Genomic DNA, 144,179 nt, shown 5'->3' with positions numbered 1-144,179 from the left:
CATTATACATGTGTCCAAACCTTTAGAATGTTCAACATTAAGAATGTACAATATGAAGCCGGGCATGGTGGCACACACCTATAAACCTATAAACCCAGTGGCTGGGAAGACTGAGGCAGCCTTCAAAACCATCAGCTTCAGTAAAAGCGAGGTGCTAAGCAGCTCAGTGAGACCCTGTCTCTAAATAAAATACAGAATAGGGCTGGGGATGTGACTCAGTGGTCCATTGTCCCTGAGTTCAATCCCCGATACCCCATACCCCCTGCTCAAAAAGAGAATGTACAACATTAAGAGTCTAATATAAACTATGGACTTCGAATGCTAATGATGTGTTAATATAGTTAATCAACTGTTACAACTTCCCTATATGAAAATACTCTGGGTTTTCTGCTCAGTGAACCTAAAACTACTCTGAAAACTAGAGTTTATTAATTATTTTAAAAATCAATTTACTTAGAAGTACAGGACTATTCAAATCATCTTATTAATATTGTGGTAGATGAAACTTTTAAGGACTGTCATATTTCATCTTAGTTGTCAACCATAGAGTAATATTCTTTTATTTTCATTTTGATTCTGCATATTACATAGTGATATTCATTCTTTGATTCCAGATATTGGTGATTTGTATCTTCTCTCTGTTTTGTAAGTCATGGTAAAATTTTGTCAATATTATATTTTATTGATCTTTTTGGGTGAATTTTATTGATTAATTGAGTCTTTGAAAAGTAGATCTTATTGGTCTTTTCAAAGAACCAACTTTTTGTTTAATCCATTTTTTTTCTATTCTTTTCTATGTTCAATGATCTTACCTTTATTATTTCTTCCCTTTACATGCTTTGGCTTTATTTTGCTCTTTTTTTTCCTAGCTTCTGAGCTTGGAGTTTAGATTATTAATTTTCTCATTATCAATCTTTCTAACATAAGCATTTAGTACTATTTATTTGCCTTTGGGCACTTATTTAGCTGTACTCACAACTGTTGATATGTTGTATTTTAATTTTCATTTGGGTCAATGTTTTTTGTTTCATTTTGTTCATTATCTTTTTCATTCAAGTTCTTGGTGTTTTCACCAAGAAAATTCTTGGTGGTTTCCGGTTGAAATCCAGACACTTTGGGTATTATGTGATGAGACTCTGAATCTAATTTAAACATCCTGTTTTAGTTGGCTTTCTGTGACATTACTCTGGCAGGCGAACAGAAATCACTGTCTTGTTATTGCCAAGTGGGGAATGAGGTCCATATTCTCCAGTTGGCCTCCATTGACACCAAGAAGCAGGCAGACTCCTTGGAGCTGCTGGACAGTGGTGGAAAGTCCAGCTCCTTACTGATCCTGGCTGGGGGAGGGGATAGCAGAACTTCACCGTAGCTTCCCACGTGGCCTCTGTTGACACCACAGGTTTGTGTGTGGCTGGTGGGTGCCTACAACCTGCTTGGCCTGGAGTAAAGTATCAGCTCCCACCCAACCGTCTCTGACCTCACCAGCAGGGCTGCGAGCACTTTGCATTGCAGCCTGGGGGGTGGAAATCTATGCTCACCCACATGGCCTGGGCGGGGGTGAGGGCAGTGTCACAGTTTTTTTTACATGTGTTACTTGGCTGGAGCACAGTAACTTTTTAGTTAGGCAATTTTACTAACTAAAAGTTTTTTTTGTCTTCTAGGCTTCCCCTTGCCTGACCCACCAGCTGGAGAGAAGAGGCTTTGTTGGGCCTTTATTTTGTTTATACCCATTGGTGTTTGTACCTTGCTTGCTTCTTAAGCTCCGCAAATGGGCTATGTGAGATGAAAATTGAACCCAGGGAACTCATCATTGTGCTGTGCCTTGTCCCAAGGCCCTTGGCCAATTTTCTTCTTCTCTTCACCTGTCATAGGCTTCTCCTCGTTTTTTTTTTGTTTTGTTTTGTTTTTTTTAGTTAAAACATCCCATGCTTTTCACTGAATTTGGTGAGAGACATAAGGATGGTATGTTTATACCAGCTTTCCGAGAAATATGCATTTTTAAATGTGAATTCTTCTTCATTTACCCAGGATTGGGGACCAAAGTGGATTTATCATAGCACAAGGATGCTGTCCTTTCAGTATTTTGCAAACCTCCATGATTACATTTGATTACTCTGCTTCCAAGGACCATTTACAGCACTGAAAGCTATCCTAATTCTCCTGTACAGTTAGGACACAGCACCACGGCACAGAGCCCATGGAAACATAAGACAATTTGCTAAGGATTTCAGAATCGGATCAATTTTTGTGGTTTAGTTCTTACACAAATCTGAGACCAAATTGTTTTATTTATTATTATTGCCAGCTATTACTATTTCTTTGGAGGAATGTACAATGAGAGTGATGTCAGTCATTACCAACTTCTCCCCTTTCAGAACCCTCACTGTCCCAGGCCCTTCTGAGTCCCTAGGAGGAACCCTAACTGGGCTCATGCAATTACACATTTTATCAAATTTGCAAAAATAAGGATTTAAGTTATAATTAGTTATGACTATTCTGTTTCCTCTGATTTCCTCTCTATCTTACATTTCCTCTTATTCGATTATTTTTGAATGGCTTTGAATATTTTGGGGATTTGTTGCAAGGAAGTGAGGTGGGGATACATTTAATTTTGGGTTTAGTGGGTTATATTTAGCAATTAATAGTCACTTCTGTGTCTAGTTAAATTATGGGAAGTCATCAGGTTTCAGAATGACTTCCAAAAATTTGTTTATGTCCCACTGTGTTGACTCACCTGGCCTTATGACGAAAACTACTGATGACTAATTGTATAATGAATGTCATCAGTTCAAAGAATATTTCAGATTGGGCATTGCAAAGAGTCTTGAAATGCTCTGAGATCTCACAGCTCATATATGACAGAAACTTGATAAATGTGTCCCCAAATTCCAAGTAATCTAAAACTTTATGTGACATTCACTAATACTGAGTTGTGACACTAAAAATAACTTCTAAACTATCAATAAGAAAATCAATTTAATCAAGTTTCATCATTCATCTTTCAGTTCTCTCTGTAGAAAATGACAGCATAAAGTTATCACCAAAAAACAGAAAAGAGGTACCATTACCTTTAAAAAATTAATTTTAAAAATTATCTTATTTTTCAGAATATTGTATAGTTTGGGATTTAGAATTTGTAATTTCTGATGATTTTTTTCTCACTAATTACTCCCTTTAAAAATTTTTTTTATAGTTGTATATGGACAAAATACCTTTATTTTATTTATTTTTATGTGGTGCTAAGGATCGAACCCAGTGCCTCACACATGCTAGGCGAGCGCTCTGCCATTGAGCCCCAGCCCCAGCCCCTAATTACTCACTTTTGTACATAGTTCTTTCCTTCATAATTGCTATGGTCTGGATATTAAGTGTCCCTAAAAGGCCCACATGTTAGAGGCTTCATTCCCATCTTGGTGCTCTTGGAAAGTGGTGGAGCCTTCAGGAGGTGGGCCTGGTGGGAGTTCTTTAAGGGGGTGCCCTTGAAGGGGATTGTGGGATGACAGCCCCCAGTCTCTTTTGCTCCCTGGTCATGCAGTGAGTAGTCCTGCTCCAGCACACATTCCCACTGTGATGTGCTGTGCAGAATCAACAGGGCCAGTTGACTATGGATTGGGACCTCCGAAGCTGAACCAAAATCAACCAACTTAGATGATCTTAGATAATCAACTCTTCATAAGTTGATTATCTCAGGTATTTGTTGTAGTCATGGAAAGAAGATGAAGACAATGATTTTATATTTGTTTTCTTGAAAGGATCTTTTAATTATATAAGCCGTGAACCCTAAAATGATGATGTGTCTGTGTAAAGGCCATTTTTCTAAGGCCCTAGATACTTCTTCTACTAGCTTAGGATCTCATTAGAGCCTAAAGAATCCATACAATTTGTTTTTTGGCAGGAAAGGATTTTTATTTATTTATTTATTTATTTATTTGGTACCAGGGATTGAACTCAGAGGCACTCGACCACTGAGCCACATCCCCAGCCCTATTTTGTATTTTATTTAGAGACAGAGTCTCACTGAGTTGTTTAGTGCCTCGTCCCTTGCCCCATTGCTGAGGTTGGCTTTGAACTTGTGATCCTCCTGCTCAGCCTCCTGAGCCACTGGGATTTCAGGTGTGCACCACTGTGCCTGGCAGGAAAGGATTTATTGATGAGTACTAAAACTCTCACAATCCTGTCAGGGCTGAAGGACTCTGGTCTGGGCCTCCAGAAGCACAGTGTCACAGAGCCAGCCTCATTAACCTGAACCACATCAGAATCCTGTCACACTTCCACTGTCATTGACCCCTGGGACAGCCATCTTTGATGCCTGGGCATTCTGTATGCAGATGCTTGCCTGATCAGGTGCTCCTTAAGCTCTGTTCTGAGTCACAAATTCACATGGTGTCTAATGGGCAGGCACAAAGCTGGGGCAGGAAATGAATTTGGTCTGGAAAGCAGGATTCATAAAGTGGGGGGCTGTGAAAATATCAAAGGAACACTTGTGAAAAGATTGTGGGCATCTTTAGTGCATTAGTCAGGGTTCTGCAGAAAAATAGAACCAATACCATACCTATAGAAGAGGAGATTTATTACATTGAATCACATGATCACAGAGGCTGAGAAGTTCCATAAGGGTCATCTGTGATCTGAGAGCCCAGAAAAGATGGAGGCAAGGCTCACTCTAAGAAGCCAAAAGCTCAGAACTGGGTAGACCAATATTGCAGACCCCAGTTCAAGGCCAAATGCCTGAGATCTCCTGTATGGACATTGGAATACATGGTCTGGATATTAAATGTCCCTTAAAGGCCCACATTTTAGAGCCTTCATACCCAGCTTGGTGCTCTTGGGAGGAATCTAAAGGTAGAAGAACCTGGAGTCTGATGTCCAAGGGCGGCAGCAGAAAAAACACCCACCTGCTCTGAGGGGAAGAAGGGGGGGGGAGGAGAGAGAGAGAGAGAGAGAGAGAGAGAGAGAGAGAGAGAATCTCCCTTCTTCCACTTTCCTGTTACATCTTGGCCCTCAGGCCATTGGATGCTGCTGCTCACCTTGAGGGTACATCTTCCTCACATGCCAATCTTCTCTGGAAATACTCTACAGACACACCCAGAAGCATTCTTCAATCCAGTCAAGTTAAAAACAAAATTAACTGTCACATGTAGTGACCAATGTCCACCACATCACTGGGAAGACAGGAATCCGATGGGCTTCAGGTATAAACAGGTACATAAGGCAGGGTCCTGACTTCAGAACTCCCAGAAGCATGGAGCAGACAGAGAGCTGCCTTACATAAGGGCTCAGCCATTGAAGCCTAAACAATTGAGACTGAAATTTCTGGGAAGGGGGCCACTCTGTGACAACTTTATAACTGACTTCTTCTAAGGGAGCAGACACATGGTTTGACCTTGCCCACACCAGAACAGACAATCTCCAGCATAGAGTATCATTACTGCTGCCTCAGTGATTCTCAGTTGCTGGTGAATACTATATTCCGTCACATTTGCAAAAAAAAAAAAAAAAGGAGAGTTTTAAAACCTAAAAATATAATACATACTGAACAGCATCTTCTTCCCTCACCCATATAACTCACAGAATATAAATTAAGGTGTTCTTTCAGAGTTTCTAAATTCGTATGTAACTACAGGATCAAAAAATGAAAGGATAACTAACATTTCAAAAATATAATCCCCCAGAAGATGAAATGAAGAGCATTTGTTGGGAACATTGCTTCTATAATCCAGCATGGGTAGGGGAGGTGACTTGGTAGAGAATAATAACGATCCTTTCAAATCTAAAGAGCACATGGACAGAAGCAGGTGGAAAGACGCTGCTCGCTCTTAAAACATTTTCCTTTGTGTTATGATATCTGCTTTCAAGAGATTTTAAGGAAATGTCACATATTGTATCACATGTAAGATAGATGCTAGATATCTGTCTCATTTGCCACTTGGAAATTTATGGGACCAGATGCTTCTGAGCCATTCTGACTTTTCGGTCAGTGATGCACATCAGGCCCTGAAGTCCACTTGCCAGAGTGCAGGTTTGAACGTTGGGTCTACAAAATGGAATCACTATAATGTTGAGGCAAGAAAAATGGAAATGTATTTACTGAGGCCTTCCTCTGCGCCAGACTGGGAACATCAGCTTTCATGAGTCATTTTGTTTCATCTTCTTCCCCTCATTGGGAAGCGGCTATGACTGCAACCTGGCTTCCCATCAGAGAAAAGGAAGACATCATCAGAAAAGTGTGCTTGGGGGTCCACACCCACCTCTGTGCCTACCTGCCCTTCCCACTTCATCCCTCCTGCCAGAGTCCAGCCCCCTGCACATTAACCAGCCCCATAGTCATTCTACCTGCCCAGCAACTCCCCCATCTCTCCCTGTGTTTTTCCTGTCCCCTCTACAGTATCTTTCCCAACAGCCACACACCTAGTTCTCCCTACGTACAATTTTTACCATTTCTCATTCAATTGGAGCTCTGCATCCAATTGAATCTAGGTGTTTTTCAGAACAGAAGGGTACAGTCAGAGTTGGCAGCCCAAGTCCCACTTAAACTCAGGTTAGCTCCCATTGATTCTGTCAGCTGTTCTTTCAGGAGATATTACCTGTCATCCTGTGTCCAAGAACGAAAAGACAGGCCAGACTCACAGTTCAGGAAGTCAGGCAGGTAGCTGAACACCAGTGTGCTGTACAAAACTGGGGGAAGTAGTAACTTGGCACAGAAGCCAGCCACAGATGGTAGCGATACAGAGCGTCCCGCTCACTATGGGCTCTTTTAGAAAACTCAAGGTCTCAGTTTCCTCTGAAACACAGTCACACTTGAAGGTGGCGTCCTAGATTCATTTAACCCTCTGTTGCTGGGGGAAGCTGACCACCATGGGTAATAGGCTCATTATACAACAGGGGCCTGCAAACTCCATCCTGGCATGGAAAGAACTCTCTGCTCTGTTGCATGAGCCTGAGGCTCTTCCTTTCTTCCCACAAGTATTAAACTTTAACTAGTAGTGGGCTGATAAATGCCCAACAAACCAGGGGACTGTGAGTGTGTGTGTGTGTGTATGTGTGTGTATGTATGTGTGTGTGTGTGCCCACGTGCATGTTTGTACATGTGTAAAAAAAAACACATAGTCAGCCCTGTGTGTCCTTGAGTTCTGCATCCACGGCTTCAATCAATTGTGAATCAAAAATGCAAAAAATTGCATCTATGCTGAACATAAACAGAATTTTTTCTTGTTATTTTCTAGACAATCAAGCATTTACATTGTATTAGGTGCTAATAAGTAATCTAGAGATGATTTAAACTATAAGAAAGGATTGCATAGATCATAAGTAAGCATTTCACATATACATGTAATAATATATATTATTATGTACTACATATATTACTGAGGAATGACAAGACAGATATAATTATAAATTTTGCTGAAATTAGGAATGTGCATATCCCAAAATAATAATGAAATATACTATGCTTTATTAAAACTCCATAGAGCCAATTGGTTCAACAGAATGCTTTTGCTAAATTTTGCCAAATTCTTGTATCCACAGCCAACCCTTGGTTACATCTGATAACTGACTGTGCTTCAGAAATGAGAGTTCATTGATGTTTTCATTTATGTAAATGAATAAGACTGAAGTGAGATAGTGAAGATGAATGTTGGCATTTCACTTATCCATCAGTGATTTCACTGAATCAAGTCAGAGTTTTCAATTACTGGAAGAATATGATCTCAATTTTTTGGGCCAGTTACAATATAATGGTGGGTCAATGTGGTAGGCTAAGTAATGTTCCTCAAAGATATCCAGGTCCTAATCCATGAAACCTGTGAGTATTACATTATATGGTAAAAGGGACTTTACAAATGTGAATAAGTTAAGGATCTGAGCTGAAGATATCCTGGGTTAACTAGGTGAGCTCTAAATGCAATCGTAAGTGTCCATATAAGAGAGGGCATACAGATACTTGATACAGAGGAGAAGGCCACATGAAAACAAAGCAGAAAGAGATTCAGAGATGCTGACCTGCTACTTTTGAAGATATAGGAAGGGACCATGAACCAAGAAACACAGCTCTAGAAGCTGAAAAAAAAAACAACAATTTTCCCTGGAGCTTTCCTGACACTTGTTTCCTTCCAGTGAAACTGCTTTTGGGCTTCTGACTTCCAGAATTGTAAGAGAGTAACTGTGGGTTGTTTTAAACCACAGACTTCATGGTAATTTGTTTTAGCAGCCACAGGAAAATAATACTACCCATTGTCAATTTATTGCATCTCCACTCCAAATGCATCCCTCAATATATGCTTTAGGACAAACAACAAAACCCTTTAACCATTTCTCCTTTGAACTGAATGCAATGTTAAGCTTTCTTAACACTAAAAGAAGCTGGCGGGATTTTCCATGGCAGGGGAGGGTCAGCCATGCAGAAGTGAGGGCATCTGGTGGAGTCTTTTGGACCATCAGGCCCAAAATACCATTCCTGAAACTTTGCTTGGTGATGACTGTCTACAGACTTCTCAACCCAGAAATCAGCCCCAGCCCCACCTTGCAGCCTGCCTAATGCATGAGGACCACATCAGGGGCAGCTTCCTCCACAACTTCCCCACTCCCATGCTACCCACAGGCCTTGTCTCCCATGGCTGATCATCTGCTCCCTGCCTGCCCAGCAGCTCCAGACTACCTCTGGTTATCTAGTTATTGTTAAACCAAATTACTTCTCTGACATCCTGGGTTGACACCCTCTCCAACATTTGATACCCTGGTGACTTTGTTTTTACTTTTGTAGTGGCTTTAATCCCTAGAATGCCATATAGTTTCTTTTCATTGTACAATTATTCTTTTACTAGAATTAATAATTTCAGATTAAACTTCCCCTTTCAACTATGGTGTGATGTCTTGCTCCTGATTAGTCTCCAGACTGTTATGAATAATTCCAGACCTGACCTACTTTTAGGTTGAATCTGCATTAACATTTTCCTATCATTGTCTAGAAAACCACCACCAACAACAAAATAATGCAAGCCCCAGTTTGAAGTGTTGGCTGATTTCCATGGTGCAAATACTGCTACCATGGCCAAAGTCAAGCTATCAATACAACATCACAGAAAGTGGTCATGGGAAGGGTTGCCTGGTAGCCACCACCATCTACTCTCCCCGTTGTATTGATACAATAGATGCGGATAACCCCTAAAGCATAAATAATAGCAGAGTGTAAAAAAACATTGGACAGAGATAATAAAACAGTTCTAATAAAATAGTTTAAAGTGCCAGTTCATATAATTGCTTGTTAATAACATCTTGTGTTTAATAACCAGCTCAGAAAATTCCAGAATACTTAATAGTTGACCCTGGCTGAGTGGTACAACTCCGCTCCAGCCCAGCAGGATTAAGGGCTTTCAGCAACAAGTCAAAGTGCTGAGCGTTCTTCAGCCTAGGGCTGGTTCTGCTGGGCGCAGGCAGTCTTGGGTGTAGTCTGCTGAGGTGGGACTGGCAGGAAGCAGGAGCAGACACAGGCAAGAGTTTCTTTGCTGCAGGCGTCACTTACCACTTCCCTGTCTTTCCTGTCTTCAACCCTGACCTCAACTACCCTTCATCTCAGGCCCTGAGGGTGAAAGTTGTGGCCAGGTCCCTTTCCAGCAGGGTCAAAACTACCATCCTTGGTGCATCTATGAGCTATGGTTGTCTGGGTGACAGTTGTTTGGTTCTCACTTGAAGTCACTGAAGAAGACCATGAGGGACTGACGACAGGCATATTGTCTGAAAGTCACTACACTGGCCAGCAGAAGGTCCTTGGGCCAATCACCCACCTCTCCAGGCCTGACAGTGAGGGCAGGACTGCCATCCCTGAGTCTTCCTTCAGGTCCACTGCAGCACGGGGTCCTGTGGCTGAAGGCAGCGTCAGCTGGTGCTTAGTGCCACAGCCTTGCTGGGAAAGCCTATCTCTGGGAACTGGCTGTGGGTCCTGATCACAGGATCTGCCTTCAGATAGCTCAACCTTCCCCCAGAGAAGACAAGACATAGGCAGGGCATCTGATATTACTCTCCCACTTTCCCAGGGATGAAATAATCTCTAAAATAAAACCCAGAGCAGCTAGTCCCTTGTCAGAGATAAAACACTCACCCTCACCCTACCCCACCACCCCAGTCTTCTAGGGCAACATTGGACAGTTGGCCTGGAGCCCTGAGAGCTCTCCACCAAGGAAGGGACAGGTTCAGACCAGAACCAGGTAGCCTGGGGCAAGATCCTGGCCAGATGCCTGCCTGGGGCTGGAGCTACTGAGGGAATAAAGCTGCACTGGACTTTTGAGCACCTAGAGGGTGTTCATGGGGGTCAATGTGAGGGGCATCTTGGTGGTGCAGGCACTAAGTGAAGGTCCTGAAGTAGCAGCCAAGAACACACACAGGGCTGGATGATGCAGGGCTGTGGCAAAGAGACTCCCTTTCCTCTGAACCCCCCATCAGTCACCCCCACCAGGCCTGCCCTGTTCTCCTCCCTGTCCCTCTCCTCAGCTCATTTCTGGTTACCTGCCCCTGCTCCCTCTTAGTCCAGACTTCAACCCCTGACCCTCCTGCATGTCTCCCTCTCTTCCCTCAAAGAACTTCCAAAGTCTGACTTGGTTTAAGAAAGCTTCCCACCAACTGGAGTGGTGGCTTGCTGTCCAAGGAGCCTGGTTTGCAGCCCTCCACGCTGTGCCCCTGGGCTTATATTGACCGAGTTCATTGCTCTGGGCTCAAGGTGAGAACATCATGGCGGAAGGATGTGGCAGAGAAAAACTACTCTGTCATGGCAGTCAGGAATCAGAAAAGGGGAAAGGAAGGAGCCACAGGGAAGATGCACCCTTCCAGGGCACACCTTTAGTGACCCACCTCCTCCAGCCACAACCCACCCACCTATAGTTACCACCCAGTCAGTCCATTCAAACTAGGATGGACTAATTAGGATACAGCTCTCACAATCCAGTCATTTCACCTCTGAGAATTCCTCCATTAACACAGGAGCTTTGGGGCACAGCTCATATCCAAATTATAATAGCAGTTCTCCCCGCCAGGCCCCTGTGCTTATACTGAATGTGGCTGTCATTCATAGGCACTTTAGCACACTGGGACACACGTACCTTTTCTTGGTCTCATTAATGAAAGGTAGTTGAAAGAAGGATAAAACTAAGGTTTTATTCACCAGAAGGTTATTCAGAAGAAAAAGAAAGAATGAAATTGTGAATAAATAAATACATTCATACATACGTCTTTTGCATATGTATATTTGTGCATACATGAATGTATAGTTATATGTATACATATGTGTTCATACATATAAAGGGCATATATGTATATGTATATGGTTGTCTCTCAATATCTGTGGGAATTAGTACCTGGCCTCCTGCAAATATCAGACTTTGCTGATGCTCAAGTCCCTCATATAAGGTATAGAATTGGTTTGTAACCTATATACACCCTCCCACAACTTTAAACCATCTCTAGATTTCCCATAATACCTAACACAAGTAAATACTATGTAAATAGTTATTATTCTGTATTGTTTAGTGAAAAATAACAAGGAAAAAATCTGTACACACTCAGGACCAATGAAAAAAAAATTTTTTTTGCATTTTTTATCTGTAGTTGTTGAGTCCATGAATACAGAATCTGCGGATACAGAGGGCTGATCATATATTCACACACACACACATGCACGCACACACACACACACACACAGCAATTGTACACAACACTCAGCATGGCTGAGCCTGACCAGACACATCTAACCAAGTGCCAGTGCCTTCCCAGACAGAACATTCTGACCTTGAGACAGGGAGACCAGAGAGGTGTGTGGGCAGCAAATGCTACCCACCAGGAGGGTGAGTGTTTCTGGTCTTCATGTCCCTGGTGGCAGAGTAGGGGACTGACCGCAGGCCCTGCTCTCAACTTGTTCTCTCCCTCAGTATTGCTGGCTGTGCCTGTGGCTGCAGTCACCAGGAGATGCAGAGGACCCTTGGCCTATACATCCAGCCCAGCTGCTCCTGAGTGCTCCCTGGACACCACCCCACCACCCAACACCCGTCCCTCTCTGCTTTCACTTTCCAGTGTACCTTGAAGCCAGCCACTCCTCAGCATCAACCCTGGATTGTCCCCACTCTCACTTTCCATTAGTGCAGCTAGAGGGGTCATCCACCCCTCCCCACCCTCATGAATGGCTGCCAGCTCCTAGCACTGTGGAGGCCTGTGAATCTGCCAATACTACCCCCTCTCCTAGCTCTGAGATTTGATGATTGGTTCCAACAATGCCAGAGCTTCTCTGGGAACTGGTGTGTTTCCATCTGACACCTGCTACGCTGGCCCCCATAGGACTGTATCTCTTTTTGCTCATTCTTGTTGCTCATGGTGCACTGCCTGGCACGTAGTAGGTGTTTGACAAACATTTGATGAGGAGGGAGGAAGACAGGGAGGGACAGAGAGAAAAGAGGAAGAGGGAAGGGAGAGAGGGAAGGAAAGAGAAGGGAAGAGGGCAGGGCCCTGCAACCCAATCAACCCCCCAAAACAAGTATGTCCAGCCCTGCTGGAACTCCCTGCCCATCCTGTGATCAGAAACAGGCACCAGCACAGATCTTCCAAACTAAAGCTGGGGTGACGTCTCCCTGACAGCAAACACTTGAGATTCCTCTACTGTCCTAAGTGCCTTCAGTGGTGGCAAGAGGGCTCCAGGGCCTGGGCAAAGACCCTGGTGAGCAGAGATTCTCTAGCTGGCACCTGTTACTGGGGCCTGGGAGGGGACATGAGGTGGTGTGGCTGGTCTCGCTCTTCAGCCTTTCTTCCTGGCTCATGCACGCTGCTCACTTTGGCAGGTCATTCAGGTTCCTCATCAGTGGAGTTGACGTTGGACAAGCTTGGGGTAAGTGATCACTAATGTGGGCAACTCTGCCAGGCCTCCCTGGCTCCCACCCTCATCTCCTCAGCTGGGCTGGAGGCTGCTGTTTGCAAGAGCTGGCCCAGGGTGTAACCTCTGCTCCAGTGTCCTGCTCCCTTGAAGAGTGCTTCCTGGTGTCCAGGTGTCTGAACCCCAAAGGACCACTGTACAGGGACTGGCGCTGCAGGTGTTCACCTCCAGGCCAAACATATCTTATGCATTTCCTAGGCAGCAGAACCTCCCTCTGGATGTCTGTGTTACCCAGCAGTCCCCAACTCCTTTCAGTCTTTCTCCAGTGCCCAATAGGCTGAGAAACCACACAAGCATGGATGGTACAAGGGCCAACTTTGCAAAAATGCAGGTCACCTTCTCCCTGCCTGCTATTCAAAAGAACTGAATCCTAGGTGGAGGTGCCCAGGCAGCCTAGGCAGCCTTGCTCCTCTCTCTTGGCACTCATGGGTAGGGAGCAGGAAAGCCTAGGCTGGTCTGCATGAGGCTGGGGGTGCCTGCTGGCTGGGCCCCAAGTACTAGGGCACCCAGTGGAAGGCCGCAGCATGAACACCACACCTGGCACTTCCTGTTTCTAATCCATGGGAAGGTGCCATTATGTGTACTGGTGGCTCTACTTACTTGCATAAGGACTAAGGTATCTGCCAGGAAAAATATGTCAGGCTTGGCCCACTAGATCTAGGGAGACAATTGAGATCACCAGGCAGAGGAACCGAAAGGGCTTTTCCACTGGATTCCAGGGGGACACTGGGATACGGGCATACAGCTTGAAGACAACCCAACAGAGCATGTGACACTGAGGAGGTAGCAGCCACCCACACTGTCACCCAACCCTAGGCCACAGTCCCACAACAGTGCTCAGAGAGACAATCATGCAGTGTCAGGTAGGGAATGCACGAACTTATTCTGGGTACTTGTGGGAATGCCCTGCAGAGTTCCAGAAACATCCATGCATTGGTGCATGCAAAAGGGCCTCAGTGCCACAAGTCCCACAAATGCTCTGCCCTCAACAACCTGGTGCTTGTCCCCTCATGCCTCACCTGTGATCTAGCCTCTCAGGCCCAACATAGCATCTTCCCAGGGCGCTGCCTTCCTTTCCACGCTCCTGGCAATTGCTCAGGGTTGGGAGTCAGAGGGCCATTTCCACACAGATATGGCTGAAATAGGGGGCAGAACAGAGCAGTGCTGCTTAAAGGCAGTGCAATATGCTAATGACCCTTCCCCTTTCCCAGGAAGAGGGCCCCACCTGTAACTTTGACTTAGTTACTTGGACCAGGGACTACTGCAGTTTATCATCTTTTGCATTTCTCCCTAAATGGACTTTTTTTGGCCTTCTCAAATACAGATTGGCCTCACCCAACCTGATAAAGACAAAATTAATTTCACAAGCCTCTCCTGGAACCCAGGGAGCCAGGTAGTAGGCAAAAGAACAGGGCCACCAATGGGTACCTATTCACAAGCCCAGACTAGTGGTATCCATGTAGATGCCAGGTAAGTACAAGTGAAATAAGGAGTCACTCTCAGGACTCTCTCACAGGTCTATTCACACCTGTGAACAGAGGAGCAGGCACAGGATTCTCATCCCAGCACATCGTGATGGCAAAACTACATGGCCACCGGAAAGGGACTGGTAATAAAACAGGAAACAATGAAAACCCACACAGTGATTAAAAAGAACAGAACACCCTGGTGAACTTCTAGGGAGTGTTGCTAAGATTTGTTAGATTTCAGAAGTGATCTCAGAAAAGTGCTTACGGTGCATAAGAAGACGCATATGGGGCATGTGTCCTAGCAGAGGCCACCACAGCGAGAGGTAAGAGCAGTGTCTGCTATGGTTTGAATACCGTTTGTGCCTCTCAAGATCTATTGTGATTAAAGGATTGTTCTGCAGGGAGGAACTGTTGGGAGATGGAGCATAGCAAAAGGTCCTCAATCTTCCCAGCGTGCCCTCAGGAGGTAGCTCTTGTGGGACTCCTTGGTAGTTCTTATAAAAAGGTTGTTATAAAAGTTCTCACTAGCTCTCTCTGCTTCTTGGCTCTAGATGTGACCACTCCTACCACCACCACTGACCATTTGCCATTAGCCATGAGGTCCTCACCAGGACTGATCTAATGGAGGCCCTATGACCCTGAGTCTCCAGACCTGTGAACTAAATAACACTTTTATCTTTGTAAAATTATCTATCTTGATCATTTCTTTATAGTGATGAAAAGCTGACTAAGGACAGTGTTCCTCGTTGTAAGGATGTTGGACCATACGTGAGAACAGATGGTCTATAAGGACTGGATCCTAATGGGGGTACCCAGCTGAGGCAAACTTGTCAATAGAACCCTCAATGCCAAATTAAGATAAAAGGCTGAGTCTGATCATGGAACTGAGGAGAGAGGAATTCTTGTTAAGATTTTTAGAGACAGTTTGACAGCAGTAGGATTCATCATTCTTTTGCCCACAATGGGGAGTTGAGAAGGGAGCTACCTTCCCATCTCTCTCTACTCCTGCCCTACATCAAGCCGAGGGAGAGGTTTGGAGGGTCCCACCATCAACCAGGCAAGGAAGAGAGTGTGGTGAAAGGGGCCCCAGGTTGCTCACAGTGGGGCCCTGGAGACAGTGAGGACAGACGGGACCTTGCCCAGTATGGAAGAGGAAGCTGGCTGGTAGGGGGGATGCAGGAGAAGGATAAAGGAGACATGCTGAAGCTGTCTGAGTTCAGGTCATTTTGACAGACCCTGTTCCAGAAATTACTTGCAAGGTGAGGGACCCTGAGAGGAGGTTATATGAGCTGTCTCTGTGGCCATAGAATGCAAGAGAGAGGTCCCTGAAGATCCCCTAAATCCCCATGAAAGAGCTGGCTTTGAGCATCTGACAGAGGGGATTATAATGGCTGCACTTTCTCTTAGGGGCTAAGAGCAGCCTAATGAGTGGAGGAAAAAGAGGAAGAAAGAAGAGAAAGAGGAAGGGGAGGAAGATGATGAAGAAGAGGAGGACTTGTAGGGATACAGAGAGGAGGGATGCGAGATTAGGGATGTAGGGATGAAGGCCGCAGAGACAGGACTAGACAGTGCAGGGAAGTGTGGATAAGGATGATGGGATGCAGGGAGGAGGGAATAGGGGCTGGGGAGGAGGAATGAAAAGTTAGATGCAGGGATGAGAAATGCAGAGAGAAGGCAAGGGGTGGGGTGAAGGACACAGGGATGAGAGATGCTGGCATGAATGACAGAATCATGGAACACAGCCATTAGGAATGCAGGGATGCCGGCATGGTGACCACAAAAATGAGGGATGTGGGGATCAAAGGTGGAAGGATGAAGGCTACGAGGTCCAGGAAAGAGAGACAAATGCTGACGAGTGAGGGGAACAGAGGTGAAGAATGTAATGTAGGTTTTATCTTAAATATCTCAATACTGTGCTTACTAAATAAAACCAGATGTGCCTGCGGCAGCCACGGTGGAGGCAGTTCTGAGGAGCCTGATGTGAGTTTGGGGACCTTCGCAGAGGCTCTGCAGTTTTGTGGGGAAATTGCTTTCTGGGTACAGAGAATGGGAGTCTCATCTCCAGTCTCTGCCACACCCCGCAGACAATAGGACAACTACTTGTTTTTCATTGGAGAAATGCCGTTCATCGTTACAGCAGTAATGACCTAACTGGAAGGGCACTTCAGAAATTTTCACAAGTTTATTGTGTCCTCAGCCTCATTTCTGGGAAAAGGCTGAAGCCCCAAGTTTAAGTGTGGGGCAATGACACAAGCACGTCCAGCACGCAGGCAGGTAGCAGTCAGCAGCAGCCTGGAATGCATTTCTCAGAATACCCACGTGGAAGAGCTAGGTGACAAGGACATGAGTTCATTTGTGTCAATTAAGGGATGCAGCCTCTGCCTGGGGACCTCAACCCATCAGCCACTCTCCCACACCCCATCAGGGGTATAACCATACCAGTGACCACAATGTGGCCCCCAGTGACACAAGATTCTAAACAACATCTGCATAAAGTCCAGGAGGGGAAGGGCTCTTTGGTTCATAGCCAGAGCCCCATCAGCAGCCCCAAGTCCTCTAAATGTTATGCTTTGGACACAGCATTTCCTCTGCTTGGGTTCTCCTAAAACTCCAATATCTGGAAAACCCTTTTCCCTCCAGCCAGCCTTCCCTGCCACTCAGAGATCCTGCCTGGGGTAGCCCAGCTCTTCCTCCACCCCAGCTCAGACCCTCGCAGAGACTTGTGTCGTTAGTAGAACTCAGGAGGGACATCCTGGCCCCCTTGGTCCCAGATGCCCTGCAAGCAGACAGGCTCCACCCTGCTACAAAGCAGCAGTGAAGGCAACAGGTGTGACTCAGCTCAGAAAGGGCACAGTGGCAGCCTTCAATGCCTTCAGGGCCAGGAACACAGAAGGGACTGGCCCTGTGCCAGCTCCCCAGGGCTGAGTAGAAGAGTAGAAACTCACCTTGACACTGGGAGGACCCATTGATGATCCCACCCACAGAGGACATACCCCTGCACAAAACAGGAGGCCAGGGCTGGGGGCTCAGGGTGAATCTGCCCGATCTCACACCAGGGTTTGCAGCTCACAGAGCAGGTGGCCTGAGTTTTTCAGCCTGGAATCTTGACTGGGATCACAAGACAAAAATTTGAAAAGGGCACTCATGGATAAAATAAGGGTTATAGCTAAATTAATGTACTTACATTCTTAGAAGACTGGATATCCACAAGTGTTAACCAGAACACACAACTCCCCAGAGCCCCTCTTTCTCATCTATTTTGTTTGCTCACCATGATAATGTTCTGACCTCAAGGCAGGTGACATCAGCAGATGTGGCAATGGGAAGCCAGATTTTAAACAGACCCGAACCCAAACTGGCATAATCATTTAGCATTTTAAATTATGTAGCACAAAGCAGCTCCAGAAAATGCCCCATATAATAGCTATTGGGATTCTGACACTCATATGACGCTGGAGTTACAAGTAAACATCACATTTGAGCCACTCAGGGGAAAATGTTGGGACCTCACTTCCGTAAGGAACTGGTCTCAGGTATCCCCACAGTTCTCCCCACTGTCCCTGCCCTCTTCTTGCTTCATGACTCTTCACCACTGTCATTGACTAAACAGCAAATGAGGCCTTAGGAACCACATTTATAATATGTGTCCTGCTCTTCAATTGGCCACTCTTAGAGGAAATATAAGTTACTACCTAAGGGAGTACATATGTATGTGTGAAAGAGAGAGTACATGCGTGCATGTATGTGTGCCCGAGCACATGTGGGTGCATGTGGGTGAACGTGTGTGACAGTTATGTCACAGGACAAGTCTTATCCTGTATCTGAGAAGATGAATGATTTGTAGAAACACAGACAAATCTGTTAATTGCAGGATGAATGACTCTGGCAGCTGTGAGTCTGTCACCCTCAGATTATACATCATAAAGGAGATCTTGATAAAAGACTGAGTTTACTGCAGTGACATCCCATTAATTCATCCTTGGCAGGGAACAGTGAAATCTAATTTTTCCAGATAACTTAGATTACCCTGTAATCACTCTAACTTACAAATTAGCATTTGATTGGAAACATTTTCATCCTTAACCAAACTATTCAAAACACAATTTAATTTTCCTTTAATGACTCTGGTTCCTCTCTGTGAAAGCTGGGTCATTTCATATGATTACAACAAGGGAAACTTCAACAGTGGGTGTGTCCATTCGATCCCTACAGAAATGGCTCCAGGTCGCCACATCTTTTGGCCTCACTTGTGCTCTTACTGGTCAGCCACAAGTATGTGACTACAGTGATTCACAAAGGCCCACAGGATCAATTATGGCAAAATGGCCATGGTGAACCTGACCATAATCAATTGAGATGCTCTTTTTCAGCTGACATATAATCCATCTAGTTTAAGTTTGTGGAAGCATGGAGAGCAGGCTGGAGCCGGGACTGGGGAAAGCAGGGATGTGCCACGGCTTCATAACCCTGGACAGTCGGGTTATGCAGGTGGGCATTATGGTGCTGGATCTTCAAACTGCTGCTGAGTTTTCACACCACAGTCCTTCAGACCATCTAGACCCTTGGAGTTACTGGCTCTTACCCTACTGTATTCCATGGAGGACCGCAGATGGCAGCTGCTCCTTTGTGCTTGGAGTCCTTGCCCACTTATCGACCCTCTGAGCCCAACCTGATGCTGGGCTGGGTGTCTGTAGCAGCTGGGCCTCCCTTCTTATCAGTGGAAAGGCCAGCAGTACACTGTTCTCTGCTTCTGCTGACTTCTTCAGAAGCTGGAGCACTGGCTCAGTCCTTGGCCTCTCATTCCCCTTTAGGGGTCTAGATTAAACCAAGAACCAGGAGCTACAAAACTGAGGTCCAAACACTGGCGCTCAGTGACTATCACTTAACCCAAGTATTCAAAACACAATTTAATTTTCCTTCAATGACTCTGGGTCACTGGTCGGCACTGTAAGCCATGAGAATAGGGACAAGCTCATAGCTCCTAAGAACAGTAAAAACACAGAAGTTGGTGAATTTTTGTTTGTAAATTACAGAGGATTATAAATATCATAAAGAAAGATGAAAACACCCATTGTGCTACTCTGTATGGATTGTCTCATTTGGTGTCCACATCAATCCCATGAGGTAGGAGCTCATCATACCCCATTTTACAGATGAAGAAACATCATTAAAGATCACAGTGGTAAAAGATCACAGTGATGTACTGAAGAGCTCTATAGCACCAGCTTTCTTCTTTGCTTCACAGCCTTATTCCTAGTCCAAAGTCAAGACTGACCCTCCCACCATGTCTCTCACATCACTACCTCCTGATGCAGGTGAGAGGAGGAGGGTCACTGCTGGCCCTCTGGACCTTGCCCATAACCTGGAGTCTTAATCATCAGTGTCATAGATGAGCAAAGAATTTTGAAGTGTCAAATTTCATTTTCTACTTACAACATGTTTTCAAGACTAGTCCATCAGAAACTGACTTAACTTCTTCTAAGATTTGCCTTTGTTATGTGGCCACATTTCAGCTGTCTTCTTCTCCACTACAGGCTGTGGCCAACCCCACAGGGCAAGGTCAGATAGGAAGAGCATTTGGCTGCTAGTAACAGAACATGGCTTAAACAAGAAAGTATTTTATTTCTCTCTCATGGGAAAGAAGTCAGAGCAAGAGTGGAAGTTCCACTGTGTCCTCAGGGACCATCTTTTCTTTTCTGCCTCCCTGGTGTGTAATTCTGACAAAAGTTACTGCATCCCTATTGCAGCCAGAAAGAAGGAGGAAAGAAGGAGGAAAGAAAAAAATACAGATGACTTCTTAAGGAGTTGTGTGTATCTGGTCCAGCCCAAAAAAACAAAACAAAACAAAACAAAAACCCAGAAACCACACTAGGTATATCCATCAAAAGGAGGATAATCCTCTTTATACGAAATGCTTGGGACCAGAAGTGTTTCAGATTTTGGAGCTTTTCAGAGTTTGGCGTATTTGAACACTTTGCTGGTTGAACACCCCTAATCTAAAAATCTGAAATCCTCCAAAATCTGAAACCTTTTGAACACCATATTAACATTCAAAAGGTTTTGGAGTATTTCATACTTTCAGATAAGGGAGGCTCAACCTGTATGTAGGTAGAAAACCAAAAGGGGAAAAGGAGCAATCAGGGTTATTCAATTAACCTTGACATTCATGCCTAGAGGAAGCAGCTGTGACCCCAAGGCAGGATGTCTAAGCAAAGAGGATTCTATCTGAAACTAGAGGCTCAGAGGCAGCACAAGTGCTGTACCTCTGAGGCACAGCAAGCAGAGGCAGGGAAGCAGGAGTGGTGTCCCTGACTGTGCTGTGGCCGTGCTCAGTTGACAGTGCAACGGAAGCTCTCTGGGAGACCTCTTATTACATCCACATCCAATAGTTCCCTGTAGTTAGTGGAAAGTCAATGCCGTGGAAGGGCTTAGCTATACTGGAGTAAAATTTCTCCCTTGCTGCAGCAAGCTACAGAATCTATCCTCTTTGATGAAAAGTGTTGACCCAATCTGTTTCCTGTTTGATACATCTGAACACCACAGACTAAGTAAGTTGTAAAGAATAGGTTTACTTGGCTTATGGTTCTGGAGGTTGGGAAGTCCAAAAGCATGGCCCTGGCATCTTCTTGGCATCTGGTGAGGGCCTTCTTGCTTCATCATAACATAGTAAAGAGCATCAGGTGGTGAGACAGAGCAAGTGTGCTGGCTCAGATCTCTCTTCTCTTCTAATGAGGCCAATAATGCCATCATGGGGAATCACCCTTCTCTGATCTCAGCTAAACTTGGTCAGCTCCCAAAGACCCTACCACCAAACACCATCAACTCATTATTTCAGGGATTATGTTTCCAGCACTTTTGGAGACACACTCGAACCATAGTAGATGTTTTCCTAATGGTCCTGATAGAATTGGTGAACTGTTAACAGGTGAATATTCCACCATAGCACAGCTAAGACCCTTATTCCTATAGACTGGGACACTGACTTGGAAATAATATGCAGATCTGAGACCCCTTGAGTCGTCATCTGTTGGAGGTAAATTTGAGTTTGAGCCCCAAATATTTCATCAAGTCCATCTGTGAACTGGCTGTTGTTTGTCTGTAAGATGCCTAAGGAAAGAGGGCAGAGAGGGAAGTCCAACACATCCTGCCTTGAGCAAGTCCCAAGGGGTTCCCTCTCTCTATAGATGCCCTTTTACAGATAAACATGAAAATCAGACAGGTAATAGGAGGAACCTCAGGTGCAAACTTGATGACAGCTGCTCTGGGCCAGGTTCTGGAGACACTTTTTTTTACCAATCACTGCAGTTCTCATGGGGTGGTCTTGGTCCAAGTCAGTGTCCCTGTCAGGTCAAACAGTAGCTTACTCCATATTTTCATATAACAATTCTAACATGAAAATGGCATCACCATTGTCCCTTAGTTGGTTTCAACTAAGATACTCAAATCCACAGATTCTCAAGTCCCTTACATAAAATGATTTAGTATTTGAATATAACCTGTGCATATCCTCCCACACACTTCAAATCATCTCTAGGGAATATAATACCTAATACAATGTAAATACCATGAAAATAGTTGTCATACTGTATTGTTTATAGAATAATAACAAGAAAAAAAAGGACTGCTCATGTTTAGTACTGACACAATTTTTATCCTATTTTCTATCTGCAGTTGGTTGAATCTGTAGACATGGTACCTGTGGAAACCATGACTATATTTCACTAAAAATAATTTGAAGACACAACTTCCACTTTTGATAACTCTTGACAGAGGCAGTATTATTATTTTGAAAGCTATCTTAAAACAAATTGAAAAAGAAAATTCTGACCGATGGCCTACATTCTTTACTTGACATAAGGAGACCCCTAAACTCAATTAAGATTCTAAAATTATCTGCCTAAAGGGTTTTTAAAATTCCAGGTCAAAAAGGACAAAGCTCAATAATGAAAAGTACTTTTTCTGGGCACATACACTCCAGGCCTTTCCTTTCACCAAGCCCTCTTGTGGAAGGGCTGGGTGGAGAAAACTTTGACAAAAGCTAATTAATTGGCATGACCCAAGAAAGGACATAGGTTTATAGATTCTTGAAAATACCAACTAAATAGGAACTCTTAACAGAGACACCTATTGATATTGTAAACAAAAGTCTAGCTAGAAATTAGTATTATGTCCTAGTCATGGGGAAAAACAAAACTAGAAAGTTCTAAGGGTTCTGAAGGGACACCAAGGAAGGGTACATGTGGTCAGCTTTCCCTCATCTTCTTTTCTTCCTCATTGCTCCCATTTCTTAAAAGACTTTGAAGATTATTTGCAGCAAATTGTATTTTCTAAAATTGGAAACTATGATATGCCATGTAGCCAACCACCACACTGTACAGAAACCTGTACTAGCCCATTTTTTGTTACCATAGTGAAATGCCTGAGGCTGGAGACTTTACACAGGAAAGAGGTTTATTTAGCTCACAGTTCTAGAAATCTAAGAGCATGCTGTTGACATAGGCTTGGCCCTGGCAGGGACCTCAAGGTGAATGGTGTCTCAGTGGTAGAAACACATGTGAGAGGGAGACAGCATGGTGAGACAGGAAATCAGAGAGCAACAGAGGATCAGGCTTACTGTTTTGAGCAACTCACTCTTGTGAGAACTAACTCGGGATCGTATAAGAACTACATTAACCCTTGCAAATACAGCAACCCCAAAGGCCTAACCACCCCCCATGAGGCACTACCCCTTGAAAGTCCAACCAATTTTTAACATTACCACACTAGGGACCAAGCGTCCAACACATGAACCTTTAGTGGACAAACCACAACCAAACCATAGCAAAACACATACCAGACCCACAGAGAGAGAGAGCACATGCAGAGGCCCACTTGTAGAAGAACCTCCAGGCACATGATTGAAAATCTTCAGATGCTTCTGGCCCCAGAATCTGAGTCTTCCAACTGCAGCCCCAGGAATCAGAGAGCAGAGACAAACCCTTCTGCTGCACCCAGCCAAATGTCGGATCCACAGTATCTATGAAAATAAGGGACTGTTTTAAGCCACTAAGATTTGAGGCCATTTGTTACACAATCATAGAAACCAGAACCTTAAGTAATCACAAAAATGTCTGTCATTATGTGCGCACTCCAGAGCTAACTAGCCCAGATGAACAGATGTAGCACAAAAGAAAAATGCAACCTATCATAAGATCTCTTAAAAGTCCATGGGAGATGCTGCCATAATTGGTTACAGAGAGCTTATATAAATTTGAAATGAGAAAATTCAAGAATTTCCAAAGGAAAGAGGAAAAAAATAACCTTCTTATTATGTGTTGAATCTTAAATTTTTTTTCAAAGGGACAAAGTTTAACAATGACTCTCATTAATGATCTTGGTTACTAGGTTACAAAATGAGAAGAAAAGTAGATCACTCACAGCTTTTAAACATAGCTGGAAAACTCTTTTTTAAATCACTTTATAAAAATAGAAAGATGCAATTGAAAGAAAAATTTTATACAATTTTCTTGATAGATCTACTCTGTAAACAGATTAGGGTGAGTTAATGCTTTTGATGTAAAACATTTCATTCCTGCTCCCACATTAGGATGAAGTCTGTAAAGAACAATGAGAAAAACCTGGAGAGTGTACCAAGTTATAATTTGTATTTAGTCTTCTAGAGATCTGAAGATGTAAGGCAATCAAGTAAGTTGAATTCCAAGGTGGGAGCAGGCCTTTTGAGGAAACATGGGGCATACTACCTACTTCTCTTTGAGCAGAGCACAGGGGACACATGTGGCCATTTTTAAGTAAAAATGTATCATCTACATTTTAGCAAGTAATTAAAGGCCAAGTCTGGGTTAGTATGTAGGTTTGGAATCCCTGGAGAAGCCAGACTTCAGGGAGTTCACACTTGCAGAATCATTGAGTGCTCTCTAGAGAAATATCAGAAACAGGCAGAAGACTAGAGAGACCTCTCCAAGTTGCACAGGCATGTGGTGTGCAGGAAAAGTGTGCAGGAAAAGATCAGTCACTGTTGGAGGGCAGGTACGAAGTCACATTCATTTATTTGCATCCTTCCTTCCTGCAGCAAAAACCTTAAGACACCCAGAGATGGGTATCAAATGCTCCCACCTACAGGACAGAGGAAAAAACCATTGATTTTGAAAAAGGAATAAAAACAAAACCCATTTGTCTCTGGTAAAGGAATAGGTAACTTTTGGCCTCCAGGACACAAGAAAGATCCATTGCAACTGTGAGGGACACAGAAGCAAAAACTTCTTACTTCAGGGAAAAGGCAAGAAACCATTTGAGGCCCAGGATCCTACACCAATATCAAGCAGAGGTCTTCTATCAATGAGAGGAGGGGATGAAATACCTGTCCAAGACCAACCATGGTATACAGAAGAATTTAGTTGTCACCAGAAAGGCAGGCAAGAGAGCTGAGAAAGCCCCACATTGAGGTTTAGGATCTAAGAGAGAGGGTGAATCAGGCCAATAGAGAATCTGCCCTCTCACCATGAGCTTAGTACTGAGTAGCAAGTAAAGACACTCTACCCTGCAGGAGAGGGAAGAACCACTCTGTGCCGAGGCATGCTGGAACTGCTAAAAGGAAAGGGAGCATTATGAACACTGAGAAGAAACATCTTACAGCCCTTTCTCCAACCTAAGCACAAGGTAGAAGGATCTCCTATTTAGAGAAACTTAAAGATTTAGCTACACTGAAGGTAACAAAAGCAATAACAAAACCTAAACCCAGCTCAACCCCTAAAGGGACTTACTCAATCTTGCATACTAAACACCACTCCAAATAGGCACAATAACTTACTGTATAAATACTATTTATCTCTGACTGCAGTGTTCTTCTACACACAATGGAATTCAATCAAAAATTACAATTTAAAAAAGTAAAATAAAACAATCTAGATACAAAGCAATTGACAGAAATAGACTTGATGACCCAAAAAAGAGTTGGAACAACCAGACTGGAATTTCAAATACTATAATTCATACACTAATGCATCTAGTAGAAAGGAGAGGCAATGACCATGAACAGTCAGAGAATTTTCCAAGAGAGAGATTAAAAATACAAGAAAGAGTATACTAGGGATGCTAGAAATATACGCTATCACAAATGAAAACTTATTTTGAAAGGCACAAGAGTAGAATAAATACAGCTTTGGATTAATTAAAATAATACTTGAAACTGGGTCAACAGAAATTAAAGAAACACAAAGAGAAAAAAATGACAAAACATTCAAAGACTGTAGGATATCATCATATGGTCTAACATACATATTATTGGAGTCACAGAAGGAGAATAGAGAGAATGGTGCCGAAGAACATTTTAAGACAAAAAAGTAATGATAATGATAAACTACAGATTCCAGAATCTCAGAGGACCCAGAGCAGAATAAATACCAAAAAATAAAAGGAAGGAAACAATATCAATACCCACTACCCACATCACACTCATACATGGGCTGGGGTTGTGGCTCAGTGGTAGAGCACTTGCCTAGCATGTGTGAGGCATCACATAAAAAAAATAAGTAAAATATATTGGGTCCATCTACTGCTAAAAATATTTTTTAAAAAACCCCACACATTTACACACACTACAGTCAAACTGCCTAAAGCTAAAGGCTAAGAGAAAAGCTTGAAGGCAGCCAGAGAACAGAGAGAATATTACATACAGAGGAGCCAAGATAAGGGCTGAAAGAGAAAAAAGCTGTCACCAACAACTCTATATTCAACAAAACAGTGTTTCAGGAATGAGAGTGAAATAAATGTATTCTTGAATGAAAGAAATCTAAGAGAATTTGTTATCAGCAGACCAACGTGCTCTGAAGAAACAATGCTAGTGGAAATTCTTAGATAGAACAGAAACAATAGAAGGAAACTGGGAACATTAGGAATGAAGTAGAGTAAGAAATTGTAGGTATTAGCATTCTCCAGAGGAACAGAACCAATAGAATGTACGCAATTATGAAAGGGGATTTATTTGATTGGCTGATAGTACTACAGTGGCTATCTGTAGGCGAGGGAGCCAAGAAAACCAGTAGCTGCTCAGTCCAAGAAGACAGAAGCTTCAGAACAAGAGGGATCAGTGATGTAGTCCCAGTCCAAGGCTGAAAGCTTGAAAGACCACCAGGAACTGCTGGTGTAAGTCTACATTCAAAGGCTGAAGGAGCTGGAGGTTGATGTCTAGGGGTTACAGAAGCACAAAAATATAGTCACTCAAGAAAGGTTGAGCGGGAGCTTCTCCTAAGGCTCTGACCAGCCACCCAATGATTCCCAACACTTTTCCCTCAATAGGCAGCTCTCCTCATGGCAGTTCCTTCTGTGAGGACTCCCATCATTAGGTGACACCTATCTGCCTTCTTGCATGCCACTGTCATCAGGGGGAAGAAGTGAAGTCAGTGGGGAGCTGAGATGCACCCATACCCAGACCTGCACACTATTCCTAAAAAGAAAAAAGAATTTAAGAATAAGAAAAAAGGTTAAACAGGTCTCATAGCACAATACCCAAAAAGCCCAAGGTGTAATAAAAAAATCATTTGTCATATGAAAAACCAGGAGATTTCTCATTCAACAACTTGAATGGCAAATTATAAGATGGCAACATTGAAATGACTCAGATATTGGAATTATCTTCTAAGGATTTTAGAGCAGCAATCATAAAAGTACTACAGTGAGCAATTATGAACACACTTTAAAAAAGTAAAAAATAGAAAATGTCAGCAAATAAAGATATAAAAAGGTATCAAGTGAAGTTATATAACAAAAATATAATAATTGAAATTTAAAACTCACAGAATGGCTCAGTGCTACTTTAGATATGATACAGGAAAGATTCAGTGAACTCAAAAACAGATCAATAGAAATTTCCAATTTGAGCAATAAAGAGAAAGCAGGGGGAAAAAATTAAAAAGGCACCAGAGATTCAAGAGAAGGTGGAAGAGGTGGAAAAGGAGCCAGGAGGAGTGGTGGTGATATTTGCACAACAATGTGAATGTACTTAATGACACTGAGCTATATGCCTAAAAATGGTTAAATGGTAAGCTTTATGTTACATATATTTTACCACAATAACAACAAAATCACAATTCCAAATGTGTATTTTCAATAAAAGTTTCAAAATATATAAACAAAAATCGATAGAACTGTAAAAAGAAATACACAAATTCACCACTACAGTTGGGAACTGCAACACTACCCAGTAATTGACAGAATAAATTGACATATTGGGGAACATATAGAAACCCCCAAATATACTATCAACCAGCTTGACTAATTGAAATTTGCAAAACACATTACCTGGATCATTAGAACACATGTTCTTTTCAAGTGCACACATAACATTTGTCATATGTTGTCTTGACACATCATGTCAGTCATGCATGATAAAGCCATAAAGTAAACCAAGTAATTTGAGATTTAAAATAATAAAAATTTTATTCTTTGACCATAATGAAATTCAACTGGAAAATAATTATAAAAATATATCTTGAAAGCTCCTGTGCATTTGGAAATATTTTTTAAAATATACTTTAAAAAAAACAAACAAAACCTTGGGTCAAAGAGGACGTTAAAAACGGAATTATAAAATGTATTTAATTGCATACAACAGAAATTGTGAGATGCCCCCAAAGCTTGGAGGAAAATTGATAGCATTAAAAATTATATTAGACAAAAAAAATTATATTAGAAAATGAGAGGATTGGGAAGGTAGCTCCATGGTAGAGTACTTTCCTAGTATCTACAAATCCCTGGGTTTGAGATCCCCAGCATCAAAAGAAGAAAGAGATATCTCAAATCAATGACCCCAAATCTCCACTCTAAGGGGTAAAGGAGTATTGCTTGTATTCTGTGTGCATTTCTATATTTAGGGGTTAAAATCATAGTGTGGCTTTATTTTGGGAGCCATTTCCCACTTTCTCAGCATAAGTTCACACTTTGTGGCACATTTTTCTGTGAATTGAGTTCTTTGATCAGAAGCAATTTTGTGTGAAGCAATGAATAACCAGAACATGTGTCAATTCCAATGAGGACAAATCAATGTTCTCTTCATGATGGAAGGGTTCAATGGAGGCAATATCTGCAGGTCTACATTTTTGTACAAGAATATATGCTCCCAAAAGGAAGAACTTGTTTCTTGCTCCATCTCCAGCCCTAGGAAAGTAGGGGCAACGTGGTAGGGGCTTGGTATTTTTGCTGAACAAAGAAATGCACTTAAATGTTCTATGGCATAAAAGCTTTTCAAGGACTTCCCATCTGTGTCTTAGGCCATGTTATCTTTGAGATGAGCTCTTCATCTTTCTTTTGCATATTATGTTCCTTCTTCCCTTTCTGTTCTTCTGTGCTATCTCATCCCTCTTGCTATGCTGTGTATATACAGATGTTGAGGCACTTCTTTTTTTCAAGAATAGCGTCATTGTAGGGAGCTTAGGCCCAGGTCAGACCCAGAACCATCCCTGCCAACCCACACTAGAGCCCAGGCCCAGGCCTAGGACCACCCCCACTGACGTGTGTGAGAGCCCAGGCCCAGGACTGCCCCCATGCAGAGTGGAGGACCACACTGTGGCTCCCTGTTTATCAATGTATCACTCCCCCAGCCCACCTCCATCTTAGGACATTGCAGCCATTACCATAGCCCTCCCCATATAGTAGCCTCTACCTTGGAACAACAGACAGGGCCTAGAGGCAGCTGCCACCCTAGTACAGCACTGCATCTCCAAACAGGCAGCCCAAAGCCATTGTAAGATCCATCTTTTCGGGCTCATCTCTGAAAGTGGTAGCTTCCATCTTGGGACACACCCACTGCTATCCTGAGTTACCTTCACTATTGCCACCACCACCTTTAGTTGCAGTAGCATCCATCTTGGGACACTGGCAGGGGACTGGAAGACCAACACCAAGGGGAGGTTCAGGTAATCTGCAGGGACACTACAAGATTATAGGGTAGAAACTGTAGTACCTAGAACTGCACTGCAAGAAAGGAAAACACATAGACAACGTGAAAAAATAAAGGAAGGAAGTGCATCAAATAAGCCAAGATACTACAATAATAGAATCCATGGACAGTGCAGTTGATGAAATGTCAGAGAAGTTCAGAATGTACATAATTAAAATGATCTGAGAAATAAAGAATGACATAAGAGAGCAAAGACAGGCAAAATTAATCACTCCAATAAGAGATAAGAGAGCAAATACAGGTAGCAAAAGATTACTTCAAGAAAGAAATAGAGATTCTGAAAAAATAATCAGAAATCCTTGAAATGAAGGAAACAATAAACCAAATAAAAAACTCATTAGAAAGCATCACAAACAGACTAGATTGCTAGGAAGACAGAACATCAGATAATGAAGACAAAATATACAATCTTGAAAATAAAGTTGACCACACAGTGAAGATGGTAAGAAACTATGACTAGAAAATCCGAGAATTATGGGACAGCATCAAAAGACCAAATCTAAGATTTATTTGGAGAGAGGACAGCACAGAGATTCAAACCAAAGGAATGCACAATCTCTTCAATGAAATAATATCAGAAAATTTCCCAAACATGAAGAATGAACTGAAAAATCAAGAGGCTTATAGGACACAAAATTTACAAAATTACAACAGATCTACACCAAGGCACATTATAACAAAAATGCCTAGCATACAGAATAAGGATAGAATCTTAAAGGCTGCAAGAGAGAGGAATCAGATCACATATAGGGGGAGACAAATTCGGATCATAGCAGATTTTTCAATCTAGATCCTCAAAACCAGGAGATCCTGGAACAACATAAACCAAGCTCTGAAAGAAAATGGATGCCAACCAAGAATCTTATATCCAGCAAAACTAAGCTTCAGATTTGATGACAAAAAAAAAAAAATTTCATGATAAACAAAAGTTAAAAGAATTTAGATTTGATGATGAAATAAAAACATTTCATGATAAACAAAAGTTAAAATAATTTACAGTTAAAAGAGTTTACAGTTAAACATACAGAAATTAATAAATGTAATTCATCACATCACTAGACTTAAAGATAAAAATCATGATTATATAAATTGATGCAGAGAAAGCATTTGACAAAATACATCACCCTTTCATGTAAATTCTTTTAACTTTTGTTTACCATGAAATGTTTTTATTTCATCATCAAATCTACAGAAAGCCTGCATTACTTTTGTTTATCATGAAATGTTTTTATTTCATCATCAAATCTACAGAAAGCCTGCACTATTATCAGCAAAATACCCCAGGAGGAGGAAATGAAAAACAACAATGAAAAATCAGGAAAGGGAGAAACTACACTAAAGGAAAGGCCAATCAAAGGAGAAACTAAGTCAAGTTAAAAACCAAAAAGTTCAGGAATACAAATCGTATTTTAATAACAACCCTGAATATGAATGGCCTAATCTCATCAATTAAAAGACATAGACTGCCAGATTGGATTTAAAAAAAAAGGCCCAATAATATGCTGCCTTCAAGAGACTTATCTCACAGGAAAAGACATCCACAGACTGAAGGAGAAAGGGCAGGAAAAACATACCACTCACATGGACCATGTAAACAAGCAGGGGTTTCCATCCTTATATCAAATAAAGTGGACTTCAAACCAAAGCTAGTTAAAAGGACTAAAAAAGAACAATTCATACTGCTTAAGGGATTGATACATCAATAAGAGATATCATAAATATCTATGCCCCAAACAATGGGGCATCTATATATATCAGACAAACCCTTCTCAAATAGACCACAACACAATAACACTGGGTGACATTAATACACCTCTCTCACTGCTGGATAAATCTTCCAAACATAAACTAAACAAAGAAACTATATAACTCAATAAAACAATCAATGATTGAGACTTAATATACATACATAGAATATTCCATCCATCAATGAGCAAATACACTTTTTTCTCAGCAGCACATAAATCCTTCTCCAAAATAGACCATATGTTATGCCACTAACAAATCTTAGCAAATAAAAAAAAAATAAAGATATTACCCTGCATTCTTTCTGACCGTAATGGAATGAAATTAGATATCAATGATAAAATAAAAAATAGAAGCTACTCCAACACCTGGAGACTAAATAATATGCTATTGAATGATGCATGGATAACAGAAGACATAAGGGAGGAAATTAAAAAATTCTTAGAGGTAAATGAAAACTCCAATACAACTTATCAAAATCTCTGGAACACTATGAAGGCAGTGCTAAGAGGAAAGTCCATTGCATTAAGCTCATTCATTAAAGAAGAAAAAGTCAACAAATAAATGACCTGACATTACATTTCAAAGTAAGATAAGAAATAATTAAGGGCTGGGGATGTGGCTCAAGCGGTAGTGCGCTCATCTGGCATGCCTGTGGCCCGGGTTCGATCCTCAGCACCACATACAAACAAAGATGTTGTGTCCGCCGATAACTTAAAAATAAATATTAAAAAATTCTCTCTCTCTCTCTTTAAAAAAATGAAATAATTAAAATAAGGGCGGAAATCAATGAAATTGAAACAAAAGAAACAATTCACAAAATAAAAATTGACAAAACAAAAAGCTGGTTTTATGAAAAAATAAAATTGATAAACCTTTAGCAACCCTAACAAAAAGGAGAGAGAAAACTCAAATTTCTAAAATTCATTAATGAAAAAGGAAATATCACAACAGACATTACTGAAATACAGAAGACAAGTAGAAACTATTTTGAAAATTTATACTCCAGTAAAATAGAAAACCTCAAAGACACTGACAAATTTCTAGAGCCATATGATCAACCTAAACTGAGCTAGGAGGACATACACAATTTAAACAGATAAATTTCAAGCAAGGAAATAGAAAATACCATCAAAAGCCTACCAACCAAGAAAAGCCTGGGACCAGACAGATTCATAGCTGAGTTCTGTAAGACCTACAAAGAAGAATTAATATCAACACTCTTCAAATTATTCCATAAAATAGAAAAGGAGGGAACCTGTCCAAACTCATTCTATGAAGCTAGCATCATCCTGATACCAAAAACTCATTCTATGAAGCTAGCATCATCCTGATACCAAAACCAGGCAGAGACACGTCAAGAAAAGAAAATTTCAGATCAATATTCCTGATGAACATAGATGCAAAAATTCTCAATAAAATTCTGACAAATTGCATACAGAAACATTTTAAAAATAGCTCACCATGACCAAGTGGGGTTAATTCCATGAATGCAAAGCTAGTTCAACATACAGAAATCACTAGACTTAAAGATAAAAATCATATGATTATATCAATTGATGCAGAGAAAGCATTTGACAAAATACATCACCCTTTCATGTTCAAAACACTATAAAAACTAGGGATAGTAGGAACATAACTCAACATTGTAAAAGCTATCCATTCTAAACCCAAGGCCAACATCATTCTAAATGGAAAAAAATTGAAAGCATTCCCTCTAAGAACTGGAACAAGATGGGGATGCCCTCTTTCACCACTTCTATTCAACATAGTCCTTGAAACTCTAGGAAGAGCAATTTGACAGGCAAAAGAAATTAAAGGGATACAAATAGAAAAAGAACTCAAAATATCATTATTTGCTGACAACATAATCCTATATATAGAGGACCCAAAAATCTCCACTAGAAAACTTCTAGAATTAAGTAATGAATTCAGCAAAGTAGCAGGATATAAAATCAATGCCCATAAATCAAATTCATTTCTATACATCAGTGATGAATCCTCTGAAATAGAAATTAGGAAAACTACCCCATTCACAATAGCCTCAAAAATTAAAAAAAAAAAAATACTTGGGAAGGGCTGTGGCTGTAGCTCAGTGGTAAAGTACTTGCCTAGCATCTGTGAGGCACTGGGTTCAATCCTCAGCACCACATAAAAATAAATAAAGATACTGTGTGTTCATCTACAAATAAATAAATATTTTTTTAAAAATACTTGGGAATCAATTTAACAAAAGAGGTGAAAGACCTCTACAATGAAAACTACAGAACACTAAAGAAAGAAACTGAAGAAGACTTTAGAAGACGGAAAGATCTCCCTTGTTCTTGAATAGACAGAATTAATATTGTCAAAATGGTCATACTATCCAAAGCACTATAAAGATTCAATGTGATTCCAATTAAAATCCCAATGTCACTCCTTATAGAAATAGAAAAAACAATAATGAAAATTTTAGTCTGTGGCCAGCGCAGACGGTATGAACGGTTCGGCCATGTGGGAAAATCCTAAGGGAGTTTAAATTAAAGACACAGACTCCAATTACCTTTAAACCAGTTCCAGGATGCCTCTTCGAATCCTGGAAGCCTCAAGCTACCCAGGGAAGTAGCGAGGTTTACTGAAGAGGCTAGTGAGACAGAGAAAGAGCATACCAGGGAGAGGGCTTTTATTGGGGAACAAAAAATTCTGGGGAAAATCCCATCCAATGAAGGTCAAGGGAGCAGTGTTCCAAGGTCAGGTGAGATGATTGGATCTTTGAAGGCAGTGGTGAGGCATGCCTCCATACGGACAAGCCTTCGAACCCAAGAAGGGTGGGGAAACCTCTAACACATAAAAAATTATCTGAGCACCTCACACCCAGTTAGGGAGGTAACTCAATCACGTGCAAGGCTGGACTCCCACAGAAAATCATTTGGAAAAATAAGAGACCCAGAATAGCCAAGGCAATCCTTAGCAAGAAGAGTGAAACAGGAAGCATCACAATACCAGACCTTAAACTACACTACAAAGCTATAGTAACAAAAACGGCATGGTATTGACACCAAAATAGACATGTAGAACAATGGTATAGAATAGAAGACACAGAGACAAACCCACATAAATATAGTTATCTCATTCTAGACAAAGGTGCCACAAATATACATTGGAGATAAGATAGCCTCTTCATTTGGGAAAACTAAAAATCCATATACAGCAAAGTGAACTAATCCCCTATCTCTCACCATGCCCCAAACTCAACTCAGAGTGGATCAAGGACCTAGGAAATAGACCAGCGATCCTGTGCCTAATAGAGGAAAAAGTAGGCCCAAATCTTCATCATTTCTGATTAGACCCTGACTTCCTTAACAAGAGTCCTAAAGCACAAGAAATAAAATCAAGAATCAATAAATGGGATGAATACAAACTAAAAAGCTTTTTTTTCAGCAAAAGAAACAATCAATAAGGTGAAGAGAATAGCCTACAATTTGGGAGCAAATTTTTGCCACACACACATCAGGTAGAGCACTAATCTCTAGGATACATAAAGAACTCAAAAAACCTAACACCAAAATAACCAAACAACACAATAAATAAATGGGCTAAGGAACTGAACAGACACTTCTCAGAAGAAGATATACATTCGATCAACAAATATATGAAAAAATGTTCAACATCCCTAGTAATTAGAGAAATGCAAATCAAAGCTACTCTAAGATTTCACCTTATGCCAATCAGAATGGCAGTTATCAAGAATACAAACAACAATAAATGTTGGTGAGGATGTGGGGAAAATGGCACACTCATACATTGCTGGTGGGACTGCAAATTGGTACAACCAATTTGGAAAGCAGTATGGAGATTCCTTAAAAACGTGGAATGGAACCACCATTTGACCCAGCTATCCCACTCCTTGGTTTATACCCCAAAAACTTAAAATCAGCATACTATAGTGACACAGCCACATCAACATTTAAAGCAGCTCAATTCACAATAGCTAAACTGTGGAAGCAACCTAGGTGCCCTTCAATAGATGAATGGATAAAGAAACTTGGTATATATACACAATGGAATATTACTCAGCATTAAAAAAGAATAAAATTATGGCATTTGCAGGTCAATGGGTGGATTTGGAGACTATCATGCTAAGTGAAGTAAGCCAATCCCCAAAAACCAAAGGCCAAATGTTCTCTCTGATAAGAGGATGCTGATCCATAATGTGGGGGAAGGCTTGGGAAAAATGAAGGAATTGTGATTGGGCAAAGAGGAGGGGAAAAGAGAGGGCACGGGGGGGGGGCAGGAAAGATGGTGGAATGAGATGGACATCGTTACCCTAGGTACATGTATGACTGCACATATGGTGCAATGCTACATCATGTACAGCCAGAGAAATGAAAAGCTGCGCTGCAATTGTGTACAATGAGTTAAACTGCATTCTGCTGTCATGTATACCTAATTAGAATAAATAAATTAATTTAAAAAAAATAGCTTCATTGAAAAATGTACACACCATAAAGTTCACTAGTTCAAAGTGTAATTGTCTTTTTTTTCCACTTAGTACATTTTTTTGTATCTTATTTTTATTAAAGAAAATATAACTGTATTTTGCATAACATAAGTTTTGGATAATACAAATATTCTGCAATCTTATACTGTATTATAATAAATATAGTTATGTTGTTTGTAAATGCATCATCTGACTACAAGATATTATTTTTCAATTTTTAAAACTTGTTATTTTTAGTTTACATGTAACAGTAGAATGTATTTTGACACATCATATATACTTGGAGTATAATTTTCCTTTTTTGTGGTTGTACATGGCCTGAAGTTTCACTGATCATGCATTCATGTGTGAACATAGGAAAGTTATGTCTGATTCATTCTACTCTTTCCCATTCTCATCCTCCCTCCCTTCCAGTGACTCCAACCTGTTGGATGGGGGGAACCCCTCCCCCAATGTGAGTCAGCATCCTCATATCAGAGAGAACATTTGGCCTTTGGTTTTTTGGGCATTGGCTTATTTCACTTAGCAGATAGTCTCCAGTTCCATCCATTTACCAGAAAATGCCATAATTTCATTTCTATATGGCTGTGTAATATTCCATTGTGTATATGTACCACTGTATTTTATTTTGAGACATGTCTTGCTACATGACTTGGGGCCTTGCTATGTTACATAGGGCCGTGCAAAGTTGGTGAGGCTGGCTTTGAACATGTAATCCTCCTGCCTCAGCCTCCTGAGCTGCTGGGATTACAGGTGTGCAGCCACAACACTAGACAGTAGAGCATTTTTGAAATTTGTCCATGTTGTAGCATGTATCAGTACTTTATTCCTTTTTATGATGAAATAATATTCCATGGTATGGATATGCTACATCTGGTTTATGCTTTATGCATCAAGGCATTGGGGTTGTTTACAACTTTCTACTATTAGGGATAATGTATCTATGAAAAAGTTTTTATGTGTATGTATGTGTAGTTTCACTTCTCTTGGGCACACTCCTACAAGTAGAATTGCTGAATCACATGGCAACTCTGACATTTTTAAGAAGTGCTGGCAGGGTGTCATGGCACACACCTATAATCCCAGCAGCTCTGAAAACTGAGGAAAGAGGATTGCAAGTTCAAAGCCAGCTTCAGCAATTTAGAAAGGCTCTAAACAACTTAGGCCCTGTCTCTAAAATATTTTTTAAAAGGGCTGGGGATGTGGTGGCTGAGTGGTTAAGCATCCCTGGGTTCATGTACGAAAAAAAAAAAAAAAAATTGTCTGACTGTTTTCTCAGGTGACTGCGTCATTTTACATCCCTGCCAGCAATGTCTGAATGTTCCAATTTCTCCATATCTTCACCAATCCTTGTTATTATTATTATTATTATTGTCATTCTAGTTAATGTTAAGTGGATCATCTCTCTTCATTTTGTTGGACGTAATGTGGACAACTTCATGTCAATAAATTCATTTTTTTTCCTGAACATTTTGTAAATTCTATTGTGTTCACTTCAATGTCCTGTGGTCTGATAGCTGGGGTGAAAGAGTGAAGCAACTAAGACTATATCTTTGTTAGAATATGAGGTCTCTGGTTTCTTTACTAAGGTTTTTTAACTGTCTTGAACCAAGATTTTCTTCCCCTAGGTAGTGAGTGGGTTTTGTGGTCTGTGGGGGTTCACTTTGGATTTCAATTCTTTCTTTGGTTCAGTGTGGAACCTCCTTGTGCATTAAGGCATCCATCCTAGTTGTTCACTAGCCCCTCTCCTCCTCCAATAGTGACAGGGCGCAGATAAGAATATTATTCCCCTTCTGCCAGTAAATTTGTCTAGCTAGTGAGTCTCTGGATTTTGCTAATTCTCCGGGACCATTTGAGGGAGTAATTTTGTATACCTGAGCAATAAGTTGTTCTTCCCTTCCCACTTCTCTTTGACGTTTCTGGCATTTAATTGTTTTTTAGCTCATTTGTGACTGGGTTTCTGTTTGCCAGTTTTTCTGTGGGAAGAATGTGTTTGTTTCTATTAGATTGCCGTTGGTTTTTTATTTGAAAAGGGGGATGCCATGATCTAGCTGCCCTCTACTACCTTTTCAAAAAGTGTCCTTAGCAATAGTTGTAGGTGTCTGGCTTACTCCTGGAAATTCCTCATTATTCATTCAGCCATCACTGTATACCTACTGTGTGTTCAGTAGGGCTGTCCAAGCTGGACTATAACAGAGAAAAAGACTCTTGCCTGCCCTCATGGAGTCTCTTGATAAATTATGCCCAAGTCTCTCAAGAAAAACTTGCTTTGCATAAAAATATTTTTTGCATAAAAATATTTTGTATAAAAATATAGAAGATAATTTCAATACTTCAAATCTCAGAATTCATACCGAAGTCCCCTAGATTGTAATAGTAACTTGCAGGGGCTGGGTGTATGAGAGCACTTACTTAGCATGAGCAAGGCCCTGGATTTAAACCTCAGTACCATGAATAATAACAATTAATTTACAGCATGAGGACTATAATTATTGTATTATATGCTGGAAATTTGCTGAGTAGATTTTAAGTGATCTTACCACAAAATAGGCAATTATGTATAATCATAGATATAAGAATAATTTCACTACCTATATTAAAACATCATGTATATCTAAATATATACAATTAAAAAAATTAAGAGCCAGAGGACACAGCTCAGTGTAGAGCCTTTGCCTAGCAGGCATGATGCCCTGGGTTTGATCCTCCCTCAGTAACACACATACATACATACACAATGATACAAACAATAAAAAAAAAATGTTTAACTTACATACCTCTATATTCTTTTCGTTTTTATTCTTATAAATGGACACAATACTTTTATTTATTTATTTATTTATTTTTATGTGGTGCTGAGGATCGAAACCACTGCCTCACACGTGCTAGGCAAGTGCGATACCACTGAGCTACAGCTACATTCTTGTGACACTTCATACTTAATCAAAAGTGCTTTTGTTGGATATGGCATGGACAGAGGGGAAGCTGAAGAGCAGGGGTAAAGGAAATCTGTCTTCATTTTGGAGCTCTCTCCATGTCATATTTGAAAAGCTGCATCAGACATAGCTCATTTTCCACTCATTGCTCACGGGATGAATTAAAATCACTTGCAAATTCCTTAGCTGATGATGCACCAAAAATAAATGCAATTCTGGCATAAGGTATTAAAAAAAAGCACAGTGAAACATAATGGTATAGCTTAGAGAAGATATCTTTACATTTTTAAGTCTTGAGGCATACGAGCTTTTTAAAATACCTTTTTATAAGCACCATAAAGCAGAATGGCTCCTCAATCATTTGGAGAAATCGGAGCAACATGGTGCTATAGACAAATATTTATCCAAAGCCAGTTTCTGAATATTATGTTGCTGCAGCCACATCAAGTGCCCTGAAATTCTTAAATGATTATTTCAAAACCTCCAAGACACTCGCCTCCAAGACACTCGGGACATTAACACACTCAGCAAATATATGAAGGACTCTGCGTGCAAGGCATTATACTAAGGACAAAGGGAATGATAGAAATAAATAAAATGGCACCTTCCTGTGAGGAATTACTGGGTGTAATATGCAAGAATGCTGACATAGCAAAGTAAAGATATAAAGACTACATAATGACAGATGGCAGGCTGCAGTGATAAATCCTGAATATCTAGAGAAACATCAAGAGAGGGCTGACTGATATGGTCCCAACCTGTGTAAACAGGTTCCATAATATTCCATAGTCAGAACTCATAGAACACATTCTATGGTCTCTTTATGCTCCCTCCCAAAATTCATGAAATCTTAACCCCCTTGCACAAAGGCAATGGTATTTAGAGGTGGGGCCTCAGGGACATCATAAGGCCATAGAGTGGAACCCTCATGAAGGAATTAGTGCCCTTCCTTATTAAAGTGGCCCCAGATAGACCCTCCACACTAATACCATGTGAGGACACAGAAAGGTGTGCTATGAGAAAAGGGGCCTTTACCAGATATTAAACCTGCCAGCACTTTGATCTTGGACTCCATTTCCGTGAGAAATAAAGTTGTTATGTAGAAGCCATCCAATTCATGGTGTTTTGTTATGGCAGCTCAAATGGACTGCTATAGAAATAGAACAATGGATAGCAGAGGAATAGAACCCCAGGCCAAAGCCAAACATGGCATTTTGCTGCCAGTACAAGCCCATGGAATTTTTAACAGTTCACACTCACCCTCACTGGTGTCCTTTGAAAGTGTATTTTATTCTGCAGTTTTTTTAAGGGACCGTTCATCATTCATAAGATTGAATGCAGAGAACAAGACTCTTGCTTCCATCATTCATAAGATTGTTTAAACTATATTTGTAAATTTCTTCATATTTCCTACTAGTTCTCTGCCTCAGAGACTTGACTCCACCAGATCTTCAGTAAAGGAACCCCTGATTGGCTTATACAATTTAAGTTCCAAAGGCCAGCCCCCTGTGTAAACTTTTTAGGATTTGAGAACAAGTTCATTCATATTTCTTTTTATGGATTCTGAATCTTCGAGCTTTCACCTTTTAAACAAGGCAGCTTTGTTATTTAAGTCAGGTCCAAAAACTATAAAAATGGTCAATTATCAGCTGGGTGTGGTGGCACATACCTGTAATCCCAGAGACTTGGGAAGCTGAGGCAGGAGGACTGCAAGTTCAAAGTCCAGTCTCAGTGACTTAGTGAGAGTTTGTCTCAAAATAAAAAGGACTGGGGGTAGAGCTCAGTGGTAGAGGGCCCTTGGGTTCAATCCTCCAGTACACACACACACACACACACACACACACACACACACATATATATTTTTCTCCAATTGTCAAGGAAGCTGCTATTTATTTCTTCCAGGAGCAATGTGTACAGCCAGTAACTTCCCACCAATCCCATTCCCTGGCTCCACCACATGTGGTTGCTCAACAGGGAAATGTTAAGAGATTCTATTCTACGTGGAGCTAAATAATTAAGAGGATAATTTTATTATAGTTAACAAAGGGCTGCTTTTTGCTGTTTAAAAGTTATTTTCTAAGGAAATGCCAGTTCAACCATGAGTCTCACAAATAAGAAAAAAGTATTAATTTACCCTTTAAAAGTCCACACAAACTGTGAAAAAACAATTGCCTCAAATTATTGCTCTATGCTCACAGACAAGTTTCTAGAAAAACAACAACAACAACAACAACTCATGACTGGCTGCTTTGGAAGTAGAATGGGAAAGCAAATGTAAAGGGGATGCACCACCTAGTGACCAGAGCTGGAACTGCTCTTGATGAAATCCAGATATACCTAATCAAGAAGACACCCATTCTTCAAAGGCAAGTTACCACCAAAATGATTTAATTCTCTTTTCAGGGAACCTGTAATTAGCAAATAAACTAGAAAAAAAATAAGAGTCCATCTCATGATATTTATGTAAATACTCCCAAGAGATATTTTATAGCTTCTAGATCAGGTATGATGGTTAAGTCTTCTGGCTATTAATATGTGCAGATGTTTAAAAAGCAATACACACAGACACCTAAATTTGAAAAGAAGAATGTTAAGAATATTTAAATGTTTCAAAAGCAACCTTGAGTAGAACCCACTTTGAATAATTGCTTTTCTGTCCAATAAAGTGTTCACAAGAGAACTACAATAATTCAAAAACATTTATCACATTTACCAACACTTCCACTTTATCAATAAAGACTGCTGGAATGTGGCAAAAATAAACATTTTACTTCTTAATAATAAAGGTAAGTTGTTATGACTATTCAAGATATTTAAATATAAAAACAGGTGTACAATATTTCTTAAAGTGTAATTTTATTAATTTTAATACATTTGCAACCCTCCACCTTATTAACAAAATTTGAATCATGGCAACTAAACACATAAGTTCTACATTTTACTTTATAAAGACCAGACTATACTGCAAAGCTCAAAAGATGACTGAAGCAGACATAGAAAACCTTATTTAGGTAACATAATCAGAGCTCACCCATTCTCTACATTCACAACTGAATGGCTTTTCAAGACACCCCCTTCAGGTTGAAGATACAAACCACAGATTGACTCAAGCAACAATAAAACTAACTTCATGGAATTAAATGGTCTTTCCATCACTGCAGAATTTGTTCTTCTGGGTTTAAGTTTATATTTTTTCACAGAAAAAAAAAATTCAGGTAAATAAAAACAAATTCCAGGTTAGCATGTTCAGTGTTTAACTTCTTTATTTTACCTTTATCAAGGCAAGCAAAGTACAGATGCTGTACATTAAAAACATACAAACACATAACTCACAACACATCAGATACTATAGGCCAACAGACCTTTTCCTAAGGACTGCTCCTCTCTGAAGCACATAACCACAGCTAAATGTACAAAGAGCCATCTGCTGGTCCCACGTAGCCAACTCCAATTAGCAAGACATCTATTAGTGTCCATATTCCCAGGCCACCAAAGCTGAAGAGCTTGCCCAGGCCTTCACGCCACTGGCCCAGGTAGAAGCGGTCTGCTCCAAACCCACCTAGTGTGATGCTGCAACAATAAAGTAGGCTGAAATCCGTAAATGTAGCCAGCTATGGTTTAATATCCACGCCAAGTCACATTTGTGAAAAGGCCTTAAATTATAACAACCCCTAGTTAGAGCATAAATGACCATTTCATAAATTCACAACACCAAATAATGCTGGGCAAGACTGCTTATCAAAAATAAACACATATGGCTTAGCATGTACAGGGCCTAGGATTCAATCCCCAGCACCAAGAAAAAAAATGAATAAAGAAGCATACAATTTTTAACCATGGTGAAAGATATGTTTTTCTCTTTTTAATAAAAATAATCAATCTCATTGCTTTTAAATCAAATTAGTCTGACAGAAAGTGTTCTGACATGTAGTCCTGAGCTGGAGTCTTGAGGCATATACCACAATGAACTAAACCAGATAAAGTTGTCTTAACTTTCTTCAGTCACTCTTTTTTTCTTTTTGGTACTGGGATTGAACTCAGGGGCACTCGACCACTGAGCCACATCCCCAGCCCTATTTTGTATTTTATTTAGAGACAGGGTCTCACTGAGTTTAGCACCTTGTTTTTGCTGAGGCTGGCTTTGAATTCACAATCCGCCTGCCTCAGCTTCCCCAGCCACATGCCCGGCTTTTCAGTCACTCTTATCTAAAAATTTAGTATTACGAATTAATGATTCTTAAGTACTTCAAATCTTAAGATCTAACAATATCAGGAAAATATTTATTATAAAGATTTCAAAACTCAAATTAAAGGAAAGAGTAGAAAACAGTTTCCATGAACCAGCTCTCATGATTATTCACATTCAGCCAACTGTGTTTTGATATTGTTAACCTACAACCTCCCCCTACTGCAGAAGACTGCTGGCTCTGTCTTTCCAAAGGAGGTTCTGCATCTGTAGTCAATCAACCACAGATCAAAAATATTTTGGGGGGAAAAAACTGCATCTGTACTAAAAATGCACAGACTTTTCTTTTTGCCCTTATTACCTAAACAATATAGAATACAATTATTAACATAGCATTCAGGGCTGTGGCTCAGTGGTAAAATGCTCGCCTAGCATGTGTGAGGAACTGGGTTCAATCCTCAGCACCACATAAAATTAAATAAATAAAGTCATTGTGTTCATCTAAACTAAAGAAAAACATTAAAAAAAAAACTATAGCATTCACATTGTATCAGGTATTATAAATCATCTAGAGATGATTTAAGCACATGGAAGGATATTTGTAGTTCTATGCAAATACTGTGCTATTTTATATAAAGGATGTGAGTATCCAAGTGGACCCTGGAATCAACACCCCAAGGCTTCTGAGGGACAACTGTACTTTGGGGCATATCTCATTTACAGAGAATATTTTAAAAGTACTATGTTAACCCTGAAATCATTGAAAATGCAAATTGTAAATTGTTTGCAAAGAAAATATGAGATCCATTTTTAATATGTGCCAAAGTGTTCAGTAAGATGCCGTAAAACTAGAAATAAAACATTGATTTAAAAAAAGAAAAGAAAAAGTACTATGTTAAACTCTATGAAGGAAACAATTTTTAAGTCCTTAAATGTATCATGGTAATGTAAGATGTTAACTATGCAGCAGAGACTGGGTGAGGGGTGTGCAAGAAACTCTCTACCATCTTTGTGACTTTTATATAAGTCTAAAATTACTTTAAATTAAAAAGTTTTCTTTTAAAGTCAATTGCTAGTTTAATTTGAATAATTACTGACAAAAACTATGTATGGCCAGCTGTCAAATCTTATTTTGTCATGTCTAATTTCCTATCTTGGATTCCTCTTTTACTTTCCAATAAACCTCTGGTCAGCACAAACCCTAATGTAATGTCTCTCACAATGGGCAATTTAGCCTTCTAGGGAACATTTGTCCAGGTCTGGAGGCATTCTGATTGTCCCCACTAGGGGAATGGGGTATGACTGAGAACTAGTAGTAGGTATAGGCTAAGGACACTATTAAACATTTTCACTATGCACAGGACAGCTCTACTACAAAGAATTATTTGGCTCAAAATGTCAACAGGGAGAGGGTTAAAAAATCCTGCCCTATGTCACATATTGCAGGTCTCAGGCTCTAACATCAAGATTTCATGGTAGATAGCATAACTTTTTGATTAAACATTTAACCAGGGCCCCACCTGTCTTTCCCCTTAGTGGGAAGACTGATAATCCTGATGAAAAGTTTAAAATATAAACATTTTAAGAGTTATAGATCTGTAATTATCTGGATGATAAAATTATAGATAATTTAGTTTTTCTTTATTTTCATTTTCCACTTTTCATTATATTATATTATAATAAACTTATATAAAATAGCTTACATTATATAAAATGTTATTTTTTATAAGGTCAAAGTTACTTAAAATTTAAAAGTATACCTTGCAAAACCTTCATATTTTAGCCTATGCATTTTACTGATTCACATAAGTTCAAGATGGGAACTCTGATTAGTCCTAATGCTCTACAATAACAACTCAATTAAGTCATTTCTAGAATGACTTAAAATCTAAATATGCCTGCAGCTAAATTCTACAAAAGTACTGTCTGATCTTTTTACCTATCTGCACCTGTGTATTCTAGAGGCTATCTAACAGAAGTGGTAGGATCTTAGCAAAGGATGTGTCTGGCTAAGCCTAATGTTTGAAAAATTGCATTGATCCCAAAGAAATCCAAATGGTATTTTTAACTTATTAATACCAAAGCTTACCTTAGAGCCAGAGCAGTCGACCACTTATAACCTCCAGTCCAATTACAGTATAGCATTTTGGGAAAAGTACGATTACCTTACAAAAAGAAAAAGGAAAACACTCTACATTAAAAAATGGATACAAAAATACTCTCTCGAGATGTCATTATAACTAATGCCTTATAATTTAGAATCAAAAGGTCACCTCTATTTATAATTAGTTTTACTCTAGTTAATAACACAAAGAAAGTCCTTACCATCTATAAGCACAGATTTAATACTTAAATCAGTTAAGTTGGTGTTAAAACATAAAGAATATGAAATGCTCTACTAGATATCAAAACTTTGGGTGAAGACAGATATATACAACAGGAAGAGCCAGCCCAGAACCAGCACCACATATAAACACTTGACATATAATAGAGAGTGACAGAGATAGGCTGCAAAATTGGCTATCTATGAGGGAGGAAATAGAAAAGTGAATTTGCCTCCTAACATCTACCAAAGTCAATTTCTTGTGGATTATAGTGCTAACTGTGAAAGGCCAAACTTCCAGTTTTTAAAAGAAAATAAATATAGAAAATTATGAACCTGGGGTGGGAAAAGAAACAACAAAAAGAAGTGGTTAACTATAAGACTAATTATTTAATCACATTTTCAAAATTCTATTAATCAAAAGATACTCTAAGGAAAGTGGGGAGGAAAAAAGTCAAAATCTGGGAAAGGGTTTTAGGGTCACCTAAGGATAGTACCAAGAATATAAAATAATACCAGAAATCTTTAATATTAGACAAAACCTAAAGATAAGACATACTGAAGATCTAGATCATCAAGAATAGTTATGGGCTACCACTGGTGGGAATGTGTAAACCATTCTAGAAAATAAGACCTGAGGGAGAATATATGCCAGACACACTGCTACAAATGTACAAACAGAAGATAGGTACAGAAATTTAAGAGTTGCTGCAATAGGTAAAAACAGCAAAAAATTCAATACCTTGGAAACTGGATACACTGTTGATACAATTTTATAATTTATAATCTGACAGTGTAAAAATAATAAGTCCCATTAGAGCCCTAATGTTGAGAGGAAAGAGGTCCCAGAAGACCACAGTCTTATTTTATACATCTAATCTAAAATAAAGAGCATATCACACTATATTACACACATACACACAAACACACACACACACACACACAAACAGAACCACAGAATATTTTAAAAGGGAAGTGGATGATGAAATTCAAAAGGTGTTACCTCTATGGAGAAGGAAGAACAAGTGGACAAAGGGAACATTCAGGTGGTTACAGTGTATCAGAACTGTTCATTGTTAATCAGGGGAAATTCAATTACTATGTTTTAGATCTGAGATATTTTTTGTTTTATGCAATTTTGTATTTAAAAAGAGTTGCACATTTTCCATACATTTCTTTCTTAGTCTATCAAGTCTACTAATGCGGATTGGCACAACTAAAAAACTGCTAGTGTATATGATAAAATAATTAAATTTTCAAGTTTCTGGTGAACTTAGAAATACTTTGTTTATGAAATTCCTTGAACTCTGACTGACTTACCCAAGCAATGGATGTGATCCCGCACTGTGCAGTTGGCAGTGTAACGTTGCCGAGGACAGGACACTGTCATGCAGCTGGTGGAATTGGAGCACTCATAATCTGTTTCAGGAAGCTGCCAGCAAAATCTGCAAGTCATGTTGATGATAAAGCTCTTTTGGGATTTGAAGTCTTGATCCTATACACCGAAGGACACAGAATTAATCAATCATGATACAGTTATTTGTCATCATGTCATTAAGACTACATAGGCATATAATACAAAATTTCTAAAATACGTATATTTAGGACCTAGCAGTAAGTGGGAGAAAAATAGACACAAAAACAATATGTATGCAAAACAAATGTATGTTGTATGATCTTATAATCATAAAAATATACACCCAAATATATACTACATACCAAAGTGGGGAAAAACCTACATAAACTCATATCAAAATAGCAAAAGTTATTTCAGGGTGATAAGATTATTTTACCACTTTTGCCTAATTAACTTATTTTATAATCAGTACATGAATTTTATTTTAATTATTTATTTATTTTTGTGCCAGCAATTGAACTCAGGGATGCTTAATAGAGTACATATATTTTAGTAGTATAGAAAAAAGAAAAATTATTTTATAAGGTCATAGTCACAGATAGCTGCCTGATGCTTCTGTGAGCATAGCACACTGCCTTGCTTCCGAGTTCCAAATTTTCCCAGCATTTTCCAGCTTAGAACAATCACATGGCATATATGTCTGTATTGCTGTGTGTCATGTAGTTCTTCTCAGTTGGGCTGCCTATTGGGTGACCATGCCAAGTGCTCATGGAGATGACAGGGAAGACCTGGAACTCAGAAGCAAGGGAATGTGCTATGCTTACAGAAGCACCAAGCTGGGATCAGTGAACTTGGATCCTTCTCCAAACTTGCAGCTCAGTGACCCTCAAAAAAGGACACTCTTACCTTTCTTTCAGCTATATTTCTATCTGGGATTTATTTTGGACAAAACAGGGACTTAACTTTTTTTTTTCCCCAGAGAGGTATGCAGTCATTCCAGCATTTATTGAATCCATCTTCTCATTACAAAGAACTGACTCCTTTGCAAGCTCATCTATGTAAAAAGACATTTTCATGCCTCTATATTATACCAGCTCTCACTACCAAGAACACAGAACCCATCTGCAGGAATTACACCCACTTCAGATACACTAGTAAAATGAGACCTTCTCCAGGTCTTACAAAACAACATTTCTGTCCTGCACATTTTCATATAATACCAACTGGCTTGTCAGTTACCAACATAATTGGAACAGTAGCAATTTGATAAGGAAGGGAATACAGGATTTTAAAATTTATTTCTATTTATGTACTTTACAGGGCTGTTATAAAAGAATACAAAAACAATTTCAGAATCTCCCTCCAACAGTCAAATCTAACAACACTTTTAACTTGGGAATTTATAATGCATTTATTTAGAATAGGTAAGCTGCAGTACTTACAACACATGTAACAGAAGGTTTCACTGTACAGTCAAAAGTGACAGGCTTCCCATAGACACAGGAGAAATTTGTAGCACAGTCTATACAGTCTGCAGGAAGTCTGCTACATAAACCATTGCTTGGACACTTCATCATATAGGGTGGGATTTCGGTACTTTCTGTGAGAGGTGAGAGAGTGGCTTATTCTCTCTTGACACTGATCAGAATAACAGGAAAACAATTTTTCTAAGGTGAAGAGACACAAACATTAGCAATGAGACACTACGCTCGAATGCAAAAAGCACTAAGTTGGAGTCAGAGTCAGAGAGACACCTACAATTAAAGTATGGTTCTGCCACCAACCAGCTGTATGACCAGGTGGGCAGCATACTAGTAAAAAGTATTTCAGTCTTGCCTCCCAAGTGGCCATGAAAATTGAAGATGCTCATGTACAAATAATGTAGAGAAAATGTCAGATGCAAGTTAGCAGCTCAAAAAATCTACCATTTATAAGACGAAAAACTAAATCTTAGACAAGGTAGGAGTTATGAAAAATCTCAGGGAATCTATAGTACAAATGAAGCCAGAATTCAAATCTCTCCATTTCCAATCCAAAATTCTTTTCATTCAAATTTACTGAATAGGAAATGAAGCCACTGACACCTTTGGTGTACCAACTCTAGAAAACACTTTGTCATTATTCCACACTGATATTTCAATAAGCCATATTTGCTAATATAGTATTTATATTTTTATAACAAGGTTCAAATTAATTCCATATTTTAATAATTTTTTCAGCAAGTTGCAACTTTTTTCCCAATCCAAACAATGGGGCAACACATTTTTAACAGTTAATAGAACATAAAAGTCACTAGCATTAATGAGAAGAGGGGTTTTCAAAAATGTGTAAAAGAGCCAAGAATTCTTGCGTTTTCTCTTTAAAAAAAAAATGCATCTTAAATCACATTCAATCAACTTTCACATTCAAAAAGGAAGCCTAAAATACCTCTTCCAGTTTTGAGTCATTGGTATAATGGAACTCTAAAGGAATGAAACTACTTTCCATTTACCAAACACCACTGTATTAAGCAGTCAATCTACAAAATACAATTTTCTTTTCTATTGTTCCCATTTCTACGTGGCTGGAGTCTGGACACTTTAGAACCACAACTGCTTTCAGGCAGTTGGGCTAATCTCACAGCCTGAATGGAGAGGAAACAAAGGCCCAAGAGGGGTGAGTAATTTCCTCAAGTTCCCAATAGCACCATGAGACTCAAGACTTCATGTCTCCATTAATCCCTCTCATACGCTTCCAATTCATACAGCATTGGGGGGCCTTTTAATCACCAGCAGGAACTGGGTGCTAGAAATAGAAGGAATTTTCTGAAGGGAAAGAAGCACTGGTTAAAGGTTACTTTGATCGAGGAAGTGGAAAAATAACAGAAATAAGACTGAAATGAGAAGCGTGAGGTTGGAAAAGAGATGAGGTAGGAATGTCAAAAGGTATTCAAATACCAAAACTGTCTACTGAAAATGGCTGTGTATCTGCCCGTAATTCACATAACCTAAGATACAATACACAGTCAAAAATTAAGTGACTTCGTATACTAAAAGAAACTGTATCAAAAACAGAAAGAAACTACTGTATATAAAAAGGCACATTTACTAGAATAGAAAACGTCTAGTACCTGCTGCCCTGGGAACTACTGTGAATGTACGTGTTGGGCCCGGATCCTTTATTGCCTGAGCCAGCGGCTGCGAATGCTCTAAATTTAAGGATCCTACAATTAGAGAAACACGTTATCCCGGGATATGAAAACCTTGGTTTGTGTGGTTAACACGCAAGTACTACACCAAGCCAATAACTGCTCTTGAAAACCTCAGGGTCTGACTTCCCCAAGACAGAGAACTGAAAGGGCGCATCACCAATAGGGTCTACACCGTTTCGAGTCTGCAGCTAACAAAGGCGGTTTCAAGTTGGGTTTCTGTTTCCCCGGCGGAGCCACGGTGAGTTCCCTCTCAGCTGGAGGGTTCGGTAGCGAGGTAGCTGAGCACAGGCTCCGGCGAGGCATCCAGGGCAAGCCAGACTGCAGCTACCCGCCGCCCGCCGCCCAGCACGCAGCCTCTGTGGTCCCGGCCCCAACGCTTCTAGCAGCTCCTGGGACCCTCTAAACTCTCAGCCCGCCCTGGCGCGACCCCCGACCTTTAACTCACCACCACCAGATAGAATGTAGAACTGCGAGAGGAAGAGCAGCACGCGACACAAGCGGCGGAGGCGCAGGAGCGGTCCCGCCGCAGCTGCCATCTTGCCGACGCGCGCGCACTTCCGGGCCGGGGGGCGGGGTTCCCGGCGCGCGCCTAATGGGGGCGTGTCCGGGCGCGGCCTGAGAATTCCGGGGCGCAGGCGCTCTGAAGCTGTGGTCCCGCGCTAATCTGCGCCGTCCCCTTCTTCGCCGCACCTGCGGAAGGTCACCTGGAGGAGTGCAATCGCCTGACCCAGTGAAAATGCTCGGTCCCCTAGCGTCCCTCACACTGACTAGACGCGTGCCCCGCCTCCTTCTCCTTCCACTGCAGGAGCCTGGGAAAGGATCGCCGTAGTACCGAAATTCACCCGAGGTGACTGAAGGTAGAGGCGGAAATTTGGGAAGTTAGGCACTATATTCAGGTAGTTGGATGCATACGTTTAGAGATAAACGTTGCTACTGTGTGCTAGGTACTGTGCGAAGGTGCTGGGACCACATTTCATAACTGGCCCTGCCTTACTAGCCAACTCCTTAAGGATACGTGGTATTTAGAGAAAATTCCTGTACGACTGGGAAAAAGCCCGATGTGGGATTTTTCACGCGAAAGGAGGGTCCGAGCACAGCCTCTCCCCGAAGGCGACCAGCCTAGGGTAAGGAAGGGAACGCTTTACCCACCTATGTCTGTTCCCAGCACAGCAGACGTCTTGGGGTGCCTCTCTATTCCACCCCTCTTCACCCGCCACAAGATGGTTCACTTTGGGGTCTTCAGGCTGTCCATGAAATAGGCCGAGTTCGGGCCCCTCTAAAACTGAGAGCAGCTTCCTCATGCTGAGAGAGTAAAGGCTGAGGAGCTGACACCCCCCCCCACCCCACCCCGTCTAAGACACCAAGGAAGCCCACAATGCCAAATTGTTCCCTGCCCTGCCCTCTAACGTAGGCTAACTAAATCTGCATATGGGTATTTCCTAATTTTTGTCTCACTTTGCCTGCCTCTTCTCTTTTTTCAAAAGCTGCCTTGTCCTCAGAGCCTCCCAAGATGGAATTGTGAAATAAAAATTTTCTTCTAACTTCCTTCAAAGCTGGCTTTAAATAAAAAACCTGTTTTCCTACCAATCTGAATATTTTGGGAGCAACCAGCAGTGGAGTAGCCTCTTCTCCAGGGCTGTATTACTGTCACCCTCTAACACCCACTCTTTCCCTTGCACTTTTGATGAGTGAAAGAAGAAAAAAGAACACGGAATAACACCTGGCACATGCTTTAAAATTTTTATCACAAGGTACACGTATTACTACTACACAGGCCTGACATATGACACTTTGTTTACCAACTATTTCACAGTTCACATTCCTCAGGAAGTAAAAATCAGAAATCATTTTGAGTCTATAAATCAATAAAATGTCATTCCCAACAAAAAAGCAATTTAACTCTAGGTGAGCATCTTACTGGTATAAGCCCAAAGCCGAAACAAGGAAACACTGTGTGATGCATTGTATTGGGGAATTCATTATTTCTAAAGCCGAACAAAACTTAATTTTTAATTAGAAGCATTAAAACTGCAACTCTTAAACTACAATGCAAATAACAGATTCCACAACACTGAATTTCTTTGATGTTATGAGTCCTTTGTCAGTAATTCAATATTTATTAATACCTGCTTTACTTATTGTTGCCGGTTAGTTAAAATAATTAAGTAATGATTCCATTTAAATGAGATAGTTTCAATGTTAACTTAAAAACAGCCATAAAAATATCTGAGACATAAGAAAATAAGATTTCCCCTCAAAGTCAAAAAGGCTTTGTGGACTTTTAATGGAACCTATCTTTTTCCCCCCTTTTTTCTTAGTGCTGGGGATAGAACCCAGGTCCTTTTGAATTCTAAGCAAGCGCTCTGCAACTGAGCTCTGTCCCTAGCCCTGAAGCCTATCTGCTGAAAATCACAAGTCTTAGCAATAACTTCATATATCTCATTTTCTAGTGTTTCCATCTTTCAATGAATAATATCTCACTATTGAGGTCTCTGAAGTCATTGATTGCTTGGAAATTTCCCAAGCTTCTCTTCTTATCATCTTCAGAACACATTAATGAATTAACTTTATACATATATGCTAATCATTCACTGTGACCCATTTCAACTGATCCCATGAGTGGATCCATCAGTGGGTCCAAAGTTCTTAGAAGTTCTAACATGTTAGTTAGGAAAAATACATTTGCAAAGGTCAAAATAGATTACATAGAAGCAAGTACAAGGAAAGCACTTTAAAAGTCTTCCTCAGCATTTAGTGTACGTGATTTCTTGAGATTCTTCAATTTATTAATGGCAGAAGTTACTGAAATCTCTCCATGAATTTTGTTGTCTCTTGTTCGAACATTTACAGCATTATTTATCTTTTCTTTTTCTCCAACCACTGTAGAAAGGAAAGGAAATAAATCAACCATTAAGTCAAATGTGGTATTATGAGTCTAACTGAATTTTTCTTCAGTATTAGTCACTAATTATCTATCTAATGGTCATTAAGTTCATGCTTTAGCTGAGTGTCTTGAGGTAAGGAATGACTTCTAATCACATCTTTTTACTGCTCACTTGAGAATACAGTATTGTGGCCATGGGGCATGAATTAGAGCAGGAAATATTACAGATCCCCTGACTCTACCTGGTGGTACTTGATAAGTCAAAAGATGCACACAGACCCATGCTGGCCAACCAGAATTTTCTGGGATGTGGGCAAAAAGCTTGTTCTCGGTAGTAATCCATATTGTGAGATGATAGCAGGAATCTGCATCCATGTTTCTTGCCACACAAAAGGAACAAACTGGTCCACTGATAATTTCAACAAACTAGATACTCAAGTGAAGCATAAATGACTGGTGCAAAAACAGGAACCAGAAATGGGGAGAGATAATCCTTGTAAGGGCTGAGGCTCCTGTTTACTTTTCTAATGGTTTGGCTGTTTAGGTCTACTTTTCATGACTTGGGTACCCTTCTGATAAATCTTTGTCTAACCTAATTTGAGATTCTGTCACCACAATGAGCCTGATTAAACAACACAATACCTACCACAGAGTCAAACATTATCAATGAACAACTGTCAATAGGACAACTTTTTATGCATATTGATTGTGTTTTCTACTACTCTTTCAGCTTATGAGAGAGAGCAATACCATGCCTGCAGGCATGTCAATATCAGTTTCTCTTGATTATACAGGTTTACAATCAAAATTTTAGATTCTGTATCCAATTACTCATGTTCCTTAAGGTATTTTTTTTCACCTTAATTCTTTTCTTTTGAAAATTTGGAATCTTTCTCATTCATTTGTTTAATTCCCATGATTTCTAATAAACCAGCAAAGCAAGGAAAATATTTCAGTTCTGTCACATGGCTGAAACATAAGGAGAATAATTCTACTGAAGAGGTTATTTTCAAATTTCTTTCATTTTCATTTGAGATGTTCACTATTGTTAATAATACTATACAACAGGATTCATGTGGAACTTTATAAGTCTTCATCTAGCAAATAACAGAGGACCTAGCAACAGCTAATCCAGGACTCTTCTTTGTACATAGATATTAAACAGTCAAACTGTCATAATCAAGTAGTTATGCCATAGTCCTTATTTTGCCTTTTTTAAAAAATTAAAGCAAAATAATATAAACAAACTGAAAAAATATAAACAAATTTAAGTTACCCAAAATAAAATTATATTGAGCCAACTGTGCATTTCTTATTTTCTTATTCAGTGTACAACTGTCATCTAAATCAACATCGGCCATAAATCCTTCTTCAAAAAATTCATTGGATACCTGGAAGAACAAGGAATACTTTCATTATTACATTATTTTTGGTAGACAGACTGACTCTAGGACAGCCCTCATTATTCCCATCTGATATTCATACCCCTGTGTAGCCCTCTACCCTGTATCAGAGTCGGTCTGTTACCCACAGAGGAGGGCAGAAGTGGTGGTAGTACACTTCTGAGGCTGGGTTATAAAGGACTGCATCTCTCACTCCCCAGATCACTCAAGCTGCCATGTTGTGAGGACATTCAGGCAGCCTAGGAAGAAGTCAATAAGGTAAGGAGCTGAAGTCTATGTGAGTAAGCCTGGAGGACTGCAGCCTCATCAGACACCACACCAGAATGCACTAGCTATGCTGCTCCCAGATTCCTACCTCGAGGATGCTGAGATAATAAAGACTTGCTGTTTTAAGTTGCTCAGTGTTAGGGAAATTGTTATGCAGTAACAGATAATAAGGTATTCTTCTCTAATAGAACCATATGGAAAAGAATAATTTAATTATGTTTTGAAATACTAATTTTTCAAAAACACTGTGATTCAACTACATGGATATGACCCGTGTTACTTCCAATAACTGAAAACTTATTAAATTAATGTGTTAGTTATACAGTATTTTAAAGCAGGAATGACATTTCAAGCCAATGACCGACACAGAATACATGGCAAAGTATTAGGTACTTCAAATGTCTCTAATTTTACCTGAACTGCATATTCTTCACAAGTTGAACCCACAGGGATGACCATCACCTGACGAGGAGATAGCCAGAAAGGCCTGAAAAGTATACATTTTCAAAATCATTTCAAAATGACCACTTATTCTGTGATTAAAAAATAACCAAAGATTTTTTTTCAAGTATGGCTTTACAAGAGAGCAATTTCAGTGGAATGGTGTAGAAGCAAACCAAACCACATTAAGAGTTAAAAGGCAGTAGAGTAGACAAAAGGAGAAACCTGGAATTTTGATAGGAAAAGAGAAGGAAGAATGGGTTGGAACACAGATGGAAGGTTAATCACATACTTGTGCTTCTGGGCATTTATCCCAAATAAATGAAGACTTATGTTCACATAAATCCTGCACACTAACATACATAGCCGCTTTATTTGTAATAGCCAAAAGCCATAAATACCCCAAATATCCTTCAGCAGGAGAATGGTCAAATTTTGGTGCTTCCACACCATGGAACATCATTAAGTAAAAGTGAACCAAGTGTTGGTACTTGACATAACACTGATGGATCTCAAAGGAATTCCACTGAGTTAAAAAAAAGCTGATCTGAAGAGGTTGCATACTATATGATTCCGCGTACTTGACAATCTTAAACTGACAGCATTATGGAAATGCAGAACAAATTCATGGTTTCCAGATTGGTGGACAGGAGTGAGATAGAGCATTAGTGGGAATAATAAGAATAGGAGGGTCCTTATAAGTGAGTCTTGACTGGCAGCAGTTATTCCATCCAGACACTGTGATAAAAACCTTATAGAACTAAGCACACACACGTGTGTGTATGTGTGTGTGTGTGTGTGTGTACAGAAACACACACTCTCTTAAATGAGTACAAGTGAAAGTGGTGAAATCTAAATGAGGTTGGTAGATCATATCAATGCTTATTTTCTAGGTTGTGATACTTAAATTCGGCAAGTGTTGCCATGGGGGTGGGTGGAAACTGGGAAAAGACTATGCTGCACCTCTCTGTATTGATTGTGTCAAAATGTAATATTTTTTAAAAAACATGGAGGGGTAGGTAAAAGCAATGTTTGATGTGGACATTTGCCTATTTCTTCATCATAATTTGTAGGTGGAAGGGTATGCAATGGGGATTATTCCCAGACAGTTCTTTGTGAATGTGCATATTTATATATTTTTTCTTAAACTGTAGAAATAAAATAACATATGATGGACATAATTAAACATTTGATGAAAAACAGAGTGTATAACGTGCTCTGGCCTCAGTCTGTCCCCAGTCTTACTTTCCCCAGAGAACCACATTTTAACTGTTTTTACTTTTAGTTTTTGGAGACATTTCCCTCACAGGTCAGCTGGTGTCAGAAATCTTGGTCCCTGTGAGGAGGACAGCCCATACCACATACTGGCACCACCTCCTGTCTCCTACTTCATCTCCTAATTCCACTAGTTATCTTTAGTTGTTTTTTGTTTGTTTGTTTTTGCCACTTTCACACTACCATTTTAATGTAAGACACCATCATTTCAACTGGATTTTAAATTAACAACATGGACATTCCTTCACCAAGTTCCAAATCACTACATGGCCTCTGGGGATACAATTTGCCTTCAGTAGTGATACATACTGATCCTAAGGTATGGTACCATCAAAATTATTTTGAAGGTAGAAGGGAATACGATTGGGACTATTCCCAGATGGTATTTTATGAATGTATATATTTATGTATTTTTCTTAAATTGCAAAAATGAAATAATATATATGGTAAACATAATTACATATGATAAAATACAGAATATTGGGTATAAAAGAAAGAAATATATACATATTAACTCACACTTAGTATCTATAGTCTTGCCTATATTTTTGGCTTCTGTATAATTTTAATAGCTTAAAAGCTCCATGACACCACAATATATTTCTCCAAGGTCATAAATCAAATATCTCAGATATACACAGACTCTCTAATTGCCCAGTACTTTTGGAAGACTCTCAGGGAAATTTCCTACCTTATGATTCCTGCTCAGAAATTTTCTTCCCTGCCCTCTCTTGCCATGAACACTAGAATGCATGTGTGGGAACTAGTTTGTGGAAGATACACAAATACAGCACCCTGACTATAATATACATATATATATATATATATATATATATATATAATTATATAATTACTCATATCATGAGTAAAGTGGCCAGTAGGTAATATTCATATATATTATATATATATTTTAGTTGTTGATGGACCTTTATTTATTTATATATGGTGCTGAGAATGAAACCCAGTGCTTCATACATGCTAGGCGAGCGCTCTACCACTGAGCTACAGCTACAGCCCGTCACAGGGCTTTTGAGGAACCTGTGACAATGACTCTAGCACTGACAGCCAGTGCCCAGTATCCACAGTCGAAGCTACAGGTATTATGCCTAGCAATAATAGTGGTGGGGGCTATAGATCCTGAAGGCAGAATCAAACTACATGAGCAAATAGTCAGTTTCTTAAACATGGGATGGGAACCAAAAATGGCTGGTGTGCCGCATTTTCACAGGTTGTAGAATGCACCTTCACGGGATGTGGGCTGTAATTCCAGGTGTGGCTGGCTACTTCTGAGAGCAGTGATAGTGAATTCAACAATACTGGCTCAGGCCTTACTTCTTGGCTATAAATTACTTCACAGTGCTGCTGGCAGAAAGCATGGTAGGAAAGAAAAACAAAGTAAAATTCAGAGTAACTGTCTTCTATGAAAAGAAAGTGAACTTTGCTATCTTTTCTGGCACTGGCACTTGCTGAAAGGGATCCAATGTAATCAAACTGCCACAAGACAGCTGGCTGCTCCCCCTGGGTTATGGTACCATACTGTGGGATCAAGATATATCATTACCAATGGTAAACTGTGTCCCCAGAAGATATGTAGTAATATAGAACTTGGTAAGGGAATGTCCATGTTATTGAGCTCATGCATATCACCTACTGGCCACTTTATTCATGATATGAATAATTATGAGGGACAAAAAGAAGTTGATGATAACTGAATGGGCCCTCTTGTATAGAATGCTGAAACTCTCTTCAACAGTGAGGACCTTACAGTGGGCAATACCACTTTCATGGCCCATTCTGAGGAATCATCCGTAAGTCCTCTTCCCTAAATCTATCTGGCATTTATTTTTCCAATCTAATTATTTCTATATCTCTGGTCTTGTGGCCAAAGTAGTACCCAGAGCCCTACATCAATGTAAAACTTCAGACCTCTGGCCAGTTTTCCTTCCAGGCAGAGGGGACCATAGGATGTACCATTCTACATTCTGCATTGGAGAGCATTTTCCTTTTCCGCAGTCATCCCTTGATTGGACTGTGATGCTGTGGCCATTCTCTCTGGGTTTATACCAGTGTATTATTCAGCTATTTATGGATCAGGTTTCCATGTTTTCTTCCCAGACAATGGTCACAAGGAACACCCAAAGGTAAGCAATACAAACTGAACAAGAGATGGCAGTGTGACAAGAGACAGTACCCTGGGAAACTGAACACGTGTTTTCCAGACAGTAAATGGATCTTTGACAGGCTTAACACAGGTGAAAAGATAACTCTTTAAAAGGACTGAGTTCCCCAAAGGGAATATAGTGCAATTTTATGTCACTCTGTTTTTGCTTTCTTTGTTTCTGTTTTCTGATCTGGCAAAAGGAACAATAATTCTTATTTATTCTTTGCATACCTGCTAATTATAAAAGCAGGAGCTGCCATTTTTCCTACCAATTTAATGTTGTTAGCCATGATTTTTTAAAAATAAGAGACATCTAGCTTTTCTCTTTCGTGTCACTTACCATTTCCCCCCATAGTTTTCTGCAAGAATGGCTATCATTCTTTCCACTGATCCCAACACTGCTCGGTGAATGATCACAGGTCTCTTCTTATCATCCCCATCCTTACTAAAAAATGAAAATTATACATTTGAGTATTTTTCTAAAATTAGGTAATAACTTTATTATATTCTTACCTTATATTTAATTTTGTCTATAGATTTAGATTAGTGTTTCTGGGTATCTTTCCATTGACTATTTCTTTAGTGGCTGTTTTATTTCCTCAAAACAAAAGATTGCTTTGTCTTTTGTTTCATTATTTTTAACAAATTTTATTAGACAACACTTAACACATACAAAAGTACAGAGAGTAATGCAATCAATTCCCATATTCTCTTTCTTAAATTCACAGGCAGTTTTATCTGATCCTATGTACCCCATTCCTGCCACTACTGTGCCCACATAGTAAACCTAATTTTTCAAATTGTTTTTAATATTTGTTCTAGAAGTCCACTGGTCAAATTCCTTTCATAGACCTAAAACCTTCATGACACATGTCTTACATTTAATGATCTACTCCCCTTTAGAAAAAAATAGAAAAACAAAGTATGACTCTTAATCAAAATGAAGTAACCACCCTGAGATCTATGTGCACATTTCTCAGAAAGATAAATTTTACTTCACTATAACAAATATAATAGGTTCTTATGAGAAAATTTTATCTACAAATTGTACCAGCTAGGTACTACTAAAACATACACAAACCAAACAAAAACAGAGACTAATTAATTAGCTTTACTTCAAATGAAGTAATATTGGATAACATCTCCATCAATAATTTCTGCTAAGGGAAATTACCTTTAGATCAACATCAAACAAAACTCCCTGTCTAGATCCCTCAGAAAGTTTTGGGGTGAGTGAATGGCTTCAATCCAGCCTTATGCAGGCATATGTAGAAATCATTTATCTCACAAACTTAAACCAGCATAAGATATTCCTGAATGATATATTATGTTGTTTTCTATAGGAAACAAAAGAGAAGCAGGATAGCCCCTTCATAAAACCCTGGTAACCAGAAATTTCTGTCCCATGATTCATCAAGTGTAGACTTAACGGCAGTCAGTGACACCAACTCTGCTTTTCTCAAATAAACATTAGAATGAATGTCGAGTTTCCCCCAAAATAATCTCAATGGATTTTCACAGAATCATATTAGATTCATAGATAAATTAGAAGATATTATCTTTACAATGTTGATTCTAAGAATGTTGTGTGAATCTTCATTTAAACAATTCTTTACTGACTTTTGATAAAATGTTATAGTGTATACTTTGTAAATATTATGTATTTCTATTTCTTATTAAGTTTATTCTTAGATATTTTGCATTTTGTTGTTTCTGAAATGTTTTTTACATTACATTTTGAGGCAGGTTATTACTAAATGGATATGAAAGCAAATTGAAATTTGTACTTTGTGCTTACTGCTTACTAATAATAACTTACTGTATTATTAGTCCCAATTTTTCTCCATTTGATTCTGTCAGATTTCAAGAATTTTGGGTTGTTTTTGGCAGTTGTAGGGGTTGAACACAGGGCCTCACAAATGGTAGGCAAGTGCTATACCACTGAGCTGCATCCCTGGCCAATTTCTAAACATTTTAACATTTACAAATAATAACAACTTAGTCTCTCTCTTTTTTTTTTTTTTTTGAATATTTGTACTTTCAGAATAGTTCTGAGTAATGGTACAAATTGTAGGCATAATCACCTTCTTCTCAACTATATTGAGGGGTTACTATTGTTTTTTGATAAATGTTCCTATTATAAGAAGGGAATTTCTTTCTGCCCATGACACAGGAACGAATGCTAAGTTTTACCTGACACCTTCCTGCAAGGCTGAGTCTCGTGTTAAACCTCCCTTGCTAATATAGGATAAATCCCTATTCCATCACGGCGATGACCTCGATGCTTTTCTCTCCTTCCTAAGCCTGAATAAATCACATTGGTTCTTCCTCTAGAGCACACCCCAAACACACCCTCTTTGTTCACCTCTATCACCTGGTTCCATCCATTGTCATCTCTGACCTGTTCACAGACTGCTGCTGCCTCTACTTCTGCTCTCCCTCTCTCCACTGTCCACATACACCTTGAATAGCTGGCTGGCTGATTTGTTTCTCCTCCACGTCCTCCTTGTATGAGGAGTGGTTGTTCATTTATTCTAACCATCTTAAAAGGATAATATTCTATCAAAAATTATTAAATTTTAAACATGTCAATAATTTTCCTTCTTTCCCAAAAGGAAACCTAAGCAATAGTTTCAATGGCTAATTTAACCAAATATCTGAAAAAGAAATAACATCAATTCTACATAATCTTTTCCAGAAAATAGAACAAAATGGAATAACCTTCCCAATTTATTTTATGAGGCCAGAATTCACAGATACTTGTACAAAGACAGTATGAGAAAGAAAATTAAAGAAAATATCCTATATGAACATACATTCAAACATTCTCAACAAGCCATTAGAAGATCAAATCCACTAATACATAAATAATAACACTGTATGACCAAGGGGATTTTATCCCAGCAATGCAGTGCTACTTCAACATACTGAATAAACAAAATCTACCATAATTATAGACTAAAGAAGGAAAATCACATGACTATATGAATTTATACAGAAAAACAATTTAACAAATCTAATAATTCAACACACATTCATGATTAAAAAACTCTTGAAAAATTAGAAATACGAGGGAACTTCTTTAACTTGACAGAGTATCTACAAAAAGCCTACACATTAACAGTATGATTAAGAATAAAACACTGTATACTTTCCTTCTAAGATTAGAAACAAGGCAATGATGTCCACTCTCATCCTCTTACTCAAAGCAATACTAGTTCTAGCCAGTGCAATCAGGCAAGAGAAGATAACAAAAGGAATACAAATCAGAAACAGAAATTAACTGTCCCTGTTTATACCTGGAATGATTGTCCACAATCATGTAGAATCCTGAGAATTCTACAAAAATACAAAAGTAAATGTCCTAGAATTAATGTGAGTTCAGCAAAGTCTCAGCATACATGGTCAACTTACAAAAATCTGCTGCATTTTCCCCATATGAGCAATGAACACATGTATATAAAAATTAAAACTATAATTCCACTTAGAATCATCCCTTAGAAGTGAAATACTTGGATATTTGATATCTACATCTATGAAGATTTGCAAAGGACTTCTATGCTAAAATTTGGAAAAAATGAGGAAAGAAATTAAAAGGTCATGGATCGCAACAGAGTTCAGATGTCCATCTGACCCAAACTAAATGCAATTCCAATCAAAATTCCTCCCAGGATTTTAAATAGATTTATTAAAAGCAAAATAATTCTGAAAAATTATTTATTGTAAGTTTTTTACTATAAAGCTACATGGTGGGGCTGGGATTGTGGCTCAGTAGTAGAGCGCTCACCTAGCATGCGCAGGGCCTTGGGTTCGATCCTCAGTACCACATAAAAATAAATGAATGGAATAAAGGTATTGTGTACAACTAAAAAAATTAACATTTTTTAAAAAAACCTACATGGTGTTAACAAAGGTATAATCAGTGGATCAGCAGAACAGATTGAAGATCTAGAAACACATCCTCATAAATATGTCTCTGTGTGGGGGCGGGGAATGTAGGGGTTTGAACCCAGGGCACTTTACCACTGAGCTATATCCCCAGCCCCTTCTATTTTAGTTTGAGACAAGATCTCACTAAGTTGCCAAAGCTGGCCTTGAACATGGAATCCTCCAGCCTCAGCCTCCCAAATTGCTGGGATTTCAGGTGTGTGCCCAGCTGTCCAACTGATTTTGATTTTTAATTTTAAAAAATTTGTCTTTTTAGATATACATGACAGTAGAGTATGTCCAACTGATCTTTGCAAAAGCAAATCAATGACAAAAGAATGTTCTTTTTAATGAATGATGTTAAACAATCTAGATGCAACGAACCCTAATCTATACTCTACATCTCATTCACACACTCACACACACGCACACACAAATGCAAGAGATATCTTAGATCTAAATGTGAAACTTAAAACTAGAGATAAAACATAGGAGAAAATCTTCATGACCTGTGTGCTTACGCAAAGAGTTCATAGACATGATGCCAAAACTCACAATCCATAAAAGAAAAAAAAATTATAAATTAAACTTCATTCAAACTAAAAACTCAATATGAATGAAAAGATACTGTAAAAATCAAAAAGCAAGCTACAAATTTGGAGAGAAAATATTTGTAAATAACTTAACGATCAAAACATTTATACCTAAAATATTTAAAGATATAAATTCTCAAAATTCAAGGGTAATAAAACAACAAAAACCCCAATTTTAAAATGAGGATAAGACATGAACAGGTCTTTAGCCAAAAAGCATATAAATGGGAAATAAGCACACAAAAAATGTTAATTTTGTTAGGACTGAAGAAATACAAAATCAAAACATAATGAAATACTATTATGCATTTGTTAAGGAGAATCTTAAACAGGGTTAGGGATATAACTGAGAGGCAGAGTGCTTGCCTAGCATGGAAGACCCTCAGTCCCCAGCACCACAAAAACAAACAAACAAATAAACAAACCCGGACAATACCAAGTGTTCTCAAGGAAGTGAAACATATATAACTCACATGCATTCCTGGCAAGAATATGAAATGGTAAAGTTACTACAGAAAACAGTTCAGCAATTTCTTACAAAGTTAACATACACTTATCATATTTACTCTAAAGAAATAAAACTTTCATTCACATAAAAACCTATCCACTAATGTCTGAAGCAGCTCTATTCATAATCCCCCCAAAATGCAAATGAATCAATGCCTTTAAGTGAATGACTAGACAAGCAAATTGTGCTGCATCCATACAATGATGGTATGCTGGTCAGCAATAAACAGGAACAAACTATTCAAACATGCAAAAACACCCATGAATCTATAAGGCATTATGCTATGTGAAAGAAGACAGACAGTCTCTTAAGGTTAATATAGCATGATTCCTTTTATATGACATCCTGGAAAAGGCAAAATTATAGTGACAGAGAACATATTAATTGTTGCCAAGGACTAGGGGCAGGAGGAAGTTTGACTGCACATAGTCAGCACAAATAAATTTATTGGAATAATATAGTCATAACTGTGAAGTCAAACCACTCTATATGTGCATTAAGGCTGGCCAAACTGTACACATGCATCTACACACACACAAACACACACACACACACACCACAGAGTTTCACTGTATGTCAAGAAATATTTTTACAGCAAGAAGTTATTGGTTTGAAAAATTTGCCTTTTCCCCTGCTTTCTCTGGCAACTATCTCATCCTCACGTCACTCCAGCTCTTTGTGAAGTCTTCCCCCTATGCCTCAGGGACAGTTAACCACCTGGACCATGTTTTCATGGTACTTTGTTCAGATCTCTAATCCTATGCTTACTTATCTTTCTTCCCCTACCAGACCATGTCCTCAGAAAATTAAAGTTGACCCCTCTTATGGTTTGGATGTATATGTGTTCCCCAAAGGTCATGTGCTGGAAGTTTGGTCCAGGGATGGAATTCAGGACCTTGTGCATGCTAAGCAAGCATTCTACCACTGATGTGGTAGATCTTTAACAGGTCAGGCCTAGTGGGAGGAGATCAGGTTATAGGGTCCTTAGCCTCAGAAAGGATTAATGTCGTTCTCAGAGGACTAAGTTAGTTCTCAGGAGAGCAGGTTGTTATAAGGCTACCCCACACACTTGCCCCTTTCTATATGCAGCCATTTCCCTTTCCGTTTCTCTGCCACATTGTGATGTAGTCAGGAGGGCCCTTGCCAGATGCTGGTTCCATGCTGTTTGAGCTTTCCAGATATCATAATAATTAGTTGAATAAATGTCTTTTCTTTATAAAGTACCCAGCTTTAAGTGTTTTGTTGTAGCCACACAAAATGAACTAAGAAAATCCCCAAGTAGTTTATAAATACGTAAACAAATACATATTGAATATTTGGCATATACTAGATATACACTAATGTTTATTTTTATATATTCATCTCAAATGATAAATAATTAGGATATTAGTACTACTTTATTTAATCATATTAATCACTCACCTAACATATGTAAGATTAAATCTAATAGGCAGTTGGAAGTCCAGCTGAATTGTAGCACATTGGTGGTATCTGCCAATAGCATCCTTGATTTTTATATCAATCTATAAATTAAACAATGTTTGCTTAGTGACAGTTGAAATTTTTCTTTTAAATTTTACTTTTTTTAATGCATACAATCCACTTACTTTAGGGCCATAAAATGCTCCATCTCCTGGGTTCATTTTCCATGGTTTTCCAAATTCCATCAAGCTATTTTGCAGTTGCTATTTTAAAGAAGAAAACATTTTAAACTTCTATTTTATTGCATATTTTATCTTTTTTCATATACCTCATAAAAATGAATTCAATATATCTTATATTTTACATTAGCTCAATATATATTTATTGAGTATCTTTTATATTCAATAGGGATTATAGAAAGATGATTAAGATGACATTTCTCTCAACATACATGCATACATTTTTTTAAATATTTATTTTTTAAGATGTACTTGGACACAATACCTTTATTTTATTTATTTTTATGTGGTACTGAGGATCGAACCCAGGGCCTCGCACGTGCTAGATGAGCGCTCTGCCGCTGATCCACAACCCCAGCCCCCACATATATACATTTTAGTTGGGGGGAAAAAGAGATAATTTACTAAATTATTCCAGTGAATTCCAGAGTTTAGAGAAAGGATGCTTGGGTCCTCCTTCCAATGCAAGTTCCTTCTGACAGCTTCTGCATCCTGGTGAAAGTCCAGGATCTGTTTCACCTTATAGATGGATGCTCCTCCACATATGAAAAGGCATGAGAGTCTTGCCCTTGCTCCCTCTTTCATGCTGTGTGGGTGGGTGAGAAAGCTGAATGGTAGGCCTTGCTACTTCTCTTTAGCTTCTCCTCCACTTCTGCATGTGTCTGGGGCTGGGGGCACCCCATGATTTATAGCAGTGTGTGGGCATGAGGCTCCACTTTGGTCTTCAGCCTAAGCCACTACCTCTCCACACTCTCTGCACAATTTGTGATGAAGATGTCCCACACTAAAGATGAGTGGGTGTCTGTAGTAAAGGGGAACTTTGAGTCTTCTGGCATTCCTGTGAATGCAGCTTTCCTAGGAAGAAACTGAGCATTCCTAAGATCTTGACCAGAACACTGTCAAAATAACAGCCAAATTCTTGTTATCACCCCAAAATACTGGTGCCCAGGAATGAGGCCTGACATCTGGGAGTGAGGTGCTTTTGGAGGAGTCCAAGGCAGAGGTGGTGCACAGGGCCTGTGGCTAGAGTTATGAAGTCGTGGCATGCTCCCAGGACTTCAGTCAGAATACGGTCTTGAGAGAGACAGAGATGTCCTTCCTGAGGTCTGGGAGTGTCCCCTCATGCGCTGACCCTAACCTTGGCTTTTCAAAGCTGAGATGTGATGTCTAAGTCTGGGTGTGTTCAGGCATAGAGTGGGCTCTACAGCCTGGGTCTGACTCAAGCACCATGAGCATGCATCTCAGGCAGAGACCACATCTCTGAGACTCTGAGTCAGACTAAGGTAACTCCACAGGCAATGCTTTAAAATCAACTACACAAACCAAGACATACTGCAAATAAAAGGATTTCTTAAAAAATGTATGCCAGTTATTTGTGACTGGCACCAAATAAGGGTACAAATGAAAACCTGACATAAACTTTTAAGTGTTAAACAAATGTTTTCATCATGAAGGCAACTGGACAAACACATTCTACAACCTGCATATTGATCCCATGACTTCTCGTTTTAAAATTTCTAGAGAAGTGCAGTTTCTTGAGTGCTTTTCATACCTACAAAAATGAAAGGGGAGCTTTTTCTTTCTCCTTACCTTTTCAGCTTCATCCCACATCTCAATTTCTCCAAGGTAGTTTTCTGGCCTTGTGGCCAGGTTTAATTGAAAGGAGAAGCCAAATGTTGAGTAAACTGATTGTAAAAACTGCAAACACCCCTTTATTTCTTCTTCAATCTGAAATCAGAGCAAATGAAATATTCAAATAGAACACCAAATTAAATTTATTTAGGACATTTAAAAAATTCTTCATATCAGATAAAGCCTGATTTTAATAGAGTACATATGACAGTATTTTGGTTGCCTATCCATTCCTGATTTGCATCTTCATTTGTGGGTCAGGCATATGCAGGATGCAGACAAGGGCACCACATTGTGAAAAGACAGTGGTACACCCAGAACAGGAGGTAAAGAGGGCTGCCCAGAGGAAGTTAGGGCCACACTGTGGCCAGAGGCTGGGCAAGAGTTCTCTGTAGAGAGGCAGGGTGTGGCCAGTGGGTTCCCAGTCCAAGCAGAGGAAACACTGAGGGTGAAGGTCAAGGTCAGAGGAGCAGACAGTCAGGGAGCTTCTTACCATACAAGGGAGAGCAGACAGGGATGAGTGGTATATGATGAGGCTAGAAGTACGCAGGGACCAGAGAAAATAAAGTACCTACAAAGCCAGGGTCATGTCTGGATGTGTTACCCTGACAACAATGGGGAACCAGTGAAAGGTTGAGGGGACTAATCTGAAACAAACTGTTCTTTTGCTGTATGGAAACTGACTGGCAAGGCTAGAGAAGTGTGTCAGGAAGCTGGTGAAGTTGTTCAGGAATGATACGATAGTGCCTTGAACCCAGAGAGAGCAGTCAGAATGCAGGGGATTGGTTTAAGAGGTATTTATCCTTTAGTTTTATGTGTCAACTTGACTGGGATAAGGAGTAGCTGGAAAAACATTATTTCTTATATTTGTAAGGGTGTATCTGGAAGTGGTTAGTATTTGAATCAGTAGACTCTGGGTAAAGATTTGTCCTCACCAGTATGGGTAGGTACTACACAATCTGTTGAGAGCCCCAAGAGAACAAAAGGGTAGAGAGAAGGCAAATTAAATTCTCTCCCCGCCCCTTTCTTTTTTTTAATTTTTAATTTTTTAAAATTTTGATTTGTTATATATGACAACAGAATGAATTACAATTCATATTACACATTTAGAGCAGAATTTTTCATATCTCTGGTTGTATACAAAGTAGAGTCACATCCTTCATGTCTTCTTACATGTACTTAGGGTAATGATGACCATCACATTCCACCGACTTTCCTACCCTTATGCCCCCCTCCCTCTCTTCTTAAACTGGGACATCCATCCTTTACTATCCTTAGACATAGGAACTTCTGGTTCTTTGGCCCTTGGACTACGGGACTTACACCAGTTACTCTACTCACAGTTCTCAGGCCATGGGTCTCATATTGGTAACTAGGAATCACCCACCAGTTTTCCTGGTTCTCCCACTTACAGATGGTATATAATAGGGCCTTCCTGGCCTCTGTAATCATGTGAATTGATTGCCATAATAAATACCCTTCTGTATATCTCTATATATTCTATTGGTTCCCTTTCTCTGAAGAACCCTAATACAAAAAGTAATTGCCCTTGTATTAAGCATTATGCTGAATGCTGGGAATTCAAGAATGAATGCAACCATTCAGGAAGTAATGCTATATTTAGGGAGAGTGATCAAAAGGTCTTATAGATTTTCCCATTATTGTTCTATTTATTTCTACTTTAATTTCATTGTGGCTAGAAGAAACCTTTTATGATTCCAATTATTTCAAATTTGTTGAGGTTTGTTGTATGGCTTAGGCTATGATTCATCTGGGTAATTCTATCCCTCCTTCCCTCCTTTCTTTCGCACTAGGGATTGAATGCAGGGGTGCTTTATCACTGAGCTACATCCCCAGTTCTTTTTTGAGACAGGGTTTTGCTAAATTGCTGAAAGTCTCACCAATATGCTGAGGCTGGCCTTGAACCTATGATCCTCCTACCTCAGCCTCCCAAGTCACTGGGATTACAGGTGTGCACCATATAGTTTTCTTTAGTGGTTTCTCTAGGTATTATTTAACTATCACAATCTACTGATGCTATGATTTTACCAACTCAAGTGAGTGTAGAAACTTTACCTCCTTTTATCCTAGTCAGCTTGGACTGCCACAACAAACCATAGTTTGTGTGGCTTAAACAACAGAAGTTTATTTGTCACAATTCTGGAGGCTAAAAAACAAGATCAAGGAGATGGTAGATTCAGTTTACTGGTGAGGGTTTTCTTCCTGTCTTGTAGACAGCTGCCTTCTTATTGTGTCCTCACATGGCAGAGAGGATAGAGAGAGAGGCATCAAGATCTCCTGTATCTCTTCATATAGCAGTATTTGTCATATCATGAAAGCCCCACCCTTGTTCTCTCATATAAACCTAACTGATGTCCCAAACTCCATATCCAAATGCCATCCTATGTCAGGGGTGAGATGAGGTAGGGCTTCAGATATGAATTTTGGGGTGAAAAACTAAGTTCACAGCAACATATCTGCAATATTTTCCCCACATTTTATCATATTTTTGATGATATTATAAATGATTATTCTTTATTTTCAATTTCCAATAGTTCACTGCTAGTATATAGAAACAAAATTGATTTTTATATATTGATATTCCATACTACAATTTTTAAAAATTTAGTTCTCATAATTCTTTTGTAAATACAATAAGTTTTTTGTAGATGTCATCCATGACATACACGGTCATGTCATCTGCAAGTTAAGAATTTCAATTCTTACTTTCTAACCTGGATATTTATTTCTCTGTTTTGCATTTTTTCTTTACAGAAATTGTCCAGTTTAATAATCAATAATAAAACTAATGAGAAATGACATTTTTATCTTATTCCTAACCTTAAGTATGACATTAGCTATAAGTTTTTCACAGATGCCTTTTATCAGGTTGAGGAAGTTCCCTTCCATTCCTAGTTTCTTAAGCATTTTTATGAGAAATGAATGTTGAATTTTACTTTGTTAATTACAAACTAAGTAACAGTGGCTTATTTTCTATTGTTAAATCAACCTTCCATTCCCTGGTCAAGATAAACTGTCCTTTAAAATATTACTGGATTTAATGTGCTAAAATTGTATTTAGAAATTTTGACATTATGTTCATGACATTGGTCTATAGTTTTCTTTAACTGGCTCTGCTTTGCTGCACATCAGGGCAATGGTACCTCATAGAATGAGATGGTAAGCATTTTCAATTTCCTAGCAGAATCTGTCTAGAATGGGTATTATATCTTCCTGACTTTTTGGTAGAATTAATGAATGAAGCCACCTAGGACTGGAATTTTCTTTGTGAGAAGTTTCAAACTATTGACTTAATTTCCATAATGGTCAAAGAGCCACTCATTTATTTCTTCTTGAGTGAAGCTTGGCATGTTTTTCAAACATCTGTCCATTTCATCTAGGTTGTCAAATTTGCTGATACAAAATTGTTCACAATGTGCCCTATTCCTTTAACGTACAAAATCCATAGTGATGGTACTTCTCATTCCTAATTTTTAAATTTTGTGTCTTATCTTTTTTTCCCTACATTTGACTAAAAGTTTATCAATTTCATTATCCTCTCAAAAATCAGCTTTTGCTTTTTAGTAATATTCTCTATTATTTTTCTTTTTTCTATTCCAGTGACTGTTCCTTCAGCAATTTCTGTGTTAGCTTTCTGTTGCTATGATAAAATACCTGAGATAATCATCTTAAAAGGAAACAGGTCAGTTGGCTCCATTGTTTTGGGCCTGTGGTGGGGCAGACTATCATGGCAGGGAGCACATGGTAGAGCAAAGCTTCTCACATCATAGCAGCCAGGAAGGAGAGCCAGGGGCAGGGAAGAAAGAAAGAGAGATGCCAGGGTCCCAGTATTCCCTTATCTCCTTCAAGGGCATGCACCTAATGACCTGACTTCCTCCAGCTAGGCTCTACCTCCTAAAGATTCCACCAAATTTCAACACACCATCAACTGGGAGCTAAGCTTTCAACATGTGAGTTTCTCAAGGGCATTTAAGATCCACATCATAATAATTTCTTGCTCTGTTCTTTATTATTTTCTTTCTTTCTTTAGTTTCCATTAGGTGTATTTTGCTCTTCTTTTTCTGGTTTCTTAAGTAGAAAATGAGGTGACTGATTTGAAACCTTTTATAATGTAGGTATACAGTGCTATAAATGTCCCTGTGTAAACCATTTTAATTTGTGATGTTTTTCTCATTTTCATTCAGTGTATAATATTTTCTGATTTCTCTCTTGATTTTTTTCTTGATATATGAGTTATTCTGAAGTGTGATATTTACTTTCCAAATATTTAGAAGTTTTACAAATAGCTTTCTGTTATTGATTTCAACTGTAATTTCACTGTGTTCAATGGAACATTGTTTTAATTAAATTCCCTTACATTTATTGAGACTTGTTTTATGGCCCAGAATATCTTGGGAATATTCCATGCATACTTTCAAAGAATGTATATTCTGCTATCATTCTATAAATGCCAGTCAGGTCAAATAAGTAATTAGACCTGAAGTGTTTGACAGTGACTCTCTGTCAACAATATTAATTTGAACTAAAAATGTAAACTCGATAAGAATTTCTAGGCAATATTAAAAAAACAAAACATCCTGAATTCCAGCAAATCTTTAAAATAGTTCACTTAGTAGAACTTGAGATAATAAAATAAGTAAAGGAAGCCAAAGGACAAAAATAATAAATCTCATGTCAGGAAATTATTGACCTATTGATGTTAATTAGATAACGACAGGATGTCAGAACTGAATGAGTTGAGTCCTTGCAGACTAAATGAAACATCTTATTTCACAGCAAATCTGAAACAGTAGGAGATGTGAATCCCTGATAGTCACGCTTCACCTTGTGTCACTGTTTACCTGCTCCACCGTGCAGAAGATATGAGCATCATCCTGCTGGAAGCGCCTGACCCGGGTTAAGCCACTTAAAGTCCCTGACAGTTCATTTCTATGAAGAACTCCAAAATCAGCAAATCTAATTGGCATTTCCCTCCAAGATCGTGGACGATGAGCAAACATCAGACTACAAAAGATACATGAAACAGTTTTTACATAGTATAGAAAATAATTATTATCTAAATATTAAGAAATTACAATTAAGCCTCAATATTTGTAAACTCCTTATTCTGGTTCTTAGATCACTATATTAAAAATGCTCTTCTAGGCTGGGTTTGTGACTCAGTAGTAGAGTACTTACCTGGCACGCATGAGGCACTGGGTTCGATCCTCAGTACCATATTAAAATAAATAAATGAAAGAAAGGTACTGTACCTGTCTACAACCAAAAATATTTTTAAAATGCTCTTCTATGGATTATTATTTATTTATTTAGGTGCTGAGGCTCTAACGAAAGGCCTCCTGTGTGCTAAACATACTCTCTACCACTGAGCTAAGCCTCTAGCCCTCTTCTAGGAATTTTTGAATCTTAAGTTTACATCACTGCAGCATTCTAGAAAGAATCTCATTATGTCTTACAGAAATTCTGACTTCATCCACCCAGTAAATCTCCACTTGCCATTTATAATTCATTTCCAAGGCTACTTCTTAAGTGAAGCCCTCTGGACACTTCTCCAAATAGGACTGGTCCATCTCTTCTCAGGCTCCAAGAACACCTCAAACATATAACTGTTGTGGCACTGGTCTTTTTAAATAAGTGATTGCCTACATATATGTTCCTGCCCCCTATGCATGTGAGCTCCATGAGGAAATGGACTATATAAATCACCTTTGCATTTCTAGCACCAAGCTCAGGAAGCATCCAACTAGTGTTCTCTGTTGAATTCTCTTCTGCAGAAAGCACTCCTGAATACCTTATTCCATTGCTACAGGCTTCCTTATTCTGAAGCCTGAAGATGCAAAATACCTTCTCTATAGTCACTTAGCCTTACTTATAATTAGAGTTAAAATGGCAGGCTACAGGTTTAAATAATACCTGGTGGCAAAGTTAAGAAGGTGTTAATGTAAATGTTTTAGAGAGCGTGGGACACTAGCTTAGTCTCACCTTCTGTTTAAAAAAAGAGACTGAAGACTATTAACATACCAGTTTTCATAACATTAAAGTTATATATATATTTTAACATGCTGTCATCTTCAAGTTAAATTTCTTTTAATCTTTACTAAAAAAGGGCAAGGAGCTTTCTTTAATGTTCTGATATTTGTTTAAATAGTTAGCTTCTAAGGTTAATTTATTAGAAACTATGTAGGTTGGTAAGACAAAACTATAATAGTTGTGTGTGTGTGTGTGTGTAGAATTATGTCTATTCACTTCTAGCTGTAAAATCTGCTTGTCTTCAAGGTTGAATTTATAAACCTACTTTATGATAATTACAGTCTCTCATAGAATCAAAAACAACATTGGGTATAAGATATACCTTTATTTTATGTACTATTAGGAAATAGAGTGACCTATGATTTACTTTGTGACAAAATATTAAGATGCCACCAATTATAAGATGCATCCCAAATTCAAAGAAGTTGATATATGGAGGGAAAAAGTACCTTACAATCAATGAAATTCAGAAAACCATTTATTATGACCTCAATGTTTTTGTTATAATAACCCAAACAGTACATAGAACTATTTGCAAATATGTATATCTGAAATATATTACTATTAAGAGGACAAATATAATTTTTAAAATTGATACTGTTCTCTGAGAAGCACAAAAACTAAATGGTTTCCAGGTAGCATTCCATGCCTGCTGAATATCAAACATACTTTCATTCTCCAGAATGAAAATAACTAGATAAAGATGATTAGTAACTATCATTCTTCAGATTAAAGTAACCATTTAAATCTAAAAAGCAAAATAATAGTAACAGCTAATTATGATGAAGTGTGCTGTGCACTCTTATGCTATATCTTCTCCACTTTTAATACTTACCAGTGCCCTGGACAATTCATGGGTTTGAGAGCAAAGGTGTCCTTTTCAATATCAAAGGTGAACATGTTCTCACTGTAATGCTGCCAGTGGCCCGAGGCTTCCCAGAGTTTACTGTTGTACATGTTGGGAGAGAGCACTTCCGTGAAGGTTCGTTTGTGATACTCCTCCTTTAAGATAAGAGTGTTTAATGTTAAAATCTGCTAGGAGAGATCACAATTCCATGCAGTATAACACTATGAGTAAACTTTTTAAACTAAGGATCATGATTCACATGTGCTCAGTTTTAGATGTGGTGTTTTCTATATCATGAAAAAAAAAAAGATTTACATATGCACAGTAAAATTTTCACTAGTATATTTATCTTATGTACAAAATAGTGTATAATATAAATGTTATAATTCTTTGTAAATTAGTAATTAAAATTCAATATCCATAGAAACTTTCTATAACTAAAAACTTCAAAGCCCTTCTGCATTCTAGATAAACAGCAGGGGCTTTTTCCCCCTATTACTTAAGAGGTAGGAAAAATTATACAGTTTAATAAGTCTGAATGTTTAGTGTCATGTTACAGTTTTGATCCATTTAAGTTTTAGACAGAAATGAAATTGAGAATTTTAATTTCTCAATTTTGACATGTTAAGTAGCTAATATCCACTAAGTTAGAAGCTGACTTCTCTCCCTATTAACAGCTTCCTTCATTAAATCATGGTAACAGAAGAAGAGAGTTTGTCAAGTAAAGTTTTTATTTTATTGATACCTTTTCGTCCCCCTGCCTTTGTCAAGATATCAATGTGATGATCTTTGTTTTTATTACATTCTCAACATTTGTAAATCAAATGGACATTTGGCAAACATGTTGACCACCATACTTTTGGCAAGTTAACAGAATTTAAAATTTATAAAAGACATTTCAAAATGATAGTTTTGGATTACTGAAGGTACTGAAGCTTTATTTATACCTGGCCACTTAAAAACCCCTAAATAGCTCCTATATCAGTGTCATTTCAAAAAAAAAGAAAATAGTTTTCAAGCAACTTCTCATTATAAAAGCTAAAGCAATTCCACATGAACAGCTTCTTCCCAAAACCCCATTAAAATAATTATAAAGAGAGTTTTTATATAAGTGTTAATTTACAAAGATAGAAAAGGAGAATTGAAGATGAGTTCTGGGATACTTTAGAAACTAGAAAGTAGGAAACAAATAACAATTGCCTCAGAAGACCTGGGAAAGCTGTGACTAGGCTGGCAGTGGAGAATCCCAGGAGCAAACTTGGTCCAGATGGATACAGATATCTTGGCTTCACAGTTTTAAGGCTTTGAATGTGAGGTGTTCCCCAAAAGCTCCTGTGTTAATGCAGGAATGTTTGGAGGTGAAATGATTAGATTAAGAGAGCTGTGATTTAATCAGTTCATCCTGGTTTGGATGGACTGACCAGGTTAGTATGGCTGAAGGAGAAGGGTTCCTGGGGTTGTACTGTTCCCTGTGACCTCTTCGCCCCTGCCTTCTCTCTGCTTTCTGGACCCTATAAACTGAGCTGCTTTCTTCCACCATGATGTTCTGCCTCAGCTTAGGGCCAAAGCAATGGAGTCAGCCATCTATGAACTAAGACCCCTGAGACTGAGCCAAAGCAAACTTTCCCTCCTAAGTTGTTCTTGTCAGGTAATCTGGCCACAGTGACAAAAAACTGACCAACAGTGCTTGTCTTCTGATTTTTTGTTTTCTGTTGAGAATTTTAATTACATTCTGATACCCAGTCCTATGTCTCTGGGAAACTTTTAGGATCTTTTCTTCATCTCTGTAGCTTTGGTATCTCTCAAATAATGTGTGTCTTGGTGACCAAGAGGAGAAAGCTTGCACCAGTAAATTTTGACATACTTCTGTTGGGGGTTTAGGCTGTCCCTTGCTCATTCTGGGTTCCCTTTGCTAAGGAACTAACAGGCAGAGAATGACTTACTACTCTGTGAAGATGACTGATCCTGACTACTGGGATGATTGTGCTGCTGTCATACAGTGGAGTAAGGAGGGCTGTGTCTGGGATTCAGTCAAAACCCTTAATTATTCCCACATCCAACAATAATAGTGGGGAACTCTTTTATAAAGACAGAATTACTAAGAACTTAGATCATATGAGAAGATTTAGGCTATCCACTATTATGGCTTGAATTGCATCCTGCCCCAAAAGACATTATGAAGTCCTAACTCCCAGCACTTCAGGATGCGGGAACAGTGTCTTTACAGAGGTAATCAAATCAAAATGAGGTCCCTAGCACGACTCCTCACCCAATATGTCTAGCATCCCTGTAAAAAGGGGAAATTTGGACCAGAGACAGTCATGCACAGAGGGAAGACATGTGAAAACAGAACAGGAGAAGGCCACAAGAAACTGGAGGACTGGAGTGACAGCTTCTACAAGCCAACGAACACTACAGATGGCTGGCAACCCTCATGCAGTGAGGAAGAGGCACAGAAGGATCCTCTAGAGGTTTTGGAGGAAACATGGCCCTGAGGACATCTGGATTTTACACTTCTGGCCTCTTAAATAGTGAGACTATGAATTTCTGTTATTTAAAACTGTTTGTTTAAAACTCTAGGAAACTAACATACCTACCACTAAAACTGGCCATCTGAAGTGCCAGGGGGACATGGAGAACATGGATGGGGTGGCAGAAGGAGGAAGCTCTGATTTCTCAGCTCAGGCCCATGTCTACCTACATAGGCTAAGGCTGCAGTGGTCGCATTTAATTATGTCTTGTCTTTGCTTTTTTACCTGAAGAGCACTAATGATGGCTAAACACACAATTTAGATTTTGGGTGAAACAGAACTGACAAAGCCAACATGATGATGATGATACAGTGGCGGATGGGACGTTGTCTAAAGACACAAATATTTTCACTCAAACAGGGCACAAAAATGGGTACATGGAGGCACAAGAGATACCCATGCTGGTTATTCTCAACTTGCCACTGTCTGTCTTGCCCAGGCTGACTTAGACATTCCAGCTATGATGGTTGTTTACTCTGTGTTGGCTTGACTGAACCCTGGTGCTCCCAGATTAAAAACTGCTTCTGGGCATTTCTCCAAGAGTTTGTTTGTTTGTTTGTTTGTTTGCTACTGGGGATTGAATTCAGGAGCACTTGACCACTGAGCCACATCCCCAGCCCTATATTTTGTATTTTATTTAGAGACAGGGTCTCACTGAGTTACTTAGCGCCTCACCATGGCTGAGGCTGGCTTTGAACTCACAATCCTCCTGTCTCAGCCTTCCAAGCCACTGGGATTACAGGAATGTGCCACTCTGCCAAGCTTCTGAGAGTTTTCCTGGATTATAGTAGCTTCTGATTTGGTGGACTTATTAAAATCACCCTCCCAAATGTGGATGGGCATCATTCGATCTGTGAAACACCTTAACAGAACAAAACTGTGCAGAAAGGAGGCTATTGCAGTTTTTGCTTCCTGCCTGCCTGTGGACCCTCTGACCCTTGGACTCAAATTTACACCATCAGCCTCCTGACTCAGGAGCCTTCAGACTCAGACTGGAATCACACCACCAGTTTGCAGGTGGCAGAGAATGGGACTTCTCAGCTTCCGTGATCATGTTAGCCAGTTCCTCACAATAAGTCTCTTCCTCTCTTTATATCCTTCTGGTTCTATTTCTCTAGAGAATCCTAATATATTTGGCTTCTGGATAATTCTGACTAATATTTGCCTTCTGACTTCTAACTGGATTTGACTAATGAGAAGCTCTGAAAGAATTCAGCAGGTAGAAGAAGAGAGAGGTCAGGGTACTTATTCCCTTTCCCCAGTGTTTTCTTGCCTTGGGTTTATTTTGGTCCTGGCTATGTTCTATAGTTACGGCTTCCTTTACATGGCTTCTCCTCCCTTGATCCAGCTCGCTCTGATTTCTGGTACCACTATTGCTTCTCCTTTCCTCTTCAGGACTAGAGATAGAGGGTGAGGGATTCCTGCTGGTTTTGACCCCAGGGTACTCTACTATCCACCCCTTATAAGTCACCTTAACTGGGCACATACCTTTGTAAGTATCTCCTTCACTACACCTTCTTCAGTTAAACCCTCTGAGTGCCTGGGTCAGGACCCTCTCTGCACAGGTAAATACACTGAGACTTCACATTATCTGCAAAGAAATCTACTGAGTCAAGGGTCATGGGGAGAGGAAGCAGACATTCTCCAAGAGGGGCCACTTTCCTCTCCACTCCATGAACTCCTAGACCATGCAATGAGTCGAGCAGATTCTGGGAAACTCAAAAGATGTGTCTGTGGAAAGTTTCACAAAAGGAACCTCATATACTGCTGGCAGGAATGTAAAAAATAGTCTCCTTGGAAAACAGTTTGGCAGTTTCTTACAAATATTAATATAAATTTGCCGAACTGACGTCACCAGAACGCGGCAGAGGAGATAACTTCATTGAAACCAGCGGCGACAGCATCAAATAAATGTATAAGAGTAAACAGTAACTCAGCAGTCAAACAGAACAAGAAGTAACATGAGCAGCATGAAAAAGCAAGGAAGAAAAGGAGTACAAACAATGCAGGACAGCCTAAATATTCAGGAGGACCTAGAGTCATCAGAAAAATGGTCATATAAAGAACTCAAGGAATACCTTAGACAGATGGAATGGAACCTTAAAGAGGATACGAGACAGCAAATTCAAACAGTGAAAGAACACATTGAAAATGAATTACATAAACAGATAAAAGAAGAAGTTAAGCATCTTTATCAGGAGATAGAGATAATAAAAAAAATCAAACAATAATTCTAGAAATGAAGGAAATTATAAACCAAATTAAAAACTCAAATGAGAGTATCACTAACAGAGTGGAGCAAGTAGAAGCCAGAAAGTCAGATAATGAAGACAAAATATATCATCTTGAAAAGAGTCTAGCCAACTCAGAAAGGCTGGTAAAAAATCACGAGAAAAACATCCAAGAGATATGGGATAACATAAAAAAACCAAACTAACAAGTCATCGGGATAGAGGAAGGTATAGAGATTCAAACCAAGGGAATGAGTAACCTGCTGAATGAAATAATTACAGAAAACTTTCCAGAAATAAAAAAGGAAATGGATATACAAATTGTAGATGCATACAGGACACCGAGCACACAAAATCACAGTAGACCAACGCCAAGACACGTTGTTATGAAGATATCCAATATACAGAACAAAGAGAAAATATTAAAAGCTACAAGAGAAAGGAGGCAGATTACATTAAGGGGTAAACCAATAAGGTTAACAACGGATTTTTCATCACAGACGCTGAAAGCGAGAAGATCCTGGAACAACATATTTCAAACAATGAAAGACAATGGATGCCAAACCAAGAATTCTGTATCCAGCAAAATTAAGCTTCAGGTACGACAACAAAATAAAAATCTTTCATGATAAACAAAAGCTAAAAGAATTTGCAGCCAGAAAACCAGCATTGCAAAGCGTCTTGAGCAAAACACTACACGAGGAAGAAATGAAAAACAATAACTAAAACCATCAGTGGGAAGTGCCTCGGTAAAGACAGAGGGCGGGGGGAAAGCTAATCATGGAGAAACAAACTAAATTAAAAAAAAAAGAAGATAAATAATCAAACATGGCTGGAAGTACAAACCATATATCAATAGTAACTCTAAACGTTAATGGCTTAAACTCTCCAATAAAACAACATAGGCTGGTAACATGGATTAAAAAAACAAATCCAACAATATGCTGCCTCCAGGAGACACATATGATTGGAAAAGACATACACAGGCTGAAGGTGAAAGGTTGGGAAAAAATATACCACGCACACGGTCCTCGTAAGCAAGCAGGGGTGGCCATCTTCATATCAAATAAAATCGACTTCAAGACTAAGTTAATCAAAAGGGATAAGGAAGGACATTATATACTGTTAAAAGGAACCATTCACCAACAAGATATAACAATTATCAATATTTATGCACCAAATAATGGTGCTGCGACATTCATAAAACAAATTCTCCTCAAGTTCAAGAATCAAATAGACCACAACACAATAATTATGGGTGACTTCAACACACCTCTCTCACCATTGGACAGATCCTCCAAACAAAAATTGAATAAAGAAACTATAGAACTCAATATCACAATCAATAACCTAGAATTAACTGACATATATAGAATATATCAACCATCAACAAGTGGATATACTTTTTTCTCAGCAGCACATGGATCCTTCTCAAAAACAGACCATATATTATGCCATAGGGCAACCCTCATTAAATATAAAGGGGTGGAGATAATACCATGCATTTTATCTGATCATAATGGAATGAAACTGGAAATCAATGATAAAAAAAGGAAGGAAAAATCCTACATCACATGGAAAATGAACAATATGTTACTGAATGATCAATGGGTTATAGAAGACATAAAGGAGGAAATCAAAAAATTCTTAGAGATAAATGAAAATACAGACACAACATATCGGAATCTATGGGACACAATGAAAGCAGTTTTAAGAGGGAAATTCATCGCCTGGAGGTCATTCCTCAAAAAAAGGAAAAACCAACAAATAAATGAGCTCCCACTTCATCTCAAAGCCCTAGAAAAGGAAGAGCAAAACAACAGCAAATGTAGCAGAAGGCAAGAAATAATTAAAATCAGAGCGGAAATCAACGAAATTGAAACAAAAGAAACTATTGAAAAAATTAACAAAACTAAAAGTAGGTTCTTCGAAAAAATAAATAAGATCGACAGACCCTTAGCCATGCTAACGAAGAGGAGAGAGAACTCAAATTACTAACATACGGATGAAAAAGGAAATATCACAACAGATGCTACAGAAATACAGAAGACAATTAGAAATTATTTTGAAGATCTATATTCCAATAAAATAGAAGATAGTGAAGACATCGATAAATTTCTTAAGTCATATGATTTGCCCAGACTCAGTCAGGAGGATATACACAATTTAAACAGACCAATATCAATGGATGAAATAGAAGAAGCAATCAAAAGACTACCAACCAAGAAAAGCCCAGGACCGGATGGGTATACAGAGGAGTTTTACAAAACTTTTAAAGAAGAATTAATACCAATACTTTTCAAGTTATTTCAGGAAATAGAAAAAGAGGGAGCTCTTCCAAATTCATTCTATGAGGCCAACATCACCCTGATTCCGAAACCAGAAAAAGACACCTCAAAGAAAGAAAACTACAGACCAATATCTCTGATGAACCTAGATGCAAAAATCCTCAATAAAATTCTGGCGAATCGGATACAAAGGCACATCAAAAAAATTGTGCACCATGATCAAGTAGGATTCATCCCTGGGATGCAAGGCTGGTTCAATATATGGAAATCAATAAATGTTATTCACCACATCAATAGACTTAAAGATAAGAACAATATGATCATCTCGATAGATGCAGAAAAAGCATTCGACAAAGTACAGCATCCCTTTATGTTCAAAACATTAGAAAAACTAGGGATAACAGGAACTTACCTCGACATTGTAAAAGCTATCTACGCTAAGCCTCAGGCTAGCATCATTCTGAATGGAGAAAAATTAAAGGCATTCCCTCTAAAATCTGGAACAAGACAGGGATGCCCTCTATCACCACTTCTATTCAATATAGTTCTCGAAACACTGGCCAGAGCAATTAGACAGACAAAAGAAATTAAAGGCATAAAAATAGGAAAAGAAGAACTTAAATTATCACTATTTGCAGGTGACATGATTCTATACCTAGAAGAACCAAAAGGGTCTACAAAAAAACTACTAGAACTAATAAATGAATTCAGCAAAGTGGCAGGATATAAAATCAACACCCATAAATCAAAGGCATTTCTGTATATCAGCGACAAAACTTCTGAAACGGAAATGAGGAAAAACACTCCACTCACAATATCCTCAAAAAAAATAAAACACTTGGGAATCAACCTAACAAAAGAGGTGAAAGATTTATACAATGAAAACTACAGAACCCTAAAAAGAGAAGTAGAAGAAGATCTTAGAAGATGGAAAAATATACCCTGTTCATGGATAGGCAGAACTAACATCATCAAAATGGCAATATTACCAAAAGTTCTCTATAGGTTTAATGCAATGCCAATCAAAATCCCAATGGCATTTCTTGTAGAAATAGATAAAGCAATCATGAAATTCATATGGAAAAATAAAAGACCTAGAATAGCAAAAGCAATTCTAAGCAGGAAGTGTGAATCAGGCGGTATAGCGATACCAGATTTCAAACTATATTACAGAGCAATAGTAACAAAAACAGCATGGTACTGATACCAAAACAGGCGGGTGGACCAATGGTACAGAACAGAGGACACAGAGACTAATCCACAAAGTTACAACTATCTTATATTTGATAAAGGGGCTAAAAGCATGCAATGGAGGAGGGTAGCATCTTCAACAAATGGTGTTGGGAAAACTGGAAATCCATATGCAACAAAATGAAACTGAATCCCCTCCTGTCACCATGCACAAAAGTTAACTCAAAATGGATCAAGGAGCTTGATATCAAATCAGAGACTCTGCGTCTGATAGAAGAAAAAGTTGGCTCCGATCTACATATTGTGGGGTCAGGCTCCAAATTCCTTAATAGGACACCCATAGCACAAGAGTTAATAACAAGAATCAACAAATGGGACTTACTTAAACTAAAAAGTTTTTTCTCAGCAAGAGAAACAATAAGAGAGGTAAATAGGGAGCCTACATCATGGGAACAAGTTTTTACTCCTCACACTTCAGATAGAGCCCTAATATCCAGAGTCTACAAAGAACTCAAAAAATTAGACAATAAGATAACAAATAACCCAATCAACAAATGGGCCAAGGACCTGAACAGACACTTCTCAGAGGAGGATATACAATCAATCAACAAGTACATGAAAAAATGCTCACCATCTCTAGCAGTCAGAGAAATGCAAATCAAAACCACCCTAAGATACCATCTCACTCCAGTAAGATTGGCAGCCATTATGAAGTCAAACAACAACAAGTGCTGGCGAGGATGTGGGGAAAAGGGTACTCTTGTACATTGCTGGTGGGACTGCAAATTGGTGTGGCCAATTTGGAAAGCAGTATGGAGATTCCTGGGAAAGCTGGGAATGGAACCACCATTTGACCCAGCTATTGCCCTTCTCGGACTATTCCCTGAAGACTTCCGCAGTCTGGCTAGGCACAAAATCACGAGCCACTCAAGCAGGAACAAACTTTATTTTTTGAAACTGCCGCCAATGTTCTGTACGCCCCCGGGAAGATCGCTGATCCACCCACGCGGCCTTCTCCCGGAACCCCCAGAGGAAGTTCCTTCCCCGGAAGTCCCTCCTACTGTACTTCCCCAACCAATGGGAACTCTCCAGGAGTCCTGTAGCAGGCTGAGGTGAACAGCAGGAGCCCAATATCCATATGAATGCAAATCTTAACATAATCATATCATCTCAATGGCTAGCTGGCGTCACCTTTCAACCAAAAATGCCATGCATCATATACTTGGCTGACTCTTAGCAGAAGACCTTAAAAGAGCGTACTACAGGGATACTGCCACATCGATGTTCATAGCAGCACAATTCACAATAGCTAGTCTGTGGAACCAACCCAGATAGCTTTCAATAGATGAATGGATAAAAAAAAATGTGGCATTTATACACCATGGAGTATTACGCAGCACTAAAAAATGACAAAATCATGGAATTTGCAGGGAAATGGATGGCACTAGAGCAGATTATGCTTAGTGAAGCTAGCCAATCCCTAAAAAACAAATACCAAATGTCTTCTTTGATATAATGAGAGCAACTAAGAACAGCAGGGAGGAAGAGCAGGAAGAAAAGATTAACATTAAACAGAGACATGAGGTGGGAGGGAAAGGGAGAGAAAAGGGAAATTGCATGGAAATGGAGGGAGACCCTCATTGTTATACAAAATTACATATAAGAGGTTGTGAGGGGAATGGGAAAATAAACAAGGAGAGAAATGAATTACAGTAGATGGGGTAGAGGGAGAAGATGGGAGGGGAGGGGAGGGAGGATAGTTGAGGATAGGAAAGGTAGCAGAATACAACAGTTACTTATAGGGCATTATGTAAAAATGTGGATGTGTAACCGATGTGATTCTGCAATCTGTATTTGGGGTAAAAATGGGGGAGTTCATAACCCACTTGAATCTAATGTATGAAATATGATATGTCAAGAGCTTTGTAATGTTTTGAACCAATAAAAAAATAGAACAACATTAAAAAAAACATAAATTTGCCATATGATTCTGAATTCATACTCCTAAGTACTCAAGTAAAATGTAAACTTTTTAGTTTAATGAACTTAATTGGCTTTATTTTCTATTCTAAAACCAAGTCAATACTTGAGTCCATGAAAGAATAAGAGCTCTGAAGACCAAAGCAAAGGAAGTTGGTTTTATGGATAGAGAAAGACTGAAAAAAGCAAAAACAAAACAAAAACTGGTCATTTCAAAGTTATTTCCCTTGTAAAGAGGGTACAGGGAGACAGAATAGAAATTAACTCACAAGTTAACATTCAGTTATTTCAGGTTACTTCTCTTAAATATTAAAGCACAGGGAAACTTCATTATTATGCCAATTAAAACTGGCCTTTTTTGGAAATTTGGATGTTATCTCTATAATCCTGATTTCTCTGAAAGTGAGATAAACAGAATAGTTTCAGCTTAGAACTTCAACTCAGTGGCTCCTTTTGATTCTTTAGTCTGGTCTGTGGGGGCCTGGTACAAGAGCTTAGTCCAAAACAATTGCTGTATAATTTTTATTTGGCAGAAGTGAGAACTTATGTGTACCAAAAGACATGTACAAGAATGTTAATGACAGCTTCATGTCTAATAGCTACAAACTGGAAACAACCTAAATGTACACCTGAAAATGAATCATTGTGTATATTACATTTATAAAATGGAATATCTAAAAACAACACAAAAAAGATCACATCTATGACAACTTGAATGAATCTCAGAACATGTCAGAAACACAAGAACAAATACCTCATGATTCCATTTAAATGAAGTTAAGGCCAGGTAAAGTTGATCTATGGTAACAGAAGCCAGCATAGGAATAACTTCAGGTGGGAGGAAGGATCATTAGTAGGTATCAGAATTTCTAGACTGGTGACTACTATGTGCCTCCTCCCCACCCTCCTTACCACTCTTTGAATGGAACTATCTACTGCATCCTTTTCCTCTATCATTTTTTAATGCAGGAGAGAAAGGGAGGGAAAGGTGACCAGCAGATAACCTGTATCTGTAGTTCACAGGTCTGAAATGGAGAGGAAAGTACTTGTTGACCAGAGCCCAAGGAACTGCATCTGAGGAGCCTCAACTGCTCCTGAGAAATCTCATCTACACTCAGATCTGATTCAGATGGCATATTACTGGAAAAGAGTGATGTAGCAATCAGATGAGAATTGAAATAATCTGTTATTCAGTAACAGAACACATTAGAAGAGCAGAATTAAGTCTCCTCTAGTCTTTTAGGGTTAAAGAGACACAGAAACACCAGCCTGTCAACTGGAAATCTAGAGGACTATGTCCTGGAAACAGGAAAGAAACAGAAGCAGACTAATTCTTACTAAAATAGAAACCCAGTCCTAAGCCAGTTCAATCTCTCTGATTGGTCTGAGTTATCACTCTTCAATCCTGGCAGAGGGTGAATGCTCCAATAGGAAATAACATCATTCCCTATAGCTATTTATATATAATATCTGGCATATAATTTAAGAATTACTAAATGTGGGAAGAAGTAAGACCAAGAGGAAAAAAAAAAGATAAATTAGGTGCCTGGAAGTTTCTTTATACATGGGAAAACCAAGTCCTTCATGTAAGTATATCTGGGAATTCAGTGTGCTCAGCCTGTGACTGCTAAAAATTCTCATTCCAAGCCTCGGGGACCTCCTCAATCAGTGCCCTTACCTTAGACTTGCTGTGTATTTAAATGCTTTCACAATTCTACAACCCACACACACAATCAGACCTTGGGCTTGACCATCAGCCATGTCTGTCTTGCATCTATAAAAGGTAAGAGAGCCCTTTAAGGCCACCACTAAGACTTTCCACTTATTCTACCCCTATCTTGAGAGTTCCACATGCCAGGAACTGTGCTGGTTTTTCAGAAAAGACAGCACATCCAAAGCAGCAGCTGTGGTTGGTCATCACCACCCACCAAAATCTCTAATAATCTTCAGTGATACTTTAAACATCTCATTTCCCTGCCCTCTATTCTCCTACTCCTCCCTTGCAATGGCCAGTCCCTGTTGGAAGGTATAGCGGTTGGGTGATGCTGAGTCCACAGAGGTCAGCCTCAGACTCCAGGGGCACAACACAACAGCTAAGGAAGGAAAACAAGACTAGTGAAGCAAACAGAATAACCAGCACATTCCATGAGCCCTCTCCTCAGGAAGTTACTGAATTTGAAAGGCTCCTTCAAATGAGAGTTATGGATAATGAAGAAAAAAGACAAGGATCAGGAAAGGGATTGAGAATAGGAGAGATGTGAGGGAAGTAGACAGGATGATGATAAAAAGAGGTGCTAAGATATCATTCATAAGAATCTTAGCATCAGCTTGGCGCGGTGCAGTTGGAAGCCCTAGCCCTCGTGCGGCGCTCGCTCGGCACAAACAGAAGGCGGCGCAGAACAGAGGCTTTGCTTGCAGGTCACCAGACTGAGCTCTGGATACAGCACAAGGTTACCCCAGGCCTTAAAGGGCTCTCTTACCTTTTATAGATGCAAGACAGACATGGCTGATGGTCAAGCCCAAGATCTGATTGTGTGTGTGGGTTGCAGAATTGTGAAAGCATTTAAATACACACCCCCACCTCACCAAACTAACAGAGGGAAACCATCTTGGAAAACCTTTCTCTTCATCTATCAGTGGGCGTGGCTACGAGCGCAGTTCTGCGGCTGATCAGGTACCCAGTTTCCAACTCCCCCACCCCCAGATGTGATAACTCAAAAATTTTCTCACAAGTTTTTGGGGGATGTAGCTATCAACAAGGAACATCAACTGTACAGGTGCCTGGTCTTCAACTCAGAGACTAAGAGTAGGGAGGCTCCAGTAGAAGCTCAAACCCTCTTACAATGGCTACCTCCACCATCCTGAGCACAGAGACTCAAGAATAGGAATAGACAACTCCACCTACTGCAAGAAAAGAAAACAGAGTTCTGAGACCTTTTTTTTTTTTTTTCTTTTCTTTTCTCACTCTTCTCATCAAATCTCCTCTACCCTTCCCCCTCTGGTCCTCACAACCTCAACATATGTGAATCCAAGAACTTTGCATGAAATTAGACTTTAAGAACTGAATCACCAGAATAATATAATATAGAGGAATTGCATAGGCCCCACCTCACCACCCCCCTTATTTTTTTCTTATTTTATTTCTCCCTCTCTTTTTTCTTTCCTTGTTATTTTTTCTCTTTTCTTCTTTTTTTTTCTTTTTTCTTCCTCCCTATATCCCACTTTCAACCTCCTATTTTTTACTATTTATACATAGGGTAATTTTCTAAATACAGATAAGGAGTTTGAAGTTGTACATTCTTCTGTAAATTACCCCTGCCTATTCATTAGAGTTCACCTCTAAAGTTGCTAAGTTAGAGTAATCCCATACCCTCACTCCTCTCCTCCTTAACATTATGTCCTACGCCTGACCCTCAATTCTCTATACGCCACCAGAAATGGTATGCCTTTTATGAAACTAATGACTATATTCTAAATAATAATTGAAGCCAACATCTGTACACATAGAGTCTAACTATAAATGTATTAATAATGAAAACTTGCTCATAGATGATGTATTATTGATATTGGGAACTGTTAACATTGTTTTTCTCTACAAAAGAGGGATTTTGGACCTATATAAGAGCAATATAAATATATAGGGGGAAAAATATTAACACAACAGTCACACAGAGCTGGAAAGAAATGTGAGCAATATGAAAAGACAAGGAAAGAAAGGACCACAAACAATGCAGGACAAGTCAACATTAGAGGAGGTAACATCCACAGCAGAAGGAATGTCAGATAAACATTTCAGGATATACATGGTTCAGATGATCTGGAGTCTTAAGGAAGACATTAGACAGCAAATGCAGACAATGAAAGTTAACTTTGACAATGAATTACATAAACAAATCCAAGAAGCAAGAGAGCAACTCTACAGGGAGATAGAGGTTATACAAAAAAAAAAAAAAAACAACAGAAATCCTAGAAATGAAATTATAAACCAAATTCAAAACTCAAATGAGAGTATCATCAGTAAAGTAGACCAATTAAAAGTCAGAACATTAGACAACGAAGATAAAATATATCATCGCAAAAAGAGCCTAAACAACTCAGAAAAGCTGATAAGAAAACATGAGCAGAACACCCAAGAAATCTGGGATACCATAAAAACACCAAATTTAAGAGTTATTGGGATAGAGGAAGGAATAGAGGTCCAAACCAAAGGAATGAACAATCTGTTCAATGGAATAATTTTAGAAAACTTTCCAGACATGAAGAATGAAATGGAAATCCAAATCCTAGAAGCCTACAGGATACTGAATATACAAAACCACAAGAGACCCATGTGAAGACACATTATAATGAAAATGTCCAACATACAGAACGAGGAGAGAATTTTAAAAACTACAAGAGAAAGGAGGCAGAGTACATTTAGGGGTAAACCAATTAGGTTAACGGCTGATTTTTCATCACAGACGCTGAAAGCTAGAAGATCCTGGAACAATGTATTTCAAACGCTGAAAGATAATGGGTTCTAACCAAGAATCTTGTATCCAGCAAAATTAAGCTTCAGGTTTGACAATGAAATAAAAACCTTCCATGATAAACAAAAGTTAAAAGAATTCACAGCTAGAAAACTGGCTCTGCAAAGCATCTTGGGCAAAACATTACACGAAGAGGAAATGAAAAACAACGAAAATCAACAGTTGGAAGTAGTACAGTAAGGAGAAAAACTAATCAAAGAAGAAAAACAAATCAAGTTAAATAACAAAAATAAACAAACATGGCTGGAAGTACAAACCATATCTCAATAGTAACGCTAAATGTTAATGGCTTAAACCCAATCAAAAGACATAGGCTAGTAGACTGGATTTTAAAAAAAAAGATCCAACAATATGCTGCCTACAGGAGACTCATCTGATACGAAAAGACATATACAGACAGAGGGTGAAAGTTTGGGAAAAATCATACCACTCACATGGACCTCGGAAGCAAGCAGGGGTGTCCATTCTGATATCAAATAAAATAGACTTCAAGCCAAAATTAATCAAAAGGGATAAAGAAGGACACTACATACTGCTAAAGGGAACCATTCACCAACAAGACATAACAATCATTAATATATATGCCCCAAATAATGGTGCAGCTATGTTCGTCAAACAAACTCTTCTCAAGTTCAAGAGACAAATAGACCACAACACAATAATCATGGGTGATTTTAACATACTTCTTTCACCAGTGGACTGATCTTTCAAACAAAAGTTGAATAAAGAAACTATAGATCTCAATAACACAATTAATAACTTAGACTTAATTGACATATATAGAATATATCAATCAAAATCAAACGGATACACTTTTTTCTCAGCAGCACAGGAATCCTTCTCAAAAACAGACCATATATTATGCCATAGGGCAACTCTTAGCAAATATAAAGGAGTAGAGATATTACCATGAATTTTATCCAATCATAATGGAATGAAATTGGAAATCAATGATAAAATAAGGAAGAAAAATTCCTACATCACTTGGAGAATGAACAATATGCTACTGAATGAACAATGGGTTACAGAAGACATCAAGGAGGAAATTAAAAAATTCTTAGAGAAAAATGAAAACACAGACACAACATATCGAAATCTATGGTGACACTATGAAAGCAGTAGTAAGAGGAAAATTCATTGCATGGAGTTCATTCCTCAAAAAAAGAAAGAGCCAACAATAAATGATCTCACACTACATCTCAAAGCCCTAGAAAAAGAAGAGCAAATCAGCAGCAAATGCAGTAGAAGGCAAGAAATAACCAAAATCAGAACTGAAATCAATGAAATTGAAATAAAAGAAAAAATTGAAAAAACTAAAAGTTGATTCTTTGAAAAAATAAATAAGATTGACAGACTTTTAGCCATGCTAACGAAGAGAAGAAGAGAGAGAACCCAAATCACTAGAATGTGAGATGAAGAAGGCAATATTACAACAGACACTACAGAAATACAAAAGATAATTAGAAATTATTTTGAAATTTTATACTCCAATAAAATCGAAGATAGTAAAGGCATCGATAAATTCCTTAAGTCATATGATCTGCCCAGATTGAGTCAGGAAGATATACACAACTTAAACAGACCAATATCGGGGCTGGAGATGTGGCTCAAGCGGTAGCGCACTCGCCTGGCATGCGTGCGGCCCGGGTTCGATCCTCAGCACCACAAACAAACAAAGATGTTGTGTCTGCCGAAAACTAAAAAAATAAATAATAAAAAATTCTCTCTCTCTCTCTTCTCTCTCTCAAAAAAAAAAAAAAGCCTGTATCTTAAAAAAAAAAAAAAAAAGAAAAACAGACCAATATCATGTGAAGAAATAGAAGAAGCAATCAAAAGATTACCAACCAAGAAAAGCCCAGGACCGGACGGATACACTGCAGAGTTTTACAAGACCTTTAAAGAAGAACTAATACCAATACTCTTCAAACTATTTCAGGAAATAGAAAAAGAGGGCACACCTAGCAGATCCAAAAAGTTCTACCAAGAAACTTCTAGAACTAGTAAATGAATTCAGCAAAGTGGCAGGATATAAAATCAACACCCATAAATCAAAGCATTCCTGTATATCAGTGACAAATCCTCTGAAATGGAAATGAGGAAAACTACCCCATTCACAATATCCTCAAAAAAAATAAAATACTTGGGAATCAACTTAACAAAAGAGGTGAAAGATCTATACAATGAAAACTATAGAACCCTAAAGAGAGAAATAGAAGAAGACCTTAGAAGATGTAAAGATATACCTTGCTCATGGATAGGCAGAATTAATATTATTAAAATGGCCACATTACCAAAAGCACTCTACAATGTGATTCCAATCAAAATCCCAATGGCATTCCTCACAGAAATAGAAAAAGCAATTATGAAATTCATCTGGAAAAATAAGAGGCCCAGAATAGCTAAAGCAATTCTAAGCAGGAAGAGAGAAACAGGTGGTATAGGTATACCAGATCTTAAACTATACTACAGAGCAATAGTAACAAAAACAGCATGGTACTGGCACCAAAACAGGCTGGTAGACCAATGGTACAGAATAGAGGACACAGAGACCAACCCACAAAATTACAACTACCTTATATTAGACAAAGGTGCTAAAAGCAAGCAATGGAGAAAGGATAGCATCTTCAACAAATGGTGCTGGGAAAACTGGAAATCCATATGCAACAAAATGAAATTGAATCCCTATCTCTCACCATGCAAAAAAGTTAACTCAAAATGGATCAAGGATCTAGGAATCAAACCAGAGACTCTGCATCTAATAGAAGAAAAAGTTGGCCCTAATCTCCATCACGTGGGGTTAGGCCCCACGTTCCTTAATAAGATGCCTATAGCACAAGAATTAAAACCAAGAATCAACAAATGGGACAAATTCAAACTAAAAAGTTTTTTTCTCAGCAAGAGAAATAATATGTGAGGTGAATAGGGAGCCTACATCCTGGGAACAAATATTTACCCCTCACACATTAGATAGAGCTCTAATCTCTAGGATATACAAAGAACTCAAAAAGTTAAACAACAACAAAAAAAACCAAATAACCCAATTAACAAATGGGCCAAGGACCTGAACAGACACTTCTCAGAAGAGGATATACAATAAATCAACAAATACATGAAAAAATGCCCACCATCGCTAGCAATCAGATAAATGCAAATTAAAACTACTCTAAGATACCATCTCACTCCAGTAAGAATGGCAGCCATTATGAAGTCAAATAACAACAAGTGCTGGTGAGGATGCGGGAAAAAGGTACACTCATACATTGCTGGTGGGACTGCAAATTGGTGCAGCCAATTTGGAAAGCAGTGTGGAGATTCCTTGGAAAACTGGGAATGGAACCACCATTTGACCCAGCTATTCTATTCCTCTTCTCAGACTATACTCAAAAGACCTAAAAACGGCATACTACAGGGACACAGCCACACCAATGTTTATAGCAGCACAATTCACAATAGCTAGACTGTGGAGCCAACCTATATGCCCTTCAAGGAATGAATGGATAAAAAAATGTGGCATTTATACACAATGGAATATTACTCAGCACTAAAAAATAATAAGATCATGGCATTTGCAGGGAAATGGATGGCATTAGAGCAGATTATGCTAAGTGAAGTTAGCCAATCCCAAAAAAACAAATGCCAAATGTCTTCTCTGATATAAGGGAGGTGACTCAAAATGGGGTAGGGAGGAAGAGCATGAGAAGAAAATTACCTCTAGATAGGGAAGAGAGGTGGGAGGGAAAAGGAGGGAGAATGGGAATTGCATGGAAGAGGGAAGGAGACCCCCTTTGTTATACAGAATACAGGTATGATTATGTGAGGGGAAAAAACAAAAGAAGAAGTGGGTCACATTAGATTGGGTAGACAGAAGTGATGGGAGGGGAGGGGAGGGGAAGTGGGGAATGGAAAGACAGCAGAATAAAATAGACATTATTATTGCTGTGGGTATATACGTGACTGCATGACTAATGTAATTCTGCAACCTGTACATCAGAAAAATGAGAAATTATATCCCATCTGATTCAAATGTATGATATGTCAAGATCATTGCACTGTCCTGTGTAACTAATTAAAACAAATAAAAAAATCTGTTTAGACAGTTTAAAAACAAAAAGAATCTTAGCGTCAAGTTAATTCTGGAGAGGCCCAAATCTGCAAAAAAACAAACACACACTCCTGAGCAACTACCTGAAGCATACAGAATATGCTGCAAGAGGTTTTTGTGATTTTTAAGAGACTGTCTTAGGGTAAATTAGTAATAGGCACATAGAAATGAATTAATTAAAAATTTTAGGTACAATTGTATTATTTAATGACAGGGTTACAGTCTGAGAAATGCTATTTCTTTGTAAGGAAATCACAGGGGACACTGACACAAACTAAGATAGCTCCAATATGATCTTATTGCACCGTAACTGTCCATTGTATTATGGCAATATAATCTTACAGAATCATCATCACATAGTCTGTCACTGATTCAAACATTGTCATGCAGTGCATCATTCTTTTAGTTATAAGATAAATAAGTCATGTGAAAATGAAAAGGTAATCCTAGTAGACCATATGAATCACCTCTGAACAAAATCCCTACAGTCCTAATTATGCAAATACTAACGACTTTCCAATCTATGAACTTGTGTTATTATAAGGTAGGTATTTTACAGATTTTTTTTTTTTACCCTTTCCTCTAAGGCTGTCAAACAACCAGTGGCCAACAGAGGCCACCTTTTGAGAAGCAATGCTTTCCACTTTAGCATTTTGTGCCAGAGAGGAATACTTTCCCCTTCCTTCTTTCACAGGGAAATCCATACCTGGTCTAATGCTTATCTTAAAGTTCTACAGATTTATATGATAAACATTTCATGAAATCAAACAGCATTTAGAGAAAACAAAAATCAGCTACATATTTTTATTAGAAGACACAATCTATTATTTCTCTTTTAAGTTCAAAAATTTTTATAATTATTACTGAAATAAAATTAATGGAAATAATTTAAATATAAGAGAAAACAGTAAAATGTAAATTAAATAAGAGAGAAAATAGTACAATGTAAAATGTAGTTGAACAAAAATAAAACATTTTAAAAATTTAAACTTACTCGTATGAAATCCATAAGTGTATTATAAATGAAGGCTCCTCGGGGAAGGAAAAAACAGCTTCCAGGACTCAAATCGTGAAAAAAGAAAAGTTCCTGTTCCTAGATTAAAATAATAATTGCATTTCAAATTTCATCTTTTGTCAAATAATATTCATCACATACACATGATATGCTAACAATAAATCATACTCAGTTATCTTCCTATATTCTAATAATAAGCATTCCAAAGACTCTCAGTACTTATCCCTAACCATCCATAATACCACATGTAAAATGACAATTCATTCTTATGATTACTTAGTCTTTAATTTGGCTTTTCTGTCATCTTTCTCACTTAATGATAATTTTTTACTTGGCTTTAAAAAATACCAGAACATTCCACCACAGGAGGTGTGCTTCAAGTGATGATGGTCATTCTTTCTCACGGATTTCAGCTACCCCTGCATCTGTCCTCACATCAACCTGCAAGGTTACCCCAGACAAGGACAGGCAGGGAGCTTCATAAGTGAATACCTTGCCCATCACAACAAAGCTAATAAGTGGCAGGATTGAGATTAACAATCCAGGTCTACCGGCTTTCAAATCTCATCCTTCTTTCTACACCCGTCCTTGACTCCTAAATACAATGAATGCAGTCTATGGAGTGTACACAATTTTAAAAAATAATTTCATGATAAAAATAAGAGAACAGTATAATTTTTAAAATCTAATAAAAGATACAGGGAGGAAAGAGGTTAGAAGGTATTTGGGGTATTAATATGAAAAAACTCAACAACAGGCAACGAATGCCAGCAAAACAGAAGGCAGAAAATAGGACAGCGAAATATAATTTTTTAAATTTAGTTTTATGAGATGTAAACTCAAGGCAACAAAGGAATGTTTGTGTCTTAGTACTGATGAGGATCGGGGGCATACCTTCCCAATTTTCCTATGATCACGATTCTTGGCTTCCTCTTGGAACTTTTCCCAGGTTTTCATCATTTTGTTATCAGGAAAGGATATCCCATAGATCCTCTGCAACGTTTCCATTTCAGGATTTCCCTCCCAGTATGTTGAGGAATTCTAAACACCAAATAAACACCAAATAAGATTTTGGTAAACACATCAAACATTTGGTTACAAATAAAATCACTCTAAGATAGTACATAATTTTCCACCATAACATCCACAATGCTTATAGATTTTTTTTTTTTTTTGGTAATATTGGGAAGAATCTGAAATAGATTCTAATTAAACTATCCCATCCCAAATGATAGCACTAATCAGTAAATGACATAAAGAGTCTGTTGTGGATTCTAGGAATCAAAGTGACAGGAAGCTGGATGGTGGGAAAGTTGAACAGCAACTGCAGTCACCAAGAGGGGAGCAGAAGAGACAGGAGGTCCAGGGAAGGGCATCTTAGCCTCACTGATGTAGCGCAGGGATTAAGAGCTTTAAAAGGTAAAGCTATCATGCAGTCCTGTATTTCACCTGTGAGGAAAACAAGTCCCAGAAAGGTTGAGACTTCAGAGTCACTCCCAAACCTCTGATTCCACATCACACCATCACATTCCCTGGTTCTCCTTTTCCTACAGCATGTTATTCTCACATGCAAACAAATGTTCTTATTCACTTTGGGTGACTCAAGAAAACCACAATGCAGTTTGTCCCTCAGTATCTGCAGGGGGTTCCAGGACCTCCCATGGATACTGAAATCCAAGGATGTTCAAGTCCCTAATAAAATTGGTTTACAATTGGCATAAAAGCTATGTGTATACTTTAAATCATCTTCCTGCATACTTTGAAGCAAAGCAAATTCTATGCAAATTGTTGTTAGATTGTATTATTTAGGAAATAATGACCAAAAAAAATCTGTACATGCTCAGTATAGAAGCAATTTTTTTCCAAATATTTTCATTCTGCAGTTGATTAAATCCACAACTGTGATACTTGTGGAGATAGTGCTGCATCTGTAACAGTATTTTAAAATATCATATAAAAAAGAAATGCATTAGAATACTTTACATAAAGTTAAATTATACATAAGCTATATGTAGTGGTCTAAATATCAAAATTCTAAAATATATTAGGCAAATAAGAATGAAATATTTAAAATATTATGATGTTCAGGCTAGAAAAGATATGAGTTAAATCTATTATCTAGTTCAACTTAAGTTTGCTGTGTTTATAAATTAAAATAATCAATCCTTACCTTGAAAATTTTTATGGTTGTAATTTTTCCAGTGTGTCTTACATGGGGGCCTTTACAAAGATCAATTAGTGGACCACACCTATAATGAAACATTTAGGACATGCTCAGACAGTTATAGCTTTTTATTTTTCTTTCTTTCTCTCTCTCTCTCTCTTTTGTTTTTGTTTTTGGTACCAAGGATTGAACTCAGGGGCACTCAACCACTGAGCCATATCCCCAGCTCTATTTTGTATTTATTTATTTATTGTTAATTAATTAATTAATTAATTTTAAACTTTTTTTTAAAAGAGAGAGACAGAGAGATGAGAGAGAGAGAGAATTTTAATATTTATTTATTTTTTCTACTTCTCGGCAGACACAACATCTTTGTATGTAGTGCTGAGGATCGAACCCGGGCCGCACACATGCCAGGCAAGCGTGCTACCGCTTGAGCCACATGCCCAGCCCTTAATTAATTTTAATTAGGTATACATGACAGCAGAATGCAGTTTGAGTCATTGTACACAATTTCAGCACAGCTTTTCATTTCTCTGGTTGTACATGATGTAGCGTTGCACCATATGTGCAGTCATACATGTGCCTAGGGTAATGATGTCCATCTCATTCCACCATCTTTCCTGCCCCGATCCCCTCTCTTCTCCCCTCTCTCCCCTTTGCCTAATCACACTTCCTTAATTTTTCCCATGCCTTCCCCACCATTATGGATCAGCATCCACTTATCAGTGACAACATTCAGCCTTTGGTTTTGGGGGATTGGCTTACTTTACTTAGCATGATATTCTCCAACTCCATCCATTTACCTGCAAATGCCATAATTTTATTCTCTTTTAATGCTGAGTAATATTCCATTGTATATATATACTACAGTTTCTTTATCCGTTAATCTATTGAAGGGCATCTAGGTTGCTTCCATAGTTTAGCTATTGTGAATTGAGCTATAAACATTGATATGGCTATATCACTGTAATATGCTGATTTTAAGTCCTTTGGGGGTAGACAAGAGAGTAGGATAGCTGGATTAAATGGTGGTTCCATTCCAAGTTTTCTAAGGAATCTCTATACTGCTTTCCAGATTGGTTGTACCAATTTGCAGTCCCACCAACAATGTATGAGTGTGCCATATCCCCCACATCCTCACCAACATTTATTGTTGTCTGTATTCTTAAAAACTGCCATTCTGACTGGCTTGAGATGAAATCTTAGAGTAGCTGTGATTTGCACTTCTTTTATTACTAGAGATGTTGAACATTTTTTCATATATTTGTTGATTGAATGTATATCTTCTTCTGAGAAGTATCTGTTCAGCTCCTTAGCCCATTTACTGATTGGGTTTTTTTTTTTTTTTTTTGATGTTAAGTTTTTTAAGTTCTTTATATATCCTAGAGATTAGCGCTCTATCTGACAAGCATGTGGCAAAAGTTTGTTCCCAAATGTAGGCTCTCTTTTCATCTCAATGTTTGTTTCTTTTGCTGAGAAGAAGCTTTTAGTTTGAGTCCATCACATTCATTAATTCTTTGATTTTATTTCTTGCGCTTTAGAAGTCTTGCTAAGGAAGTCGGGGCCTTATCAGACATGATGAAGATTGGGTCTACTTTTTCCTCTATTAGGCATAGGGTCTCTGGACTAATTCCTAGGTCTTTGATCCACTTTGAGTTGAGTCTGTGCATGGTGAAACATAGGGGTTTAGTTTCATTTGCTGCATATGGAATTCTAGTTTTCCCAGTACCATTTGTTGAAGAGGCTCCATTTCTCCAATTTATGTTTTTGGTGCCTTTGTCTAGAATGAGATAACTGTATTTATATAGGTTTTTCTCTGTGTCTTCTATTCTGTATCCATTGGTCTACATGTCTATTTTGGTGCCAATATCATGCCGTTTTTGTTACTATAGCTTTGTAATGTAGTTTAAGGTCTGGTATTATAATGCCTCCTGCTTCACTCTTCTTGCTAAGGATTGCTTTGGCTATTCTGGATCTCTTATTTTTCCAAATGAATTTCATTATTGCTTTTTCTATTTCTATAAGGAATGATGATGGGATTTTCCCTATTTTATATTTTATTTATTTAGAGACAGGGTCTCAGGATTGCTTAGTACCTCACTTTTGCTGAGGCTGGCTTTTAACTCGCTTTGAAATTGCAATCCTCCTGGGGCTGGGGATGTGGCTCAAGCGGTAGTGCGCTCGCCTGGCATGCGCGGGTCGCTGGGTTCGATCCTCAGCACCACATTAAAAAAAAAAAAAAAAAAAAAAGATGTGTCCACCAAAAACTAAAAAATAAAAATAAAAAAAGAAAAAAAAAAAAAGAAATTGCAATCCTCCTGACTTAGCCTCCCAAGCCACTGGGATTACAGGTGCACACCACTGCACCCAGCCAGTTCTAGCTTTTCTTCTAAAAAAAATATTTTTAGTTGTAGATGGACAAAGTACCTTTATTTAACTTATTTATTTTTATGTGGTGCTGAAGATAGAACCCAGTGCCTCACATTTGTGAGGCAAGCTATAACCCCAGCCCCAGTTGTATCTTCTTGAGTGAAAGATTTTACTTACTTACAAGTGTTGGAGCAATTTTTGATTTAGGCTTAGGGAAAGAGCTAACTCATCCAGTCTCAGATCCCAGTATGCCCTCTTTTGCTCAAATTCAGTGGTTTTCTTCCCTTATTCTTTCTTATTTATTTTTTTCTGTGATACCAAGAACAGAATCTAGGGCCTTGTGAATGAAAGGCAAGTGTTACACCAATAAGACATACCTCTACACCTTGCTCAAATATAAAAGCCACAGAATAACTTCTGAAAGAAAGTTCAAAAGATCCTCCCTCCCTCCATCCCTCCCTCCCTCCTTCCTTCCTTCCTTCCTTCCTTTCCCATCCTGGGGAGAAAACCCAGGGGCACTTTACCACTGAACTACATCCCTAGCCTATTCTATTCTATTCTGAGAGAGAGTCTTAATTGCTGAAGCTGACTTTGAATTTGCAGTTCTCTGCCTCTGTCTTGAAAATCACTGGTATTATAAGTGTGTACCAGCTCACCCAGCCAGAGATGCCACTGTCAACTGCCACAACCCAAAGCTCTCAAATATCTCTCTTTAACATAAAATCAGACATTTTCCTGCTCTATACTAATCTTCAGGACTGAAATCATCTGAAATTTATTTACACCACATTAACTTAATATTTTACTTTAAAAATAAATGTTAAACCCTAAATATATGTGACTTGGTATATATATACATATGCATCTGAGAACTGTATCTGTCTAAGCCTTGTGTAAGTGTTAAATAAAAGTTTTTAAAATGAAAGTTTATGTAAGTTTAGCAGCAAGATAACCAGTAAGTCCTCTCTTTTATACATGGTATCTGATATAGAAGGGCCACACTGTCATTTGAAGACCTGTCTTATTTATATCTGTTTGCTTTGACTAAGTGCTTTTCTGATCATTAACACTGTTTCCTAAATGTGTAAGAGATTTAAGGCTTTCCTTTGATTTTTGCTAGTCCTGCTAATCCACGTAGACCTGTGATTATTGTTACCGTATACTCTGGATTCTATTCTAAATTGTACTTTAAAAGTTAAACTTGGTTAAATGTAAATCTTAGGGGAGAACACTTTACCAAGTTGGTCTTCTCAAAACTAAAATTATCTGTAGCAATGGTCTTGGGTTTATATAGAAATAACAAATTTGATTAGTATTTATTCATGTCATTTGATGTTTTATAGCTGGATAAAGTAACCTGTTGTCAATAAGTTATATATACAATTTTGAGTGACTTTTCACTCTGGAATACAAATTTAAATGTATTTTTGGAAGGTAATAAGGAAAGCTTAATCTATTTAAAAGTGACATTGTAAAACATAAAAGCATTTTGCCACTTTTCCACAAAAAGTTAAAAGCTCTCTTAGCCTTTTTGATTCATGTTTTAGATGTAATATTGTATCATGTTATTTGTCAAGAACCCTCCCCACCCCTTAGCTGAGATAAGGCTCTGCTTCCCAACTCCATGTTAGAATGGCTCCAAAATAGGCTAGACTTGAGCTCATTTAGAGTTATATTCAAAAATCAAATTTTGTTGTAAAAATTACTGTGATCTCAAACTAAACAGGGGATATAATATATAACTAAGTAAGAGTTTAAGATTATAAAAATCATTTTACTTGGTTTGTAGCTATTACACAAATGGAATTTTTTTTTCTCTGCTAATTTCATGTTGTTTTCCTTATAAACTCTAGAACTGTTGTCTGTTAGTGTTTTGCAGAAGTAATGCTACTAATAAAACAACCTGAGTTAAACTGACATAATAAACTATTACCTATAGGACCGATAGAATGCAATGGTGACTCACAGAACTAATACTGACCCCAATTAAATGAAAGGGGTAACTGTAAAATTATAGATATTGAAGTTATAACATTTATTCCCACTTTAAGACTGGTGAAACTGGCTGCTGGATGTTTAAAATCAAAAACTTGGAGACCAAAGTCAAGGAAGTAAAAGGACCAAGGAAATAGTAGCCAATATTTTGGTCCTTGTCCTCTAAGGTCAGCCAGGACCCAGAGAATGATGGGACCCCTCTCTGGGCCCTGAAACTCTGGTGAGTCACCCAATCTGCCAATCAGGGAGATTGAGAGGACCTTAGAGAATAGGAAGCCAACCAGTATAGATTCTGAAAAGAGGAGGGTAATTAGAGATGGAAATGTCCCTGATGGTCACTGTACTGTCATGTGCAATTAAATGAAACAAATAAAAAATTTTAAAAAAAAAGAAGCTACATATGGTCAGCAAGACTCTGACCCATCCTGGCCAATGGCACCAGTGGTAGAGGAAAGTTAAAAGAGCCAAGATGCTTTGCACACGTCCCCAAGAGTGATCTCCGAGGAATTTCAGCTGACTCTTAGGAGTAGATAGGAACAAGGTCGGTTTTGACCAACTAGATCTTAAATACCTGGCAGGACAATATAACCAAAGCACATTCCTACATAAACATTTAAAAAGAAAAACAATATTTTTTTAATGTAACTTAAGATGTACACTGTGTCAGCCCTACCAAAAGTAAGTAAGGCTGGATGGTATAAAGGAAGGGTTCTTATAGGGAGTGCCTAATAAAAATGATCACGAAGGACTCTAGAGTCGCAAGTTTGTCATGACTTAATTTGAGCCTGATCTCATAGACTTACAAAGCTTCCTAACTATTTCTACATGGATAAACTTGATCTGTTTTTCACTGATATGATTATGAATTACTGTCTTCCTGGTTTTCAGAGACTGGCTGAAATACTGATTGCTTTCGTGTTAATTGTGTACAAAAAAGTAATGCTTTGTTGTTTTGTTTATTATTGTTTTAGCATAATTCCTGCCCTATGTATGCCTTGTCCAGTCACCTGCCATCTGCCACTGTGGACCTCTGGACTGATGTGATGCTGAATACCCTTAACAGTCTATGCCCCAACTGATAGACAACAAGGACTTTGGGTTACTTTCCCCAACTTCATCCTCTCTCAGTAGGAAGCACCTTGGGACATGTCATCGCCCATTTTTCCACAGAAATCGAATATAGAAATTGATAGTGGGGAAGTGTAACAATGGTCCACTTTATGCTTTGAATTAGCCCATGCTGTTCTGCTACTATAACTTATTTTTTAAATGCACGTTTCTTTCTCTTCCTCTCTCCCTGCTCCTCTCTAATCTCTCCTCTTCCCTAATCTCAGGGGAAACAGGATTACCTTTCTTCCCTATTTTAGGCAGATTTACCCGTTCTTGAGAACACATCCACCATAGGAAAGAAGTAATCCAGGCTTTGGGGATGGCACCAGAAGATCTCAGAAATGACTATCTCCCAAATTAACAAGTGAATTATAACACCAACATGGAATGTAGCCTTTGAATCACCTCTTGAAAAGCCTCCTTGTTCCTGCTGATGGACAGAATCACAGCCTCTGGGACAGAAGTCCCCTGTGTTTCTCCTTTGCTAGCAAAGCAATAAAACTTCTTTTTCCTTTTTCTCAAAAAATGAAAAAATAAATATGATAAGAAAATAAAAGTAAAGAAAACAAAAAACAAAGAACAAACAAAAGAAAAAATAAATGTCAAGATCTTTATTTCTTTTAGGCTCTCTGGTTTTATGATGAAATGCCTAATTATTTCTGGGTTTATTAAATGACAACACTGATTTATAGTGCATACTTCAGGCAAAAGTTAGGGTCAGAGATGACATCATTATTCAGACACTAGGGGCTGTAGCTAGGGATTTCCTTGAACATATAATGAACAAGGATTCACAAATCTTAAGTAAACACTTTTGTTCAAGTACAGCAATATTAACAGAATTAAAATATAAATGTCACAGGTCAGAGGGAAAATTACTTAACATCAACCAGTCTGAAGAAAATTTAGTAAAGAAAGTAATGTCTTAACTATCCCAATCAATTTTAAAGTCCGTTAGTTACAAGGTTAAAAATCACAATGACAAAAAGTGACTGAATTATAGTCTTACAAATAGAATGAAGCTGTAAACATGAAAATATAATTTTTTTTTGAAAAACAAAGCTTTGAGTACTGTCCTCTGAAGTGGAAGTTGTAAAAAAATCATGTTCAGAGGAAAGGAAGGAATACCAAATTAGCACAAAAGTTTTTGATACCCTGATCTTTAAATAATCACAAGAAGTGTCCATGTAGACCTAAATAGGTTCTAAAAAATGCAACTTGTCAATTATTAGAAGCCAGAATTTAAAAACTTAGCCTGTCTTTTCTGTATCTTCATTTATTCTTAAAGTTAAGAATGATTAATAATAATAACACTAATAAATATTAGTGTTAATATTTATTTGAATGATAGGTAATAAATAATAAAATCGTATAGGGAATTGAAGAGTGGCAAAAATAAGGTAAACACATTTGTTGATTGGGTTATTTGGGTTTTTTTGGTGCTTAGCTTTTTGAGTTCTTTATATACCCTACAGATTAGTGTTCCATCTGATTGTGTGAGGGGTAAAATTTGCTGCCAGGATGCTCTCTGTTCACCTCACAGATTATTTCTTTTGCTTAGAAGAAACTTTTTAGTTTGATTCCATCCCATTTATCGATTCTTGGTTTTAATTCTTGCTGTATAGGAGTCTTATTAAGGAATTTGGGGCCTAATCCCACACGATAGAGATTAAGGCCTACTTTTTCTTCTATTAGACTCATAGTCTCTGGTTTAATTCCTAGGTCCTTGATCCACTTTGAGTTTTGTGCAGGGTGAGAGATAGGGGTTTAATTTCATTTTGTTGCATATGGATTTCCAGTTTTCCCAGCACCATTTGTTGAAGAGGTTATCTTTTCTCCAATGCATGTTTTTGGCACCTTTGTCTAATATAAGATAATTGTAATTTTGTGGGTAAGTCTCTGTGTCCTCTATTCTGTACCATTGGTCTACCAGTATGTTTTGGTGCCAATACCATGCTGTTTTTGTTACTATTGCTCTGTAGTATAGTTTAAGGTCTGATATAGTGATGCCACCTGCTTTACTCTTCCTGCTAAGGACTGCTTTTATTGTATCCCATACAACATCAATGGCAAGGAGTTCATGCTATAATTTAAGAGATGCTCTATGCATGGCTTTGCACAAAAGGAATATGATTTAATTTATCCTACAACTGATTTAGAGAATGATAAGCACTTGACTGTGGAAATAATGCTCTGGTGGAAGAGATTTGTGATTGTAATTACATAGGTACTAGGTCTTCTAAGATGGGACCATGACGATCCCAGCAGCACCCAAACAGCAGGAACACACAAAAATGGGGAACAGCAACTACCCATGGGGCAGCTTTGAAAGATAAATTATAAAGGGCTCAAGAGACTCCTGTTAAACTACGAGAACTGAGGGATCCTGGGACTGAGTCCACTAAGTTCTTAGCCCTGACTTGGCCGCTTCCCAAAGTTCCCTTTTTGTCCCGTTGTGAATACCCTGCTCACAGAGGAAGGCTGATACACCTGAACTCTGAACAACAGGGGGCACAATGTGAGAAGATGGTCTGGATGGCTCCCATTACCATGTTACTAAGAATGCAGAAGGAGGAAACAGCTCTTTTCCCAATAGCTCCTAAAAATGTAAGGGACCAGGCTGACATAGTCCTATCCTTAAAGAGAAAGGTCCTGTTACAGCTGACATTCAAAAAATGAAAATTGATCTCAGTTACTATCCTGATAAGTACAAAGGAGAAAATAAGAATTTACCCTTGGTATTAAAATTTGGGGGGTTCTTACTATAGTAGTACATCAGCTGTGCAAGGTTTACAAATAGACCACTTCCCAGAAAACAAATTCTGCTTCTACTGCTAACACCTTCAAGTTTACTACTGAGCAGTGTTTGAAATTTATGCACACAAACCTGTAAACTGTGGTAGTTGGAGTGTCGACCTTCTCCTTCAGAATTCGGCATTTAAATTTATTATACTACAAAGAAAAACATATTTACACGTTGTTACACAAAAAATATTAAATGAGAGGGGAAAAAAAGCATCAATTCAAGTAACACTGAAAAAGCGTCTACTACTTTTGAGGTGCTGAGACACTAAGGACACAGGGAGCTCATGGCAGATAGATATACTTCCAGGGTGGAAGCCTGTGCCCACATGGTCAATGGATGCTTAACATATGACTAGTGTGAAATGAGATGTGCTGTAAGTGAAAAACACACAGGACCTCAGAAGTATAGTAGGGGTGGGGAGAATGTAAAATAGTTCATTAATTATTTTCTATATTGTCTATATGTTGAAATGATTTTTTTCCCTTATAGTATTAGGAATTGAACTCAAGGGTGTTCTACCACTGAGCTATATCCTCAGCCCTTTTCTTTAATTTTTAAAATTCTGAAACAGGATCTCACTAAACTGACAAGGTTGGAATTGAACTTGTGATATTCCTGCCTTAATCTCCCAAATTGCTGAGATTACAAGCATGCACCACCATACCCAGATGAAACAATATTTTTAATATACTGTTAAGTAAAATTTTATTGGAAGTTAATTTCACCTTTGTTTTACTTATAAAATATAGCTGCCACAAAATTTGAGATTCCACTTTAAACATGTGGCTCAGATTTGAAGATTCCATTATATTTCTACTAGCCAACACTGTTCTTGAAGATCCAGTTTTAACTACATAGAATAAATAAATTGAAGATGCAGCTATATTATGACTTGTATAAAAACAAAAACAAAATTTATGGTAAGCAATAATGTCATTACATTTAAAAAAAATGTAATTTTTTCCTCTTCCTTTTTTTCTGCTTTTATCACCATTATCACAGCACCAGGTACTTATACTAAATAACTTCTTACAGGAGTTGTTGTCAGGAGAACAACAAACTGACCAGATTTATAAGATTTAACTGTTTCATACCTGCATGTTCAAACCAAATAATTTTCCTTCACAAACGTTGATATATTTAGATCCTGAGTAGCTCCAAGAAAAAGGCAACCCACAGAATGGAAGAAAATATCTGCACATCCTGTATCTGTTAAGGGACTGATATCCTTAATACATAAGGAACTAAAAACAAGACTGAGGTGTGCTATAGTCTCAGCTGCTTAGGAGGCTGAGGCAAGAAGATCACTTGAGCCTAGAAGTTTGAGGCCAGTCTGGGTAGCATAACAAATTTGCCTTAAAACCACCACCACAACCAACAACAACAACAACAAACCAAAAAGCTCATTCAAAAATGGGCAAAGAGGGCTGAGGCTATAGCTCAGTGGCAGAGTGTTTGCCTAGCATGTGTGACGTACTGGGTTCGATCCTTAGCACCACATAAAAATAAACAAATAAAGGCATTCTGTTCACCTACAATTATAAAAAAAATATATATATAAAAACAATGGGCAAAGAACTTGTTCTCCAAAGAAGATACACATTAAAAGATGTTCAACATTACTGTCATTAGAGAAATGCAAATCAAAATCACAAAGAAATACCACTCACAGCCATTAGAAAGGCTGTTATAAACAACAACAATATCACACACACACACACAACAGAAAATAACAATTGTTGGCAAGAATATGGAAAAACAGGAACCCTTGTACATTGTAAATGGCTCAGTACTCCTGTGGAAAATGGTATGACAGGTTCTCAAAATAAAATAGAACTTACATATGGTCCAGCAATTCCATTTGTGGGTATATGCCCCAAAGTGGTGAAATCAGTGTCTCCCACTGAAATTTGCACACCCATGTTCACAGCAGCTTTATTCACAAAAACAGTCAAAAAGCAGAAGCAACCCAAGAATCCACAAATTTACTATACACATACAAAAGGATCTTATTCAACCTCAAAAAAAGAAAAATATTCTGACATCTGCTACATCACAGACAACCTTGAGGATGTTATGTTGAGTGAAACAAGCCAGTCACCAAAGGACAGATACATGTTTCCCCAGAAATGAGGCTCCTAGAGAAAGATAAACTCAGGGACAGAAAGTAGAATGGTGCCTGCAGGGGCCCAGGGAGGAAAGTTAAGAGTTCAACAGGTAGAGAGTCTTAGAAAATGAAAAGAGCTCTGTGGATGGATGGTGGTGATGTTTACACAATGTAAATGTACTTGAAGAACTATATACTGAAAAATGGTTAAAATGGTAAATTTTATATTTTATATATTTTGCCATGTAAAAAAATTAAATGCAAATTTAAAAAAGCAAATCCATTTCTAATGCAAGACTATAATAAAACTATACTTTCAAAACATATACTTTCTCTGATATATATGATTTAAAAATAAAATTAAGGATTATATTTAAGTAAATTGGTCAAAAAAAATATAAAAAGACTATTCAAAAGTTTTACACAGGCTGTAACTTTTTTTTTTCTTTCTGTAGTGCTAGGAATAGAACCCAGGGCCTATGCTAGGCAACCACTTGGTACCACCCTCAGACCTAGGATTAAAAAGAAAGTTAACAAAAAACTGCCCCCAAAAAGAAAAAAACATAATTTTGTATGAGATTACAAACATTGTTGAATTTAGTAGTCAATTTTTCTTTAATTTAATACTGTTTTTTAATATTTATTTTTTAGTTGTAGTTGGACACAATACCTTTATTTCACTTATTTTTATGTGGTGCTGAGGATCGAACCCAGGGTCTCGCACATGCAAGGCGAGCACTCTACCGCTGATCCAGAACCCCAGCCCTAGTTTAATACTCTTAATTGGCTTTATATTCAATTCTTGAAGCAGATAACAATTTATTTTCAATTGTAGAAGCAGATGACACTTCATTCCATAAGATAGAATAAGTATTCCCAGTAATCAGGCATTAATGATACTCAGAATTAATCAGTTTTATAAACACACATATGAAGAGTATTTACCTGCCCTTTACCTACCTATGTCTGCCTGAAATTTTTTAGGAAACAGATGAGGAGGAAAGAGGCAGAGCAAATGATCAGAACAACCTCATAACAGGTTCCCAGAATGCGGAAAAATCTGGTGAGTTCAGCCAGGTATTTGGGGTGGGAGAGAAAAACGCTAACCTATGTTAATTTCTGTTAATATTCCTAGTAAAAGATTTTTATTCTGAGTTTCCCCAAGTTACCTTAAACATGTCCAGAAGCATTTCCTTGCTGACTTCCAATCTTTCAAAAGGCTGCTTTTCTTTTATGATGGTTTTACATATGTCCTCCAGGGCTGACAACTCAGTGCTGGACACTGCTCTATAAAGGAGAGTTCCCAAGAATCAGTACAGATCTTTCAGACCCTGAGTAATTCCCCCTCTCTGCTGCCCTGGAGCTTTTATCAATATTTGATACACATTCTGAATTCAGTTGGTGATCTGTTATACCAGGACTTGAGTCAGACATTCATCCATAGAGCAGATATGCCTTTATTTCTAAGAAGGAAGCTGAGGCATCAATTGATGCTGCAATCTACCTTTAGCTTTCCTTTGACCTGACATGAGAACAGTCTGTTAGAAGACTCCCCAGCCAGATGGTGAGCTCCTTTGAGTCCTGCTCCTGTGTCGTCTTCCTCAGACTCCATGCTTTTATATTTTTGTTCTAAAGAGTTGTATTAAGGGCTCACCACATTCCTGCCCTCAGTGGCAGTGGGATCTAACCTGGGAAGAAGACATGTGTGAAGTACAGTCCCAAGCACTATCACCGTGCAAGGACTGACCTCCTTCCACTGGCTCCTGGTGGGGATTCAATTCCCTCCTGCCCTATTAGCGTCCTTGCCATTCCTCAAACAAGTCACATGTATGCCCACAGAGGCCTGGAATGTTTTCCCCCAGATGTCCACAAATGCCTGCCTTCCCCCTGCCCTGCCAAGTTTCCTCGGGCTTGTTTCCTCTCTCCATTCTGGCCTCTGCTTCAGTGACACTCTACCCTGACCTGACTTCCTGCCTACATGGCACACATCTCCTTATACCTGTTTTTTCTTCATATACTCATCACCACTTGATGGTAAATGGCTGTGTATGTCTGTATTCCCCCAGCCTGACTGTCAGCTCTACAAGGACAGACAAACTGATTCACTTCTGAATCACCAGCACCAAGCACAAGCATACAGCAGGCAGTCAGAAAAACTATGTTGAACAAATGAGCTTGTAGTGCTGGTGACAAGAGATGACATTGGATGTGATATAATAGAAGAGTGAGAAGAGTGTCTTCTGTGTATGAATGAGATGACTGAGGGCTCCAGACAGCTTCAGATGGGGCTGATGCCAGGGAGACCAGGGCATAGAGGGTTGGAACTTCTAGCCCTAACTCCCAACCTCCAGGAAGGGGAGAGTAGCTGGTGATGTGAGCTCATCATCAGAAACCAATGATTTCATCAAACAGGGTTACATATCAAAACCTCCATTACAAATCTCTGAACAACAAGGTTGAGAGAGCTTCCAGCTGACAAACACAAAAAGGTGCTAGGAGGTGAAAGAGCCAGAGGCATGGAAGTTCTGCACCCCTTGCTACATACAGTCCCTGTGCATCTTTTAACTGGCTGTTCACCTACATTCTGTATAATAACCTTTACAATAAACCAGTAGACTTAAGTACCATCCTCAGTTATGTGAGCCATTCTAGCAAACTGGTGAACGCAAGGAGCGGGACATGAAAACTCAATTTATAGCCAGTCAGTCAAAATTGTGGGCAATGTGGACTTGGAATTGGCGTCTCAAGTGGGAGCAGCCTTGTGGGACTGAGCCTTAACCTGGGGTTTTGCCTAACTCTGGGTAGGGTCAGGATTCCACTGAATTGCTGAACACTCAGCTAGTGTCCTGAAATTGGCAAATCAGTTGTTGGTGTGGAGAAAACCCACACATTTGGGATGAGAGGTATTGTAGATAAACACAGTTCACACTTATGAGTAAAAATTGTTCAGACAAGACAAAGTTTATAAACAGAAACTACAGATTGCTATGTGCTCAGTTACGGAGGTCAGTAAGCAGTGTGGGGGTGACAAAGTCGAAACGTACTGTACTCACCCAAAGTAGAGAAAGAAACAAGAGGAGAGGATAGAAAAACTATTTAGGAGATAAAACTGGCACAACTAGATTGATCCGCTCAATAATAGGGTGGTGGTAAGGAGTAGGGGGAAACTGAAAGGATCCAAGGTTTCAGTTTTGTCAGCTGTTGGTACCCTTAAGAACTCTGAGGAATACAGAGCAGGAGGTGGACAAGAGCAGGGCCAGTTGCTAATGATTTCAAGCACAGACCTATGGAATGTGAGGTCTGTGTGAGCCATTCCTATCTGTCATTCAAATGTGTGAGATGACTGGCTGAAGCTGAAGGTGACAACACCCTTACCATGGAGCAGAACTGATTAACTGCTTTCTAGGAATTAAGTTGGTGACTTTTGTCTTAATTAGTAGCATACTCTAGCAAGCCCCAGATTACATGTCCTTATCATGTCCTTCTGGGGAAAAGAGAGAAAACATGAGAAGTTACCCTTGAATCTAACCTCATTAAAAGATAATTTTCACAAGTGGTTAACCAATTTATCACCACACTGTGCAAAATATATGACTAAGCTAATAAGCAACCATTATAAAAACAATGAAATATAAACACATGCGAGTATTGTGCAGTGTTACCTGTCTCCAATGAACATGTCATAATAAAATCCATTTTCGATGGGTGGGCCGTAGCACAAGTGGCCTCCATAGTAAATTTCCATGGCCTCCCCAAGAATATGAGCACTGGAGTGCCAGTATACCTGTGTACAGAGAAGCTATTAGCTATCTGAATTATATCATGGGACATAAGTGGTAGAGCAGCATGAGTAAGCAAGTGGATAAATTTGAAGGGGATAAATGCCAAGACATGTAAAAAGAGAATCCTCAATGTCCACTTACAAGGACTATTTTCTGCACCCTCCTTGGCATTCCACAAGAGCCATGTGCTCAGGTGTTGTGTAAAGCTACTCTGCTGAGCACTGCAGCTAAGATGCAACTACTACATCATTTCCTTCTGTACACAGAACTGTGGGGAAGGAGATCTTGCACTAGGATCACCCAGCACAGTGGCCACATGGAAATCCAAGAGGCCCAGAGAGAGAAGAAAGCTGTTGAGTGCCAGGTACCAGTTCCCTTCCTTTTTCTTCAAGGCAGCCTCTCTAGAGCTGGATACAGACAACTCAAGTGGCTGTTTGGGACATCACTAAAGTTAACAAGTTTCTGTATCTTCACAGCAATCTTTACATGCTAAATAGCCTGTATCTGTGGAAATCTAAAAGATAGCTCAGGAAGAAAAAGGTCTTGCCCGAAATACCCGCTGATTCCCCGAGATCCGTGAGCAGTGTAAATGTGGGTTAATTCACCAAAAGGGGGTTATCAGTCCTAAAAGTTCAGCAAGTTGATTTAGTTTCAAATTCCCAAGGAATCTGTTTATGAGTTAACTATAATTAACTAAATTAGCTTAGTTTATGGATCAAGAATTAGTTTATCAATAGTTTATTGGTAAACTAAAACCAAGTCACCAAATAAATATAGGTGACAGGGCTGTGGATGTAGCTCAGCAGTAGAGCACTCGCCTACCATGTGTGAGGCCCTGGGTTCAATTCTCATCACCACATATAAGTAAATAAAATAAAGGTATTGTGTCCACCTACAACTTAAAATAAATAAATAAATAAAAATATAAGTGCCAAAGGTGTAAGATAATTGAGTCTTCTGTCTGTACCTTCTTCCCTTTATTAAACAGAAAAGTAAATTATAATTAGAAAGCTGTTTGATAAAATAAATCAGAGCAGAGAGTTAGCTGACTGAGTAACTATGTACAATCCTGACCTCAGCAAAAGGTTGGTACATGTTCTGCGAACAGACCCAGAAACTAGCCTTCGGGGCTAAGCAACCCTCTTGTGGTTGCTACTGGACAGCAGGCTGAGTGCCAAGTCCAAATCTCCTCTTTGGGGCACTGTCCACACTGAGATATTTGTTGATATTTGTTGTGTTCAGTGTTGGGAAGATGATTGTGAAAGAAAGAGATTTAGCCATTGCCCTCATACAGATACAGCCTAGTAGGAGAGATATAAGCAATAAACATTTTAAAACATAGTTTTATAGCTGTATGGGAATGGATTTCAAGGGAAGAAACATCAAGTAGGCAGTTTCTTGGATGGTGGAATAACAGACTCCCAGGTGGTGGCAATGGTGATGGAGAGAATAGACAGATTCCAGTATAATCTACTGGGCTTTCCCATAAGCTGAAGACTAAAAGTGAGCAAGGAAAATAATTACACATAACTTCCAAGGTTCTGGATTTAGAAAACTGAGTATGTAGTAGAGTACTACACTGAGATGGGCAAACAAGGAAAAAAAGTTAGAATCAAGAATTTCACAGTGAATGCACTGAACAAAAGATTCCTGTACAGTGTCTAAATGGAGACACCACACAGGCATTGTCTAGCTATAGAGAGATGACAGTTGACAGTTTATAAACTTGTACTTTCTGAATCACTTTTAAAAAATGGTTTCCTTAATATTGTACTATTTAACTATTCATTGGTTATAGTTTGCATATTTTAAGCAGAAACATATTTATAATACAGTTCTCATAGTTCAGATTAAGAAATTTAGTGTAGGCATAACAATTAATATAACCTAAGTTAGCCATAGGTTGGGTTTTAAATGGAGATAATGAACTACTTGAAAAGAGATTGCAAAAGTTAAGGTATATCAGAGACCCTACATTAAAATTTGATATTTATTTTATAGAAAATTATAGTAACAAATAGAGGATATCTGAGGATATATATATATATATACACCTTTGTTTTATTTATTTATTTTTATGTGGTGTTGAGGATCAAACCCAGTGCCATGCATGTGCTCAGCAAGTACTCTACCACTGAGCTATAATCCCAGTCCCTGAGTTTTGATAATTTTTTCCAAACTCCTCACATATATTAAATTATAATATAGATGAATTTGTAATTGGAACTTTTTTCCCTTTTGGTGGTGCTGGGGATTGAACCCAGGGCCTTATGCATGCAAGGAATCACTCTACCAACTGAGCTATATCCCCAGCCCTATATATGAATTTTTAAATCTAATAGAATTCACTTCATTTTCAGCCAATCACAATGGCATGATCTTTTTGCTTTTGCATATATTCTGATGCTGGTGACTCAACTGAAGGCCTCATATATGCTAGACAACTACTCTACCACTGAATTACATTCCTAGGCCTAAAATTCATTTCAAATACACATTATTTAACAGTTAAATTTTCTAACTTAGGAAAACAACTATTTTAAGAAATGGTAAATATGGGCTCCTTAAAAAAGTGATATCTATTTGTATATATACAAATATTTATTAAATATCTATTAAATACCATATTATAATTTTAAATCTTAAAAGGCCAAAACATTCATCATTCTTTACTTGAATACCTGGTCTCTTCCCCAATGCAGTTTACAACATAAATGCCCAAAGATTGTTTGGATGGTTGTTAAAATACTTACAGCTTGAGCTTCCTCATTATCAAACATCAGCAGCTCTAGAGTGGAATCTCCTTCCAATGGGCGGTCCAGGTCCCATAATTCACCATTTACCTTGGCAACTACTGTGTTTTCAGCCAGTTCTTGACTAGTAAGAGAAAAGCACTTGGGAATTAACCTTATTACATGCTATAATGAGTTATTAGAAGAAAAGATTAAAATAATTTCAATTTTTTTTTTTTTTGGAAAGTGGATAGAAATTGCAAATGTAAACTACCAGGACAGCTACCTCTTTATAACAATTATTTTATGTATAAAAGTCATATATGTTCACTATTTTTAAAACTTAGGAAACAAAAAATAAAATTAAAACCCCACGTACATATCGCTACCCAGGAACAACTCTTAAAATATTTGGTACGTGACTGGCTAGTTTTTCTCCTGTATCTTCCCCTTCTCCACTTCTTTAAAAAAAACAGTTGCCACCATAATTTTATACCCCGCTTTTTCACTGCCACACATTAGACTTCCAAAGCAGCTTAGAAATATTATATTTATTAACAAAATCTCCAAATCTGAACATTGAGGCCACCTGCAGTTTTGCTCTTACAGAGCACACCACATAGACATCCCTACAAATGCATCTTTGAATCTTTTGTGAATAAGTTCACAGAAGAGGATGCTAGGTCAACAGGCATAATAGATTTCTGATAAACGTCATCTGAGTGTATTCCTTGCACCCTGGAAAAAAATTTAAATCTGTCAATGTGATGTTGAAAGTTTTGATTTCTTTGATGACTAATTTTAATTGTGATGAACTGTCCATTTTCTCTGCCTTTTTTCTACTAAGTTATTGATCTTCTTTTCAGTAACACTAACTGTTTGGAATATTGACAAAAAGTTAAGAGAAGAAACCTGGGAAGCACAGAACAGCACAAAGGAAAATATATATATATATATATAATCCCACCACCCAGAAATTCCAGTTAATATTTTATTCGATTTTATCCTTCCATGCTTTTCCATATATACACCAATATAAAATAGTTAAAATTATCATTATGTATGTTATTTTGTAACCTACTTCTTAAGATTAAAAATAAATCACAGCATTGTCCATAACAGTAGACAGACTTCTAAAATATGCTATTTAACAGTTGCAGAAAAACTAAGATTAGCTAACATTTTGGTTAATTTTTTGTGGGATTTGGCTTTTTGTTACTATTGTTTTGTCAGTTGCAATGAAAATTCCTGAATACACATCTTAGTACCCAAGCATTTTCTCAGGAAAAGTTCTCCAAGTAAAATTACTATGTCAAGGGAAACACATTTTTAATGATTTATGTTGGAATATATTGCCAAATTTTCCTACCAGCAGAGTTGATACCTTGTCTCTACTCTCATAATGTTAGGTACTATGAAATTATATCCTCTCTACAATGTCATGTTTTAATTGGCATTTCTGTGATTACCTTGGGCAGCAGTACTGCATTTGTGGCTGGGAGCCCACACTCTAGCATGAGGCCAACCTGGATTTAAACTCTGGACAATTTACTCAGCTTCTCTAAGTCTCAGTGTTCTCATCTATAAAATAGGAATTATGGTGCCTTCCTCATATATTTATACTGAGAATTAAAAGATTACTTATGTTAACTTAATGAATGTTAGATATTGTTACTAATGAAATAGAATTTATTTTCATATTGCTAGTTGATAAACTAAAAAAATTTCTTCAAATCCATTGGTCCCCTTATTGTACACTTTTTCCAGCTTTCCTTGCAGCTAAATGTAGCCATGAGACCATGACTAGGGCCAACGAATACAAGCAGAACTGACATGTACCACTTCTGCATCTCAGCTTAAGACAGAAGAGGGCACTTCTCCACCCTTTCTGTTTCCTGTGGACTGGAACACACATGCTGCTGTTACTTCTGGACCATGGAAATCAGATGGAAGTAAGTTAGATTTCCAAATGACTTTGTGGAGAAGTGCTGACCTGGCAACATGGACCACTCACCTCCAGACTGCCTTATGATAAAGAGACTTTGATTATATTTAAGCCACTGAGTTCTTTCTGATGTCTTGTAGCAGTTTAGCCTATGTTTTAGCTAATACAGAAATAAGGGCTTGCAAGTAATTAAAAAAAAAAACATGTGGCACTGGCTTGGCAGAGGGGCAAGAGGTTACAAGGAAATAGATATAAGGATATTGGAAAACCAACAACCTTTATATGGCATTACAAAATATTTGATAAGAACTTGCAGGCAAACCATGTGTTACAACAGTGTGTGAGGAAATAAGTATAAAAGGGTACTGGATAATTCCTGGTGCTTTTACCAAGATAGTACTAGAATGAGAAACTCGCATGTCAGATGGAATGGACAGGGCTTCTCTGACCTAAAATTCAAATTGATTAAGAGTCCAGAAAATGTGGGGCTGTACAATATTGAAAGATAATCTTCTGTCCCAAACAGCAGGAAGAAGGGGAACTGACAGCCCTTCTCAAAGGCCACACATAGACAGACAATAGGGACCTAACTGTATTAGAGAGTAAGGGTGCTGCCCTCCCACAAGCCTGTTGTTTCCATGAGCTCAGTTCATTCAACTAAGGGAGAAAGGAATGAGCCAACTACAAAAGCCAAGAAACTGAAGGTAAGGAATCTCTTGTCTAAAAGGAGTCTTTAAATGAGATGACCTTCATATCAACTGATTAGCAGCAAACAGACCCGAAGCTTACTACAGTTAACTGTTTGAGGGAATTCTATCACCAACCCAACTACAAGCCCCATTTACAAACGCTAGTGACTGATCTTAAAAGGGACTCTCAGGCCCCAAAGTGCACCTGTAAGAACTAGGCTGTGCAAACTAGACAGCCCCCAAGGGGACAAACTTCCCCACAATTCAGATTTGGGAAACAAGGGCAAAGAGACAACTGTGAACTTCCCAAAGAACAAAACCAGGGCCTACAGGTTTGTGGATGAGGAAGCTTCTTCCACAGCACAAAAGGTGACCAGATGGGCTGAGTCCAGCACTGTGGGCATAACAATTGTGAGCAGAATCAGAAGAATTCTGTAAAGCAATGCCTCCTGTATTTCTCCTTTTTGTCCAAACAGACACTTTAATTGTGGTTTTCTTGTTTATTGTATACATATGGTGTAAGAAGATTTGTCTATTATTATTTGTTGTTAGGATGCAGTAGCCAGCCTGACAGGGTGGGTATTCTGCACATCACGTAGAAATTGTGAGCTTTGAGCTACAGGGCCTGGAGTTGTCATCTCACCTAGGAAAGGGGTGAGTGCCAGATGTTGAAAGAAGACCACACACAGATATCTGGATGTTGGAGGGATTGACTGGGAAAGACTGCCTGTTTTCCTATAAACCATTTTTTTTTTCTTCCAAGGTAAAAGAATTTCAGTGGGACACATGCTAGCCAGCACTAATTTCCATTCTATCTTATAGCTAGATGTAGTCATATGACTAAATGTGAGCTAATAGGATGCAAGTGGAAATTGAAGTATGCTACTATGGGAACTTGACTCCAAAGCATCACTGTTCTTCACTCTCCCCTTTCTTGTTTGTACACAGGCCCACAGATAGGACCCAGCAAATCACCAAGACAGAAGGAACCTGGGTGCATAAATGATTTCATGGGCCAGAGATGTCCACCAGATCTGCCTGGTCATTTGAAGACTGTTACATGAGAAAGTCCAACACTTTACTTAAGCCACTGTCTTTAGGGGGTCTCTGCTGCAACAGTTTAGCCTAATTCAGTGGTTCTTAAACTTTAGCATGCATCAGAAGCTACTGGAGGGCTCATAAAAACAAGACAGCTGACTGAATCAAGAGATTGAAAGGGGGTTGCAAAAATTTGCTGTTCTAACAAGTTCCCTGATAATGACAATTCTGCTAGTCTGGGCACCACACTTGAGAATTGCTGAAACACATTACGGGAAACCTGACTCCCCATGAGAAAATATATCATTTTTGCCTCAAAATCCATTTTTCTCTAGCACATCATCTCTCCTGGAAAACATGGAATTGGGTTAGAAGGGCCTTTAGGTACATGATAAAGGCTGAAACAGAAATACCTTAGCCATAGATAGCTTTCAAAAGAAATCTGAGGATTTCAACTGCTGAAACTGTTTTTTTTGTTGTTTTTTGGGTACTAGGGATTGAACACAGGGCGCTTAACCACTGAATCCCATCCCCAGCCTTTTTTTAATATATTTTATTTTAAGACAGGGTCTCGCTATGTTGCTTAGGGCCATGCTAAGTTGCCGAGGTTGGCTTTGAATTCACAGTCCCCCAGCCTCAGCCTCCTGAACCACTGGGATTATAGGCATGCACCACTGCACCTGGTCTGATTTGTTTTTTAAATAATAAAATTGTATTAACATGGAAATTTTGGGTTATAGTTTCATATAATTGTATTTAATGCTAGAAATTAACATCAACCAAAACAGTATAACTTCAGTAATATATCTAATTTCTAGAAAGACCAAGAACTATTCCAGGACTAATAACAGCTCGAACACGTACATCTCCAATCTAAAATTAAAGGACCTGTAAAAATTTCAGAGAAATCATTTGAGTAATGAATAAAGTCAGTGTGTGGCCTGTCAAGGAGTACAAATTTTTTTTTCTCTACTATGTATTTTTATAACTTTAAAATTTGGGTCTTTTATAAAAGAACAGATTGTGTTCTGATATTCATAAACTTAATCAAGTGACCTTTTTAGAAGCCAATAGGAAAAAATTCATTACATTTAATTTATTCAACTGAATGAGGAAAACAAATATTTTATCATCCCCTAGAAAAACATTCTACCAGGCTCTGATACAATTGCTTACTACTTAATATCTTCTCCAAACTATTTTTCTATCTATATTTGTCTATATGTTAGGTTTATTATATATATATATATATATATATATATATTTTTTTTTTTTTTTTTTTTTTTTTACCTAATCTCAGCAGCCACATTATATGGTGTTGTTTTCCAAATTTCCCCTTCCACTGTTTTCCCATCAGTCAGTCTTACTGCTATCACATTGCTTGCATTCTCCTTTGTTTCACACATAGCATGCAAAAGCTGATGTTCTTTCTTCAAGGTTTCAAAAAGTTCCAGCCTTTCTTTTATAAAATTTGGTTGTTTCACCTGAAAATCATTAGAATAAAATGAGATTAACAAACACAGTCCAGGTATTGCTAGCTGCTCAGTTCTAAATCATTTCCACATCCCACACTGCCTTCTCAGCATACATATATACTCTCTTGTCTCTCTCCTTCCCCCTTCAGAAGACTCCTTTCCACTTATCGAATTCCTTAGCTCTACAGTCCAGTTCTAAGCCAGCCACCTTTAACTCCTACACCTTCCGGCCTCTCCCTTTTCACTATTCACAGCACATGTATGAAGTGGCACACAATACACCACTCATTAATATACAGCCATCCCTCTGTATTCATTGGGATTTGATTCCAGGAGCCTTATGGATTCCAAAATCTGAGGATGTTCAAGTCTCTTAAATAACATAGTATTTGATTATAACCTACACACATTCTCCTATATACTTAAATCCTTTCCAGATTACTCAAAATACACCTATCAATATAAATACCATATAAATAGTGGTTGTACATTAGGAAATAATGACCAAAAAGTCTGTACATATTTAATACAGACACAATTTTTTTCCATACATTTTCAATCCACAGTTTGTTGAATTTGTGAATGCAGAACCCATGGATACAGAGGGGACAAATGTACCATCTCATTTCATTCTCTAGTTGGTTCTCCTTTGTTTATCTCAACTTGTGAACCAGATTATTCTCTTTGAGGCCAGGTATTCCTCCTTTACATCTATCAATTGTTAATGCTCAATGAATATTGTCTGGTTGTTTTAATGATTTATATTTAAAAAGCAGAGTAGCTGGTTTCCTCAATACAAAGTAAGAGCTCTACTATTCCAACTTAGACTAAGTGCCATTTAAATATAGTGTGCCTTAACATCTCATAGCTAAGGCTCAACAGTCTTAAATACATCTCAAATAATAATTTAACTAATAATTATGTTCTTATAAAAAATCTGCCTATACATATTTTAAATTACAGGTAGTATTTTATATTGTTTCCATAGCAATGTTACCTCACTGTCAGGTCCATGTTCCTTCAATTTCTCCTTTTGAATGTCCTTTTCTTGGCTTTGACTAGAAGGAGGCTGAAAGATAAGTTACAAACAACTCATGCCAATGACAAGTAAGAACAACACATTGAAACCTGAGGAAGAAGGGGGACTGCAAGAGCCCATGCTTAAAGGTTCAGAGCTGGGCTCTCCCAACCACTACCTACAACCTATAACGGGCAAGTTGTTTTCCAGAGTTCAGTCCTTCTTCAGTCTGCTCTTCTTGCTATAAGCACATTTAATATATTTTCTTCAGCATTTCCCGCTAAACTTGTTTGTACCCAAAATCTTCATGAACGGTGCAAAGAACGGGAAGAACATCTCACAGTTTGAGAAAGCCTTCAGAACTAAGTTTATTGTTTTACATGAAGATGATTTGTCCTTTTATGAACTAAAATACCAAAATACTGTATTCAATGTTAAGTATACAGTTCTCTTAAGATAGATTCCCAAAACAAGAAAATAAAAAATCAAAACCACCTGCTACGGGAGGGAATAGAACTGTTTGTTGATCTTTATGCCCAAGGAAAGAATAACGAATGTTAAGCGCCACGGCCCTTTTTTCATACAAATGAAAATGCTATTTCAGCTATTAGGAAAATATGTGTGGCAGGCTCTTTAATAGAATAGCTGAGAAATTAAACCATCGGGTCAATTTGGTGATTGCTGGAAATCTAGCGGTTCTGGGGCCGCTGCAGGAGAACTGAGTAGGGCACCTGGGCCGAGCACACTCTGCGTGACCACGAGCTAGGCCGAGGCACCCCGGCTGGGGGCACCCCTTCAGGGAGCTGGGCAGGCTGGGCAGCGCGCCATCGTGGACACACCCTGCAGCACACCCCCCACTCCCCGGCCTGCACCTGCGCTTCCAGATTTGAAGACCGCTAAGTGAGCACTGTCGCGGGTAGCGGGTCGCGGGTCCGTGGAGGCGGAGGCGCCGCAGCGCAGCCCACAATCCGCCCCCCGGAGTCCGGGCCTCCTTGTTACCTGCGTGCCCGCAGCCGCGCGCTCGGCCTCCCCGTGCGCCGCAGCCGCCCGCGCCGCACTCTCTAGCTTGGCCTGATGGCTCAACTCCTCCGCCAGGCACAGCCGCAGGCGATACAGCCTGTGGCGCAGGTCGCGGTTCTCCGCCCGGAGCTGCGCCACCTCCCGCGTGAGGCACGGCCCCTCCGCCTGGCACCGATCGGGCGCGTTCAGCTGCTCGTCCCTCAGGCGCTGGACCTCGGTCCACAGCCAGCGGATGTCCTCCTCCTGCCTCTCCAGGCGCGAAGCTACGGCCTCAGCCGCCAGGGCCTCAGCTGCCATGGCGCCCGGCTCCTTCAGGGACCCACGCCCCGCGGGGAGTTAGCGGTTGCGGCGAGGGCAACAGGGAGACTCAGTCCAGGGCAAGCCACGGGGCGGGGCTACAGCCCCGCGCCCCGCGTAGGCGGGTCGAGAGGCGGGGCCAAGGCCGGACACACCGCCGGGGGCGGGGCGGTGAGAGGGGCGGGGCGGTGAGAGGGGCGGGGCCGAGTGTCGAGGTCCTACAGGGTTGGGGCCTATGGCTTGGGCCTGGACAGTGGCGATGGGGCCACTGTCATGTCCAGGTGCTACCTGCAAACCCTGTTTTTATGTTGAAACGATTCTGTTTATAGCTGGAGAAATTGAGACAGAGAGGCTATGTCACTTGACCAAATCCTCCAATACTTTGGCAAGGCCAACATATCCCATTTCAATGGATTTTTCCCTGGTTTTCTTTTCTCTGGAATTCTTGCAGTCACCATCCTTTGCATCTCGAAACCGATTCTGAAAAGTAGCCATTAAGAATCGACCTTAACCTTCATGCCAGGGATGTTTAAGGGGCAAAGGCCACCCCAGAAGCGCACATAGAAGAGCTCTACAAAAATTTTAAATCTGACCAGCATGAAATTGCTAGCTCTTCCAGTCTAGGGAAATGCCACATACCCTTTGTATACCCTACATCCATGAGCATGAAACTTGTTATGGCAGAAACATGAACTGATTTTTTTTTAAACTTTATTTATTTTTATGTGGTGCTGAGGATCGAACCCAGGGCCTTGCACGTGGGAGGTGAGCACTCCACCGCTGAGCCACAACCCCAGCCCATGAATTGATTTTTATTATTCTCTTTTTAATATTTATTTTTTTTTAGTTGTAGTTGGACACAATACCTTTATTTTTTATTCAGTTATTTATTTTTATGTGATGCTGAGAATCAAACCCAGGGCCTTGCCCGTGCTAGGTGAGTGCTCTGCACTAAGACACAACCCTAGCCCCTACTGTTATTCTTAAAGCTTAGAATTTTGGCACTGTTCTAAGATCTTTGCAGATAACAACTTCTTAGATCCTCACCTCAGGAGATACTATTATCATATCCATTTGTAGCTGGAGAAATTGACACACAGAGAGACTATGTCATTTGACCAAGTTCGCACAGTTACTGCATGACAATTTGGATTCAATCTCCCAAACAATCTGAAGTCTGAGTGTATGATGCCTTTAGACCTTAGTAAAATTTAATTGAACATGTCAGATGATTTGATACAGGTGATAAATGCCATAAGAATTCTGAAATGAGAGAGTTAGCTTGGACTGGTGTAGTTAAGAACAAGAGCAATACTTCAGAAAATAAAGATTGGGTGAAATAAGAAAGGTGGAAAGGTAGACAAAGGCCACTCTAGGAGCAGAAGCAGTTCGGGAAAAGAAGCTAGGGAATGAGTTAATTGAGCTAATCTGATTAAGTTAACTGGAATTCCAAGAAGCTCCCAGAAGGAGGTTCCATAACTTCCATGTGGAAATTTAAAAACCATCTATTAAAGAACTCTGTTTTAAGGAAAAACAGAGAAAGTACAGAATTTAGTTAAGATGATAATAATGAAAAGATTACAATTCTATGGAATATATAGACTAGAGAAAAAATTGTATCTAACACCTATATTGATAAAAACAAAAGAATGAAAATAAATTTTCAATAAACAATCTAGGACAAGGACATCAAGATAAACCAATAGCAACACCCTAATGAAACTACATAGAGTTGTCCTTCAATACCATGGTGGTTTGTGTTCCAGGACCTCCTTCCACCACAGATAGCCCATGGATGCTTAAGTCTCTTATATAGAATGGTATAGTATTTGCATATCATCTACCCATCATCTCTAATATAACATAAATGCTATGTAAATAGTCATCATATTATATTGTTTAGGGAATAATGACAAGAAAAAAGTCTGTACATGTTTAGTACAGATGCAACTCTTTTTAGATATTTTCAGTCCAAGGTTGGTTGAATCCATGGATGTAAAATCCACCCATATGAAGGGTCATTAACGCAGCAATCCCACTTTTAGAAATTTATTCCAAAGATACTTTGCTAAGAATAAAAATGCATATCACAAAAATTCAATGGAGGTTTATCTGTAATTATAAAATACTGCATAGGATATTGGTTCAGTTAGCTGTGGTGCAAACACAATGGAGCATTCTGCAGCTGTCAAAAAGAATTAGGAAGATTACTAAAAACTGATATGGGATGGTTTCCAGGGAATACTGTGCAGTGATAAGAACATATATAGTATGTTACAAGTTATGTAAGAAAGAGAAGAAAGCACATGTACACCTACTTATCATTATAAAAATGAATAGAAGAATAAATTAGAAAGCAATTATGTTCATCTCTGAGGGACCAAGGGAAGGGAAATGCATTTATCTACTGCATTGCAAAAAGAAATAGAATAACAAGCAATGATGACTACCTACAAGGGATCAGGAGAGGGGAAATGAGCTGTGAGGACCTCTGAGAGATTTCTCTGGGTGTATCCTTTTGTATAGCTTTGACTTTTGAAGGTATATAAATATTCTGCATATTCAAAAACTAAATCAATGGACATGAAAAGAGAGTAAGTTTAAGTAGACAACAAACTTAACTTTAATTCAAATGACCATTATAACCAAACGAAAGGTGATGGAGAGGGAGAAAAAAATAACTAACTATAATCCACAATCTTAGATGGATTGTAAACAAATGCTGAACTCTTTTCAGAAGGTTTTTGTATTGTAGTCATGTTGGAAAAAAAAGAATTCTGAAGCTAGTTTTTATATGCTCTAAGACTGAGTGAGTGTAAATGTGTCAATACTGGGATCTATGATTCTCATTGTATAAGAAAGATGCAAATATGGAATGAGAGTAGAAAAGAAACAATCCTATGGGGATAGCTTGGACTGAGATGGATTTGTGTAAACCTATGATTTATAAAATGTTTGTGAGTATGCTTCTGTATACACACACACAAATGCAAGTATATGCATGCACGTTGTATACATGTGAATATATTTACTAACTTTTAATGCCAGAGGAGTCAAGAAAAGATACCCAGTAGCAATGATGACACATAGCATTAAGGTCTTGATATTTACCCATTAAAAGAACCAGGACTCCTAGGAGAAAGGTCACTCCAGGACTGGGATACAGATTCAAGATAAACCTGGAACAGCTTGTCTTACTGGAAATTAGGGAAGGGCTCCCCACAAAAATGGTCTGAACATGTCACAAGGACGCAGGAATGACCTTGAAGATGTTCCCACTGGCCAAACTGGTACTACTTGTAAACCAAAATTAATTAATATGACAATGAATCATAAACCACCAAAGGACTGGGGATGTGGCTGAAGTGGTAGCGCGCTCGTCTGGCATTCGTGCAGCCCGAGTTCGATCCTCAGCACCACATACAAACAAAGATGTTGTGTCCGCCGAAAACTAAAAATAAAATATTAAAAAATAAGAAATAAAAAAATAAACCACCAAAAATATGGGAATTCATAAATCAGAAGAAAATAGAAGACAGAAAATAGAAGAAAAACAGGAAAGAAGCAAGAAGCTCAGTGTATAAACTATAGACTGATGCCCAGAACAAAATGGGAAATGCAGAGATAAATGTAGAAATAGAGCATTAGAAAATCATCAGTTTGCCAACTTCAGAGTAAAGATTAAGTCAGGCAACAGTCATGCTCAACCTAGGGGCCAGTTTTGAAAAGTGGCAGGATATTTGCATGGTTTTAAAACATCTCCCTGCAGACTCTTTATTAGGTGCAAGGGAAAATCAAAAATTAATCACACAATGAAGAAATCAAGCAATACCTTGATAAGTGATCAAAATTAACATCATCTATAAGGAACAGGTGGGCTTCATGAGTCTCCAGATGTAACATTGAAAAGAAGGCATAATCCATCATACAGAATTCATTCCTAGAATACATAACCCCTGTGTAATCCCAGAGAAATGTCACACAAACACAAAATAAGGTACATATTGTTTAAATAATGAAGGGAAGAAACTGTTTTTCAAAAACATTGACATCATAAAATACGGTCTCTAGAAATGTTCCAGAGTAAAGAAAGCTGAATAATCATGATAATTAAATGCAATACTTGACCCCAGATTGGATCCTGAAGGGGGCAAAATGCTTTTATAAAGAGCACCATTAGACCAACAAACTAAAATGGAAAATGGATGGCATATTAGATAAAAATATTGTGTTGATATAAATTCATGATATTGATAAGTATTAAAAAAACAGAGTGTCTCCATTTTTCATAAAAGCAAGCTAAATTATTTAGTCAAGTTGCATGTAACTTATATCCATATGGAAAAAAATTGTAGAGGGAGAGAGGATAAATGATAAAGCAAAGGGTAAAACCTCAATGTAGGCTTCTTAGAACATGATGAGATAATGTTACTCCTCTCGGTAAAGCCTTTAGAAACTTTCTACAACAAATGGAGTAAAATCTCATTTTCTTATCAGGACCTATCAGGCCAGCAAAACTGAACTCCCCATGGCCTCTCTAGCATTATACAAAGACCTTTACAAAGAACTAGTCCCTGGAGCTCTCAGATCCTCAGATAATCCTACTCCTTCCTGGCTCTGAGATTTTACACATTCCAAGTCTCTGCTTTTTTTTTTTTTTTTATCTTCTATCACTCTTACTATCCAACTTCATCCTGGGGTTTTAGCTTATGTGTCATCTCTGTGCTCCCTGTAAAGTAGCCTTGCCTCCCTTCTCTCTCAGCACCTCTTTCAATTATATTGTAATTATTTTATTCATTTGTCTGCTTGTATTTTTTCTGTCCCTACCTCTTAGCTGGAGTTGGGGGGGGGGCGGGGGTTGACTCTATTATTTCACCATGATTCCATACCTCCCATCTAGTACAAAGCAGAAAATCAAAAAAAAACTTTGGAGTTATAATGGCCTCTCACAAAATTATGAAGACAGGGAGAAAATAAAAAGATTAGTCTTTGCCAAAATTGGGGGGAAAGGGAATGAGTAGGCAGAGAACAGAAGATTTTTATGACAGTGAAATTATTCTTTATATCATTATGTATCTTTACAAAGGCATAGAATGTATAACTCACCAAAAGTGAACCCTAACATTAACCATGGGCTTTGGTTAATAATGGTGTACGATGTAAGGTCATCCGTTGCACAAATCTGCCACTCTGGTGCAGGGTGTTGACAGTAGAGGAGGCTGTATCATGCACAGGAGCAGGGGGATATAGGAAGCCTCTGTACTCTCAGAGTGTCTGTATTCTTTCAGCTTAACTTGGCTTGGAATCTAAAGAGCTCTTAAAAAAGAAAAAAAAAAAACCTTAAAAAAATTGTTCTAAGAGGTCCATTTCTGCATCTACCAGGAAGGACATTGGTGTGGAGGACAGTAACTGCTGTGGCTTCCAGGGCTTTGATGAAACCTTAGATGAGGGGTCTTCTGTCCTAACAGCTGCGGTTTCATATTGTAGGAACATTCATGGTTGCCCTGGGGGTTGCAGCTCTTGATAAGTTTGGTGTGGCTGAACCAAGAAAGGAGGCATATGCAGATTTCCACAGAAATTATGATTCCATGAAAGATTTTGAGGAGATGAGGAGGGCTGGTATCTTTCAGAGTTGCAAAGTGATTTTGGAATATAAAGAATTTCTTTGGATTGAGGTCCTTAGAAGTTTGTGCTCCTGAACTATAAAACATGAATACATGGGCTAAGGGAGAGTTTTTCTTGGTAAATAAACAATTAACAAATACTGTAGACAGTGTTTGCTTGATTCTTATTGATAATTTGGGGCACTTAAAAGCAACATAATTGGTTGGAAACTTTTAACACCGTTTATGAACCTCATGAAGATAACTCGATTTCAGTATTTCCTACAGTTTTCATTGTTTTTATACGTCTTTAATTACTCTGATGTTTCGTTTATTTCAGTGGGATACTCCTAGGTGCAATTACCTGGTCCTGGCCTTGAAATGGTCTTCAGGAGTCCATATAAAATTTCTGTATTGTGGACTCTAAGAAAGGAGAATGATATAGTTCTTCCAATAAAATCTGTCTATGGACATCACCACCATTTGGTGTCCCTGCTGCCACAACTGAAAGGCAGATAACTGAGAAATACTCAGTATTATTTTGTTAAAGTGCTAACCATGTGTATTTGGGAATATGTATCTTAATTCAGAAATTGATTTTACTTAACTAGAATTGACTAATGTCTGTTAATGCCTAAACAGTATGGTAACTTTTTCTCAGAGGAGTTCTTAGAACCTCCTGTTGTCCTTTGTTGTGATGAAAGTGATACTATAGAGCACTTTGAGAGTTACAATTATTTTACATTTATTTTATCCAAAGCTAGTTTAATCATGAATTGTCACTTTGTTAAGATAACAGAAACTGTATCTTACCCTTTTTAACTCATGCAAAATTGAATCCCAGTGATGTAGCCTGTATTAAACTCAGATGATATTAATAAAAAAAATACTTCATTGTAAAAATCCCTGGTTAAAAATAGATGTTTATAAATGGCCTGTAAAAAATAAAATAAAAATAAAAATATTCTAAGAGATTACAAAATACCACAAGATGGCAGTATTTCTCTCAGAAGTGTCAGTAAGGAACCCACTTAGGGAAGATCCTGATGGCCTATGTCCTGGTTCTTCAAGAAGCTCAGAGTGCATCACAGTAGTGTCACAGCCCAGCCTGAGGTTTGCACTTTTGATGGGTGTTTGTAAAGGCAGGTTTTATTATTATTCAGGGGTGGTGGGGCGAACAGATCAACAGACAATGGCCATTGGGAAGATAGTTCATTACTCAGTTACCAAGAAAAGGGAGCACCTGGTCAGTCAGGAGGCAGAGCCAGCAGGAGAAGAATTTGCGCAAGAGCCTGTGTTGTGGTTTTCCTGGGAAGGAACAGGTGAGGTAGGGCAAGCAGTTTAGGACTGACTAGTTGGATCATCTCAGTGGGCTCTGGGGGAGTAGGGCTGTCCCTAGTGGACAAGCCCCAAGACAATTAGGGCAGGGGAATAGTGAGTCCCTTATCAACACTTCTAAGAAAAATACTGCTATTTTGTAGTCTCTTAGACCATTTTATTCTTTTCTTTAAAGGTAGATTTTTTTTTTATTTAAAAAAGAATTCAATTTTTTTGTTTTAATTGTACATGGACACAATACCTTTATTTAATTTATTTTTTACATGGTTGATGCAACGAAGTACAGAGATATTGGGTTATTTTCTTAGGTCACTTACAGGGCTGGAAGAAAAGCCAGGAAAATTTTTCTTGTGGCTACGATCAGAGCACTCCAGGGAATTTTGATTTTGTGAAAAATAAATCTTCCAGACAGATGTTATAGAAAAAGCTCTACTTTCTTCTATTAACCAACATGGCAGGAATATTGTGATAACCACAGATTGTTTTTTTCCCACCAATTTCCTAACTGGAAAAAAATGTCAAAACATTTGAGTTCCTTTAAACAACTCCTTGATATGTGTACCTAGTGACTTTTAGAGAGAAGACAACAAGATATGAATGGGGAAGGACCCTGCTGCCATGACTCACTTGCATCAGCAGGTACAGAGGAACAGGGTAGAGAGTGCACCTGAGAATAGAACAGTACACCTGCAGACCTGGCCAGGGGAGGTCCTGAGATGACTCCAGGGTCTGAGCAGATGCAAGCAAGTATACACATGAAGGCTGTCTTGGAGCAATCGTATTACAGCCATGCAATCTGCAGTGAGCCATTGTTTGTGGCAGCACTCCCCTGAGTCAGCAGGAATCCCTTCTTCTAATCTGGTTTCATTAAGTGGACACCAGACTTGGATCAGAGGAGAGGGATTATTTATGCAATTGTATTATTTAACCAAGTCATCATTTAGAAGTTTTCAAACTTACCTCTTTCTTTCTTTCCTTCCTTCCCTGTCTTTCCTCCCCTCTCTTCCTTCCTTCCTTCCTTCCTTCCTTCCTTCCTTCCTTTCTTCCTTTCTTTCAGTGGGATAAGTTGAGAAATAACATGCAGTAGGTGATTTAATAAAAGACACTAGTACAACGACGCGGTAACTTTCTTTTGCTGTCTGTAACTTTACTAACCCCAAACTGCAGTTGTGGGGAGCAGAGATGAGCAGCATAGTTCTTGATACAGCTTCCTACATTATGATGTGACCATTAAATATAGATTATGAGCACGGTATATTCATAATGACGAAAATAATCATGGGGTGCTAGAGAAATGATTATTTGGGGATGAAAGGAGGAATTTAAATTGAACAGCAGTTAGCTAAGCTTTGTTTCTTGCTTAGCTTTCAAAGTTTACTACTGCAGGGGGTTAATTAATATAGCACAATCCTCTTGAGCCAAGATGGTCAGCACTGCATTTCTCCCTGGGTTTAATCCGATGCCTTCTTTCTCCCTGCAGATCTCTAATAATTCCAGGTGGCAGTGTGGTGTGGACATTGGCTGCAGAGTCCAAAGAGTGGCAAGGGCCAGGAGGGAAACACTTCCCCAGCTCTACACAGGCCAAAATGTTTGAGATAGGAGCTAAGTCTTGGTTTTATTATTGTGAGACAAGGACACAAAAAGAAAAGGAGAAGAGAAAACAGTGGCTCTCAGAAATACTGGTGAGACACAAAGAGCAGATCCTAAAGGAACTCAGACTAGGCCAGGTGCTCCTCTGCTTGGTGTATGATGGAGTGTTCTCCCTGAAGGAGTACAGAGAGATCCTCTCACAGGATTGCTATCTGAGGAGAGTGGAATATTTTTTCCTGAAGCTTTTTTCCAAAGGCCCAAGTGCTTTCTGTGCTTTCTGCTCTCATCTGGAGGAATTCTGCCCTTACCTGCTTACCTCCATTTTCCTTTATTACCAAGGTAAGAATATGGTTTGCTCTGAAATATAGTAAGCTTAATGATAGTTGAATCAAAATATCAGGCTCCGTAACTACACTATGTAATAATGAGTTTCAACACAGCATTGATCTTTTTTTTTAAGTATTGTTTTTTTTTTTTTTTTTTTTTGTAGTTGTAGATGGACAGAAAGCCTTTATTTTATTTATTTTTATGTTGTGCTAAGGATCAAACCCAGTGCCTTACACATGTCAGGCAAGCGCTTTACCACTGAGCCCCAGCCCCAGCCCCAGCATTGATCTTTATCTTACTAAAACCATGCAGTGCTTCTCTCTTAAATCTCACAATGCAGAAGTAAATGTGTGTGGTGCTGAAGAAATCCTTGCACAGCCCCTGGAGTGATGTTCAAGATGATTTCTAATCATCTAATAAAAAAATTTTTTATCTTTCTTGTTTTAATGAGGATTTTTAGATGCCAGGCATAATGTATTAATAGGTTACAGAAGATTGGACTGGGCTTTCATTCTATAGGCAAAGACACAAAAAAGGGTCATGGTTCTTCAGAATGTTAAAAATTAACATATGATCCAGCATTTCCACTGCCAGGTATATGCCCAAGAGAAATGGAAGTATGTGTCCACACAAAGACCTGTGTAAGATATTCATAGCAGCATTATTCATAATAGCCAAAAATTAGGAAAAAAAACCCAAGTGTCCATCAATTGATGAAACAAAATGTAATATATCTATTATAAAATCATATTACTCTGTCATAAAAAAAAATGAAGGAATGATGCATGCTACAACACAAATGAACTTAAAGCCCTCATGAAAGAGAAAGAAGCCTTTCCCAAATGCCACATATTATATGATTTTATTCATATGAAATGTCCAAAATAGGTAAGTCCATAGAGACAGAAAGCAAATTAGTGGTGGCCATGAGCAAGAAGTGGAGGGAAAGAAGGGAAATGTACAGAAGTTTTGGGGAGGATGATGAAAATATCCTGAAATTAGATAGTTGTGATGGTTCACATGTCAGAGAATATTCTTAAAAAACAAAAACCAAAAACCTCTTACTTGTATACCTTCAAAGGGTGAATTTTATAGTGTGTGACATATAACCAAAAAAGCTGTTATTTTAAAAAAACAGCATGCAAATCTTCTCAGCTGTTTCTCTCAGTCTTCTAAAGAGAGCCCTTGAAATGGCCTATCCCAATTTCCCAGCCTCCCTCCTTCAAAATAGAAAGGACTCCTTCTTGCTAAAAGTGGGTTTGGGATGGTCAGCGTAATACAGGAACAAAGAGGAGGAGAGGGCCAGGAGAGTGACAGCATGTGTTCTGGGGCAGTGGTAAGAATGAGGGAACAGAGGCAAAAGGAGAAATCTCTATCTGCGAGTCTGTGGCCTGTGTCTGTGATACCCATTCAAGTTTTTGAGAATTGTAAGGAAAGGATTTGAACTATTTTGAAGTAGTGTTTCATTGCTGGTCTTCATTTGCCTTCAACACTTCTCCAAGACAGAAGTGTGAGTTCCAGCTTGATGACAGATTTATTTTGAGGTTTATTTCAGTGGAAAAATTATCTGTGGCTTTTAGGATAGTCTTGATTCATAGATTTGTTGTAAACTCCCATTCCATGGTCTCTATAACATTCAGTAAAGTGGTCAATCTACAGAAACAGTCAAAAAAGTGAAAATGAATATTTATAAATGGCTTCTTACATTTCTTCAGGCTGCACTGTAATATAAATTTACAAATCAGAGAATGTTTGCCTTTTCATGTGTTAATCCAGTCCAACTTTACAGAGTATCTACCATGCCTCCTGCACTATGGTGAACAAGACCAATGCAATCCTTATTTTTCTTTTTTAAGAGAGAGTGAGAGAGATAGAGGTAGAGAGAGAGAGAATTTTTTAATATTTATTTTTTAGTATTTGGCGGACACAACATCTTTGTTTGTATGTGGTGCTGAGGATCGAACCCGGGCCGCACGCATGCCAGGCGAGCGCGCTACCGCTTGAGCCACATCCCCAGCCCCGCAATCCTTATTTTTCAATAAATCCTTTAGTTTTTATACATTTAATTTCAAAATACATTATGCATTTAAAAACTAAAGGATTTATTTATTATCTATTTAAATATATATATTATGCATTTTAAAATAAATACATAATATAGGTGCCAGGTATAATGTATCAATATATTGATACATATGTAAATATATATATGCAATTAAAATACTGTAATTTATATATTATGCAGGATAAATATATAATGCATTTAAAAACTGATAATTTTTTCTTACCAGGTAACTTAAATATTGATACGTAAAAAACCAGCTGAATAGCGGTTATAGTAACTACTTAACTTTTTTAAGTAGTTTTTTAAGGAATCATCACAGGTTGAGTTTTGTTTGTTTGCTTAATTTTTCTTTGTAAAGAAATTATCTTGACTTAAGAGGAAGAGGAAAAGGAAAGTAGATTAACTAGGGTTTTAGCTATATATTTTGGGGGAGGGGGTGCTGGGGATTGAACCCAGGGTTTGTGCATGCTAGGCAATAGCTGTAAATTGAAAATTTTAATTGTCTATTTCTAAAGCATGTGTGTCACAATACTGACATTTATTAAGTCTTGAGTTGGAAGTGTGGATTGATTTCTACTGTTATTCTATAATATTTTACTATTTTCAATGCTTTTCTACATACTATAGAATGTTACTAAGTACAAATTATTTCCTTTATTTGAAAATGAAATAATCTGATGAGGTTATACAAATCTATACACATGACAGAATTTTGTAGAAATACACAACCACCACACACACAAAAAAATGAGTGCCTGTAAAAACCAGTGCAATTCAAATAACATCTGTAGCTTAGTATTGTGCCAACATCAATTTCCTGGTTTTGATCATTGTATGAATGTTATATGGAATGTTATCACTGAGAGAACCCTGCCTGGGAATTTTCTGTGATTCTAAAATGATTTCAAAAAGTTATAAAAAGAAAGAAAATAGCAAGGATATGATAAAATTTTAATTGGAGAGATTGTTTTTAAAGTTAGCTTTGAGAAATAAAATTCTAAAAATGTTCACATTCTTTTGCCACCTGAATATCATATCAATGGTCAGAATTTAGAGTTGAAGACTAACTTTTAGTTAATTCCAGGTTGTTAAGCAAATTCTTTGCAAAGGCTCAGGTCCCTCCAGCATTGAGTCATCCATGTATGTCCAATGGAGCTCATCCTTTGTGAAGGTCCAGGAAAGGAAGCTTTGTGATAGGTTGTAATGATATCTGTCTTCAGGAGGAAATCCATTTCCTGTCACTGTGTGGACCTAAAATCAGTTCCTAAACTACCAAAGAGGCCTTGCAGTTAGTTCTAAATATACAGAGGCCATCTGCCATTGTTAGAACACAAACTATTAAACAAATACATCCCAGCAAAACATAGCAAGAAAGGTACAAACCTAGCATTCATGCTGCAGAGCACTCTGGGGAAGGTCCAATGATTTATTCAGTATAAGGCAGAGACCAGGGGCTGGGGCTATAGTTCTGATAGAGTTTGCTTAGCATGCACGAAGCCCTGGGTTCAGTCCCAAGCACCAAATAAAAGAGGCAAGAGACAAGAAGTGAGGTGAGGGCTTTTGCTTAGTATCACCAGCTAGTGGTGCTGCTAATGGGATCTGGAAGTGCTATACTGTCCTCTCATGTTTTCAGCCACATGTAATCATTCCTATGAACAACACCACTTGTTAAAACAGATCAGTTTGTGCCAATAGGGATGAACAGATGCCTGCCTGACACCGTTAATTACAGGGAAAGAGCCCCCTCACTGGGAGGGGAGAGGCTCAACCCTTGGAGCAGCTCCCACCTCCACAGGTGGCCACTGCATTTCCCTTATTCCCATCCCTGTCATATTGGGAGGAGAGGCAAGATCTGGAGCTGGAAGGATAATTTAAGTGTGGGCATATGAGAGCAATCCCTAAACCATCATTCCCAGAGCTGGCCTCTTGAAAAGTGAGCCATTCCACACTATGCAATGCAGCGGGGCGGACTTGTTATGCACATGCAGAGGGCAGGCGCAGGGCCTGGCATTGGGCCCAGGGATGGAAGGATGGGGTTGCTTTCCAGGAACTAAAGGGAAGACACAACAGAAGGCAGTGTAAACAAGGGCAAGGCCAATGCAGGTGGGGTGTGGTGAGCTTGGCAGTCTGGGGCTGGATACGGAAGGGGACCTACAGAAAGTTTTAACTGAGGTGCCATCTGCTCTTTTCTAGGGGCTATCACCTCTGACAACTGAAAAAAGTAAAAAGGCTTAAGCAGGAAAGTGCTGCCCCAAGCTAGGGCAGAAATCATGGTCAGTTTCTGGGGATATGGAACATGAGTTTCACTGGTCAGTTTTAAAAGTCAGCATACCCTCCCGGTGACTATGGCTGCCAGGCTAAGCCCAAGATAGGGAAGGCATGAATACCATTGGCTTGTCAGGAGCTTGAGGAGAAGCCACATTTGAAAGAGATATGGTGTCTCCTTTTCCTTCTTCACTTGTTTCCATGAAAACCATTTTTAAATACTGCAAAGAAAATGGATATTTACTCCCAAACTCCTCTATTCAGAACAATGCCAGCATGCATGTTTTAAAAACCAGCCACTCTACTCCCAGCTAAGACAAGCAATTATTCATATTCAACAATTGGTAATGATTCATATTTCAATGAACTACTGGATGTTTCCTTTAGAAAAATGTGAACCAAGTAATGTTCATCCTTTTATATACAATTTAGGATAGCCAAATCTCCAGAAACACATTGTTATAACTTTAGAGGACAAAAGAAAGTCTGTAAAGAGTGGGTGAGCTTACAGACTTGCAGAAAGTGTGATTAACTGCTTGTGTTACAATGCAGAACAAACCCACAGGATCTTACAAGACATATACATTGCAGAAGAAAAAGCAAGCTTTGGAACTCAACATGAACCTAGCAACGCCCCTGACACTGAAGATCAAGAACAAAGTCTCCAGTTATTTAACAAGTATGTTAACATTCTCAGTGTTTGCCAGCTTTAAAAAGTCTTGTCTTGCTACTTTTCATTTTCCTCCTTGTTTCACTGTGTCCTTTGGTCAATTACAAATAGTTCTGCTGGTATGTGTATTTTCTGGGACATTTTCAGGTCTCTGTGTGATTTCTTAGTTGTTTCACGGTATGAGAAAAATAGAACTTGGAGATTACCATTTGGTTGTAGGAAGCTGATGCTGTTGAAGTGTGTGCCTGGTGATCAGTCTTAGTTTTTGTTCTGTGTTGGAACCCAAAACAGGTCAATGCTGCTCATTCAGAGTACCCCCAAAACAATCTACTTTAGGGATAATATTTTAAAATCTGAATTAAAAGATTACAAATGGAGCAGCAGTCCCCTAAAGCGTGTGCTAATGCTTCTCTCAAAAAAAAAAAAAAAAAAAAAAACACTCTTCATTGCTCGTGGAATATTCTGGGATTGCTCAACATATATGAAATTCTTATGTTCTTTTGGCTCATAAATTGCATGTTTCATGGGCAAGAATAAAACCTGAATTGTGGTAAGACTCTATGGCTATTTCTTGCAGACTTTCTCATAGAAAGGATTTGCATAAAATGAGAATTCATATCATAAATATGTTCCCCACTCCAGTCTATGTCTTTCCTTCCACTAAAGGCATGAAATGGGATGTTGATAGTTGGTGTACTAGCTATCAGAGTTCTGTAATTTTCTTATGGATCTCAGACATGACAATCAATAACTATGGTAGAAAAATGCATAAGCCAACATTTGCTATGCTTAAATTGCATGTATAATTGAGTTTACCTCTCATTTGGCTTATTGTAAAAATAATAAGTCCCCATTACCATAATATATGCCCTTGAAAGTACATTTCCTGATTTCTGCCAATTCTCTTGCTGGGCTGAGAAACTTGTGCCTTGCAGCAAAGCTCTCAGGGTTCCCTGCACCTGACTGGGTGGCTCAGGTTCCCTGCAGAGCCAGGAAGCTTTCTCTGGGGCTGGGTCGGTGGGTCAGGGGTTGGCTCCCTGCACTGGGAGCAAGACCTCCCCCCAGCCTATCCAGAAGGTGAGGTCTGGCTCTCACTGCTCAAAGCCCTTCCTGGTACAAGACCCTGAGCTGCAGATGCCTCTGAAGTTTGCAAAATGGTGATTTCTGTTTCTTTTCCTCTGCTGCTTCTCACTTTCAGTAAGAAAAAAGGGACAGAGACACATTTGGATATAAATATAATACACAGATCTATAGAAAGAGACAGACATTTATTTTAAGCAATTGGCTCACGTGATTGTGGGGGCTGGTGAGTTCATGATTTGTCAGGCAAGCTGGCAGGCTGGAAATTGAGGTAAGAGTTGACGTTGTTGTGTTAAGTGGAGACCCACAGGGCAGCAGGCTGGACTATGGCAGTCTTAAAGAGAATTCCTTCTCTGCAGGAAACTTCAGTTTGTACTCTTAAAATCTTCAACTGATTAGGCAAGGCCCATTCACAATATGGAGAGCAATCTGCTCCATTAGAAATCTACTGATTTAAATATTAATCGCATCTAGAAACTACCTTTGAGGTGGCATCTAGATTGTTGTTTGAGTAGACAACTGGGTACTATAGCCCAGCCAAGTTGACACACAAAATTAAACATCACAAGCATGGTGTTGCCTTGGGCAAGTTGTGTATAACCTTTCTGTGCCTCAGATTCTCTCCTGGGAACTGAAGATAATGAACAGTCCCTGCCTCATCAGATTGTTTGAGGGTTCAATGCACAACATGTACACGAGCCATCTCTGATCCATTCTTTCCTTTCTGTGCCTCACACTACTCTAGGCCCAGCATACCACTGGCACTCAAAACATGCTAAGTAGTGACTGACTCAGCAACATACACACAGTGTGTTTCTGCTTAGTTCCTCTTTACACAGATAATTTAGGCAACGATGATCCGATCCAGGGCTTCCAGCCTTACGCTTTGCAAACTGTCCATGCATACCAGGCTGCTGACTAAACTCATCACCCACCACCTCCACAGGCTCAGTCCTCTGGCCCTGGGCCCACACCACCCCCAGGGTACCTGAGACATGCTGCTGAATTGATAAGTGCAGCGAATCTTCCTAGGTTTTGACTTTCAGTCTTGGGTGGAAACAGGGTACCTCAATTATCATTCCTTTGTACCTCCTACCTATCCCTGGGTCTTAGACCCTCTTGCTCTTTTTCCTCTTCCTCCACCTCCTTCTGCATTCCCCTTCCTCCTCCTTCTCCTCCTCCTTTTCTTCCACCTCCACCTCCAGTGCTAAGGATCAAGCCCAGGGCCTTGTACATACCAGGCAAACAATCTACCACCATGATCTACCCCCAGCCCTCTCTTTTCATTTCTAGCCCTGCTACCCCAGGCCAACAAAGGGTTACTGTGATAGTTCTATCAACTTGGCTGGGTCACAGTGCCCAGATATTTGGTCAAAACTTACTCTGGATGTTTCTGTCAATTTTTTTTTTTGGATGAGATAAATACTTAAAGTTGTGAATTTTGACTAAAAGAAGATAAACCTCCATAAGGTGAATAAACCTTATCAGATTAGTTGAAGGCGTTATAATAACAAAGACTGACCCCCTTAGAAAGAAGGAATTCTGCCTCAGGCTGCATTTATACTCTAAGTCTAACCCTTGCATACATCTCAGGCTGCTGCCGGCCCTTCACAGTTTGGACTTACCAAGCCTCTGCAACTGCTTGGACTGATTACCTCCCCCCCACCTCCCGTGTGTGTGTGTGTGTGTGTGTGTGTGTGTGTGTGTGTGTGTGAGAGAGAGAGAGAGAGAGAGAGAGAGAGAGAAACAGAGACTGAGAGATCATATGTATCATATCACACATATACTATATAATCATATATATGTGTGTATATCTTCATCTTATTGGTTCTGTTTCTATATACAGATGGAAAAAACCGTGCTTAAATCGTAGCTCTATGTTGGACTCCAACACAGCCCCCCTGCTATAGGCTTTAAGTTTTTTAAGTTTCACGGTCTTGTGATTCCTTGGGAGGGTCAGAACTTATTTTTCCTCTGTTCCTAAGGCCCACAGCTGCTATTAATCTTTCCCTCAGAGTTTTATCAGTTATTTACAAAGAACTTGATTTGGGGCTTATATCAATTTTGATTGTTTTCCCTGCCTGTTTAACTTCTGAATTATCATTTAAGATGTCAATTTTCTACCTTTTGTGTTGCTTTCTAACTTTCTGAGTTTATTTCTTTTCTTTTGTTTGCTCATGTGTTTTGGCCACACCCTGTGGCATTGCTGCTCAGAACCCTTGTTATCCCAGCACAAACTGTTAGCAATGCCAACTTGACTTTTTGTTTTACCAAAAGTAAAGGATGCCTCTTTGGTTTTTGTAGTGTGGTTGTGGTTTGTTTTGTTGTTTTTTTTTTTTTTTTTTTTTTGGTATTGGGGATAAAACCCAGGGTGTTGTGCAAGCAATCTACCATTAAGCTATAACCCCAGTCCCTCTGTTTAATTTTTATCTTATAGTATATATAACTTTGATTTAACTTTAATTTTCTCTTCTTCTTCTTCTTTTTTTTTTTTTTGATTGGGGATATTTCTTTCTGCATTATTTCTAAGTTCTGGCCTTATTGCATTGTAGTTAGAAAATTAGTCTGAATGTTTTCCACTTTTTTAAAATATTGGAGACTTTCTGGATTAATGTTACATCAATTTCTGTAGATATTCCATGTGTACGTAGAAAGAATATGTATTCTATGGCTGAGAAGGTAGCTCAGTGGTACAGTACTTGCCTAGCATGTGCAAGGCCCTGGGTTCTAGCCCAGCACTGCAAAAACAAACCAAAACAAAATATTAACAAGAGAAGGTATATATTCTATGTTGGATTCAAATTGTTATGTATTGAATGAAGCTTATAGTCTCAAAATTAAAACCTCTAGCACTTGTTTTTTATCTATTTAATCAGTCCTCTTCTGAGAAAGTTGCCAAGTTCTCTTATTTTGACTACTGACTTAGCAATTATTTTTTTTTATATTTTAATAAATATTGTTCAGACACGAAGTCTCACTGCTGCCCCGTTGTCTTCGTGTTTTTATTTATATATAAAATATGTCCTAATACTTTTGGCTTTGGGTTCTAGTTTTCTGATTTCACTATTCTCTGTCTTTTGTTGTTTTGATAAGCTCATGACTTTCTTTGACATTTATTCCTCAACCGTTCTACATAGTTGAAATAAAAATAGTTTTCTTTTAAGTGTACCTTAAAAGAAACCATTAAGCTACTATTTAAGCTACATTAAGTAGCTATTTGCTACTGGACTGTGGCTGCATATGGATTTCTAACATGTCCACTGGTCCACTGGGAACATTAGCAGTGGTAGAAAAGCAGCTGAGCAGTGGTGAGTCCCACTGTGTTCAGTCAGCCTCCTGTGTCACCTCATAATGCTCAAACCTACCCTAGCAGGTAGTTTCTCTGCTTGTCCCCATTCGCAGCTGGAGAAGCTGAGGATTTGAGTGGTTTCATGACCTCCCCACATCAGAAGGCTCATGGAGGATCAGGCAGGAGCTGGGCCACTCCACCTTGATCCCCTTCATCACATTGCTGACCTGTTCAGCCTTCACCCCAACCTCGTGTTTGGCACTGTGTTCTGGAAGCCTTCCTTTGGTGGGTCTTTCAGCTCTCTGATGTGAACTTCAGTCAGGGCCATTCTCTGTGAAAACACATCATCCACTCAATTTTTAATTTGAGAAATTGTTTTCAATTTTCTGGAACTGATCGTTTTACTCACATAGAAATCTGCCGACTTTTAGCAGGACGTGACTGGACATGCTGACCATTAGCTTCCTTGAGTCTCTTGACTTCTTAGGATACATCCTCCTTGTCCCTGAAGCAGCTGTTAACTCGGGTCTCTGACCCTCTTCTCCGGCCCCAATCTTCATTCTGGACACCAACTTTAGAACAATTTCTTCTTTCATTTTGGAGTAATGCTGGCAGAGTTATTCTGGACATAAATTCTAGAGTTATACCACCAACATGATTCCATGTGCTTTCATCTTAAGAATTTTTTGTGTCTTTTGATCTTTCTTAAAAATACTCTTTCCAGATTTCCAGCATGGCTGAGGACCTACTCTCCCTTGTCTATCTCTTTGGTCATCACAATAGGACTTAACAAGGAAGGAAAGGCAAATTCACACGTCTGGTCAGCCATCTTCAGCTGGAAATCTTTCCATTCCTTCTTACTAGTTACAGCTTCTGTTATCTAAACCATCGAGAGGGAATTGCTCTGGTTCCCCACCTTCAATAGCCAAATATTACCTCAGCAAAAGGAAACCCAAACCCATACTCTAGTCACACAGTGCACAGGGGCCATGTCACTACCCACAGTGAAATTAGTGTCCCTAAAACTGAGATGGGATTTTGGAGAGACCTCCTTTACACATGTGTGACCTAAAACTGACTCAACCCCAGGGGTTCCACAACCAATGATGCTGAAAGGTTGCAAGTGCCCATGTTTTCCCCTTCCAATTTTCTTTGTAAATTTACCTATTTTAATTTTTTAAGATAGTATATTCACTTGGCTCAGAATTCCAGGTATCAGCGATGAAAACTCTCCTTCCTTCTTCTTCCCCTATCCAGTACCCTTCCTAAGAACATCCATAATTACCAGATTTTAGTACTTCATTTCAGAGATTTTTTTTCTATGTATAAAAAGCTCTACATAACCAGGCATGGTGGCACACTCTGTAATCCTAGTAGCTTGGGAGGCTGAGGCAGGAGGATTGTGAGTTCAAAGCCAGCCTCAGCAAAAGCAAGGTGCTAAGCAACTCAGTGAGACCCTATCTGTAAATAAAATACAAAATAGGGCTGGGGATGTGGTTTAGTGGTCAAGTGCCCCTGAGTTCAATCCCTGGTACCAAAAAAAAAACCTATACAAATTTTCCTCTGAAAGAAAAAAAAACTAATCATGATCATATTGTGCACATGTTATCAACTGAAAAAAAAAAACAGTTACATTAAAGATGAACCCACAAGTGTTCATAAGACTTTTTTTTAATAGCTATGGAATATTTCACTGTGTGACTATAATTTAAGTCATCCCTACTGACTAAAATTTACCTTATCTCTTTTTGTTTCAACTTTTCACAGGTTTGTAAATATGGGTAAATCCCTAAAGGAGAATTATTGGTTCAAAGGATATTTAACGCATAATTTTTTGTAGATTTGTTGAATTGTGCTCTGTGAATGTTGCACCCATTTACACTCCCACAAGTACTTTATATTTGTTCTTATTTCTCTATATCTTCAATAATACAGGGTGTTATTACACTTTGGAATCTTTCACTCACCATTTGTTGGGTGAAAATGATATTTTATTATAGCTTCAATGTGAAATTATTTATTATGAGTGACATTGTACATCATTTCATCTTTGAAGATCCAGATATGTTTCTTATTCTCTCTGTTCATATCTTTTGCACATTTTCTGGTAGGTTATTGATATTTTTTTACACAATTATAGGACCACTATATGGTCCTATAATTATAGGTCCTATATTGTAGGACCACTATATTGAATGTTTGTCTCCTCCAAAACTCATGTTGAGGTTTAATTGTCATTGTAACAGGATTAAGAAGTAGCACCTCTAAGAAGTGATTTGTTCATGAGAGCTCCATCCTTATGATTAGGTTTGGAGCTCTTAAAAAAGGGCAAGTTCAGCCCCAGTCACCTTCTCCTTTGCCCTTCTGCCTTCTGCCATGGAATAATGGGATAATGCAAACACAAAGTCCCTTGCCAAATGACAGTCCCTCAATATTGGATATCCAAACCTCTTGAATTGTGAGCCAATAAATTTCTATTCATTCATTATATGTTACCCACTCTCAAGTATCTTGTTATAGTAGCACAAATGGACCAAAGTCATTCTTAGATATGATTCGAGTTGAAAATACTTTACCAGCATATTGTCTTCTGACTTTGCCAATGAAAGGTAGTTTTTCCACCCTTTATTTAAGTAATTGAATTTATGAATCTCTTCTTTCACAACTGTTAGGTTTTATGTCCTATCTAGAAAGTACCTCCCTTGTTTTTGATTCTAAATAATTATTTTTTTGCTCCAATATTTTATGGTGTCATTTTTTAGATTTTACTATTTAATCAACTAGACTTTATTGTGGAGTGAGGTGTGAACTTAACTTTATTTTCTTGGACATTTTTTTTTCCATTTTAACTTTAGAATCAGAGTGTTTAGTTTTCCATGAAATAAAGAAAATCTTACTGGGATACTTATTAGAATTGCATCACCTTTATAATTAAGACTTTCCACTACTGATATTGCTATAGTTATGATCTTCCTTTCTAAAAATAAAGATTTCCATATGTTTGAATTTTCTTTATGCCCCTCGGGAGTGTTTTGAATTTTCCTTCATCTAAATGTGTACCTAAAAAATATTTATTTCACTGAGATACAACACAACTGAAAAAAGAAAGAAATCCTGACATCTCAGCAGTTTAGCACAGTGTTTACTTCTTGTTCATGCAGGTTGGCAGGTGGCTCTCCTCCATCCTGTGACTCAGGTGTTCAGGGTCTTTGCATCCTGAGATGTCCTTTTTAAACACAGGGCCTCCTGAGTTCCTATGGCAGAGGAGTAGAACATGGAGGAGCATCCAGGATCCTAATGCCCTGGGTCTGGAGGTGATAAACTTCTTTCATCATTTCAGTAGCAGAACACAAGACCACCTGACTACAAAAGGGCTGGAAGGATAACCCCCTTCTACACCCAAGAAAGAGGACCAGATACAAATAATACAAGTATTTGATTTCACACCAGTAAAACTATTAATTAAGCATGAAGGTAAAGTGAAAAACAAACAAAAAACGCTTTGGTCATGCAAAGTCTCAAAATATTTTACTCCAAGGCATCTTCTCTCAGGAAGCTAATGGAGGGGATGCTTTGCCAAAATGAGAAAGCAAACGGGGGGAGAAGAAAACATTGGATCTTGACCTAAGAGTGCATCAAAGGGAATCCCCAGGATGATGGTGAAGGCAGCAGGACTAGAATTGAAACCCTGTAGCCTAGAGCTAACAGGATTGTTTTTGCCTGTGTGGAAGAAGGCCTAACTGAGACGGAGCCAACAGAAGGGAAGCTAACCAAGAGCCAATGATGTGAGGTAAGGAGCTGTACTCAGCCCTGCCTGAAGCTGGTTCTGTTCTTTGAGAGTTAATACAGGCCCACAACATTCTTTTGTGCTTTAGTTTCGGCACCTGGCTTTCTGTAACTTGTAACAAAAACATTTCTGACTGAGGCGGGGAAATATCAGAAGAAATAAAGCTTGTCTTCAAGGAATTTTAAATCTAGTTAGGGAAATTTTATCTGACATTAACTACCATGTATTATTCCTGTTTCTAGATCATAATCTCCTCAAGGACTATGTATTTTTAGCTAATTGTCTTGAAAGCAATGGGCCTTAGAAGCTGGGCAAAATCACTGACTTGATGTCGTTGTTCCCTCACAGAAGCACACACTGTTTAACGGAAAATGTCCTCCTCTCCTGTTTTTTTTTTCTTTTTAGAGGATTAAAATCGAATGGGAGGATTTAACCTAAAGCAGTAAATACACATGGATATTTCCAAAGGTTTTGCTACACGGAGGTTTATCAGAGCATGGTTTATTACACTCAGAAATCCTAGAAGCAATTTGATAGTCCAACAGTACAAAACTGACTGAGAAAATTGTTATATGTTTGTACATGGAAAAATAAATAATTTCATAAATGTACAGTTTCTGGCATGGAAAGCTATGCACAGTTTCTCACTAAGTGAAAGAAGTCAAGTGGCAAATTAATTTGGCACTTTAAAATGTATGTGTATTTGTGTGTGTGTGTGTGTGTGTGTATTTGAGAAAAATGGTATTTTTTCTTTAAATATATGTATATATATATGTGTGTGTGTGTGTGTGTGTGTGTGTGTATAATATATATATATATTTAGTTGTTGATAGACCTTATTTTATTTATATGTGGTGCTGAGAAGGGAACCCAGTGCCTCACACATGCCAGGGAAGTGCGCTAGCCCTGAGCCACAGCCACAGCCCCTAGTAAGTTGTATTTTGAGTGTTAAGATTTCAATTGCCATTTCTAATCTTTTTGCTTCCCTGCTTTCTTCATTTATAAAAGATTGGTTGTGAGTTCAAACTATGGTATTTTGTCAACATTAGACGTGAGCACACTACAGAAACATTTTGGGCTTGATCTTACTGCTCTTTGACAAAAGCATTCACTATTTAAATACTGCAACAATTTCTCATATTTTCTTTTTAAGGAAATTAAATCACACCACCATATAATATAAATTACATCATCATAATACATATGAAGGTTTTCTTTAAAAAGTTAATTCAGTAAGCAAAATAGACATGTTGTGAATTTTTTTTAAAAGAATTTACTCCTAAACATTAACATTTACTCTTCAGGCCCTTTATTGTTGCAATATGACATCTAATAAATTAAATTGTTAGGTTTTACATGGCAAGCAAATCAGAGTCATTTTTACAAAACAATACTTGAAGCAAGAAAAAGATCATAGATTTACATTGAGTATTATTTATATTTAAACTAGAGTTGGACCTTACAAGTCTGAAAATGAGCTGATAACCATAAACCAAGTGTAAGTGCCTGTTTGGGGGTCTGGGTGTTAAACCCAGGGCTTTGAGCTTGCTTGACAAATGCTCTACCACTGAACTACATCACCAGCCTCACTGCCCTCATTTTTAAAAATCTTTATTTTGAGACAGGATCTTGCTAAGTTGCCCAGGCTGGCCTCCAATTTGCAATCCTTCTGCCTCAGCTTCCAGAGTAGCTGGGATTAGAGTAGCATGCCACAGCTCCCAATAGAGTGTCTTGATATCTGAATTTGATTGAACAGTGCCCAAATTTTCTATGATGCTCTTAATTATACCCTTATGCTTTCATAGAAACAGTTATTCCTTAAAAAAACAAAACAAAACAAAACAAAAAAAAACCAAACATCTTGGGCTGGGGATATAGCTTAGAGGTAGAGTGCTTGACTAACATGCCCTGCATAAATATCATTAAAGATAATTGTTTTCCAACACAGATACCAGACCAAAATTGTTTTTCAGATTCTACCTATTGGAAGAAATATACAAACTACAATTGTTCAGATAAGAAAAAAATAAAGCAGTACTCATAATTCTATTTTGGGTAATAGTCAAAACAAATTGCAGTAATTATTGTGGGCAAAAAAAAGTAACTATGGTACTTGTTTTATATTTAAAAATACAATTTACTGAGAATCCATTTCAAAAATGTCTGAGTCCTGAGAAGGTTTTTAAATTTAATACTATGTCATAAGAGCTACAGATACTTTGTTTACCTTTTCTATATTTACTCACTTTATCTTCTTATGCAAAATTTGAATGGTAGAGGATAACTTTGCCCTTTTACCCATCTAACAGTTTTCAGTCACTGTGCATGTAATAGGCTATTGACCTGGATTTGCAGGTTTGGGGCTAAAATAAACCACAGTCTCCACTTAACACAAGGATAGAGATTTATCACCACTAGATGGTACTGTGAAGTAGTTATTGAGTTTCACATAGCTAAAACTTGTCATTGACAGTGATTTTTTTTTTAATGCAAGGAATAAATCACTCTTAATACAGTCTTGCCATTCCCATTAGCACTATCTGCTCCTCT

At 38.6% G+C, this 144,179-nt stretch overlaps 2 protein-coding genes and 1 long non-coding RNA gene across 4 annotated transcripts; 1 reads left to right on the top strand and 2 right to left on the bottom strand.

Moving 5' to 3' along the window:
• Nucleotides 1–41,736: 41,736 nt before the first annotated feature.
• Tm2d3 (TM2 domain containing 3) lies at nt 41,737–50,148 on the bottom strand. 2 transcript variants are annotated; one of them, XM_046435837.2, is made up of 6 exons: nt 49,993–50,148; nt 49,467–49,559; nt 47,800–47,957; nt 46,321–46,495; nt 44,767–44,842; nt 41,737–42,061 (listed from the first exon to the last, which is right to left on the bottom strand). In XM_046435837.2, exons 1-6 carry the CDS (start codon nt 50,081–50,083, stop codon nt 41,896–41,898), a joined length of 759 nt encoding a protein of 252 aa, XP_046291793.1. In that variant the 5' UTR covers nt 50,084–50,148; the 3' UTR covers nt 41,737–41,895. The 2 variants fall into 2 exon arrangements, with proteins under 2 accessions (XP_046291793.1, XP_046291799.1); XM_046435843.2 differs by lacking the exon at nt 49,467–49,559 and having other exon boundaries at nt 49,993–50,125.
• Nucleotides 50,149–50,187: 39 nt separating this feature from the next.
• On the top strand, nt 50,188–106,669 carry LOC124087126 (uncharacterized). Its single transcript, XR_009226069.1, has 3 exons — nt 50,188–50,404; nt 50,492–54,092; nt 106,604–106,669. It is a non-coding gene; the product is annotated as an uncharacterized LOC124087126 (long non-coding RNA).
• Tars3 (threonyl-tRNA synthetase 3) lies at nt 51,274–119,721 on the bottom strand. The gene is made up of 19 exons (XM_046435826.2): nt 119,298–119,721; nt 118,278–118,349; nt 117,096–117,289; nt 112,155–112,278; nt 109,282–109,403; nt 106,789–106,906; nt 103,594–103,658; nt 95,235–95,313; nt 93,959–94,105; nt 93,044–93,142; nt 73,186–73,352; nt 71,162–71,324; nt 66,258–66,395; nt 64,614–64,691; nt 64,429–64,529; nt 58,319–58,423; nt 54,516–54,588; nt 53,708–53,822; nt 51,274–52,427 (listed from the first exon to the last, which is right to left on the bottom strand). Exons 1-19 carry the CDS (start codon nt 119,613–119,615, stop codon nt 52,279–52,281), a joined length of 2,427 nt encoding a protein of 808 aa, XP_046291782.1. The 5' UTR covers nt 119,616–119,721; the 3' UTR covers nt 51,274–52,278.
• Nucleotides 119,722–144,179: the final 24,458 nt, after the last annotated feature.

Source organism: Marmota monax, unplaced genomic scaffold, assembly GCF_021218885.2.
Source record: "Marmota monax isolate L192 unplaced genomic scaffold, Marmota_monax_Labrador192_F-V1.1 WCK01_AAM20220418_F8-fsc00005, whole genome shotgun sequence".
Lineage (NCBI taxonomy): Eukaryota > Metazoa > Chordata > Mammalia > Rodentia > Sciuridae > Marmota > Marmota monax.
This window is presented reverse-complemented; position numbering and strand designations above follow the sequence as displayed.

Coding starts and splice junctions, on each gene's coding strand:
- Tm2d3 (XM_046435837.2), bottom strand. CDS start 50,083: ATGGCAGCTGCGGCGGGACCGCTCCTGCGCCTCCGCCGCTTGTGTCGC. Junction 46,496..47,799: donor AACCTTCTGTTACATGTGTT/GTAAGTACTGCA, acceptor TTCGGTGTATAG/GATCAAGACTTCAAATCCCA. Junction 44,843..46,320: donor GGATCACATCCATTGCTTGG/GTAAGTCAGTCA, acceptor TCTTTTTGTAAG/GTAATCGTACTTTTCCCAAA.
- Tars3 (XM_046435826.2), bottom strand. CDS start 119,615: ATGGCAGCTGAGGCCCTGGCGGCTGAGGCCGTAGCTTCGCGCCTGGAG. Junction 117,290..118,277: donor AACATGGACCTGACAGTGAG/GTAACATTGCTA, acceptor AATGATTTTCAG/GTGAAACAACCAAATTTTAT. Junction 109,404..112,154: donor ATAATGAGGAAGCTCAAGCT/GTAAGTATTTTA, acceptor CTCTGTACACAG/GTATACTGGCACTCCAGTGC.